The 112015-nt window shown below is 45.3% G+C and overlaps 1 protein-coding gene across 2 annotated transcripts; it reads right to left on the reverse strand.

The window, feature by feature from the left end:
- Nucleotides 1-433: 433 nt before the first annotated feature.
- On the reverse strand, nucleotides 434-98257 carry c2cd2l (c2cd2 like). 2 transcript variants are annotated; one of them, XM_067970942.1, is made up of 14 exons: nucleotides 97207-98257; nucleotides 35112-35207; nucleotides 32065-32184; nucleotides 28127-28234; nucleotides 26214-26327; nucleotides 25579-25696; nucleotides 23922-24048; nucleotides 18177-18241; nucleotides 17146-17273; nucleotides 15112-15283; nucleotides 12763-12855; nucleotides 10842-10978; nucleotides 8101-8386; nucleotides 434-6207 (listed from the first exon to the last, which is right to left on the reverse strand). In XM_067970942.1, the coding sequence occupies exons 1-14, from the start codon at nucleotides 97564-97566 to the stop codon at nucleotides 5978-5980; spliced, it is 2154 nt and encodes a 717-aa protein (XP_067827043.1). In that variant the 5' UTR covers nucleotides 97567-98257; the 3' UTR covers nucleotides 434-5977. The 2 variants fall into 2 exon arrangements, with proteins under 2 accessions (XP_067827043.1, XP_067827044.1); XM_067970943.1 differs by having other exon boundaries at nucleotides 10842-10975; nucleotides 97207-98256.
- Nucleotides 98258-112015: the final 13758 nt, after the last annotated feature.

Consider the following 112015-nt stretch of genomic DNA (forward strand, 5'->3'; position numbering starts at 1 on the left):
ACCACCGGTGCACCGTGGCTGCAGTGTGTACCATCTACAAGATGCACTGCAGCAACTCGCCAAGGCTTCTTTGACAGCACCTCCCAAACCCACGACCTCCACCACCTAGAAGGACAAGGGCAGCAGGCACATGGGAACAACACCACCTGCACGTTCCCCTCCAAGTCACACACCATCCCGACTTGGAAATATATCACCGTTCCTTCATCGACGCTGGGTCTAAATCCTGGAACTCCCTTCCTAACAGCACTGTGGGAGAACCTTCACCACACGGACTGCAGTGGTTCAAGAAGGCAGCTCACCACCACCTTCTCAAGGGCAATTAGGGATGGGCAATAAATCCTGGCCTTGCCAGCGATGCCCACATCCCATGAATGAATTTTTTAAAAAGTTGTTGAAAGCCCTGACAGGGCAAAAAGCAAGACAGATCCTGTGATAATGACACGGTCTGATGTGGTCACAGAACCTATTTTATTTCAGATCAATAAAATTCAGAAGTAACAAAACCTCATAAATCAGATATCAATAATGAATGCCAAGATGTGCCTTCCTGTGGAACTCCAGTCAGGCCCATGCGCTGAGTGACACAGATACAGTTCCCTCCCAGTAGGTTTGTTATTAGGTCCCCTACTTAGCTTAAAATCCAACACTGCTGTACGAGATGACACATCTACAGACTGGCGCCTATCTGTTGCCTGGAGGACAAGCAATGCCATATTAAAGATTTACTTTGGTCGTGTTCCAAGCCTGCAGTCTCACCAGTATGAAAGTTCCTCTGAGACCAGGTGAGCTTCTGTACTTCAATGCAACTCATCCACACACTACACAGGACACATTAGAGCCAAATTCTCTACTAGAGTCACTCCTGAATGCACACCACAGTCTCAGGTTCCATTAGCAAGATGGCGGCTGCACAGGTTACATCACAGACAGTGGGGTTGAATTAAAAGCCCCATGGTATTTAGTAAAAGAATGAATCAAGAACTGGACTGTAAAACTTTCAAGAAGTGTTGAAATAAAACTAAAGGCCAACATGTGTATTGCGTATCTAAACCAAGGAGATGCCAAAAGATTCATTACTCAGCAGTCAAAACAGTCCCCAGCCCTACTTCCGTTACTGTTTGGTGGGAGTTTAAAGGGGAGGTTGGCAGGGTAGTTTGGTACTTCTTACTGGTATAGCTGGTGCTGGAATTACTCATATTACACTAGAAATCAATTTCTTATATCAGTGGACAAACTTTCAACACGTTTGTGTGATATTCCTTTTTCTGCTATTTTAACTCCAGCATTAACCCGTTTATTAAAAATGAACAACTCCATTAAATTAACGATTAGAGGAATATCACATATATGGGCTAAATTTAACTTTTAGCATTGGGCAATAGTGAATCAGCTGCCCGCTTTTGCACCTTGCCTGATTTTCTTTTCCGTAACCAACTCTGTAAACTCCTCCATCCCTACACCCTCCGAGATCTCTGCACTCCTCCAATTCTGGCCTCTTGCGCATCCCTGATTTTAATCGCTCCACCATCGGCGGCCGTGCCTTCAGCTGCCTCGGCCCTAAGCTCTGGAATTCCCTCCCTAAACCTCTCTGCCTCTCTATCCTCCTTTAAAACGCTCCTTAGAACCTACCTCTTTGACCAAGCTTTTGACTCACCTGTCCTAATATCTTTTTATGTGGCTCGGTGTCAAATTTTGTTTGATAACGCACCTGTGAAACGCCTTGGGATGTTTCACTACGTTAAAGGCACTATATAAATGCAAGTAGTTGTTGTTGTTAAATGGAAAAGAAAGTTACGCAAGGAGTAAAAACGGGCTGCTGAATCACTATCACCCGTTTCTCGCCCGCCGATTAAAAATTAAAATGACCCCCATCAAGTGTTCGTCCACTGATTATCACCAGCAGTGATTTCTAGGCCCCTGCGATTTTACCACTGAACATTTATCAGGTAAAAATGATAAGCATAAAAAAACAGAATTTCCAACAAAATGTCATTCCCGCCACCTCACCCTGTTTCTGTGGGGGGGGGGGCCGGGGGGGGGTGGGGGAAGGAGAGGGGCTGAGCACATCGTGCCTTCCCATTGCAGCTCGCCTGACGCACTGTCCCCACCCTCCCTCTGCCAAGTGCCCCATGGGACAGAGGCAGATATGACAGTCTCATGGTCAGACCCATCAGTGCAGCTGAGGAGGAGGCAGAGAGAACGGCTAGGTTCAAAATGTGCTGAAGCAACTCAAGTGTAAAGATAAAAGACGATCAGGTTCTGTATTTACGACATGCCGTTGCTAGTGTGGACGATACATGTTTAAAAATCAACTTTTATTTCCAAGATGACCAAGGAAATGTGTGTTCTCTTTGTGTCTGTTTTTAAAGTAGCATTCAAGACAGTGCATAGGAGTCAATGGGAAAGTGTCTACAGACCGTTATTGAGGTGTGTCCTATCTTCTATTGGGGTTAGACTGGCCCCTATCATAACAGCAGGCATGACTCTGCAGATCAGTAGCAGGTACTATGTGATTGATGACCTTTCAAACCCATCTCTGCCTTCACTGTCGAGGCAGTTTAGGTTTCGAGTGAGCTGTCCGCCCATTTTTAAGAGGCAAACGAGACACCTGGAGTCTTACTCGCCCCGTGTACTTATCTGACTCTTACTTCTGCGGAGGCATGGGTTATTGAGGTTACTAAGGTTTTTGATACGTTTTCACTATCAGCAAAGTAAATCTCAGAACTCGAGGTATGATCCCATTTCCAGTGCATTCTCCATCTCACTCACCTGACTGTCTGAGTGGGAATCAAAATGGCTGTCAATGATTTCAGATGTGTAACCTGCCGCTATAAAGTGACTTCCTGTAGCAGCTGAGACAATTTCACATCATAAATACGACCATTCTCATATATCCCCTCCCTCAAAACACTAGATTAAAATTTACTATGTACAATTAACTTTTTACACATGCATCTCACAAGAACCAGGTTGCCACACCCCTTAATATGGCCACTGAGGCCTCAATATTTGCCTGAAAAACGAAATCTAGAAAAACATTTGTGGATGGGGTTCCAGCCCAAAAAGCCGATTAACCGTTTAACCATCTCCCTTAGCCCTAATGATGTATTGGAACCCATGGCTGAGAGAACGGTCCCATTGTCCACCCTCGTATCTTATCTGGGAAAACCTTTAATAGCCTTTCACTTGCTCCTTGATTCTCAGCAGTTTATCCTCTCTCACTATACAGGAAACCCCTCTAAACTGACTTCTGTGTTATCCAGGGAACAAGATACACTGGTTATTGCTACTGAGGGGCTGGCATTCTGCAAGAACTGGGTACAAGGCTGTTTTTTACAGGCAGTGCCACCAAGCACCACAGGCTGGGCCTCTCACTAGCATAAATCTATATATATATATGTATATACAGTATGTATGAAGAACATGCCTCAGACACAATGGGCCGGATTTTGCTGTAAAAATAACGATGAGGCTAACAGCGTTTACCCTTATTTACATGCAAATCGGACAGCAACGTCCGGCGAGCACACCTGCACAGTTAAACGCGGAAATCCGGAAGTTGCTCTCCGAGGTGCGATGCTCCCCCAAAAGCTGCGTGAAAATGGCATCTCGCCGTCTGGCTCCCCGCCGTGAAGCTCCTGTACTGACGTCGCAGATACGGACTGAACTCGCCACAAAAAGTCAGGGCTTGTCCATCCCTGTCTAAGTACCCTTTTAATGGCATGGTAAGTCTTAATGACTGCCAAACCTCTCTGGCACTGAAAATTAACTTTTACAAGTGTGGAGTCTCATTCCTTCAGATTTTAATTATTGTTGGACGTTAGAAAAAATTTAAATACTTTTTTGAAAAAACTTTTTCTTTCTGTCTCTTTTATCTCTGTCTCTTAATTAAATCTTTCTTATCCTCTTTTTATTTTGTTTTCTGCACCTGATTTGACATTGAATTCACTATTCTAACTGATACTTCCTGGTTTAGACTCTGCGCTGTTATTAATGGTTCTTCAATCTGACTGGTTAAGGAGATACAAAGCTGCTTGCCCTGTTCACACGGGTGCTAGATGCCCTGTAGAGGGTGATGCACTGTTTGGATCTCTAACTTACAGCAAGTTGCAAAAGCTCAAGTCTAATGAACAGCTGATTGCCGCTCACAGCAAAATCCGGCCCATTAACGAATTCACTGAAGGCTGCCATTGTGATGATGCTCACCAAAGGCTGTTACTATTGGGCTCTGCTGCAATGGTTACGGGTAAAGCGGGTACTTTTCCTGTCAGCTTCGTCTTAATTGTGGCAAATTGTACCTTCATGTCAAATTCCAGCCCATTACCCAAGTTTCCATCCTGTAGATGATATTTTGACAAACGCAAAATACTGGCGAGTGCTGGAAATCTGAAACAAAAAACTGAAAATGCTTGACAGGCAGCATCTGTAGGGAGAGAAACAAGAGTTAACGTTTCAGGCCGATGACCTTTCATCACAACCGGTTCTGATGAAAGGTCATTACTCTGAAACGTTATCTCTGTTTCTCTCTCTAAAGATGCTGCCTGACCTGCTGAGTGTTTCCAGCATTTTCTGAAGGTATTTTGAAATGGTTTGTTTAAGTTCAGTAGTACTGAATCCCCTTTGCCTGATGGAGCATTTATAGAATCATAGAATGATATAGCACAGAAGGAGGCCATTCGGCCCATCATGCCTGTGCCAGCTCTTTGAAAGAACTATCCAATTAGTCCCACTCCCCTGCAAATTTTTTTCCCTTCAAGTATTTATCCAATGCCCTTTTGAAAGTTACTATTGAATCTGCTTCCACCGTCCTTTCAGGCAGCGCATTCCAGATCATAAAAACTCGCTGTTTTAAAAAAAATTCTCCTCATCTCGCCTTTGGTTCTTTTGCCAATTACCTTAAATCTGTCTCCTTTGGTTACTGACCCTTCTGTCACTGGGAACAGTAACTCCTTATGTACTCTGTTAAAACCTTTCATGATTTGGAATACCTCTATCAAATCTCCCCTTAACCTTCTCTGCTCTAAGGAGGACAACCCCAGCTTCTCCAGTCTCTCCGCATAACTGAAGTCCCTCATCCCTGGTACCCTTCAAGTAATTTTCCTCCGCACTCTCTCTAGGGCCTTGATGTCCTGCCCAGAATTGGACCTAATACTCCAGCTTACATTTATTGCACTTGAGTGGAGGAAAATGGATGAGAAGAGCTGCCTTTATGACCTGTGAACCTGAACAACTGAGTGCAGATTAAAGGCAAAAAATTCCGACTCACTGACATTAACCCCCTTTCCCACAGAGAGTGCATTCTGTCCTGTGAAAATAACCCACCGCACCACTGCTTTCAGGGACTAAGGAGTGCAGCGAAATTAATTCAAGGTGTTTTTCTTTTTAAGTAGTGAATGAGTTTACATCTGTCTTTTGATTTACATTTTTGAAACATCAATAAGATATAACATCTCGGCAAACACTTAAGAATAGGTGGCGATCAATGAAATGGCTTAATTCATTCGTCTAATTAAAACAATAAAACGGTATCTCTTTTACACATATCGTACAGCTGCCAAAATCTGGTGCCGTTATAGATTTTCAATAAATAAAATTGGGGAAGGGTGAAGAGGGCTCAAAGAGAGTTTACATTCAAAGCTAGTGTCACCAAACAAATGCCTTTTTGTCTCAGTCCTTGACTCAAGGACATCCTTATCTTTAGGGTGTTAAAGCTTTGGAGCCTCCCGTGCTTCAGTGCTACATAACGAAACTCAGGAGAAACGTCACTGTACAGTGGCTTTTAGAAGCGATGGTTGATGGAAGATAGCAGGACTCCTTTCCACTTTACAGAAAAGTCACTGAAAAAAAACCAGGATATAAATTACTGCAAAATCTCGATTGGGCCAAGTGCTTTTTGTCTTGTTGCTCTACCCCCCAGGTAGTCCAGCCTCCAGGTCTTTTATCTGACTCCCCACACCGGGGAAACCCAACGGAATCAGTTCCCAGTTGGCGCGGTGCTTCCGTTCGCGCTGGCTTTCGACTTGGACTTGGACTTGAAGGAGAAACGCTTGATCAGCTTGCGGGAGAAACTGCCCGATTTCTTCCGCGTGGAGGAGGGGCTGTCGCTCACGTTGGAGAGGTCGTCGTGGGAGTGACTGAAGCCCGGCTCCTTCTGCTTGTTTCTCCTCCTGAACAAGAGCTTCGTGCTACTTCGGAGAAAGCCAACTGCAGGAAAAAGGGGAGAGGGACGTCAAGTCAGAGCAACACAGTCAAGGCCAGTGGTGACAACTTAATCCCAGCACAGAAAACTAGTACAAAGAATAATCACACCAATAATGTTCAACCCTACGGTCCAGTAACAGTTCTGGTGAAAGGTCATCAACCTGAAACATTAACTCTTGTTTCTCTCTCCACAGATGCTGCCTGACCTGCTGAGTGTTCTCCAGCATTTTCTGTTTTTATTTCAGATTTCCAGCATCCGCGGTATTTTGCTTTTGTTTTGGTGCAGTAACTGCCTGAGTTACATATATATGTGTTGTGTTAATAGGATCAAAGATTGTTTTTGGGGGGGGTTTAGGTCAGTGGAAGTAACATTACTCTTTGCAACAGGTCTAGACTCACCACAGAGACTACTACACTGCAGTAATTAGCATTTGAACGACCCAATCAGGACTCCTCTGATTGCACAGTTCAGGTGTTTGTCTTACGAGGGCTCAGTTTGGGACCCCTGCATTTTACTAGACAATGACACTAAATACTGCTGACTTAATGTCAAATCTGCAGAAGTACGATTGTGAAAAGATTTGTTTGCAACAGGTAATATAAACAGTTGTCAAAAGGGATTGGCCATCATCACTGCGTAGGTCCTTACACAGGATCCGCTCGGGGCCCCTGACTGGCTCAAGGCCTCGTGCAATTGCACGGGTTACGCGGTCTTAACGCCGACCCTGGCTCGGTTAATGAATGTACCACCCAGTGTGGTACTGAGTTACACAGACCAGGAAAGTCCCAGGTTTGATCTCCAGCCTGTGTTGAGTTAGCTGATCTCAGTCTGGGTATCAGCTGGGAAGCTACAAACGGTCTCAGTGCCCATTGTGTTAAGTGGTGGGGGGGGAAATCACCCAGGTTTTCCACTGTTAATCATTCTCCAGTGACTCCTCCTGGAAAGTGCACTTGTGTGGACAAGATTAGTCTAGGATACACATGCGCTGTCCCCATGACTGAATAGCCTGCTGAGTGTCTGGGCTCATACATGAAGAATAGCCACTTAGGTAAAGTACCAGCGAGTAGCTGGCACCCACTGAACTGTACCCCAGCAAGAGGCGGCATCGTCAGGGAGAAGGTTGGAGGAGCAAAAACCAAAAAGCCCAATCAGATTCCTGCCTTTCCTTCCAATGATTGTCTAGCCGTCTGATGCCAGTTACTCCCCAATTCGCCAGGACTGTTTTTGTGATGAATATTGAACTGTTTCAACACCCTGCCAAGACAATAAAAAAGTCTGTCAAACACTGCAGCTTGCAGACGGCATCCCTTTAAGATGGCAGTGAGATACATGTCCACCATCATGTTCTCAACAGCACTGGATTTGAAGAGTTGATCAAAGCTGGACTTCTATTTAAAAATGGCACCGATCAAACTCAGCGCTGTTGAGCAGATTTTGACAGACTGCCAAGCTTCGGGTCAGTTCTGTTTGATCTTCTCTGCCGATATATCTTTAAAGTGAAGTGTGGTGGAATCTCCAGTGGACCAAGGGTAAGTGAACAGCAAGGAAGTGGATCATTCCAGCTTTGTTATATCATTGGGCGGGGTGGATTCTGTATACCGTATGTTATACGGTACACTGGTTAACATCCAAAACGCTACACATTATACTAAACACTCTAGTGTAGTGTACATACTATAACACATAACTAATGTCACCTGGTATATTACAGAATATAAACTATAGCGTATAGATTATACAGAATATAGTATAAGTTATATACAGTATAGTGAATGGGAGATATACTATATATATATATTGCACAGTGCATGGTATATCTACGTGGTGTTCTGCTTTTGGGAGAGGAGGTGGGAGGGACACAGCAGAACATCACTATTGAATTCCATTTCTTTTACCTTTATGATCCTTTAAGCTTCTCGTTTCGAGTGCTCCTGTCGACCCAGTTTCCGACTCGACATCGTCCACCGATGGCCGTTCGGAGATATCCGACACAGCAGCCTCATCCAGGTCCTGGCTTACCCCCTGCCGCTGGTTCAGGGAGTCGGTCGATCTGGGAGAGTCCAGCGCACTCTGAGCGCTGCAGTGGGGCAGCGCCACCAACCCTGGCTCACCCTGCAGCGAGGCGTCCATGGCAGCAGCGTAGCCCACGGAGAGCGCCATCTCATCCTGGTCAATGGGGGCCTGGGTCAGAGAGCAAGAGAGGACGTCAGCGTGCGCTTGTCGGAGATAGTCAAAGATCAGCGGACAAGACTGAGATTGACCATCGATATGATCACATTTTATGTACATAGAATCAAGATGGGTAGCAACAGTGTGTGAATGAAGCACCACTGACTGGTTTAATACATCAGGAGTACCTCAATAATTCGCATTTATAAAGTGCTTTTAATGCAGTAAAAGCATCCCAAAAAGCTTCACAGGAGATTTATCAGATATAATTTGGTACTGAGCCACATAAAGAGATATTAGGATAGGTGACCTAAAGCTTGGACAAAGAAGTAAGTTTTAAGAAGCGATTTAAAGGAGAGAGAGAGATAGAAAGGCGGAGAGGTTTAGGGGATTCCAAAGCTGGGCAGCTGAAGGCCGCCATTGGCAGAGCAATGAAAATCAGGGATGCGTAAGAGGCCAGAATAGGAGGAGCGCAGAGATCTTAGGAGGTTGTAGGGCTTGCCCTGCACCTAAAGTGCTGTAAGCTGCAGGGCTACGGACCGGGTGCTGGAAGTTGGGATTAGAATGGGCACCTGATTGTTCTTCGAGCCGGCGCGGACACAATGGGCTGAATGGCCCCTTCTGTGCTGTATCTTTTCTCTGGTCCTAGGAGGTTACAGAGATAGGGAGAGGCGAGGCCATGGAGGGATTTGAACATGAGGACTGAATTACATCTACATGTTGTGGTCCAATTATCCCCTTCCCGTAGGTTTGCCAACCCTCCAGGATTGTCCAGAAATTAAAGATTAATTACCAGGACACTGCTGCGAGCAAACCAGGAGAAAAATCACAAAGGCATTAAACAAAATTGTATGTTCTTCGAACACTTCTGTTTATTAGTTATAAAAATATTGGAGATGAAAAAAAACTGTTTGACTGGGCGGGGCAGTTGGAGGCGGAAGGTCATGTGTCGAAACCTCCAGGAATACGTCCAACAAGTGTAGGCAACCTTGCCTGCTCTCTCATTTTACCTGAAGACTTACTTGGCCTGGATTCCAGTCCACACCATGGGAGATCAACTAGGAATGTATTAACAATCTCGCATGAAGCATTCGCTGTTACACATTTCCTGCAAAGCTTTTGTGACATTCTTAATCATATGCAAATTTATTCTAATCCAGGCAAATTTATTCGGCAAATTTATTCCACCACACCTGATTGGAGCATTCTCCCCATATGATTGACTCCCAGCCATTGTTGGCCCCCAGTCCTCAATCCAAAACAACCAGCAGATCTCCCCTGGCGTTGCTGATGGTCAGTCAGGTGTTTGATAGCTGAAGAGTGACGGCTAAAATGTGACAGGAAGTAAGTGCGACGCTCACAGGAACGCACATGCCTATCACAATTGGGATAATTTACACTTTCTACCTCTGGCTCTCAGCTCTTTATCTTACAGATGCAAAAACAATCTTAAAATGCTTTGAGTTTCAGCTCCCTCGCTCCAAGAACATATGGGTTCCTCAGACTCTTAATTGACCTTTCAATCAAACAAAGCCAAGATCTCAGCTGCAACTTGAACTCTAAGTGGCCCTGTCATTCATTTCCAGAAATGCAGAGCCATATGCACCTTCTAGCCTGGCCAATATTTATCCCTCAACCAACATCACGAAAACAGATTATCTGGTCAGTATCACATTGCTGTCTGTGGGATCTTGCTGTGTTTTTTTTAAATTCGTTCACGGGATGTGGGCGTCGCTGGCGAGGCCAGCATTTATTGCCCATCCCTAATTGCCCTCGAGAAGGTGGTGGTGAGCCGCCTTCTTGAACCGCTGCAGTCCGTGTGGTGACGGTTCTCCCACAGTGCTGTTAGGAAGGGAGTTCCAGGATTTTGACCCAGCGACGATGAAGGAACGGCGATATATTTCCAAGTCGGGATGGTGTGTGACTTGGAGGGGAACGTGCAGGTGGTGTTGTTCCCATGCGCCTGCTGCTCTTGTCCTTCTAGGTGTGTAAATTGGCTGCCACGTTTCCTACATTACAACAGTGACTACACCTCAAAAGTACTTCACTGGCTGTAAAGCGCTTTGTGACGTCCTGAGGTCATGAAAGGCCCTATATAAATGCAAATCTTTCTTTCTTTTCTTTCTAGCCTTAAAGGGACACACACCTATATTCTATTTTACATGGTGTAATTTTCCTATCTTTATAAACCAGTACATCGTCTGACTTATCATGAGCAATGACACAGGAGATTTGCGATATTAGAAAGAGCAATACATTTATCAGTAAGCTTAGGGCAGTGATTCAGTCTCACTTTCTGATTTTCCTTTTCACAGTTCACTATCTCTTCCAAAATTGCTGATTGAGTTACTGCTCCTTAACCTGCTGCCACCTGTCGGTCATCCTCTGATTGGGTGAACACCCCCAGCAAGCGGCAGAAATCAGAGTCTGAATTCCTTGCACCGGATAGTGGAAGGCAGGAGGTTACCTTGGAAACTCCTGATATAATCAGCGTGCTGCGTTTGGTCGGTGTCTTTTTGCTGGGCTTGTTGGCGGATTCTGTCAGCTGCCGGATTGCCGTCTGTACCACTGGATCCAAACCATTGGCGAGGTGATTATCCGCTGCTTTCCGCACATACGAACAATGTCATTATTAACGAGTGTGCGAGGGAGTGACAGAGAGATAGAGAGAGACAGAGACATACACACACAATGAACATTCTCTAGAGAGGCCACTATTAACACTTTACTCACACTGGTCCTGTTGTAATCATTTAATATTCGCTACATAAATGTGGGACAAGAAAAGGCCAACTGGTCCATCCTGCCTGTCCCATGTAGTTGTGATGACGAATGCATCACAATACAGACACTCTGCACCCACCTGGAACCTTGTAATCTCCTGGGAGAGGTGAAAAACTAGATAAAAATGACAGGCCAATTACGGATAAAAAATCTGGAAAATTCGTCGCTGACCCCTTTAGACGATCAAAACTAGCCCAGGAGACCACATTCCACGTATGATTTTATCCAAATCAATAGAGACTCGATTGATAATCTATCAATTTAAATATATATATATATATTTCTCTTTCATTTTCTCTGCTTCGCTCCTCTCCTTGCTGGTGTACAGTTCCATGGGCACTGGTCATCCTCCATTACCTCACCGTATTCATGCGTGAACCTCAACTGTGAGTGCTAGTAGGCTGTTCGACCATAGCAGGCACCACTGGTGAGTCTGTCCTTACCCGACAGACACAAATGTGCGTTTCCAGCAGGAGTTGCCGGATAGCGATCAGGAGCGGGAACCCTGGCTGACTTTACCCTCCCCCTGACTCAGAGGCTCTGACGCCAATTGTAGATCACCTTCCAGGCGCCTTGCCTGAGATCAGCTGACCCAGCACAGGCCAGGGATCAAACCTGGAACCTTCCTAGTCTGTACGTCCCAGCTATTCACTAGGTAGACTCACCGAGCCATTGGGGAAACGAGGCTGCTTCTAAGGTGGCATTGTCAGAAGGCAGGGAGTAGTTCTCCTGTCCTCATGATTGAGGAAGTTCTAGGGAGCTAGAGGATTTCAGAAAGAAAATAACACAAAAAAAAGAGCCTTGCTGAAATTTGGCAAGATTCATCATGTACAGAAATCTTGATCAGCGAAGACTAAACCTAACACATAGGGGATAATTTTAACTTTTGCCAATAGTATGATACCTGAGCTAAAAAGGGTTAAATGATGAGGACAGGTTGCATAGACTAGGCTTGTATTCCCTCGAGTATAGAAGATTAAGGGGTGATCTAATTGAGTGTTTTAGATGATTAAAGGAGTTGATAAGGTAGATAGAGAGAAACTATTTCCTCTGGTGTGGGAGCCCAGAACAAGGGGGCATAACCTTAAAATTAGAGCTAGACCATTCATGGATGATGTCAGGAAGCACTTTTTCACACAAAGGTGGTGGAAATCTAGAACTCTCTCCCCAAATGCTGTTGAGGCTGGGGGTCAATTGAAAATTTCAAAACTGAGATTGATAGATTTTTGTTAGTCAATGGTTACAGAACCAAGGTGGGTAAATGGAGTTAAGATACTAATCAGGCATGATCTAATTGAATGACGGAACAGGCTCGAAGGGCTGAATGGCCCAGTCCTGTTCCTACATTCCAATGATAGTATAAAACGAACAATAGCTGATCGGCCGCCCGTTATACACCCCTACCCAATTTTCCTTTCTATTAAAGTCAACGAGCACAATATAACGGATGGTTGATCCGATCTCGCCAGTTTTACACTGTCGCTGAAAGTTAAAATGACCCCCAAACTCTCTAAAGGGGTAAAAATTCCAGTGTCCCTCCCAAGTACCATCATCTCTGAAAGTAATTGGGCAGAACACGCTACCAAAGGAATACATGAATTTACCATTATTGGGAGATAGACTGACAGGGCTGTCATCCATCTTGATGGATCTCTTCTCTGTTATTTCCACCTTGGAGGGTGACCTTGTCGGAGAATCTGAGGGCAACAGACAATATCAATTATAGCACTGCAGTCAAGAGGCTCTGAATAAACTGTTGCAGCTGTGTTTGATTCCAAGCAGTAGGTGCCAGTCGTGGGCACAGTGAATCTTGGTGACACCCAGGTGGAAAGATAGGTGAACTGCTTTGTTGAACCTAAGCATCAAGGACAAAGCTGAACACTTTCCCCATCAAATATCCCACAGTATTAACAAACTGTTGAGCACTGGGGTTGGAACAACAGAGGGATTTATGACCCCATTGGCTGCATGCCTGCCTGAAGAAGGGCAGAGGAAGGTGAGCAGAAGTTGGAGGCATGGGCAAAGTTTGGGAAAGTGCTTTCGTGCAGGGCCATAGAAAGGCTCCATCCAACACACCAAGGTTATTGCGGTGCACGTCATCATTAATTCTGGGATGTACTGAACGAAAGAGTCAAACCTAGATCCACGCCAGACACAAATACAGGTGCTCAGTTCTCCAAGTACCAGCGGTTCTCCAGTGTTTCACCCAAGTGGCCATTCTTCACAAGTGGGCCTTCACAGTGGGTGTTGGCCAAGCTTTAGGAGGCCTTCCAGCCAATCCTGATCTTGTCCTCATGCAACAACTACACACTCACACTTTGCAGCAGGGGTTGCAATCATGTGCAGGAACCCTGGGCTAATCTTTTCTTCACCCGCCCCCCTCCCCACCTCCCCCCTGGTCTGGAAACACTGAGGCTAATTGTAAATTGTACAGCCTCTAGCTCAGGCCCAGCAAAAAAAACATCAACTTGCATCTATATAACGAATTTAACATAGTAAAACATCCCAAGGCACTTCATAGGAGCATTATCAGACAAAATTTAACACCAAGCCACATAAAGAGATGTTAACTCGGCTTGGTCAGTGAGTTTAAACGAGCAGCCTAAGGGAGGAGAGAGGTAGAGCAATTTAGGGAGGGAATTCCGGAGCTTAGGCTCTCGGCAGCTGAAAGGATGGCCAGCAAGAAACCAGAATTGGAGGTGTGCAGAGATCTCGGAGGGTTGTAGGGCCGGAGGAGGTCACAGAGATTGGGAGGGGTGAGGCCATGGAGGGATTTGATCAGGGCTCAAATCTTGGAATTTTGAAGTTTTAATGAAAGTTAAGGAAGTTGGGCTTGTAACAATTGAGACTTTGAAGTGTTGAAGTTTTTAAGATGATGAAAAGATTGATAAAGATGATTCAGGTGAGTTGTTCAAAATGCCACCTCTCTCTCCTCCTTTAAGACACTCCTTTAAACCTACCTCTTTGACCAAGCTGTCCTAATGTCTCCTTCTTTGGCTCGGTGTCAATTTTTGTCCAATTATGCTGCTGTGAAGCACCTTGGGAAGTTTTTACTACGTTAAAGGCGCTTTATAAATACAAGTTGTTGTCAAAGGCCTCCAATATCAGAAAACATAAGGTAAAAATCAAAATGTTTGAGTAAAAAGAAGTCAGTGGAACTTTTCAACCAAAGTGCAACCAATTGTGAAATAAGTTACCAGTGAACATTAGTGACAGAGATGCAATTCTGGCGAAGAGATTGAGGGAAATGGTGAGAAGGTTGGTAGTGGGGTTGATCGATCAAAAATGGACAAATCTGTTTGATTTAATGGCCTTCGTCTGCTCCTAAAACTTCTTATGTTCTTATCTAACCTGCCTACAGAAGAATTTTGCCACACATATTTTCTGTGGTGACAGAACCCTACCTGAATCTGCAAAGACAACAGACCATCTGTGCACTGTGCTAGCAAGGCATTGAAAGGACAAAACTACTCATTAACAAGCTGGATTCATGCCAGTGCTCAGGCAGGTCTCTCCCTGTGAGCCTCAAATACATTGTCTCTAATTCCATGTGACTGCACTTCCATGGAGTTGTGCACAATGCATTAATCCCACTCCTTTGCCATTGTTTTTGCAATTGGCCAAAAAAAAACACCAGTCGCCATGGAAACACAGGCACATTCACTCAATCATGATACAACAATGATCATTCTCCCTCATGTTCGGGAATTATGATCAATCTACACTAGTCCAAACCAGACTGAGCATTTGAAGAGCATTTGATAGACACTTGTACGATTGGACCATTTCATGCATAGTGCATCCTTCTTTAAAATCCAGAGTTTGAACAACAGACTCTTTCTATTTGCTTTTCAAGTATGACAGCCATTGCCAGAACTAGACAGTCCAATTCATGCCTGGAAGAGATGGCATAGTATCATCAACATGAGCACAAGAAGAAACAGGAGTCTTACCCATTTTGCTGTCCAGCTTGGGGCGGGTTTGGATAGTTGTTACTGTTGTTACTATAGTTCCATCGGGCATTACGGTTCGATCCATTTCAATCTTTTTCGTAGGGGTGACAGTTGTTCGCAGAGGGACCAGTGACTGGACTGTCTTGGAATCTGTGGGTTCTATATAAATCAACTGCAAAAGAAAAACAACCATTGTTTTTATTACTGCATGGTTCCAACTCCAATTTTACTCCCTTACCCCTACTTTCCAGAAGGTAGTGACTTATGTTTCCATGGCCATCATCAAACTTCTGCTACCTTGCTCACCAGGCATTCTTTGAGAGCCTAGACAGCGAGTGTTGGCAAGCAATTCAATTTTTTGAGCAGGTAACAAGGAGGATCGATGAGGGTAACGCGTTTGATGTAGTGTACATGGATTTTAGCAAGGCTTTTGACAAGGTCCCACATGGCAGACTGGTCAAAAAAGTAAAAGCCCATGGGATTCAAGGGACAGTGGCTAGTTGGATCCAAAACTGGCTCAGTGGCAGGAAGCAAAGGGTAATGGTTGACGGGTGTTTTTGCGACTGAAAGGCTGTTTCCAGCGGGGTGCCGTAAGGCTCAGTACTGGGTCCCTTGCTTTTTGTGGTATTTATTAATGATTTGGACTTGAATGTGGGGGGGCTTGATTAAGAAGTTTGTAGATGATACAAAAATTGGCCGTGTGGTTGATAGTGAGGAGGAAAGCTGTAGACTGCAGGAAGATATCAATGGACTGGTCAGGTGGGCAGAAAAGTGGCAAATGGAATTCAATCCGGAGAAGTGTGAGGTAATGCATTTGGGGAGGGCAAACAAAGCAAGGGAGTACACAATAAATGGGAGGATACTGAGAGGTGTAGAGGAAGTGAGGGACCTTGGAGTGCATGTCCACAGATCCTTGAAGCAGCAGGACAGGTAGATAAGGCAGTTAAAAAGGCATACGGGATACTTTCCTTTATTAGCCGAGGCACAGAATATAAGAGCACGGAGGTTATGCTGGAACTGTATAAAACATTGGTTAGGCCACAACTTGAGTACTGGGTACAGTTCTGGTCACTACATTACAGGAAAGATGTGATTGCACTAGAGAGGGTACAGAGGAGATTTACAAGGATGTTGTCAGGAATGGAGAATTTTAGCTATGAGGAAAGATTGGATAGGCTGCGGTTGTTTCTTTGGAACAAAGGAGGCTGAAGGGAGATTTAATTGGAGGTATATAAAATTATGATGGGGCTAGATAGAGTGGATAGGAAGGACCTATTTCCCCTAGCAGAAGGGTCAGTGACCAGGGGGCATAGATTTAAAGTAATTGGTAGAAGGATTAGACAGGAGCTGAGGAGAAATTTTTTCACCCGGAGGGTGGTGGGGGTCTGGAACGCACTGCCTGAAAGGGTGGTAGAGGCAGAAACCCTCAGCTCATTTAAAAAGTACCTGGATGTGCACTTGAAGTGCCGTAACCTACAGGGTTACGGTCCAAGTGCTGGAAAGTGGGATTAAGCTAGATAGCTCTTTATCGGCCGGGACGGACACGATGGGCCGAATGGCCTCCTTCTGTGCCGTAACGTTCTATGATTCTATTAACTGTGGGCACCATCATAGCTGAGCTGGATTCATTCTTTATCCGACAGCTGCATAGGCCAGGGATTGAACCTGGAACCCGCCTGGTCTGCGCGGCTTAACTACTCGCTAGCTAAAGTCAGTGAGCCTTTCATTCTGTCTTTATATTCAGTTTGAACTTACTTACGCTTTGTCATTGCTGAGGGAAGGATGCACCTGTTCAATGGAAGAGGTTTGTGGTCTGGACCATTTTGTACAATGCATCAGCTATTTGAAAATTCACACCGAGAATGAAATGGAAGGGAAGATTTGAATGTGCTGCTGGATTCGCCAGAGAATTCCAGCACTTCCTGGTTAAAGGAGGGAGACCGGAGCTTGTGACAACACAAGGAGACTAAAAGGGACCAGAAATGGGGAAAATATAAATAAGTGAAAAAGCTATAGGCAGGAAAGTCAGGTTACCTCCAGTGAGATTGATCCGGTGGGAGTGTTTGACATCCCTGGAGCGGCTGCTAATGGAAAGTTCTGGTGTCCAGAAGGTGATCTCCGAGATAAATCCAGTGGAATCACGCTCTGCCCCAATAACACATCTGTAAAAGAACGAACAGCTTATGTGATTCCTATTTTTGTGTTGTATTACTGCCACTCACTGTGAAAGCTGTGCAAGAGCAGGCCCGGGTGCCACACGCCCAGCTACGGGACAACAGCTGGCAGATGTCCTGCCTCTCCCTCTGATCACCCAAACAAGATCAGGACATTGACACAATGCAAATTCATGGGCATAAATTCATGCCTCATCACCGCGTAGCACAATCCATCCATCCGTCAACTCACTGTGCCAGCGTGCCAACCAACTCTGGGCCACTTTTTAGCTTCAGTGGCATTCCTGTGATTTTCTTACACAGAGGGCAGAATCCCCCGCACGTGAAACCAGAAAGAGAGGAGGGACAAGCCCACCCAGTAAGAATTCACTCGCTAGTCCTGTCGCCAGCGAAAAGCGGTTTTAAAGACTCTACACTGTCAGATTCAGCAATGCACACGTTTCATTAACGAACCAGCCAAAGATTTGGTTCCGGATTGTTGCACGTCAGATTAGTTGAAAGTGGTGTCATGCGGAATTCACCTGGGTAGCCCAGGAAAATTAGAATTGGGATGTATGTCTCTGGATTATGAGTATCACTCAATGTCATTGAAGAAACATGAGGGAACAGCGGTGGGCATAAGTTAATACACGTCTGCCAAGCTGGTGTCCAATTATGCCCCAATCTTGCTACAAGATGGCCAATTCAGACACCGCTTCTGTTTATGTAACACTGGTTTACACTGGTTCTGGACTCCTAACATTTTCACATTAAATTGTCCATGTTCAGTGCCTCATATTCTACTTGATGGTAAAATTCTTGCCTGCCCAATTAGTCTAATGAACATGGGGTTCCTGGCTGCTTCAAAGCACGTTGTTAACGAGGACCTTCTTGCTCCGAGTTGACACTTACTTTCGCTTTGCTCTGACTTTTCCACGATTTTCACTTTCATCTCCTTGCTTCTTGTTCCCAGCTCACTAGCAAAGAACACAAAGCACATCAGAGGAAACTCATTATTCGAAAGATAGCAGTGAAGAAACTTAACACCAAGACAACCATTTTAAAGAAATAGGTAGTTGGCAGCTATCGCCATCGGGATCTTGGGTTCATGTCACGCTACATGTAACCCCACCAGCGAAAAAAAGTTATCTGTTTTTAATACAACTGGACATCCTCTCTCTCTCTCTGCCTTTCGGGTCTCTTTTTCTCTCTGTCTTTGTGATCTGACCCATTGTGTATTCAGTATACAGGGTGTAATGTTTTCCGTGGCTAACCTGTCTGAACACCAACGACACCTTTGATTGCTGTGATCGTCTCCCAGCCGAGGTGTGATGGGGGCAGTTGGAAAGATTATCTGTAATCACCAGGCATTGTACTCTGACTATATATGCTATGTGTTTTTAGAACCCTTCACTCACCTGACGAAGGAGGAAAGCTCCAAAAGCTTGTGATTTAAAATAAAACTGTTGGACTATAACCTGGTGTTGTGCAAGTCCTTACATTTGTCCACCCCAGTCCATCACCGGCATCTCCACATCACACCTTTCTTTTGCATGTGTAGTGGAAGTTCAACGCACCTGTTCTGTGATATACTTAGTTCCTCACGTCAAATTGTTTCACTAATGACAGACCTTTAACCACTATTACTTCACCCAGGTGCTTCATGGCTCTAAATTCCCTCTCCAGACACAACCCTGTTTTGGACGGGCAGTATCCATAACTCTTACTGTGACCACCATTCTTGTACACTTCCCACTGAACAACTTAATCACTCTGCGGTTTACTTGTGCCTGATCGATGAATCCGTTACCTGTGTTTTTTTCAGAGATGCCAACAGTGACAATGTTAATACTAAGATTTATCCCTGCAGAAATGGGAACCCAGGAGGAATAGCCAGTGGGGTCCATGGGGAACAGCACAGAAGAACTGACATCGGACTCCGCCAGTCCTGTGACACTTGTTCTTTCCCCCAAGAATCCATGGCGCCAAGCTGCAAACCCGCTACAATTAGGAAACACTTCTACACGCAAAGGGTGGCAGAAGTTTGGAATTCTCCTCCGCAAACGGCAGGTGATGCTAGCTCAATTGTTAATTTTAAATCTGAGATTGATAGATTTTTGTTAACCAAAGGTATTAAGGGATATGGGGCTAAGGCAGGTTTATGGAGTTAGATCACAGATCAGCCATCATCTCATTGAATGGTGGAACAGACTCGTGGGGTTAAATGGCCTACTCCTGTTCCTATGTTGAAATTAAACTGATCGTCAGAAGTTAGAATTGTCTTACGATGGTGTGCAAGTACCAAAATACAGGTCTAGACAATAGTTAGCCCTGGTCAGGATCATCAGGTTGAGTACAGTTTGGCAGCTCAACCAGTGCTCTGTGCCACCAAGAGAGAGGACGTAGTCACGTTGGCACTATTCTGCATGATGGATTCCCAAACTTGGTTGAGTTTTTAGGGGCGGGGGGTGGGGGGGGGGGGCTGTGCCAAGCAGAGTTTGAGAGCTCCACCATCAGAAGGGAGGGAAAACTAGAGGCCACATCTCCTCAGGCTGAGCTCATACACTCCCCAGCAGTCAGTTATAGAGTGGCATTGGCAGAGGCTTATTAGCAGACTGCTTTCCCATGCTCTGGACTGGGCAATAAGATGAGTCACAACAGAGACATAAAAATATGAAATTATAAACATTTGAAGTTATTGTATAATCCAAAAGGTTAACTTTAGATAATACATGGATTTGTTTACGGCTTGACAAACTGTTTTAATTTCTACTCCACTCTGCCTGTCACGTGACCTTCGTTCCATGGATGTGACCTGAAATAATCAGATCCCGAAATCACCCTGAAAATCTGCAAGTCTCAGAAATAAATATCTAGGTCTCGGCGAGCAGTTTCCTGGTGAGGATCTGAGTCACTATGACAACTGCTGATTTCAGGTGACATTGCATAATAGCAAAGCAGCCACCAACACCCCATCCCCCTCTCTGGAAGTTTCCGGGATGAGAGGAATCTCCTTTGCCTTCTAGTTGTACAAAGTCATAAGCCCATTTACAGGGAACATGCTCACGATTCTGCTATATCTTACACAGTAAGGAGATCGTCCCCACAGGTTGGGACCAATGGAATTAGGAATGGTTTACTTTAGCATCAAATCCTATCTAATCGTTTCTTTTCAGGGACACCTCTTTCAAAATGTTATGTTTGTAAGTGCTGCAATTCCACCTCCTGGCCAGAGGGGTCACTGGCGGCAATACTTCTTACACTATTCAGCTTTGCATTGCAATCCTTCATATGTATGTATACGTGCGTGTGTATACATACCTGTGTACACGTGCGTGTGAATACATGCATATTGTATATGTGCGTGTGCACATGTTGTAAACGGATCCCTATCGGCCGCATCGGATTCTCCAACCCACGAGAGAAACCACACTTTTACATTTTAAGCGCACATTGAGAGCTGATTTTAAACATTGAAAAATATGTGGGAGTCAAGTGAATGGGGCTAAATGGATAGTTCTTCAGAGATCCAGCGCAGATACGATGAGCCGAATGGCCTTTTTCCGTGCTTTTAAATTCTACGTTTCTGTACGCATTAAAAATCTTTTATCTGCATGCACTTTTCTGTCAATTTTTTCCATTATAAATTCCTACGGCCGCACTTATAATGGACACTGCCTACTTAAACTTGTCACACTGCAATTACACCACAGGAGACTGACTAGTACTCTATACATATTAAATACAAATTCTTAATTTGCAGGATGAACACTGAAAGAAAAATCAAACCCTCCCATTTTAAATTCATCTCCTGCTCTCTTTAAGTCCCCCAGCCTAAGACGATGTCCCGTCAGCCTGAGGCAAGGTACCTGCCCACACTGGTCTGTGATTGAAACTAAGAGAAAGAGGAGCATTCCTGATGGACTTTCAGGCCTCCTTTCAGGTTTTCAAGTCACTGCTCTCCCTTTGAGGAAGGTGCCACAGTTTCTGCTTGGTCACCTCGCCCAGATGGTGGTCTGGATGAGATCGAGAGTTTAGCTCGATGAGAGATCGTCAGAGCGAGCTTGCGTTCAACTTACTCGACGGCAGAGTGAGACCACGTCCAGTGTTGACCACCAACAGAGGCCAGGCTTGAAATCATTGCCACATCTAAACTGATCTTAATTGTCGAATTTGTACCTGCAGTGTGCTCCATTTATTGCACGCATGATTCATCTGGAAAAAGTGAGTAAACTGGGCAAAAAATAGCTTCCCTCCACCAAGTGCATTAAAAGTTATGCATCTGTTGCTGGTTACATGTGAGAGGAATATTGGTTTGTTCAGACATCTCTTTGCTTAAATCGACTAGTTGCAGGGCACATTAAATTAGCCACAATTTGACTATGTCTGGAATCATTTTGCTTTCTGCGGTGCTGATGAAATGGTTCTCATTGCTCCTTCTAGTGTTTGAGGCTCTTGATCAAAGTCTGCTACCAGTAATTTGCAGTTTGCCTGCTCACGGCCACGATTAAATATTCTACACCAGAAGCTATTCAGCTGACTGAACAACATTAAAAAAAAACAATTTTTGAGTATCTCCATGCGGGACATTTTAAAAGATTCGGAATAGCCGTCACTAGGCGGTGATCCACAGTGCCTTCCCAATTAGCACGGGTTTTGGTCAGACCTGGCTAAGCAAGGCCACCACGGATCAGTCTGTTAGAAGACGCTTATACTGTACGCAGAGTTCTCTTTGAATTTGCCCATTGCAGATTTTAACCGTCACCCTTTCCAGGTAAATGCAGCGACAGATGTTAGGAGACAATTACTGTCACCAATGGGCAATTTCTGATTGTTCAATGACACCCCCACCCCACCCCCCGCCAATCTCCTTCCTCACTCACATTTCGAAACTTGCTCTCAATCGGGAACTTTTTTGAGAAAGGTTTTACATGTACACTGCAGCTGCTGCTAAAATTGTTGCAGCGTTAAGAAAGCCCCCAAAATAGCCTTCGATTCCCATCGGGCCAAAGCCTACTAAACAGCGCTCGTTGTGTTGCAGTGAGTACACTGCTTTCAATGATGAACAAACCAGCTGAGGTTTGGGATTTCAGTTTGGTTTGATGACATTCTGGCCATCTCACTGATGCAGTGATTCCAACATTGGAAATAGTCAAAATACTGGGACTTGTACCTCTACATAAATAGGGCTTCAGGAGGCTAGAGCTGGCAGGGTCTATGGGAGGCAGTGCCACAGAACTGACATCAGATGCCACCGGTCCTGTGTTATGCTCTCTCCCGAGGAGCTCATGATGCCCAGCTGCAAACCCGGCACAACTTTGGGATACAGAATATCAATAATTTGAGACATGACATGTGGTAAGTGCAGCGCGACTTGGGAGCAACAGGTGACTTTGGACCTATGGTTCCCAAAGCTCTCCATCACTGGGGTTTTCCTCGCCTCACATCTGGGTCTGTTGTAGACTAATTGATAAGAGATCGATTGCTATGAATGGTCGACAACTCCATTATCTTTGTATCATGTGACTACCAGGATGGTCAAAGGCGAACTAGATGGACCTTGATCTTTTCTCGTCTAGCAATTCCCATGTTCCTTACTCTCTGGAATTAAATCGATCACCACAAGTCCGAATTGTGTTGTGGTTCTGTGCAACAACCAAAATACAGTATTACTCACAGACAATCCTGATCAGCCACACCGTCTCAAACATCACTACAATGAACAAGCTTAAGAATCACATTCCATTACCCTAATTAAACTCACAGTCACCAAGAACATAACAATGATTGTAACTTAAAAAGAAATATCCAATTCTGCTAACTTAATAGAATTGAAACGTTTATCCAACTTTTACTCTCCCCCTATCTACCTGCTCCTACAACTGCTTTGTTGACCGGATCATCCCTCCCCCAATCAAAGGACTTCTTTGTTAAAAACTTAACATTGATCTTACCTCCAGAGTCATGTAGGGCACCTCCACTCACACCCGAAGCCCCTCAGTATCTCGGTATCTGTAAACCTAGGCAGTCAGTCTCGGCTATGTCAGCCCATCACAGCCAAGCCTGATGTTGTCCTTACCCAATCTCTACACGTACGACTACTCTTCAGCAGGGAGTAATTGGCCAGTGACCTGGAGCAGGAGATCTCAGCCTCTTTGACCTTCCCAGACCATGACACCACAGCCAATGCCCCCACAGTTACCCTGGCTTCCTCAATGGTCCTCTGCCTCCTATTAGCTTACTTGACTGGATATTCCCCAACCCAACTAAGAGCAGGGATTGACCCTTGTGGTCAACATGGCTTGGAACCAGGTGATTTCAGGATTCTTAGATTGTCACGCCATGGATCTGAGAAGAACCTATCCTGCTAGCCGTGCCTTCAGCTGCCTAGGCCCTAAGTTCTGGAATTCCCTTCCTAAACCTCTCTACCTCTCCACCTCACTCTCCTCCTTTAAGTCACTCCTTAAAACCTACCTCTTTGACCAAGCTTTTGGTCACCTGTCCTAATATCTCCTTATGTGGCTCGGTGTCAAATTTTGTTTGGTAATCGCTCCTGTGAAGCTCCTTGGGATGATTTAATTCGACAAAGGCGCTATATAAATGCAAGTTGTTATTATAGTAAGAGATATACAGTGCAGCAAAATAAAGGTCACTTACAAGGTCAGTTCCTCATTCCATTCCAGCTCAGAGTTTGCGCTCAGAGGCTTGGGGGTGACAGATTTTGTTCTTTTCAGCTGTGCAGGGCTATCAAGCTCCAACACACAGCACAGCTCCTCACCACCTCCTGCAAGGCAATTGCATGAAAACAGTTACAGGCTCTGAAAAAAGAAATTAGGTCACACAACACCAGATGTACAACTGCAATCCACGTCTGCAGTGACGTACTTCAGAGATCAGCAGTTACAGAAGAAATGTCAGCTTGGCTCAGTTGGTAGCATTCTCACCTTTGAGCCAGAAGGCTGTGGGTTCAAGCTCCACCCCAGAGACTTGATCACATGATCTAGGCTGACACTTCAGTGCAGTACTGAGGGAGTGCGGCATTGTTGGAGGTGCCATCTTTTGGATGAGTTGTTAAACCGAGGCCCCGTCTGTCTCTTCAGGTGGGTGTAAAGGTACTTTTCTTGAAGAAGAGTTGGCAGTTTTCCCATTGGCCAATATTTATCCCTAAACCAACACCACCAAACAGATTAACTGGCCATTCATCTCATTGCTGTTTGTGGAACCTTGCTGTCTACCTTTGCCTACAAAACAAGTGACTGCGCTTCAGGAGTAATTGATTGGGTGTGAAGCAGTTTGGGACGTGCAGAGGATGTGAAAGGCAACTTATAAATGGAACTTATTTCTTTATTTGTGTTTACCGCTGGAGGATATGCTTCCTGCTCGATTTGCCACTTCATTTTCTTCCTATACACACAATAGGAACCCGTAAACAACTTACCCTCCAATTTTCTCTTCCTCCACCTTCTCTACCCCCTGGGAAGGAGATGTCTGGCCTTTTATTTACTATCTCCTTACAGCAACATGGCTGAGACTGGGAACTGGGCCAAGTGGGGGATTGTATTCGCGTCCCTCCACCTCATGTTCATTTTCTTCCTAATATTTCTTGCTTTGGTGACTTCTTTTCTTACCAATTTTGACCCCATGCTGGGGTATGTTTCCATGGGCACCAGATGTCCTGTCGTACATCACTTAAGCGATCATAGGGGTGGGAGCCTTGATACTGAGTCTCACCAGGCTATTCGACCACTTGTGGCTGCGTTGATTGCACACATGTAGCATACTACTGTGCTACATAGATTCACTAGGATGTTATCAGAAATGATCAGAGTCTTGAGGGCCCTTTCGGTGCAGCTGAGAAGCTGAGCCCTTCTGAATTATGAAGGGTTACAATAAGATAACTATTGATGGATTGTCTCCACTGGTTGATGACACAGTAACAAACGGGCGCAAATTTAAGGCAATCACAAAAAGAATTGATTCCTTTACGTAGAGGGCGATTAGAATGTGGAATTATTTTCCACAAACCATTGCTGAAGCAGAGTTGATAAATTCTTTTAAAATAGAATTATTAGATAGTTGTTTGCAAATGTGGAATATGAAAGAGCAGAGGGACTGAGCAGGGGATTCATGTAGAGAAAGACACCGGCACAGATTTGATGGGCCGAATGGTCTGTTTCTGTGCTGTAAAGTTCTATGATCAGAGCCAATTCCTAACCAGGAACCCTGGCAATTTTTTTTCCTCTCTCTAACCCAGGGACACTGTTTCTTTACGAAGCACCTAATCATGGGACGAATTGTCACTTCATAACCTTACCCACTTCTTCCGCTCTTTTCACATTTGCCTTCAGCTGTCTGACCACCAGCCTGCATCCAGCATTAAGCGCTGCCTTTGACGGAGATGCCAATCCCTTCCCAAATTTCTTGCCTGGCACCTACACAGAAGGAAGGAAAATGGTCACTTGCACAATTCCACCTGAATTCAGTTGTGCGGTTGGATTGCTTCTCTTCCTTTTTCTCCTCACATTCCTAGTTCACAATCTGTCTTCCTCACCGAACCTTCAAATAAGCAGGATGTGTTACAGATCTCCATTGGCTGCCAACGCAACATGAAAATGGATATGGGCGGGGACCCAAAACAGACGGTCTCACATTGATCGCCTGTTATACACACGCCCCATATTCAAATACATTGACTTCAATAGAAGTAAATATCAGGCGTGAACAAAATACCAAGAACAAAAATAATTTCACCCCCCAGTAGCTCTAAAAAAATACCTTCGATTAATAACTATGATGCCCCTACTTTCTTGAGGTCTGGATTGGATGGAGAAGGGGTGCACAATTCCATATTGCATGTATTTTTTTTTAGGGAGGGGACAGGGTGGGGGGGTGAGGGGAACGTGTGCTGACAGAGGTGAAACAAGTATAAGTAACAAAGATACCACTTACCATTGTGTTTGCCACATGTGCCTTGAGGTTGACCAGCATGGCTGGACTGGTGCTGACGATCGTATCCTCAATCAGTTCTTTGATGGTGGAAACATCTGCTTTCCCATCATTCCCCTGTCCAGCCAAAATATAAGAGGTGAACAAAACCAGGACTTCCCTTTCTGTGTTGTGCTGGAGAACTGGCTACTTGCCTACCTTGTAACTTCTATACAAAACCCTGGTTAGACCGCACCTGGAGTACTGTGAGCAGTTCTGGGCACCACACCTTCAGAAGGACATATTGGCCTTGGAGGGAGTGCAGCGTAGGTTTACTAAAATGATACCCGGACTTCAAGGGTTAAGTTACGAGGAGAGATTACACAAATTGGGGTTGTATTCTCTAAAGTTTCGAAGGTTAAGGGGTGATCTGATCGAAGTTTATAAGATATTAAGGGGAACAGATAGGGTGGATAGAGAGAAATTATTTCCGCTGGTTGGGGATTCTAGGAGTAGGGGGCACAGTCTAAAAATTAGAGCCAGACCTTTCAGGAGCGAGATTAGAAAACATTTCTACACACAAAGGGTGGTGGAAGTTTGGAACTCTCTTCCACAAACGGCAATTGATACTAGCTCATTTGCTAAATTTAAATCTGAGATAGATAGCTTTTTGGCAACCAAAGGTATTAAAGGATATGGGCCAAAAGCGGGTATATGGAGTTAAATCACAGATCAGCCATGATCTTATCAAATGGCGGAGCAGGCATGAGGGGCTGAATGGCCTACTCCTGTTCCTATGTTCCTATGGCATGACACAATACACTAACACTCCCACACAGCACATCCTCTGAGGTAACATAACTTTCAAGCTCCGTGCTCTGTGCGAACCACACTTTCGCTTTTGCAGCCCAAATATTTGGGTAACTGCTGATCAAAAGTCCAATCCCAATTCAGCATCTCAAGGCAATACGGGTAGCCCAGCACTCTAACAATATACAGATATTCCAACGAAATACCAATGTGAGCCACTACACAGGCCTGCAGCTGGCCGCAAACTTTGTTGATGCCAGACATTTCCCTCACCACTACATCATCACAGAACCTTTTTCAAAATGTAAAACAGAAGCTTGGATTTTACGACCAGTGTAATTTTTCCACTTTAACCCCTTTAAAAAACATTGGTTACCGCTGGTGTTAAAATAAAGCCGATCGGAACATCAAGGCCAAGATGTCACTGCTCCACTTGTAAAGACGCTTGGGCTGGTTTGTTATATGAATGGCGTTGTATAAATGCAAGATGCAGTTGTTTTTAATGTATGCTTTTGTTGCAATGGATCCAGAGAATAGGCAACTACAGTTGTACCAATGGATTGCAAATATGGTAATGCTCACATCCAAAGGACCAGATTGTCTCTCACTGCATGTCCACTCCCTTTTCCTACAGGGGGAGAGGACCCAAGTGCCCTTGTTGGGAGGGGTGGGGGTTAAACTCAGATGTTCAGCAAAGTCGAGTTGATCTGTGTCCATTTCCAATATGGGCAACACAACTTACACCGTCATTTGTACTGAAGTCCAAATAACACATTCCTCACTATGACATGCCCCCCATAAAAACACTCTACTATAACACACCCTCGTGGTATCTGCCTCATTGTAACATTCCATTAGTCATTGGGTATTTGGGACCAGACACACAATTTTTAATGCTTGCAAACGATCCGAAACAGCAACATAAATTGTTTATATTCCACCTGTACGAGGAATGGAGGATAACAGGTGATTGGATGGAATCGACTTCAAGCCTTGTCCGATGACCAGCTCGTACTCATGCCCCCCCCCCCCCAGTCACATGCCATCACTTGATTGCATTTCTCTATCATTTAAATCAAATAAAATGCCTGGATTCTTAAATAAAAACACTTTGTTCATTCTCTTACCCCTCTTTGTAGTTTGGGGGTGACTGTAAGGGATAGAGCAGGAGGTTCTTTAAAGGACCAAGTCACCAGCAGCCCCTCGACCTTTGCTTCTTCCAAACAGATCTCCATCTGTAGCAACAAAAGAACCCAGTTAACAAAGCGCCAACCAGAGGTCACGTCAAACGTACACCTCTGCTAGAAGTTGCGCCCCGATTGGGAATGAAATTACTTTGCTTAAATCACGCTCCTCTAGATGGCCCCGTAGCATAGCACATTCATAAGCTGATGTGTTTTGCTGTGCAATTGTATAACACAGGCTGACAGCCGTGACTGCCCATCCAGTGAACTCTTAATCAGGAGTCAGCAGAAGGCACGAAGCTGACGCTCCACTGATTCTCTCTAGGGTACAGTTCCATGGGCATGGAGCACCATCCAGTGTCTCATCCAAGTGGCTGTTCTTTATATTTGAATTTAGACACAGAAACATAGAAAACTCAACATTGGAAGAAACCATAGATCTGCCTTGTTGCTATTCCAGCTGTTGATTCGGATAATGTGTTTCTCTTCAAGATACTTGTCCAATTTTACCTTGTAAAGACTTAAGATACCTGCCCCTACTCTCAGTAAGTTGTTCTAAATACTGACCACCGTCTCCATAAAGTGATATTTCCTTACACCCTGCCTAAACTTGCACTCATGTCCCCACATTGTGTTGTCTCGTAGCAATTCAAATAGCCTTGACTAATCCTCTGCATTCCTGTACTTTATTAATTTAAAAACTTCAATCATACACCTCCTTAGTCTTCTCCATAAAAGGAGAGGGCCAGTTCATTGAGCCTACCCTTACATATTTTATTTTGCATTCCCCTCACTATTTTAGTTGTTCATCTCTGTACCTCAGCTCAGCAACATCCTCCTGTAGTGTGAATCCCAGAACTGCATGCAATACTCCAGGTGTAGCCTAATAACTCCCAGGATAACTCCCCTTGATCTACACTCAATTCCACATTTGATAGAACAGAACATCCCATTACTTAGTGACAGCAGTCAGTCAATGGCTTGATGTCCTAAGGGCTCCATCTACTATAACTGCTAAATCCCTTTCTTGAATCATCTTTGCTAGTATTTTGCCATTAATCCTGTAACCCGAAGTCCATTATTTCACACTTATCTGCATTAAACTACATCTGCCAATTGTCTGCCCACCTCCCCAGACAGTCTAAGTACCCCTGTAGCTTGTCCCCATCTACCCTATGAACCGCTCCTGCAACTTTGCCGTCATCTGCAAACTTTAGAATGAAGCTCTGGCACATGTCAGGACATGCTACGAGTCGAGCCCGGAAACAATCAGGGCTACGTGGCGTATTTAACAATGAACCAAAGGGGGGAAGCTGGCTGTGCTCTCTGCACCCATCCTCCATCCATGAAGACGCTATATTTGATGGGTGTTTTCTCTAGGATCAGTGGCTCCATGCAGATGGTATGTGGCAAATGGAAAGATTAATGGACGTTATCTTAATTTCCACCCTTGTATTAGATTTATTTTATAAATACAATTGAATAACCAGAAGGCAGTGAGACAAGGTAAATGCCTGCAAACAGCACTCTAGTTTTTGATTAATGCCCTTGCAATTCAGCCCAGACTTCTATTCTTCAATACAGATTAATGATCGTCAGTCATCAGTTGAGTGGCTCAAGGACATATAGCAAGAAAAATGACAAAAATATCACGTTGAGTCTGCACAATCATCTTTGCAACAAATTCCCTCTTCACACAAGCAGGCAGCTCTTGGCAGCCATTAAACCTTCACTGATATTAATTCATCTTCAAAGCTCCTTCTAAGCGCCCCTTTTTTGCTGATTAACATAATCCTAATTGAGCATGATTTCTTGATGCGAGATTCTGCTTGCCTGCCCTCGGACTAGCTGGGTGACAGGTGGGACCATGACTGTATTTCACAGCGAGTACTCTCTTTGCGATTCTTTGTCTCATTTTTTTTTAAATTAAATGCGTCTCGTTAATGAGGGATGGTGGAATGAACTGGGCGTCCGGCAGCATTCTCTGGATTTGAGCGATCAGCTCGCTGGGGGAGGTCTGAGCGTTTTGCGAGCCAGCAAAGAGAAAAAGAAGGGGTGGGCTCTCTTCATGCCCACTCGCTGCTTGGCATTCACTGACTGTGCCATCCTAATCACATTAATAATCTTTTCTAAACTGCTCCGGGTCTATACCAGGTGGGCACCAAATATTGCCAGGCCAGGTATGGCACAGCTTATGTTGAAAGGGCAGTGCTACCACGAGATCTTGGACTCAGACGAAAGAGAGTCCCTGGCACAGATCAGGCAGTACCCAGGTAGCGGGCAGTGAGCCTCAGTCATGGCTCGTTTGTTAACGACCTTCCTCAGGATGTTCATGTTAGGAACATAGGAACAGGAGTAGGCCATTCAGCCCCGCAAGCCTGTTCCACTATTCAATTAGATCATGGCTGATCTGCACCTCGACTCCATTTTCTTGCCTTTGCTCCATATCTCGATACCCTTACCCAACAAAAATCTATCGATCTCTGTCTTGAAAGCTCCAATTGTCCCAGCATCCACAGCCTTTTGGGGAAGAGAGTTCCAAACATCTGCTAACCTTTGTGTGAAAAGTGCTTCCTGATTTTGCTCCTGAATGTCCCAGCTCTAATTTTAAGATTATGAGAAGTAGTTTCTCCATCTACCTACAGAATCCTCGTAACGTTTTAAACACCTCGATCAGATCACCCCTCAATCTCCTATGCTCAAGGGAACACAAATCAAATTTATGCAACCTGCCCTCATAATTTCATCCTCTCAGTCCCACTATCATTCTGGCGAATCTGCGCTCCATGGCCAATATATTCTTCCTGAGGTGCGCTGCCCAGAACTGAACGTAGTACTCCAAATGGGGTCTGACCAACGCTCTGTACAACTGAAGCAAAACTTCCTGCCCTTTTGTATTCGAGTCCCCTTGAGATAAAGGCCAACTTTCCATTAGCCTTTTTGATTGCTTTTTGTACCTGTGCACTGGCTTTTAAATAATGCAAAAGTAAAGCTATCATGAAATAAATGTTGATAATTACACAGCATTTGCAGTCTGCCACCTTGGTGAGTGCAGCCTTCACTATGAGACAGCTGATAACACCCCAAACTGTTACTGTGACTGCTCACGCTCCCCGTGCTCAATAACCTAACAACAATATCTCCCTTTTAATAAAAAAATAAACTCCCCAATAGCCTTGTGAGTAAGAAAACAAGAAACCATAATAGAGCCAGACTCAACAACAACAAATCGCATTTATACAGCGCCTTTAACATAGTAAAACATTCCAAGGCGCTTCACAAGATCGTTATCAGACAAAATTTGACACCGAGCCACCTAAGGAGATATTTGGACAGGTGACCAAAAGCCTGGTCAAAGAGGTAGGTTTTAAGGAGCATCTTAAAGGAGGAGAGAGAGAGCTGTGAAGGCACAGCTGCCAATGGTGGAGCGATGAAAATCGGGGATGCGCAAGAGGCCAGAATTGGAGGAGCGCAGAGATCTCGGAGGGTTGTAGGGCTGGAAGAGGTTGCAGAGATAGGGAGGGGCGAGGCCATGGGGGGCTTTGAAAACAAGGATGATAATTTTAAAATCGATGTGTTGCCGGACCAGGAGCCAATGTAGGTCAGCGAGTGCAGCGGTGCGAGTCAGGATACGGGCAGGCACCCTGGAATATAAGATTGGAAAGAAAGATACAATACAACTCTTCCAAAACCCCTATGACTTTTCCCACACTGGGATCTGTACCCAACCAGACACAAACACATTCCTTCAGCTTATCCATCGCACTGCCACCGAGATTCTGACTGAATGTTTTCACATTTAACACCAGCACCGCTGATACTTCATTCTCTCTGTTAGCAATGATAAATCCTTTACTCCCACAACATACTGCGTTGAATACCTGGGCCTGCAGTGGAGCCAAGATCACCTGGTAGGAATCCATGGAAACGGCAGCTGGCGATTGCTGGGTAACAGACACAGGGAACTGAATTGCATCCACTGCCAATTGGCAGCAAAGAACCTACAACAAACGGACAAATGGATAACAATCAAACTCCTTTAAAAATAAAGATTTCAATCACCGTTGCCCTCTTTTCTGAACACCCCTGTGTTCACAGTTTATAATTCCAATTTTTAAAAAAAAATTGAAGGCAAAGTGTTACATGAGCAGGAACTTGGAACCACCAACCAAACCAGTAAAGAACATTGAATATGGGAAATGTATTCATAACGGTATAGTATGAACATTGATAGACGTTCCCTTACTTCAGTAAGAGTCATTGGGGGTGATTTTAAACCCCAAGAACGGGTGGGTTGGGGGCGGGTGGGAGTTGAAAATAGTTGTTTTGTTTGGGGTCACAACCGTAAAATTTTCGGACTTGGCATTCCCGGGGGGAAGCCTGTACTTTTCCGCCCCGACGTTAAACCCGGAAATAAAGCCGGGTTATGGTCCCAACCCAAAAGACAACTATTCTCAACTCCCACCCGCCCCCCAACCCACCTGTTTGTAGGGTTTAAAATCACCCCCATTGTTTCACACCAGTTTGAGGATGTAATTTGGAGATATTCCCTTAACAATTGGCATCTGACAATCTAGCAATCAAACAACTGGTCTGTGCCGGATAGCGAGACTGAAGATGAAGTTTTGTACGGAGAGGCTGAATTACTGAGCACTGCTGAATATTATGTTTTGAACCTTAATAATGATATTCCTTTTTCATTCAATCTTAGATTAAAATAAGGATATTACTATATTGTCCAGCCGTTTCAATCTGGTATTTGGGTTTCTTCATTAAAGCGATATGATAGAAGTGTTTAAAATGATGAAATGGTGGGACAGAGTTAAGGGGTCCAGAACAAGGGGCCAGAGATATAACATTAAATGTAAGAGATTTAGAATAAAGAGCGGGAGAAACTTCTTCACACAGAGAGTTGTGAGGCTGTGGAACTTACCTCCAGGGTTAGTGGCTGAGGCAGAAACTATAGGCCGGGAATTGTGTGGACAGGGGCAGAGGTGGATGGTCCTCCGCAGCGTGAAGCCTGAGAAATTATAACTCCCGGGCCTTAACCGCATCAGTGGGAAGCAATGGGATATCGGGTGGCAGGAACCCGCCGAAGGAACGGTTCCCGATACTCAGGTAAGTGGTTGGCAGGGGGTTCGGGAAGGCCTCCCGGCCAGGGAAGGCGGGGTGAAGTTCGATGCAGGAGAGGCTGAAGGTTTCCTTGTGGGGCCAGGATGAGCAGGAGTGCTCCTAAAAACTTTAAACAAAAATATATGAAACCAACTCCCTTTCTGGGCTGCTTCTGGGCCCCGGCTCCTCTTAATGCCAGGTTGGCCGGACAGGGAAGCCACAATAGGCTAAGATCGGAACCCGCGGGGAAGACAGCGCGATCGGCGCTGGAAAGTCCCAGGGGCCGCTTTGAATGCCTGTCCTGCTAGTTTCCGCCAGGAAGGCAGGGTTAAAATTAGCCCCGAAGTCAACATTCAAGATTAGATTGGATAGGTGAATGAAGGTAAAGGATATGGGAACAGGGTGGGTAAACGCGATTAGGACTATCTGCTCACGTGGAGGGTGAACGCCGACACGGGCTGGTTGGACCGGATGGCCTGTTTCCGTGTTGTAACTTCTGTGGTTAATCTACACTTGATTTATTTCCGGTCACTACAGCAAAATATTTTATGGGCAGGAAGTTGGGAGAAAAAAAAAACAATGAGGGTGTAAGTCAAGGTGTTGTAACTAGATTGTGCGCAAAAAGGCTCCTTGATACCGTAACCTTTGACCCTGAGAGGCATAAAAGTCCATACCGTGTTGTGATGTGAGAATGGTTGTGTTCAGATTAGCCCTTTTGAAAATCCCACCTTCCAGAGCTCTGACATTGAATATGAAGGACAATTTCTAGGCACCAATATTCTAGATGCAGAGCTATTACCCCAACGCCCCCTTCTGAAGGTGCTGATTCAAGCTGGGGTGCAGATCCATGAGTAACAGCTACCCTCCGGTACCTTGCCTAAATCTTCTTGTGTGAGTCCAGAAAGTGAGTATCTGTGGAGAACACCACAACCAAACCCAATTCTTTTCTCCGCCCCCCCCCACCACTATCCACACTTACCAATGACAGTCACTGGGTAGCAGCCAGCAGTGGGAGCCCAGGCTGATCATCTCTCCCTGATATAATGGAGCTGAACCAATTAGAGCGCCCCTATTGGTACTCGAGCTAAGATGAACTAACTCAGCACAGACTGAAGATCAAGCCTGGGAATTTCTTGGTCCATGTGGCTCAGTTCCACATCAAGCAGTACACTTACCAAACTCTAGGGGCTGTGCCTTAGAACCATAGCTATAGTGAATGCACCATCCTCAACCATTTCTTAATTGTCAGCTGTGGCTCAGTGGGTAGCTCTCTCGAGTCAGAAGATTGTGGATTCAAGTACCACTCCAGACACTTAAACACAAAATCTAGGCTAACGCTCCAGTGCAGTACTGGGGGCAGTGCTACTCTATCGAAGGTGTCGTCTTTCAGATGAGATGTTAAACCAAGGTCCTGTCTGCCCTCTCAGATGAGACGTAAAAGATGCCATAGCATTATTTGAAAAAAAAAGCAGAGGAGTTCTGCCCAACATTTATCCCTCAACCAACATCACTAAAAACAGATTATCTGGTTGTTATCACATTGCTGTTTGTGGGACCTTGCTGTGCGCAAATTGTCTGTTGCATTTCCCTACATTACAACAGTGACTACACTTCAGAAGTACTTTATTGGCTGTAAAGTGCTTTGGGATGTCCTGGGGCTGTGAAAGGCGCTATATAAATGCAAGTCTTTCTTTTTCTTTTTACTTAGCAGTTGCTATTGCACTGCAGAGGGGCAGGCTTCTGAACCTGAAAGTAATTCTGCCCTTTCCTTCCCAACACCCAGACTATTGACACCTTGTTACATCCATCAACTTACCATGCTCTGCTCTGACTGATCCGTGCAAGCCACGTGACTGATGCATGCCGTTGATGGTAGCTGGGGACCCTCTTCAAAGGTTATCTGTACAGAGCTCTAAAGCAAACAGAAACAAACAGTAAACAAAGTGAACGCACCACCAATTCGGCTAAAGGAGGCCACTGGTTCACAGAGATTGGCCAACGGTACACGCTCATCATTAAAACATTTGATGAAAACACTGAGGAAATTCCGACAAAGGAATACCTTCCAATCCTATGGTTACTTGAAGACCTCCCTCCTTTATGTGAGGGAAATTTTCGGAGCGACAAACAGGCCTTAGGCTTTATGCCGTTCGGAAGAAAGAAGTCCCTAGTTTTATTCAAAAAATATGTATCATTCACTAAAAAAGAATTCCATGAAATTAGTTCAGAGTATTCTGGCCCATGTACGTGTCTAAGCAAATTTTGTTTTAACGTGTGAGACAATCTCAACTACTGGTTATTAGCACATAACAACTCTGAGATGCAGCGGTTCAAGAAGGCGGCCCAACACCAGTTCCCCAGTGCAACTAGGGATGGGCGATAAATGCCGGTCTTGCCAACGATGCCCACATCCTGAGAATGATTTTTTTTTAAAACCCAGACTGCCAATCATTTAGTTTTCACCTTTATTTTGCCCTCCTCCCATTTTAGGAACAAAAACGTCCTTCTATCTCCAGTGTGCCCCTCCTCCCCTTTTTAGATGTCCCTTCTCCAAGCCACATTCCTCCCTTGGCACACAGATACCTCAATCCCAGGCCTTTGCCAATTGCTCTGTGCGTGACTGCTAGGAGGCACCTTAGCCCCTTACAGTTTGAACATATTAATCTCAGTTTCATATTCCTCAGTTGGCTACAGATTAAATATTGCTGTCGTGTTTCCCAAATGGCTCAGTGAGTTTCTTCAGTGACCGGGAAGGTTGCAAGTTTGATCCCCGGTCATTGGTGTATGAGCTGATCTCAGCTGCGGCGGCAGTAAGTGTGATATAGTTGGCTTCAGCGCCGTGAATCAAGCAGGAAGGAAAGACAGAGGAATGCCACGGCTCAGGACTCCTGGGAAAGAATGAGGTAAGAGCAGGAAATGGGGAATGAGTCTCGAATTCAACTGGTTCAAATGAGCTGATCGAGAACAGGTGTAGAATAGAATCTTACAGTACAGAAGGAGGCCATTCGGCCCATCGTGCCTGTGCCGGCTCTTTGAAAGAGCTACCCATTCAGTCCCACTCCCCCGCTCTTTCCCCATCGCCCTGAAAATCTTTTTTTTCTCAAGTATTTATCCAATTCCCTTTTGAAAGTTACTATTGAATCTGCTTCCACCGCCCTTTCAGGCAGCGCATTCCAGGTCATAATAACTCAAAGCGTAAAAAAAATGTTCCTCATCTCCCGTGCTGGCTCTTTTGCCTATTATCTTAATCTGTGTCCTCTGGTTATCGACGCTCCTGCCAGTGGAAACAGTTTTTCCCTATCTACTTTTTTCAAAATTAGGATTAGGAGCAGGAATTCCACTGCTTAGCCCCGAGTAGACATTGTCCCTTTAAGACTGCATAATGAAATCAGCTATTAAGGAAACCTCTCGCCACAAACTGACTGCAGTTTGTGTAAAGGCTGCACGCAGCCTAATTGCAATATGTAAACCAGCTGCGATTGGCATGCAATGTCATTTTCAAACACTGAAAGTATTCATTACTGCGCCAAGCTGTTGCTGTAGCCCCAGTTGTGAGTGGGAGAAGGTCACGGCACGTAGTGAAGTGCGGAGGAGAGTGCGGAGAGCGCCTGTAGCGAATGTTAGGGTTTTTACAGGACTCAGAATGTAATTAGGCGCATGAAAAGTCTGTCGTTTTCTTTTTAAAAACTTAACCGCCTCAGTGAATGAAATAAAACAGGAAATGTTTCTGTCCCTGCCCCTGTTGTACTAGTTGGCTGAATTTTAAAGGTTTCGATGCGATACAGAAGGAAATCATCTACAATCTTTCAGCAAACATTCTGTGTTCTGTACAGAACATAAAGATCTCTCCATTGACCAACGGATTTTATTTTTTGATCCAATAAATTAATAGTACGCTATTAATACATTTTAATATGAGGTTAAATGAATCATGTTTTTGTATCAAATCTGTGTAGGAATTAATTACATGGATGGAAATGTTCTGTGTTGTTTGTTTTTAATGACACAGGAAGCATGACAATTCAAACTGCCACAGTGAAATAAACAGAAACGACCGCAACTGAAAATAAAATCTAACTGCTTTTATTAAAAAGGTTAAAAGACGGGGGAGGCTTGTAGTGCCGACACACAGTCCCATCAAACGATGGGAGTGCAGGTAGGGTTGCCAACTCTAGTTGGACCTATCCCTGGAGGTTTCAACACATGACCTCCTGCCTCCTGCCCTGTTCAGTCAAACAGCCTTCCCCCCACCCGCTCGATTTCCTATATTTCTATCACCAATAGTTAGGCCACACTTGGAATACTGTGTACAGTTCTGGTCACCCTATTATAGAAAGGATATTATTAAACTAGAAAGAGTGCAGAAAAGATTTACTAGGATGCTACCGGGACTTGATGGTTTGACTTATAGGGAGAGGTTGGATAGACTGAGACTTTTTTCCCTGGAGAGTAGGAGGTTTCGGGGTGATCTTATAGAAGTCTATAAAATAATGAGGGGCATAGATAAGGTAGATAGTCATAATCTTTTCCCAAAGGTAGGGGAGTCTATAACGAGGGGGCATAGATTTAAGGTGAGAGGGGAGAGATACAAAAGGGTCCAGAGGGGCAATTTTTTCTCTCAAAGGGTGTTGAGTGTCTGGAACGAGCTGCCAGAGGCAGTAGTAGAGGTGGGTACAATTTTGTCTTTTAAAAAGCATTTGGACAGTTACATGGGTAAGATGGGTATAGAGGGATATGGGCCAAGTGCAGGCAATTGGGACTAGCTTAGTGGTATAAACTGGGCGACATGGACATGTTGGGCCGAAGGGCCTGTTTCCATGTTGTAAACTTCTATGATTCTATGATTCAATAAACAAAAGCGTTCAAAGAATAGGAAAAAGCTATATAATTTTTTTAACCCCCTTATGATCTTCCTCCCGGGTGTTGCTCACAGCAGTGTCCAGGAGATTAATCTTCAATTCCTGGAGACTCCAGGGTAATCCTGGAGGGTTGGCAACCCTACGTTGAGCTGGGACAAATCTCTATCCTTTGAACCCCACGCGCAAAGCCTCTTTCTGTTCAAGAAGAAATGTAGGAAATCTCAAACCCCTTTGAAATTTTGAGCCATGCGGAACGACTATGAAATCTAGGACAAGTGGCCCAGGAGTTTCAACACACTGCGTCACAGGACAGTCAGGTGCAGTGGATGTTTTAAGGCTTTTTACACAAGCATAACATTCCTGTAAACATTACATATAATACAATTTGCAAGACAGAAGCATAGAGACCCCACATATATTAAAGAATGTGCTGCACTGCAGAGGTACAGCATTATTCCATGGCTGGGACGTTGCAGTCCCTGACCGCTGACATTCCAGCCCTCGAAGCCTAGGTAACACTGTCCTAGTTACTGGTTTGTCCTATTTGAATTTTGTGGGCCTGGAGTTTTGTGAAGGGCTGTTCCTAATGCTGTTGCTACATGGTTGGACAAATCCTAAATTGGAACACCAAGACCTGTTAGTGCCAAAAGCTTGAGATGTACGGAGATTAATAGACCACAAAGGCAGAGAGCTTGGACAGCCCTGCTCCATTTTGTATTACAGAGCAGTGATATCCCTGTACTTCACTGAACGGCTGAGACTGTGATGCTATTTTTAAAATGCAAGTCACACAATATTTACATGAAGACAGAAATCAAACTCCACGTGCACAGTCCGGGATGTGACATCCTGTCACTAAAACGTCGCATCACCCATCGCTGGCAGCCTGTCACCACTTAGAAGTTGACTGCATGCTGATTGGGATTAATTTGTAGCTGCTGCAGGCCCATTGTAATGCTGGGATCCGAGGCCCTTTCCGACGGAAATGGCGCACCATGCAGTCAGCTGAGGGTTGCCAACTCTGGTTGGACATATTCCTGGAGGTGTCATCACATGACCTCCTGCCTCCAACCGCCCCGCCCCCACACTCGTCGCTATTGGTCGCCCAACACGCTCACACTCGCGGTGCACCGCCTTCCCCGCCAATTGGAAAGCGAATAGTCTCTTCATCACCCAATTGGATGATTCTTGACTGTCAAACAACCTGCCCCCACCCCCCAATATTTTTTTTATAACTAGTAAACAAAAGTGTTCAAAAAGTTTTTGATATATAAAACACAACTTTTTTTATTGCCCCCATGATTTTTCTCCAGGGTTGTTCCCAGCAGCATCCTGGAGATTTGTCTTTAATTCCTGGAGACTTGGCAACCCTAGGTCAGCTACAAGACCAGTGAGATCAGTTGGGAGATGGCCGCACCTGCTAGCCAAATAGAAGAGCAATTATCTGGTGTGGTTAAAGGGATCTGCGCTGTACTGCACTGCAATATTGTAAATCTTATTAATGTCCAGAGAGCTATGCTTTAGAAATGCAAAGTAAGTCAATTATCCTCTTTCGTGAATCATGTGGCATTGTAACTCTAGGGGGATGACAACGCAATAGATTTCTGCAGACCCTAGGGGCAGTTTTGACAGATGGGAACACAGATCAGAGACAGGGATATAACACAATGGACTCGATTCTGCGTCTCAGGCTCCTGTCTCGCAGATTCAAACCTGGCCACCGATTTAACGATTTGCAATTTTTTTTTTAAAGCAGCTTCCAATCATTGAGCTTTCAGCATCTCTATAGAAGCAAAAGGATGAGGAACTGGGTGATACAGTGACTTGGACATTGGTGTTCCACTTCTGGAATCTAGGTTCGATTCCAGCCCAAAAGGGGGGAGGGGGGGGGTACTTTTGACTTTGTGCAATGTTGTTTAACGGGAGGTAGCGAATCTGCAGGCCGTTTTACACTGAAGTCTGGAAATAAAAATCGGGAGTGATGTAAAATGGGCGTCAGTTTTTATAACATCCCACAAAGTCAAAATTATCCCCCCTCCCCCAACTCCACCCATGGAGTGCAAGTCTCCTCTATCTGTTGGCTGTAAGGGTCCAGTTTGAAACACATTCAACATTCTCGATCCAGTTCCAGTGCTGCACTGCCGGAGGTGCCGTCTTTCAGATGAGACATTAAACCGAGGCCCCGTCTGCCCTCTCAAGTGGACATAAAAGATCCCACGGCCACTATTTCAAAGAAGAGCAGGGGAGTTCTCCCCGGTGTCCCGGCCAATGTTTATCCCTCAACCACTGAATCACTAAAACAGATTATTTGGTCATGATCTCAATGCTGTTTGTGGGATCTTGCTGTGCACAACTAGACTGCCGCGTGTCCTGCGTTACAACAATGACTACACTTCAAAAAAAAAGTACTTAATTGGCTGTAAAGTACTTTGGGATGTGCTGAGGTCATGAAAAGCACTGTATAAATGCAAGTCTGCACAGGCCTATAGCACAAAACTGCCTCTAATTATGTTACAATTGACAATCTCACTAAGAAAGGTAGTAAGGATTGCAGGTGTGGAAAGGAGAACCATTCGCACAGATGTACTGGCGGGGGGCAGTGTTCTTCTGAGGTTGGAGCTAACGTTTATTGGGATAGAATGAGAGACTTGCTCCGTATTGTGCCTCAGTACTTCACGCCGACACCAAGTGATAAGAGTGGAGGAAGCATTCAATCCTGAGCAATGATAAGCAGCATGGTCTTCCCCCAACCCCTGAATTAAATATATCACACAAGGCCTAACCCTTACCAGATGCTTTATAAAATCAGGTTTGGTACTGGCACATTCGAAATTCAAGAGCTCCTGTGAAATCAGTCTCCTAAATTTATAATTCGGCAAACCTCATTAGTAAATATTGTCCCTATTTTTTTCAATGGTCAATCATCTATCAGATCCCAGGGACCTTTCGAAATCCCATAAAATGAGGGAATCTGGGAACATTGCATGAGGATATCTGGGCTTCTGGAATGTTCTTTAATCTTCGAATGCTAACTGCGAGATGCCTTTCCTTGACAATGTGTTGCATACGCAGAGAATCAGCTGTCAAGCGACAACAATAGTGAGGTTAATAATTAAAGAGTGTTGCTCCTTTTAGATTTTGAGTCAGTGGTATTGGTTTCATGTGTGCATCACTCCTAGAAGTTGTGAAAATAACACTGCCAATGGGGTAAGGGCTCCGCAAGAGCAATTTTATTTAAACCTGAGATTTTAACTGCCCAGCTCATTAATAAACTGCCAAGAAGCACCATTGGGTTTGTAGGACATTGTTCTCCTTCTCCACTTGCCCCAGCCCCCCAATTGTTCCCACGAGGAGGGGCTATCTTGCCGTAGCAAAGCTTTTTCTTCCAAAGATAAGATGCTAATCCTGAGGGAAGGATTTTTTGGTGGGATAATCTTAAGGGATAAGGTTAAGGGGAGGCTTAATAGAGATGTTCCAAATCATGAAGGGTTTTGAAAGAGTAAATAAGGAGAAACTGTTTCCAGTGGCAGAAGGGTCAGTAACCAGAGGACACAGATTTAAGGTAATTGGCAAAAAAGCCAGAGGTGAGATGAGGAGAATTTTTTTTTACGCAGCGAGTTGTTATGATCTGGAACGCACTGCCTGAAGGGGTGGTGGAAGCAGATTCAATAGTAACTTTCAAAAGGGAATTGGATAAATACTTGAAGGGCAAAAATTTGCAGGACTACGGGGAAAGAGCAGGAGACTGGGACTAATTGGATAGCTCTTTCAAAGAGCCAGTACAGGCACAATGGGCCGAATGGCCTCCTTCTGTGCTGTATCATTCTACGATCTAACCGATGCTGGTTTCTCACATCTTCAACTGCCGGGCATAAAAGATCCCATGGCACTTTCAGAAGAAGTGAACGGAGGTCCCCAGTCTCCTGATCAACATTGTTCACTCAAGCAACACCATCAAAAGTAGATCATCTGGTCACTCCCTGTTTGTGGGACTTTACTGTGCACAAATTGGCTGCCCTCTTTGTCTACACACTAGTGACCACACTTCGAATTAATTAATTGGTTTATAAAATGCTTTGGGACATCCTTAGGACATAGAATGGTGCTATATAAATGCAAGTACTTCCTTTCTGATTTCTCCAATGGACCTTTTTCTCATCACACCCATTAATACCAGCATAAAAACATTCCACCTACGAGATGCTATCACTTCCAGTGAAAACTCGTAGGAAGCAATGTGCTGTAACACCTGGTAAAGCATAAAGAATTTTGACCTTTTCAGTGTAGGTGACCCTGTGCAAATCAGGGAATCCTTACAAATACTGACACACTCCCACAGACCCCCTGCAAATACTGATACACTCCCACAGACCCCCCTCTACAAATACTGACACACTCCCACAGACCCCCTGCAAATACTGATACACTCCCACAGACCCCCCCTCTACAAATACTGACACACTCCCACAGACCCCCCTCTACAAATACTGACACACTCCCACAGACCCCCTGCAAATACTGATACACTCCCACAGACCCCCCTCTACAAATACTGACACATTCCCACAGACTCCCTGAAAATAATGACACACTCCCACAGAGCCCCCTCTACAAATACTGACACACTCCCACAGACCTCCCTCCACAAATACTGACACACTCCCACAGACCCCCCCTCTACAAATACTGATACACTCCCACAGACCCCCCTCTACAAATACTGACACACTCCCACAGACCCCCCCGCTACAAATACTGACACACTCCCACAGACCCCCCACGCCCCCCGATCACAAATATTGAGACCCCAGGGACCCCCGTCCTAAGTTCCAGAAGACAATGTCAGCTACCTATCAATACGTAAATCATTTAGTATACAGCAACAGAAATAATGCAGTGATAAATCAACGAATATCGGGAACTAATCGAAACAGATCTCTTGAGGCCTTGTATTTGAGGTGCCCGATGCAGCCAGCCTCAGACAGTCAGAAATCTGGTGATCGCGTGGACCCCTTTGAATCCCGTGGCCCTCCCATGCCCCTGGGAACCTCACCATGAAGAATCTAGCAGAGAAAACTGGGCTCAAATAGTGACAAGGTTTGGATTAGCAGAGATCTGACAGGCCAACACTTTTTTTTCTCCTTTGCCCTGGCTTCACACAAGAAAATTGAAAGCACTGATCGCGACAACAACCAGGGCCCATTCCTCGTAAGAGAGGGCTCTGCTTCCAGCTCCGAATTACAGTGATTTCACTGGCACTGTACACCTCTGGCTCATCCTTTTACCTCAGTGGTAACCATACCCTCTCAGAATGCTCTGAAAGCATCGAGTTACCATCTGAGGAACAACTGGCTCAATTGAAAAATATAAAATAAACGGATCAATTCCTTCTCGTGCAAATGGTTTGAAACTTAAGCAGCTCGGTGTGAAAACTAATATTTGATACAGAGATAAAACCTCTTTGGCATCCAACTACCAATCAGTAATCAGTTTAATTTTTCCCTACAGCTGGAATTAGATGGGATTTCAAAGCTGCTTTCTTTCCCCACCTCATTTAGCAACAACTGCCTCATTGAACATTGACTATCTCATTTGGAACAGTATTAAACCAGCTGAGCTCACAGTCCTGGCTGTCAGAAATCTGGGGCCTGAAATATCATCTTTGAAGTTGATTTTTGAATTTGAACATAATATTCTCTCATAATTATGGTGTCTCGACTTTGGACGTTTCCTTTTAACGCTCTGATCGATCGATCGAGCGAAATGTCTCTCAGTAGTGGCAGTTAAAAGGCAACAACCTACTTGTGATTTTAAGTATTATAGCTTTGTTGAAATGTTTTTTTTAAATATAAAAGCTGAAGTATATGCTCCGAAAGAGTCGGTCTTGAGTAATTTGGGCCAATCCCAAAATTGAAGCCTAATTTGTAGGCCTCTGTTTGGACCATACACTACCTTCTGATAAGCTTTTGTTCATAACCTGATGCCAGCTGTAAAAAATGCTAATTATAAAAACATCATGAGCCAAAGTCCCCTCAGGGCAGCAGTCCAGCCCAGCTGATTTGGAGAAGGATCATCGCAGTGCTTTTATCGTTGTTTTAAGAAATTACATAGAATCTGCAGCACAGAAACAGGCCATTCGGCCCGACTGGTCTATGCCAGTGTTTATAATCCACACAAGCCTCCTCCCACCCCGATGATCTCTTCCCACACTGCCACTCTTCCTCATTCATGCATCAAGCCTCCCCTCAAACACATCGATGCTATCTGCTTCAAACACTCCATGGGGGTAATTTTAACTCCCAAGAACGGGTGGGTGGGGGGGCCGTAAAAATGATAGATTTTTGGAGCGGGACCGCACACCGGCTCCAAAGTGCCCAATTCCAGGTTTAACCCAGGTGTGTTAGGGTGCGTGCACACCAGAAACCCGGAAGCTCCGCCCCTACTTAAAGTTGGTGGGCCGACACTTAAAGGGGCAATGTAGCTCATTGCAATAGTGGCAATTTTTTTTTGTGTATTACAAATTTAAACGGGTTTCCCATCACTTCTGATTCACGTCAGGTGAAAACAGGTGAGAAGGGCTGGATCCATGAGGTGAGGGCCTTTATTGCACTGCTTGTGTGCCCAGAGGAGCAGGAGTCCAGGCCCGACAAGCTCACCTGGCCGACAGGACCCCCGCGATCGGCCGACACCCCCACCCACCCCCAATGCTGGAACCCCTGGTCTTCTCCAAGACCCACCTGATGTCGTCCACATCCCCCCACCCCTCCGATTTCTTCCACAGCCCACAGTCTCTCTCTCTCCCTCCCACAACCTCTCCGATTCGCAGCTCCTTTCCCTTCCGACAGGCAGCCAACCTGTCCATCTGGCTGCCTGACACATGGGAAACCCGGAAGCACAAATACTTACCTTCAATGAAGCGGCAATCGCAGATCACGACGCACTCGTTCGACTTCCGGGTTCCCCACGCAAATATCTGTGGGCGCGCTGGGTTCCCGGCTCAGAGCTAAAATCACGCCCCATGTGTCAGTGAGTCCCACATTCTCACCACTCTCTCTGCAAAGAAGTTACTCCTAAATTCTTTATTTGACCTGTTAGTGGCTATCTTATATTTTATGCCCCCTTATTCTGGACTCACCCAGATATAAACAAAATGGAACAGCAGTTTGCAGATTGATTCCATTAGACTTTTGTTTACATACACTAGTTAATCTTCCATAGGCATTTATAAAGGAAAGTGTTGACCGATGAGTGAGGGTTGATCTGATTGAGGGGGTTTAAAGTGTTAAAAGGATTCGATAGGGTTGATAGAGAGAAACTATTTCCTCTGGTGAGGGAATCAAGAACAAGGGGACATAATCTTAAAATTAGAGCTAGGCCGTTTAAGGGGGAAATCAGGAAGCACCTTTTCACACAAAGGGTAATGGAAATCTGGAACTCTCTCCCCTCATAAAGATATTGAGGCTGGGACAATTGGAGCTTTCAAAACTGCGATCGATATATTTTTGTTGGGTGAGGGTATTAATGGATATGGAACAAAGATGGGTAAATGGAATTGAGATACAGATCAGCCATGATCTAACGGAATGGTGGCCAAGGCTCGAGGGGCTGAATGGCCTACTCCCATTCCTATGCACCTAACAGGCACGAGGGGCTGAATGGCCTATTCCCGTTCCTATGTACTTAACATGCACGAGGGGCTGAATGGCCTTCTCCTGTTCCTATGCACCTAACATGCACGAGGGGCTGAATGGCCTTCTCCTGTTCCTATGCACCTAACAGGCACGAGGGGCTGAATGGCCTTCTCCTGTTCCTATGTTCGTATGAACGACAGGATGGTGCGTGCCACTAGCACAGGAGCTTGCAATGTAGCTGGACGGGTTTCCAAAATCAGGTGCAGGACAGGCCTATTTTAAAACCATAGCCGCTGGCACAGAAGGCACAAGGTCCCTTTGTCCGCAGAGTCCCTGCTGCTCTCTTGGCGCTGTCTGCATTCACCATCAATCACCGTCAAGCCCACCAAGGTCTACACTGCAACCTTGTCCACAGTTTGTGTGCATGCAACAGCAGTGCCGTGACCCAGAAATCTCTTGGGGGGGGGGATGGGAGAAGGAGAAATACAAAGATTGCTTTTTTAGCTCCGTTAACTCTTTAACCTTGTTTAACTGAATCAAAAAAAGCAGAGTCTTTCGACTAGAGATGGCAGCACCTCGGCTCTATTTACAGGTGCAGTGTGCTGGCTCAGGGAGAGAGCTCAGTCCCAGGAGGCCGGCCTCACTCAGACGAGTAGCTGGCTTAATTCCCAGTCCGTTCCTCGGGTACGGCCGACAGCCTGATTTCTGCGCACGGAAAATCTGTTGTGTGTTGCTTGTAAATTCAGTCACTATGCCCCTAACTTTCTAGAATTCCCCCTCCAAAGCCACAATTGCTTCCCTCCTCAGGTCGCCAACTCTGGTTGGACACATTCCTGGAGCTATCATCACGTGACCTCCTGCTTCCAACCACCCCGCCCCCACACAGTGCTGCCATTGGTCGCCCAACATGACCATCCTCACGGTGAACCGCCTTCCCCCACCAATTGGAAAGCGAGCAGACTCTTCATTACTCGATTGGATGATTCTTGACTGTCAGTCAAACAGCTCTTTTTCCCGTGTCCGATATTTTTATAACTAATAGACAAAAGTGTTCAAAGAATTTTTTTTTTCAAAAACACACAATTTTTTTTTAATGCCCCAGTGTCCTGGAGATTAGTTTTCAATTCCTGGAGACTCCAGGGCAACCCTACTTCCTCCCAAACTCCCTAAGTATATGGCTCCTGCCCTATTCCAGGACTTCAGCACTTTAATCAAGCCGACATCATAAATATATCAACTGGTCGGTCACCTCATTGCTCTTTGTGGGATCTTACTGAGCATAAAATGGCTGCCACTTTTGAAGTGCTTTGAGACATTTCTGCGAGATGTGGTAAGACACGAGATAAACCCAATTTTTTTTTTTCTCAGGGCCGACAAAACTAGCTGAACAAAATATATAAGCGAGGCCACATTAAACACACAACTGGATCTGGAGTGACCTATGGCTGCAGTAAAGCAGTTGACTCCTGGCTGGGTTCAACAACAGCTGGCGCTGCGGTTGCCAGCTGTGGGGAACGTTCTTACAACTTTCCAGAATGTGTCTCGGGTTGTTTTCACCAGCAGCGTTAGGTCACATGAGAGAAACTCAACCAACCTACATGGGAAGCCTGGTATTGCTGCATACTCTATTCAGCTGAATGATTCCAAGGCAGGGGACACGGGCTATTTTAGTCTTCCTGCATTGAAGCTCGAACTTAAAGAGACCACATTCTTGTTTACAAAGCATTTCGGGAAATGGGTTTCCGTGGTGAACACAGTAGCCCTTAAAATCACACGGTGAAGTTGCATTTTACGTCCTTTCCCTCCAGTTTTATCTCCTCCCCTCCTGAAGGCACTGACTGGCATAGTTCTGAGTGCACCTTCCACTATCTCACCGTTCCTCAAATGTTGGCCTAGACAGTGACTGTTAGCTGGCTGTGCGGGTCAACTTGGCTCAGTTAGTTGCCCTCTCACGTCTGGATTCAAACGCCACATCTGGACTACAAGCTGGTAATCCACCCCTGCCTCAGCTCATCTGCTGCTGAAACCCTCATTCGTGTCTCTAGACTTGACTATTCCAATGCTCCCCTGGCCGGCCTCCCATCTTCCACCTACCATAAACTTGAGCTCATCCAAAACTCTGCTGCCCATATCCCAACTCACACCGAGTTCCGTTCAGCCATCGCCCCTGTGCTCGCTGGCCTACGTCGGCTCCGGTCTGGGAACGCCTCAATTTTAAAATTCTCAGCCTTGTTTTCAAATCCACCCATGGACTCACCCCTCCCTATCTCTGTAACCTCCTCCAGCCCTACAACCCTCCGAGATCTCGGCGCTCCTCCAATTCTGGCCTGTTGTGCCTCCCTGATTTTAATCGCTCCACCATTGGTGGCCGTGCCTTCAGCTGCCTAGGCCCTAAGCTCTGGAATTCCCTCCCTAAACCTCTCCGCCTCTCTACCTCTCTCTCCTCCTTTAAGTTGCTCCCTAAAATCTATCTCTTTGACCAAGCTTTTGGTCGCCCATCCTAATATCTCCTTATGTGGCTTGGTGTCAAATTTTGTTTGAAAATCGCTCCTGCGAAGCACCTTGGGACGTTTTACTACATTAAAGGCGCTATATAAATGCAAGTTGTTGTTGTTGTTGGTGTTGATGTTCCAGTGCCGTGCTGTTGGAGGGGCCATTTTTCAGATGACACATTAACCTGACGCCCCGGCTGACCATTCAGGCGAATATTAACGATCCCGTGGCACTTTTCGAAGAAGAGCAGGACGTTCTCCCAGTGTCCTGGCCAAAATCCCTCCCTCAACCAGTATCAACAACAACTTGGATCCATACAGCACCTTTAACATAGTAAAACGTCCCAAGGCGCTTCACAGGGGCGATTATCAAACAAACTTTGACACCGAGCCACAGAAGGAAATATTAGAACGGGAGCAAAAGCTTGGTCAAAGAGATAGGTTTTAAGGAGTGTCTTAAAGAAGGAGAGAGGGGGAGAGGTTTAGGGAGGGAATACCAGAACTCAGGGCCTAGGCAGCTGTATCAGTGATTATACAGCCCACACTGGGACGCACTGGTGTTAACGATTTGCCCGTGATAAGCATGGACAGGGTAAGTGGTGGTGACTCCATAGACATGGGGCTGTTGGGCGAGGACAGGATCAAGCTTGGCTGTTACGCTGCCATATGATCAAAATATAATACATGCATTCCCAAAAATGGATGAATCGGTCATTCACCTCGTTGCTGTTTATGGGATGGCTGCAGTAACTCCCCACAGAACAACAGTTACTACATTTCAATGTCAGCCGTTGTACGAATTTTAATGATGTGATAAGGTGCTGGATAGATCCTACCATTCTACATAAGAACATAAGAAATAGGAGCAGGAGTAGGCCAATCGGCCCCTCGAGCCTGCTCCGCCATTCAATAAGATCATGGCTGATCTGATCCTAATCTCAAATCTAAATTCATGTCCAATTTCCTGCCCGCTCCCCGTAACCCCTAATTCCCTTTACTTCTAGGAAACTGTCGATTTCTGTTTTAAATTTATTTAATGATGTAGCTTCCACAGCTTCCTGGGGCAGCAAATTCAACAGACCGACTACACTCTGAGTGAAGAAGTTTCTCCTCATCTCAGTTTTGAAAGAGCAGCCCCTTATTCTAAGATTATGCCCCCTAGTTCTAGTTTCACCCATCCTTGGGAACATCCTTACCGCATCCACCCGATCAAGCCCCTTCACAATCTTATATGTTTCAATAAGATCGCCTCTCATTCTTCTGAACTCCAATGAGTAGAGTCCCAATCTACTCAACCTCTCCTCATATGTCCGCCCTCTCATCCCCGGGATTAACCGTGTGAACCTTCTTTGTACTGCCTCGAGAGCAAGTATGTCTTTTCTTAAGTATGGACACCAAAACTGTATGCAGTATTCCAGGTGCGGTCTCACCAATACCTTATATAACTGCAGCAATACCTCCCTGTTTTTATATTCTATCCCCCTAGCAATAAAAACCAACATTCCGTTGGCCTTCTTGATCACCTGCTGCACCTGCATACTAACTTTTTGATTTTCTTGCACTAGGACCCCCAGATCCCTTTGTACTGCAGTACTTTCCAGTTTCTCGCCATTAAGATAATAACTTGCTCTCTGATTTTTCCTGCCAAAGTGCATAACCTCACATTTTCCAATATTGTATTGCATCTGCCAAATCTCCACCCACTCACCCAGCCTGTCTATATCCCCTTGTAGGTTTTTTATGTCCTCCTCACTCTCTACTTTCCCTCCCATCTTTGTATCATCTGCAAACTTTGATATGTTACACTCGGTCCCCTCCTCCAAATCGTTAATATAGATTGTAAAGAGTTGGGGACCCAGCACCGACCCCTGCGGAACACCACTGGCTACTGGTTGCCAGTCCGAGAATGAACCATTTATCCCAACTCTCTGCTTCCTGTTCGATAACCAATCCTCCACCCATGCCAGAATATTACCCCCAATCCAGTGATTCTTTATCTTGAGCAATAATCTTTTACGTGGCACCTTGTCAAATGCCTTCTGGAAGTCTAAATACACTACGTCCACTGGTTCCCCTTTATCCACCCTATACGATTCTGGAGGGGGCAGCATAACAGCTGAGCCTGAATCTGCCCTCAGCCAGTGGCCACATATATGCATTTTTCACCAGGAGTCGCTAGATAGCAATCAGGAGTGGGCATCGCTGCTAAGATCCCACCCCCCCCACTCCGAGCCGAGAGCCACTGCAGGCAATTTTAGGGCCCTGCAGGCTGAGATTGGACAACCCAACACAGATGAGGGAAATCAAATCTGGGATCTTCCTAGTCTGTAATAGAATCATACAGCACAGAAGGAGGCCATTCGGCCCATCGTGCAAGAGCTATCCAATTGGTCCCACTCCCCTGCTCTTTCCCCATAGCCCTGCAAATTTTTCCTTCTCAAGTAATTATCCAGTTCCCAATTTGAAAGTTGCTGTTGAATCTGCTTCCACCGCCCTTTCAGGCAGCACATTCCAGGTCATTACAACTCACTGCGTAAAAAATGTTCCATCTGTCCCCTGGTTCTTTTGCCATTTATCTTAATAGCTCAAGACTTACACCAGACACTTCATTTGCCAACAATATATCATCAACCACTTGAACAAACAGAATTAAAGCCCTGTTCCACAGATGAATATCGAGAAACAATATCATTTGTTGGCGGGGTGCCTGCCCCTTTAAACTAGCGATGATATTTATGTCAGTTCTAATCCCTCATGAAATTACTTGCGGTAAGATTACTCTTCCTAAAGCAGCTTAAGTTGTATGTTTAGTACAAAGCAATCCCACTTAATCCTCTGGCCGGGTCAGCAGACTTCGAGAAGGGCTTTCAGATCTACTCATGTCCCAATGATCATAACTGAACTTCAAGTTGTGAGCTTAAAAATGATTCAGGCGAGGGGTTAATACGTTGGTGTGCCAGTCCCCGCTCTGTTATTTCAACTCATACGTCAACCTGTTTCTTTTAAATAGGCTAAGGGCTCCACAGAAGAATGTCACGTGAATTCCATCTGCTAGTATCACCGACAATAATCTTTAGGCTCTTGTTTTCGAAATCACCAATGGGTTCCAAAAATAAGAACGGAGAGATGGACAGAATGCTGGAAGATACCGGGAGATAATGAAATGAAATCCCAGATGGCTCATCCTTGTTTTCAAATCCCTCCATGGCCTCGCTCCTCCCTATCTCTGTAACCTCCTCCAGCCCTACAACCCTCCGAGATCTCTGCGGTCCTCCAATTCTTGCCTCTTGTGCATCCTCGATTTTCATCGCTCCACCATTGGCGGCCGTGCCTTCAGCTGCCTAGGACCTAAACTCTGGAATTCACTCCCTAAACCTCTCCGCCTCTCTTTCCTCTTTTAATTCGCCCCTTAAAACCTACCTCTTTGACCAAGCTTTTGGTCACCTGTCTCAATATCTATTTATGTGGCTTGGTGTCAAATTTTGACTGATAACACTCCTGTGAAGCACCTTGGACATTTTACGACATTAAAGGCGCTGTATTGTTGTACAGCATGATGTCGCACCAGAGTATCTCATAGCAGTGGACAATCTCCCCATGAAGGGTGAATCTTCAATCTCAAACTTACAGAGGTGCAGTATCACAGGTGACGGTTGCCCTCCAGTATCTCACTCAAGTGGCCATTCTTCATAGCTGAGGCTGAACAGTGAATGTTAGCGGGCTATTTGACTACAGCAGGCATCACGGCTGAGCCCAATCTGGCCATCAGGAGTGGGAATCCAGGCTGATTTCTCCTCTCCCTAACTCAGTAATGTCTCTATCATTACTCTGGCTAAGATCAGGGAATCAAACATGGGCCCTTCCAGGTCTACGTGGCTCAGTTCCACACTGGGCAATGTCCTTAACAAGCGAGGACCATATTCAAAAGGCAATCAAAAAGGCTAATGGAATGTTTTCCTTTATCTCAAGAGAGTTGGGATACAAAAGTGAGAAGTGATGCTTCAATAATACAGAGCCTCGGTCAGACCCCATCTGGAGCACTGCGTTCAGTTTGGTCACCTCAGGAAAGATATAATGGCCTTGGGGGAGGTGTGGCACAGATTCACCAGAATTATACCAGGGCTTAAAGGGTTAAATGATGAGACCAGGTAGCATAAACTTGGTTTGTAGTCCCTTGAGTTTAGAAGGTTGAGGGGTGATCTAATCAAGGTGTTTAAAATGATAAAGGGATTGAATAGGGTAGATAGAGAGAAACTATTTCCTCTGGTGGGGAATCCAGAACAAGGGGGGCATAACCTTAAAATGAAAGCTAGGCCGTTCAGATCGAAATCAGGAAGCACTTTTTCACACAAAGGAATTTTCTCTCCCAAAAGGCTGTGGATGCTGGGGGATCAATTGAAATGTCAAGACTGAGATCAATAGATTTTTGTTAGGTAAGGGTATCAAGGTTTATGGATCAAATAGAGTTGAGGTACAGATCGGCCATGATCTAATAGTATGACTGAACAGGCTCGAGGGGCTGAATGGCCTGCTTCTGTTCCTATGTGTGAATGAGATTGATAGCATCATGTTACTGTCTCTGTCCTCAAGCTACTGAACTTTGCTAATCCCCAGAGCACTGTCATTAATGGAAGTGGGAGAACCGTCACCACACGGACTGCAGCGGTTCAAGAAGGCGGCTCACCACCACCTTCTCAAGGGGCAATTAGGGATGGGCAATAAATGCCGGCCTGGCCAGCGACGCCCACATCCCATGAACAAATAAAAAAAAAGTGAGCACATAAATCTTGTGTTACCAATATCAATCTACCTTGTCAAGTTAACTTTTAACAGTAACATTTGCATTTTAGTATCACGTCAAACATAATTGTGTGAAACGATTTGAGATCTTTTGAAGTGCTGGTTATGTAGGCAAATGCTGCAGCCATTTTGTCCCAGCAACAGCCATGAGATGAATGGCCAGTTAATTTGTTTTTAGATGCTATTGGTTGTGGGAGAAATGTTGGCCAGGAATCCCCTTCAAATAGTGCCAGAGGGCATTTAATGTCCACCTGAACAGGCCGGTGGGCTTTGGGTTTTAACTAAACCCCATCTGAGATCTCATCTAAAGGACCTCAGACAGTGCAGCACTCACTCAGTACTGTTCAGCCTACGTTATGAGATCAAACTCTGGGAAAACGCTTGAACTCATAACCTTCTGGCCCAGATGTGCGATCACTACCAACTGAGCCATGCTGGCACATCTGCACCGCCGTTGGTGGCTATCTTAAGAACTGGCTTTAAAGTGGCACTGAGCCTGGCATGAGAGCAGCACCCAGTCACTCAGGGAATGGTGAGAGCAAATCTACAGAGAGGAGACAGAAAGAAATTTAGAAAAACTAATTAAAGCCCCAAAACGTCACTCAAACCGGCGTACTTTAAATTATATTTATCCTTTATTGACCCTTGTGGGTTATCTTCACTTTGGGCGATGGTATAAATCGGGCGATATCGAATTGGCCGCTGACTACACACCTCGCCTAAATTTCCCTTCCATTGACTTCAATGGAGAGTAAATGAGGTGAGATGTATAATGAGCGGCCAATTCCACATCGCCCATTTTATAACATCGCCCCCAGAGTCAAAATCCCTCTCCCCCCACCTCCGTCTCCTCAGAAAAGGACAAGATTTCACTTCCTTTCAGGGGAGGGGCTGTGACACAACAGCAGCTGGAGGCAACTGTGCTGAGGTCAGATAGTCCCTCCCAGACCCAGCTCCTGCGGCCGTCTCCTCCCAGGCGCTGAACGTATCGAGGGCTAATCGCACAATCTGCCATCAACAGCCAGGGAGGCCACACCTGGAGGAAACAGCAGCAGCAGCTGCAATTTGGACCTGGAGGGTTGTTGGGTCGAGTCGGGGAGGGAGGCTGTCTCTTAGCGGGGGAGGGGGGAAAGGCAGGATTTGAAAGGAGTGCAGACAACTTCCAATTTAATGCCTACATCACTGAATGACAATTGATAGTTTTGTGGAAGCATGGATTGTAAATTTAAAATTATATTACATCTATCTATCTATTTATCTCATATATCCATATCAATATAAATAAATAAATATATCTACATCTATCTATATATAATATAAATATATCGATAGCTATATATCTATCTATAGACATATATATCTTTCTATATCTAATATAAATATATCTATATATAAATATATCTATCTATCTCTATTTAATATAAATATATTTATATCTAGCTATATATATGCAAATCAGATTGTACCACTGACGATCTCCTCGTGTGGATCATGACCTCTCGTTATGGTATTGCATTTCCTGGCAATCTTTCAGTACACAGAAACCTGTCACCCTGCCTCTTTAACCCTGCCATCACTGAATGGTTACCATAGCTCAATGACTGGGCTGTGACAAGCATAATAAGAGTTACAAATGAGCCTGGGGATAATTCTGTCCTTAGGGCTGTGCCAGATAAGGCAGCATGATGGTACGATGTATAACAACATTCACTCCAGGGAATCGTCTTGGGCAGGTGAGGTGGGGGGATTGGGGAGGGGAGACAGGAGAAGGATATGTTTGCTGCTATTTTTACATCCCTTCTGCCAGATGGGACTTTATTCATTTCATGCCAAATGGTCAGGATTAAAAGATTTTTTTTTCTGCGCACAAAGAAATATAGAATTTGCATTTAAGTAGCGCCTTATCACATCCTCAAAATATCCCAAATCGCTTCACAACCCATGAATTACTTTTTGAAGCGTAGTCACTGTTGTTATGCAGGTAAACACAGCGAGATTTCACAAACAGCAAGTGAACTGTTGGTGATGGTGCACAAAAATACAGCAAGTGGCAGGTACCCCACTGACACGGTGCGGGAGTGTGTTTAAATACCCCACTGACACGGTGCGGGTGTGTGTTTAAATACCCCACTGACACGGTGCGGGAGTGTGTTTAAATACCCCACTGACACGGTGCGGGAGTGTGTTTAAATACCCCACTGACACGGTGCGGGTGTGTGTTTAAATACCCCACTGACACGGTGCGGGAGTGTGTTTAAATACCTCACTGACACGGTGCGGGAGTGTGTTTAAATACCCCACTGACACGGTGCGGGAGTGTGTTTAAATACCTCACTGACACGGTGCGGGTGTGTGTTTAAATACCCCACTGACACGGTGCGGGAGTGTGTTTAAATACCCCACTGACACGGTGCGGGAGTGTGTTTAAATACCCCACTGACACGGTGCGGGTGTGTGTTTAAATACCCCACTGACACGGTGCGGGAGTGTGTTTAAATACCTCACTGACACGGTGCGGGAGTGTGTTTAAATACCCCACTGACACGGTGCGGGTGTGTGTTTAAATACCCCACTGACACGGTGCGGGAGTGTGTTTAAATACCCCACTGACACGGTGCGGGAGTGTGTTTAAATACCTCACTGACACGGTGCGGGTGTGTGTTTAAATACCTCACTGACACGGTGCGGGTGTGTGTTTACATACCTCACTGACACGGTGCGGGTGTGTGTTTACATACCTCACTGACACAGTGCGGGTGTGTGTTTAAAGACCTCACTGGCACGGTGCGGGTGTGTGTTTAAATACCCCACTGACACGGTGCGGGAGTGTGTTTAAATACTCCCACAGGCTGCAGGCATATTTTACAGGTTGACAATGCAGTCACCTTTTTTTTTATGAAGAGTTGTGTCAGTTGGGACTGAGGCAGAGAATAGCCAAGCCCATTGCACTGCGGATAATTAGCAGGCAGTCAGAGAGGGTATATGTTCATCTTATCCACTTGATCTGGATAATCCCAGTACCCCGAGACTGCTGCTGAGTCAGAGGCAATCAATCCGTCAATCATTTGGCCCATCACTCAGTTGAAACTACGTCAATAAAGCCAATTCACTGCAGTTATCACAGAAGCTGCTGAGAGGTGACTGCAAGTTTATTTGTAAAGTGCAAGCAAATGTGCTCCTCTGTGTGAATCAGGCATCTCCACATCATGAATCAGGTATTGTAATGGGTAGAGCGTAGGCAGATTAAGTGGTTTTGAGCCCAGAGATGTAATTGTTAGTTCTCATCGATGCTTTTTGTTCACACAGGTGAAGTGGTTGCTCTAGTCGAAAATTATTTTGTCAAATTATAGGTGCCAGCCGTGACTCAGTGTCCGCACTCTCGTCTCTGAGTCAGAAGATTGGGGGTTCAAGCCCCACTCCAGCGCATAATCCAGGCTGACACTCCCAGTGCAGTACTGAGGGAGTGCTGCATTGTTGGAGGTGCCGTCTTTCGGATGAGAAATTAAACCGAGGCCCCTTTTCCTTTCTCAGGTGGACATAAAAAATCCCATGGCACTATTTCAAAGAAGAGCAGGGGAGGTCTCCGGGGTGTCCTGGCCAACATTTATGCCTCAGCCAACATCAATAAAAACGGATTATCTGGTCATTTATCTCAGTGCTGTTTGTGGGATCTTGCTGTGCGCAAATTGGCTGCTGTGTTTCCTACATTACAATCGTGACTCCACTTCAAAAAGTACTTCATTGGCTGTAAAACGGTTTGGGACATCCTGAGGTTGTGAAAGGCGCTATATAAATGCAAGTTCTTTCTTTTTACATGGGGTTTGAGGTCCTTTCCAATTCTAAGTTGTTAGTTACTTCCCAGATCACAAATATACCGTGAAACATTAATAGGCATAAAAGGGGCACAGCTTCCTGTGTGCACCAATGTGTGACAAAGTTGGAAACTCATAATAAAGAACACGTTTTTAATTTTGGTAAAGAATCAGAAGGGGGTTGATGAATTTTTTTTTAAACGTAGCGAGTCGTTATGATCTGGAATGCACTGCCTGAAAGGGCATTGGATGCAGATTCAATAGGGAATTGGATATGTATTTGAAAAGGAAAAAATTGCAGGGCCATAGGGAAAAAGCAGGGAAGTGGGACTAATCGGCTAGCTCTTTCAAAGAGCCGGCACAGGCACGATGGGCTGAATGGCCGCCTTCTATGCTGTAAGATTCTATGATTCCCCGGTACAGTCCTTACAGTAGAAGTCCTCACTCTGTACTCTTAATGAAGATGCTTACATTAAGGATGGACTCCAAAACATCCCGACTATGTGTGAAATGCAGCATGATATGCAGTCCTCCCACTGGGAAAAAAAATCCTTCAACGTAGCAGCCACTTCCCTGCTACATTCCTACTGTGTGGATCTCAACGGGGAGAAATTCCACTCGCGCCCAAAATGGGCACAAAGTCAGTGGAGTGGCGGCTGTGCCCGCCTGAGGGCCGAGCCAAATCCGGCTCGGGGCCTCATTTAAATGCCACCGGTGCCAAATGGGCCCCTTGCTGCAGCTCGCCGGTCCGGCAAGTTGAGTGTGAGATGGGGAGGGGGATGGGGTGGGGGGAGGGGGATGGGGTGGAGGGAGGGGCAGGGACGATCCTGCAGTGGGAGAGGGAGGGGGGAGGAGGCTGGAACGTGCCAGCAGCGATCTGCTTCTCCTGGGCCCACATCAATAAAAACTGAAACATCCTTGGACCATTTTTTGAGCGGCCTCCAGTGATCTCTTTAAGGATTGCTGGCTGAGCCACTCAATGCCTGGTATAACGAGGCGGAGTTTTGCGCACCGCAATCCCGGCCCATTCGTACCTGAATTTCGCCTTCGGGGTCCCACAGCCGGCATAGGGCCCCAATTTGCAAATTTAAGGAGCCTAACTCCTACTTACTGATAAGCAGTGTCTGGGCTCCCACACAACAAACGGCCGTTTCAGGTGCCAGAGAACTGCTGGGGTCAGCGTGAGTCGGCACTTTCAGGAAAGGAAGGGAGAAAATTATAAATAAACGAGATTAAATAGTTCATCTGCCAGGGGCACATTTAAATATTGCAGATAAACTAGGGCTGCAACAAAATCAGAACCAAGGCTTGCTCGGATGGCATCAAAGAGGAAGGGGCTTGGCAGAAAGGTCAACATGGCAAGGCAAACATCTAATAGTAGATTAAGAGACTAAAATTACTGGCATACGTACTGGTAAATCACTGGTCTGGGAGTGTGTGGCGGTGAGCCAGAGAATCAAGAATGGAGCGGGTGTGCAAAATTCTTTTCCTAATCTCATGAGATCCAATGACCAACTTCGGGGATCTTCTGTAAAGATCTAGATCCACTGATATCAGAATCCAACAAGACCAGACCCTAAATCGTGAGTGGTTCGGACCTGGATCTCTTTAACCACTTTAGCTTCACAACACCAGACAGATCAGAGGACTCAGGATGGACTTACTCATTGGAACCAGGCTGCACCCATCACCCAACTGGGAGTTGCCATGACTGAACTAAGTGTAAACATGAACCATCATTTTGATTGCTGAAACCGAGTTCCACTTAAATCATGGATATATAAGATTTCAGTGGTATTTTACAGCGGGACGTATCTCCCAGATCCTGTAACAGCCTTGCTTCAAACCCTGTACTCCACCCATCTGTCTCAGAGTGATTCATTTGTGCAACACACACTTGGTGGTATGTTGGCCTTCGTTGCAAGAGGATTTGAGTACAGGAGCAAGGATGTCTTACTGCAGTTATACAGGGTCTTGGTGAGACCACACCTGGAGTATTGTGTGAAATTTGGTCTCCTCACCCAAGAAAGGATATACTTGCCATAGAGGGAGTGCAGCGAAGGTTCACCAGACTGATTCCTGGGATGGCAGGACTGTCATATAAAGAGAGATTGGGTCGACTTGGCCTGTATTCACTTCAGTTTAGAAGAATGAGAGGGGATCTCATTGAAACATATAAAATTCTGACAGGGCTAGACAGACTGGATGCAGGGAGGATGTTTGCCCTGGCTGAGGGGTCCAGGACGAGGAGTAACAGTCTCAGGATAAGGGGGAGGACATTTAGGACTGAGATGAAGAGAAATTTCTTCACTCAGATGGTGGTGAACCTGTGGAATTCTCTACCACAGAAGGCTGTGGAGGCCAAGTCACTGAATATATTTAATAAGGAGCTAGATCGATTTCTAGACACAAAAGGCATCAAGGGGTACGGGGAGAGAGTAGGAATATGGTATTGAGATGGAGGATCAGCCATGATCATATTGAATGGCAGAGCAGGCTCGAAGGGCCAAATGGCCTACTCCTGCTCCTATTTTCTATGTTTCTATGTTTGTATTGACTAAACAATTTCAATAGATCACACTTTCCCACAGGGCTGGGAACCAGTCCGTTTGATTTCAGAATGTGACAATGGACACAGTTTCTATGCGTGGAAGTGAATTTGAGATCTGGCTCGCTTGTCTCGATCTTAAATTTCACTCCTTACATTTCCCTGATGCTGACAGGAAATGCTGGAGATGCACAGCAGGTCCGTCAGCAACTCTGACCTGGATCTGCACCTGAACGATTATTTTTCAGATGCTGACTAACCTGCTGTGAATTTCCGGCGTTTATTTTGGATTTACAGCATTCCCAGTTTTTTCTTCCCATCTTCCCGCCGTTGACCTGGATCAAATGGGAGCGGGGGTGGTGATTGAGGTACTGAAAGAATTGCACAGGAATTAAAGCTGTCTGACAGCAGAGGCTTTAGTATCATGAAACAGAGCTGAAACAGATAGTCAGTGTGTTGACATGTACACATCACCAGCCTGGACCCAGTTACCACAGCGACTGGTTGTTATCAAGAGGTGGCCTGATTAACACTCTCTCAGGTGTGATAATCGCACCGTTGAGGTGCCAGGAAGGTTCAGTCCTTTTCTCCAGTTTTCTCTCCCCACCCAAGTCCAATTCGTTCTGTGATGTGGGAGTATCGATGCCACCAGCCCTCAGTGCCTTACCCGCATGGCTAGTCTTCATGTCTGAGCCCAGACTTGTGCTGGCAGACTATTCAAATGTGTGAGGGAGGAGGCATCACAGCCAACCCTCGTCCTGTCCTTCTCTCTCTCTCTCTCACACACATGTACATGCGCACACATGCATAGGAATATAGGAACAGGAGTAGGCCATTCAGCCCCTCGTACACAGACCCACGCACTAGTTTCACCGAGGGTCACTCAAGAAGAGGCCCATCTCAGGCTGGTTTTACCCCACTCCCTAACGCAGGTTACTGAGCACAATTGTAGTGACAAAAACTGAAAAATGAAGGGGTATGGGGGGGGGGGGGGCAGAGGGGGAAACGTAGCTTTATTTGGAACAAAATCTGTTCGGAAAAGTCTAACAGATCAGAAAACCGAGAGAGTTCAGAAAAAAAATGAGTGAAAGAAAACTCAATGTCTCAATCCTTAGCCAACCCCACAACTTGAGTGGCATATTTGACATGAAGAATATGAAGCTTATCCGAGTTTGGAAGTAACTATTACCTTATGATGTACTGATGCTGAGATGTTCAGCGGCAATGTTACTGTTTTTGGGTTGTACAGTGACAAGGTATTTCATGGCACACCTCTTGAGCTATCTCATTACTCTCCTTTTGTTGAATGCCAAAAAAAAAACAGGCACTGCCCATTGGACAATTCTCGGCTTCTGGCACCTTCTCTCTGTGCATCCACGGTCTCCGTGGAGACAGCTAACGTCTTAGGGAATGCTAGCAGAATTCCAGCCAATCGTATTCGACGGTCCACAGCTGCAGTGGGTTTGGGTGCTTCGAGTTTCAGGTTAATCAGCTTTCATTGAATGTTGCTCCTGGATAACCCCTGTGAAAGCATTAACCCCTGTCTTCTGCCATTTCCCAGTTCATTTTTATTTTTTTAAGTGTGGCAAAAATGGTCCGGTTTAGCAGAGATGGACGCAGCTATTGGGTCGAAATAATATATTAAAGTTGCAATTTATATAGCATCTTCGGCGTAAATATCTCGAACCGCATCGTGCAAAGAATGACTTTGTTCTGCGAAGCAGACAAACACAGTAACCATCCTGCACTAGGGTCGCCAACTCTGATTGGAGACTTTATCACATGATCTCCTGGCCCCGACCGCCCCACATAGTCAAACAGCCTTTCCCCCCCAATCTCCAATATTTTTATTACTAATAAACTAAAATGTTCAAAGAAAATGAAGAAAACGCAATTTTTTTTAATGCCCCTATGATTTTTCTCCTAGGTTGCTTGCAGCAGTGTCGAGGAGATTAATCTTTAATTCCAGGACAATCCTGGAGGATTGGTAACTCTATCCTGCACCAGTAATGTCTTGCAAACAGTCATGAGATGGACGACCAGTTACGCTGGGTTTTTTTTTGGTGGTATTAGTTGAGGGAAGAACATCAAACTGAACCACTGAAACCAGCAGACAAAGCCTCGGTTTAATCTCTCACCCAAAGATGGCACCTCCAACAGTGCAGCTCTCCCTCAGTACTGTACTGGAACGTTAGCCTAGATCTAGGTGCTTAAGCCTTGATATTGGGTTTGAATCCAAAACCTTCTGACCCAGAACTATGCAAAGCTAATATTTGGCTGTTAAATCCTATACCCGTATAGTACAGCACAGACATAAAAAATATACAGGGCCTACTTACATGAAGCTGACAATGTCATCAACCAAATCTGCCTGATAAACAGAATAAATAATGAAACTCTCTTATTTACTGGTAGATTCCCCCCAGATTTTCTCCTGTCCTCTCTTGAGTCTTGATGGAGTACAGAACCACCAGTGCTAGCTGTCCTCCCTACAAGGTTTCCAACTCCGGTTGGACATATTCCTGGAGGTTTCATCACATGACCTTCCGCTTCTAACTGCCCCGCCCAGTCAAACAGCCTTCCCCCTCCCCCCATCTCCAATATTTATTATATCTAATAAACAAAAAGCGTTCAAAGAAATTTTTTTTTTAATGCCCCCATGATTTTTCTCCTGGGTGTTGCTCACAGCACCGTCCTGGAGACTAGTCTTTAATTCCTGGAGACTCCAGGACAATCCTGGAGGGTTGGCAACCCTACCTGCATACCTAAACGGCCAGGCTTCACACGTGAACCTGGGCAGTGACTGTCAGCAGGTTCAACTGGGAGGGAGGCATCACAAATACGTCCCATCCCATCCTCACCCAACATCCGGACACTAACAAAGTTTCCAGCAGGTCACTGAAATGGCGATCAGAAGTGGGAATCCTAATTGGTGTTTCCCTTCCTTTGGCCAGAGGCACTGAGGCCAATTATAAGGTCCCTGTTGTCACCTCAGCTAATTGACAGAGGATCAAATCCAGGGACCTTTCTCAGGGATCAGCTGTTTGGCAACGGGCCTACAGACTGAATCATCTTCAGGATGATGTTGTGAACTGGAATGCGCTGCCTGAAAGGAAGCAGATTCGACAATAACTTTCAAAAGGCAATTGGATAAATACTTGAAGGGGAGAAAATTGCAGGGCTACAGGGGAGTGGGACTAATTGGGCAGCTCTTCCAAAGAGCCGGCACAGGCACAATGGACCGAATGGCCTCCTTCTGTGCTGTAAGATTCTATGATCTCAGGGCCCCACTCACTGAGTTTAGATCTGTCGCTATCTCAACTCAGTAAGTGGAAGATCAACACATTCTGGAAATTCCGGTCACCTGGAGGCTGACAAGCAAATCTATGCAACAGGCAGAGTTTGTTGGTTTAAGATTCCTGAGATTTGTTGACATGCAAACTCTGGCAGTCAGTTTCTATCTAAATTTAGAAAAAGAAACTTCAATGAGAAGCTTGCTAACAAAGATTGAGATGTTCTTGCCATTAAAGAAACTGCTCTCTGCTTAGACGGATATGTGGATAGGGGTTAGATAAAGGACGGTGAGAGGAGCTGGCGTAGACCTGTTAGAACGTACAGCACAGAACGTGGTATCTCTGACAATGCAGCACTGAAGTGTCAGCCTAGATTGCAAAAGGATTGGAACTAAAGTTTTCCAAAGAGATTGTGTCTTTAAGTTTGTTTGTATGTGTGCGCGCGTGCGTGGGGTCAGAGCAAGTGTGCAAGCAAGGGAGTGTGCGCACGCATGAAAAAATGCACAGGCCTTATTCCTCCTCTTGGTCCCCGTCCAGTGAAGACCTCTGGAAAGCATCAGGTGAGGACGGGATCAAAATCAGGCTCGCCACAGTCGAATAATTCGCTGATACTCTCCACCAAAGGCTCCCATATGGAGGAGAGCCCCTTGTGTGAAGTATTAGAGGGTCAGCAGCACGCATGGCATCATACCCCCACAGTGAGTCAGCGCCTTCAGGAGAAAGCTGGAGGGAACGAACAGCCATTGGAAGCACAAACTGGTCGCCCTTGAGAAAAAGATACAAGGGCTAATTTTCTGAACGCGGGCTGATGGCCCAATCTCATTCGCCCGCCGTTTTCTGAAACGTGCCCTCAGTGAGCGAATTTCTGTGCCAGGAGTTTGCATTCGAAAATCGGCGCTATAAAGTCCTCTCAGTTAACAGAAGGCAAAAGATCAAGAGAGCGGTTCTGAGAATAGCCTGCAAGCATGAGCTAATTCAAGTTACCAAGAACAATTAATCTACTAGATTAAACTCAGCTGTCTATCTGCCTAAAATAAACAGAAAACTGTCTGGTCAGGAACTATCTACTTAAAAACCTCAATGAACAATATCAATAGAGGCGTTCAATATCACGAAGGGTTTTGACAGAGTAAATAAGGAGAAACTGTTTCCAGTGACTGAAGGGTTGGCAACCAGAGGACACTGATTTAAGGTCACTGGCAAAAGAGCCAGATGTGAGATGACGGGAATTTTTTTAGGCAGCGAATTGTTATGATCTGGAACGCACTGCTTGAAAAGGCAGTAGAAGCAGATTCAACAGTAACTTTCAAAAGGGAACTGGATAAATACTTGAAGAGGAGAAAACTGCAGGGCTAGGGGGAAAGGGCAGGGGAGTGGGACTAATTCGATAGCTGTTTCAAAGAGCCGGCACAGGCATGGTGGGCCGAATGGCCTCCTTCTGTGCTGCAAGATTCTATGATAAGCCGTGCTGGAATAAGGGGCTTTCGAGGTGAGTAAATAACCCAATGATTTACGCTGCTTTTGTCCAATTCTGAGAATCGCAAACTACTTTTCCAGGTATGAACAGTCCCCTTTGTGCTGGTCCTGTTGCTCTGCACATTGCTGTGCACAACCTGTATTTGCCTACATTACAACAGTGACTGCACTTCAAAATGTGGAGATGCCGGTGATGGACTGGGGTTGACAATTGTAAACAATTTTACAACACCAAGTTATAGTCCAGCAATTTTATTTTAAATTCACAAGCTTTCGGAGACTTCCTCCTTCCTCAGGTAAATGTTTCAGGACCTCCTTGAAGCCTACGCATTTATACATATAGAACAATACATGGTGTTTACAGACTGCCCCTGCAACTGCCCGTTGCCAAGGCAATCACCGTGTTCAGACAGAGAGGTGTCACCTGCAGAACCCCCGAATACACATTCAACAAAAAAACAAACAGGGAAAAAAAAACAGAGAAAAAAAACAGAGAGAGGCAGAAACATCCGGAAGGCAGAGAGAGCCAGCAAATGACCCATTATATTAAAAACAGATAACATTTGTTCGCTGGTGGGGTAACGTGTAGCGTGACATGAACCCAAGATCCCGGTTGAGGCCGTCCTCATGGGTGCGGAACTTGGCTATCAATTTCTGCTCGACGATTTTGCGTTGTCGTGTGTCTCGAAGGCCGCCTTGGAGTACGCTTACCTGAAGGTCGGTGGATGAATGTCCATGACTGCTGAAGTGTTCCCCGACTTTCTATGGACCCACGGCAAGGAATCACTAAAGAGACTACACGATAACATTAACAAGTTCCATCCCACCATCAAGCTCACCATGGACTACTCCTCAGAATCAGTTTCTTTCTTGGACACACGAATCTCCATCAAAGACGGGCACCTCAGCACCTCACTCTACCGCAAGCCCACGGACAACCTCACGATGCTCCACTTTTCCAGCTTCCACCCTAACCACGTCAAAGAGGCCATCCCCTATGGACAGGGCCTGCGAATACACAGGGTCTGCTCAGACGAGGAGGAACGCGATGGACACCTACAGACGCTGAAAGACGCCCTAGTAAGAACGGGATATGACGCTCGACTCATCGATCGACAGTTCCGACGGGCCACAGCAAAAAATCGCATAGACCTCCTCAGGAGACTAACACGGGACGCAACCAACAGAGTACCCTTTGTCGTCCAGTACTTCCCCGGAGCGGAGAAACTACGCCATGTTCTCCGCAGCCTTCAACATGTCATCAATGAGGACAAACACCTCGCTATGGCCATCCCCACACCTCCACTACTCGCCTTTAAACAGCCACCCAACCTCAAACAGACCATCGTTCGCAGCAAATTACCTAGCTTTCAAGAGAACAGCGTCCACGACGCCACACAACCCTGCCACGGTAACCTCTGCAAGACATGCCAGATCATCGACACAGATACCACCATCACACGAGAGGACACCCCCCACCAGGTGCATGGTTCATACTCCTGTGACTCGGCCAACGTTGTCTACCTCATACGTTGCAGGAAAGGATGCCCCAGAGCATGGTACATTGGCGAGACCATGCAGACGCTGCGACAACGGATGAACGGACACCGCGCAACAATCGCCAAACAGGAGGGTTCCCTCCCAGTCGGGGAACACTTCAGCAGTCATGGACATTCATCCACCGACCTTCGGGTAAGCGTACTCCAAGGCGGCCTTCGAGACACACGACAACGCAAAATCGTCGAGCAGAAATTGATAGCCAAGTTCCGCACCCATGAGGACGGCCTCAACCGGGATCTTGGGTTCATGTCACGCTACACGTTACCCCACCAGCGAACAAATGTTATCTGTTTTTAATATAATGGGTCATTTGCTGGCTCTCTCTGCCTTCCGGATGTTTCTGCCTCTCTCTGTTTTTTTTCTCTGTTTTTTTTTCCCTGTTTGTTTTTTTGTTGAATGTGTATTCGGGGGTTCTGCAGGTGACACCTCTCTGTCTGAACACGGTGATTGCCTTGGCAACGGGCAGTTGCAGGGGCAGTCTGTAAACACCATGTATTGTTCTATATGTATAAATGCGTAGGCTTCAAGGAGGTCCTGAAACATTTACCTGAGGAAGGAGGAAGTCTCCGAAAGCTTGTGAATTTAAAATAAAATTGCTGGACTATAACTTGGTGTTGTAAAATTGTTTACAATTGCACTTCAAAAGTAATTCATTGGTACTTCAGGATGTCCTGAGAGACTAAATACTGCGTTATGTAGATGCAAGTCTTTTCAAGCTCTTTAATTTCGATGAACACACATTGTTTGTTGAGTAGACACAGAGCGTTCGTGCAGCTTGGCTTGTTAATGGTCCATTGCACTCTGAAAAAAGTGTCTGCCTGCAGAGGTTAGATGAGATGATCAAATTATAGGCGGCAGACTATTTATTATTAAACTAATGCGTCTGGCCATAACGGCAATTGCTGTTCAGGATGCTCTACAGCCTCTCTAAGTCCCACTGGAGGTGAGCTGTACCTTTGAAGCACTTAATGAACAATCCATTCATTGAGCTTTCAAAACCTATGGTTATTGGCACCATGAAGGCCAATACTTTGTTATAATTGCTGGGGACCCATGTACTTCATCTGAAAGTGGATTTCAGTGCTTTGGGGCTGCATCGAAGTATAACTAGGGAGCGTGAAGATGGTGGACTGGTGCTGGGAGTCATAGGAAGAGGAGTGGGCCGTTCTGCCCCTCAAGCCTGTTCCGCCATTCAATTCGATCATGGCTGATCTGTATCTTAACTCCTTCTATCCGCCATGATTCCGTAACCCTTAATAACCTTGCCTAATAAAAATCTATTAATCTAGTTCTGGTCTCCATATTACAAAAAGGATACAGAGGCACTGGAAAAAGCACAAAGCAGGTTTACAAGGATGATACCAGAACTGAGAAGTTATAACTATTAGGAAAGACTGAACAGGCTGGGGCTCTTTTCTCTAGAAAAGAGAAGGCTGAGAGGTGACCTGATAGAGGTCTTTAAAACTATGAAGGATTTTGATAGGGTAGACGTAGAGAAAATGTTTCCACTTGTGGGGAGACCAAAACTAGGGGCCATAAATATATGATAGTCACTAATAAATCCAGTTGGGAACTCAGGAGAAACTTCTTCACCCAGAGAGTGGTTAGAATGTGGAACTCGCTACCACAAGGACCGATTGAGGCAAATAGCATCGAATGCATTTAAGGGGAAGCTAGATAAGTACATGAGGGAGAAAGGAATAGAATGTTATGTGGATAGGGTGAGATGAAGTAGGGTGGGAGGAGGCTCGTGTGGAGCATAAACGCCAGCATAGACCAGTTGGGCCGAATGGCCTGTTTCTGTGCTGTTAATTTTTTGTAATTCGATGTACATCATCACCTCACATGCTCCAGACAACCCTGGGCTTTATCTCCCTCCACAAATTAAAATGCTTTTACTGAACACGATTTTATCCATTGCCTCTTTTAATTAACAAACGTATGGAAATCGCATGGAAAGAAATGTGAAATGTTTTTTGATCTCTCTGGCCCGTCATCCTACTCATGACTCTCAGCTGTTCTGCTTCCTTCAGTTCCCCTCTGATTAAATAACGCTCGTCTTAACCCAATAGTAATCTTTATATAGTCAAAAATAAATTTTTGAAGCGAATTCTAGCCCCGAGGAGATGAATCATTTGTCCAATCTGTTGTGAGTCTAGCAGTTTCTGGCTCCAGTGTTACTGAGCTGAGTCATGCAGAAGCAGGGACTATATCGAGTTGCTTCACGAACTGTCAGCCTCCCTTAATGTCTGTGTACAAAAATGCACAAAGCTTTCCTCAGTTTCCTTATTCATAGGACAAATCAAATACAAATTCTTTATCAATTTACGATGGATTTACATTTCTTCATGATTTCGCTATGGATATTGCAGAGGAAATCGTTCTCAATGTATCTTCCCTAACATTTCTCAAATTCAATTTTCATCCAACCTCTGCCCCGATCCTTCTCGATTCCTTTGAAACCCACACTTGTAACAGTTGGCAGGCAACCCCTCGATGGCTCAGCGGGTAGATGCACCGTACAGACAAGAATATTCCCACGTTCAATTCCTGGCCTGTGCTGAGGTCGCATGTCTCAGCCAGGTGATAGTAGGTGTGTTTATAATTGGTTCCAGTGGCCCTGGATTACAGGCCAAAGAAAAAAAAATACTCAGCCAGGGTTCCTGTCGATTTCAGGCGAGGACACGATTCAGCTCAAATGTGATGCCAACCATAGTCAAATAGCCTGTCCAGGATTCACACGTTGAGAATGGTGAGATACTGGTAGGTGTCTAGCGCTGATGGAACTGTAGCGCAAGGCAACGTCTTCAGGAGAAGGGGCAAGAAAATTGGAGGGAAAATTGGAGACTCCAGTGAAAAGATGTCTCTCCTCTAGTTTACCTTTTATTAAAAAAAAGGCAAAATAGTTTTAAAGGGGAAGTGTACTCTGCTAAATTGTGATGTTACAGGATGGGTTCAAGCCCATTTGATCTCACCCTTCCAGGATATAAAATCCTTCCGTCCTCCCTTTACACCTTTTAATGTCCACCAGGACTTCAGTTTAACACCTCACCTGAAGGACAGCACTTTGTACGATGCAGAACTCCCACAGTACTCTTACACCTCCTCTTGACCCATTTTTTTTCTATACTTCTGATCAAAGGTCATCGACCTGAAACGTCAACTCTGTTTCTCTCTCTCCACAGATGCTGCCTGACCTGCTGAGTGTTTTCCAGCATTTTCTGTGTTTCTCTCTATGGTACTGTACTTGAGCGCTGGCTGCTGGCGTGAGGCTTTATCCCATTAACGATCTAGCCCGGGAGGCAAGGGGGCCACCAACCGAGCCAAAGTGACAACTTAATGACTTAATAATAATAATAGTAACTTTCAAAAGGGAATTGGATAAATACTTGACGAGAAAAAAATTTACAGGGCTGTAGGGAGAGCAGGGAATTAATTGGATAGCCCTTTCAAAGAGCTGGCACAGGCACGATGGGCCGAATGGTACTATGATACTATCAGCCCAGATGTTATGAAGGATGGTTCCTCAGCATTTACTGGTGTCTCTCGTTACATATTCATGTTCCCTGAGGCCAGCAGACCGTGAGATCGGCCCTGAAAGAGGACAGCGCTGTGGGAGTATCTTGTGAGAAGAGTCCACAGCAGCACTTGCGCAAGCTTCTCCTGCGCGGTTGTTTCCACGTTGCGGTGTGTGCCATCGCTTCTGGTCACTGCCTGGGGAAGGTACCTTGCAAACCTCATCATTGAGCTGTGTGGGAGACTGAGCTACAGAGCGCATTAACAGCCAGAAAAAGATTCAACATTTCTGTCCCTGCCCTAGCCCCAAAAAGTCAACTCACGGACATCTGAGAGATGTCTTAAATTACGCTTGAAGTATATACATTTGTTTTGTAGGCAAACAAAGCACTCATTTTCTGTACAGCAAGATCCCACAAACAGTTAACGAGGTGAATAGCCAGCTAATGGTCACACCCGCGACCTCCACCACCTAGAAGGGCAAGTTTAGCAGGCGCATGGGAATACCATTACCTCAAAGTTCCCCTCCAACAACAATTTGCATTTTATAGCGACTTTAATGTGGTAAAACCTCCCAAGACACTTAACAGGGTATAAAGCAAAATTTGCCACACACCATGCAGACTTGGACAGATATCGCCATTCCTTCAACGTCGCTGGGTCAAAATCCTGGAACTCCCTTCCTAACAGAATTGCAGAAGCACCTTCACCACACAGACTGCAGAGTTTCAAGGCGGCGGCTCACCACCACCTTCTCAAGGGGCAACTAAGGATGGGCAATAAATGCCAGCCTTGCCAGCGATGCCCATATCCAAAAGGATTATTTTTTTTTGGTGGTGTTAATTGAGGGTGAATATTAGCCAGGACTCCAGGAGACCTGGAGTCCTGGCTAATATTCACCCTCAATTAACCCCTGCTCTTCCTTAAATAGTACCATGGGACTGTTTACATCCACACAATTGCTGGCGACAGAAATATAGAATCGATTGCAAGTGTAATCCAGTGCACTTCAGAGATACGTACACCTAGCATGGAATTTAAGTGTGTTGCACCACATCTATTCAATCCTGAACCCAGCCTGAAATATCCTGTTTGGTCCACTACGTGTAGCTGCTAAATTTCACCTAGCAACGGCAGCAGGTTTTAAATCGAATTGTTTTTATGTAAAATATATGCTTTTGTTTGGACTGATGATTAAATGGCTGTCGGTCATGGATCTGCGAATTGGTTGTGTTCGCTAGTGGTCTCACAGAGTCCTGGTCGGAGCAGGGTTCCTGTTAAAGTGATTACGCATTCATCAGGAATGAACCAGGAACCTCCCCAACCAGGGGAGTGAGTTGGTTACAATGGCACTACATTTAGTGTTTGGCACTGTATTCCAATTCTTGCATTTGTATAGGCCTTATCACGTGTAAACAGGTCAATGTGCTTTACAATGATGTATCACCTTTGGAGTGCAGTGAGCGTTGTTATACAGGCAAACAACATTCGATAAACAGCCATGAGATGAATGACAACAGAAAACATTGGAAGTACCACAGCAGGTGAGTCAGCATCTGTGACAAGACTGGTTACAAAGTTCTGGGCGTGTACCCTTCATCAGATGATTCCCAGCAATTAAAAAAAAATTCATTCATGGGATGTGGGCGCCGCTGGCAAAGGCTAGCATTTGTTGCCCATTCCTAGTTGCCCCTTGAGTAGGTGGTGGTGAGCCGCCTTCTTGAACCGCTACAGTCCTTGTGGTGAAGGTGCTCTCACAGTTCTGTTACGTAGGGAGTTCCAGGACTTGGACCCAGTGACGATGAAAGAACAGTGTAATATCTCCAGGTTGTTCCTTTTTATTTATTGCCTTGAGATGAACGAGCAGCTAATCTGTTTGGTGGCACTGGTTGCGAACGGGGTGTTGATCATGTCAGCACTTGGACCCATCGGATCAAAACATTTGTAACTTATACCCCTTCCATCCCAGATCCACTTACAAACTAAACAAACCAGTTGATTGGGAACAGTGCCAAAGTGGGAGACAACAAGCCAATGACATCACCTTAATCTCCAGCCTGTCAACCGAGTTATCTCCAGTTTCAGACACTGACTAGATATCAAACCATAAATCCCTGCTGTTTTGGACTAGGTGTTACAACACAGAGTGAATTAGTCCTTTAATCCTAAATCAATCCTAATTAGGGTTTTCAAACACATGCCTCATTCGCTGATGGCCCTTCATTTAAACACAGACCATCAAAAAAAATTATCTGGAACTTCAAGTTGAGATTCCTCTGTACAGCAGCAGGCTTACATCAAATTTCAAAATGTATTTTAATTCAATTATTTCTAAATGGGTTAATGACATCATTACAATGCCACATGAAAACATTTGACTTTAGCCTGTTAGCCAGGGTGCTTAAACCTCGAGGAATTTCAATGTCCTTGCGGGTTCCAATGATCTTTTGACATTTGCTGCTGACTGTATTCCCAGTGCTGGAAATGGAACATTTTTCCACTTTTCAGTATTAAGAATCATCCAACGTTCGATCACAGAAACAGGCCATTCGGCCCAACTGGTCCCTGCAGGTGTTTACGCTCCGCTCGAGCCTCCTCCCACCCCTCTTCATCGGACCCTATCAGCATATCCTTCTATTCCTTTCTCCCTCATGTGTTTATCTGGCTTCCCCTTGAATGCATCTATGCTATTTGCCGCAACTACTCCATGAGGTAGCGAGTTCCACATTCTAACCACTCTCTGGGTAAAGAAGTTTCTCTTGAATCCCTTATTGGATTTATTAGTGACTATCTTATATTGATGGCCCCTAGTTTCAGACTCCCCCACAAGTGGAAACATCTTCTCTACGTCTAAGAAACATTTTCTTTGCGTGAGCCACCTAGTCTAATCCCACTCTCCCGCTTACTTTTAATATTCCTCTTTTTCAGACATCTAATTCCCTTTTAAAAGAATTTGAGGACAGTTTCAGCAATGGTTTCCAGCAGGGAATTCCTTCCACATTCTCACCACGCTCTGTATTAAGAGATTTTTTAACCCCCACCTTAATTCTTTTTGCGGTCACCTTAAATTTTCTGCCCTCTTGTTACAGTCTCAACTGACCAGTGGAAACAGTCTATCATTATTTACCTGATTGTAATCCTGAAGAACATCCATCAAGTCACCACTCAACTTTCTAAGCTCGGGTGAAAGAAGCCCTAACTTCATAACTGTAACTCCTTCATGGATAATGTATTAAATACCAGCACCTACAGCACAAACTCCAAAGTAAAGCTCTCTCTGCTTTGCTCCAAAGATTGTCTCAACTCCCAGCCTCAGAGGTGCAGCCTAGGGACATAGGAACAGGAGTAGGCCATTCAACCCCTCGAGCCGTTCAATTAGATCCTGGCTGATCTATACCTCAAATCCATTTACCCGCATTAGCTCCATTTCCCTTGATACCCTTATCCAAAAAAAACCTATTGATCTCTATTGACTCCACTGTAAGATGAAGTATGGTGGAAGAATGCTCCTGTGGAGCATAAACATCGGCATAGACCTGTTGGGCCGAATGGCCTATTTCTGTACTGTAAACACTACGTAACATACTTTATTGTGACTCACATTTCCAATTCATTTCCTTATGCAATTGCCTCAAGTCCATTTGAAACTGGGTTGATAAAACCCCACACACAACTGCAGAGGATCATTACAGGTGGCAGACAGAGGAGTATTTCACTTCGCAGTGCAGGTCTGCGAGAGCTGAGGTCAAACCGATGCCCATGCCCTCTGTGTGCCACTTTCCCCAATTTACACTGCGATTTGAAGACGGTCCTCAGCAAGGTGTCTTGGAGCCTGGGCACCCACTGACTGCACACGCCACCATGCCCAGTTACCTGCTCATTCACAGTGTGATGGTGTTATTCAGAGCTGTGATATGCACGAGGGTGATTGACCCTGGAGTCAGCTTGTTTAACATAAAACGCAGTTTAAGAATGAGAATGGAAAGGATGGGAACGCACAAAGCTGGGCGGGGAATTGGCGGCTGGCCAATTCCGTGCATTCATCTGGTTGTGTAACGACATCAAACAGAATCACGATACAAATACACAGACACACTGAAGTGGTTTCCTGCGTTTAACAGGAAAGGAGGCTTATCTGATGCCAATTTGCGAGATCCCCATAGGGTTGCCAACCCTCCAGGGATTGTCCTGGAGTCTACGGGGTTGAAGATTAATCTCCTGGTCACTGCTGTGAGCAAACGCTGGAGAAAAATCACTGGAGGGGCATTCTTTGAACACTTTCATTTATTAGTTATAAAAATATTCCGGCGGGACAGTTGGAGGCGGGAGGTCATGTGATGAAACCTCCAGGAATACGTCCAACCAGAGTTGGCAAGTCTGGATCCACAACAAATGCATCTTCAATGTGGTGGGGTTATTGAAAGTGCACCATTTACACTGGGGAATGTCATAGAGATCAGAATCGCATCCTCACGACAACCCCACTCTGCAAACATAAAGCCGCCTTTTAATTCCCATTGGTCTAGGCAGGTTTCAAATCCAGCCCTCAGGGGTGAAAGATCAGAATGCTAACCCAGTGCATTATCCGTCCTCCGGGGTGATAGGTCACAGTGCTAACCCAGTGCATTATCCGTCCTCCAGGGGTGATAGGTCACAGTGCTAACCCAGTGCACTATCCGTCCTCCGGGGTGATAGGTCACAGTGCTAACCCAGTGCACTATCCGTCCTCCGGGGTGATAGGTCAGAGTGCTAACCCAGTGCACTATCTGCAAATAGAAAGTCACATCACGTGGGGTATAAAACGAGCGGTTGATCTGATCCCGTCAGTTTCCCGCCGGGCAGAGTGGTTAAAATTACTCCTTTCATGTCTCAGCCTTAGCTGTGGATACTGGTGGGTCACTTGACCTTATAGAAGGATCACAACCAGGGCCGATCTTGTCCCCGCCCAAAGCTCACACCCACCGGACCTGGCAACTCTCGATTGTTTCACTTCAAAAATCACCTATTGTTTTATCTCACTTTTGAAAATAAACACAATAAACATGTTCAAACGGGCTTGTGATCTGACTCACCCTTTTGGAGCATAATAAAATCTCATTTCTAGCATTCTCCTAATCCTGACAGTTCTGGGGCGTCACTGGCTAGTGATGAAGAATGGGGAACCCTGACTGATTTTCTCCCTGACCTAGCCCAAGGACACCAGTTGGAGCACTCTCACCGTCAACTTGGCTGAGGCCAGCTGACCCCGCACAAACTGGGAGAGGGGGGGGGGGGCGGGGGGTCAAACCTGGAACTTTCCTGTTCTGTATGGCTCAGTATCGCATCAAGCAGTCAATTCAGCCATGGGGGCGTTGTATAGGGACCGAGACTCACTATTCATTTAAAGGCGTACAGATAAAATAATCTTTAAATTGACATTTAATATCCTCCCCCATGTCTATTCCTGTTGTGTTTTAGAACATTACTCTTTCAACAGGAAACGGTGGTGCAGATCATGTGATAATCAGTTGGTGGTGTTACTGCGCCCGACAGTGCGAAGAAGCTGAATTAGTATCTTGGCAATGATCTGACAATGCAAAAGGGGGACTCAGGCTTTTCTCGACGAATGAGCTGAGATAGGCCAGAGAGCGTCCTCATCTGCAATTTATCTTGTGGGAAGACACAATCGCTTAAATATCCTGTACTACCAGTATCATTATTCGCCGCCTGTCGTTTTACTTCCCTTCACGCTGGTGGGCTCACTAACTCCTTGCAGTCACCTCACGCAATGAGGTCACCCTTAAAACAAAAGGAAGTCACCATTCTTTTGAATTATGTACGATTTAATAAAGGCTCCCGAGAGAGAGGGAAGTCCTTAAACAATAAGATTTCACTGTGCAAACCACAGAAGAATTCTCAATGGTTGCCCCTGAAAATGGTGACAAGGAGCCAAGAGACACACACCATTTTACCTCAAAACTGTGGAACTCCTTGCCTCCCTCAACCTTCTCTACAATCTACTGGCTTTTGAACCCCAATGAACACTCTATCTTCAGTTATCCACTCCTCTTGTTTGAACCTTCTTGTTGTTGTACACTAAGCAGTTGGCCTCTCACCTTGGTTTCTCAATTTGAAAAAAAAACAAATGAATAACATTTCTCCATTGAAAGAAGCCAGGATCCACTGTCCTCAGTTTCCCCGAGCTGTTTAGCAAGAGCAACAATGTCCCTTGTAATAGACAAAAGCATCAGTCATGGAAGACACTGCAACAACCAGAACTGAGTGGTATTCACAGCACTTCTGAACAGAACTCGTTGTGTGTCCTGCAACAATTAGTTTCTTGTAGTTGCAGTGCTCCAAGGGCTGATAATGAGACACAACGAGCCTCTCACAGACACCCTCACTCATTACAACGACACGACTTACAAACAGGAATCAAAACTTTGATCCAATGATACGTGAGGTGCTGCCAACAAGTTTTGACATCTTTTCCCCCCTCCAATTGCCTCCCCCCACTCTGAAAGTGTTGAGTATTGATGGGGTGTAGTATCATGAGCACCAGTAACCTTCCAGTGGTCAATAGTCCTTGTGCTAGTGATAATTCTTCATGTGTGACTCTAAACTGCGCAGCACTGTAGAGCCCACTGTTGGTTCTCGTACCAACCCCATAGCCCAAGTTCCCAAAACCTCAAATTGAAATTCTCATCCTTGTGTTTAAATCCCTCCCTTTCTCTGTAACCTCCCCCTGCAAATCCCCCCCTTACCTAACCCCCAATTTTCCATTTCTCTGATTCTAGACTCTTATGGATCCCTCCTCCCTTTCCCCCCCCCACCACTGGCAGCCAAGCCTTCAGCCGCCTAGATCACACGTTCTAGAATTCCCTCCCTAAGCCCCCCCTCCTCTCCGTCTCTCTCCTCCTTTAAGACCTTCCTTGAAATTCATCTCTTTGAGCAAATTAACCCCTCCTAATATCTCCTTCTTTGTCTCAATGGAGCATCTTGGGACATTTTGCTACCTTAAAGGCGCTATATAAATGCACATGGTCGTTATTCTGCTGACAGAAATAGGACCATCACAAGAGCACTGATGAAGACTAAATAAGCTTGCACGTGAAAAGAGGTTCCGCGGGCTGAAATTAACTTGATCAAGTTCCCTACCCCCCCGACCCCCACCCCGACCCCACCACCTCCACACACCCACACACCCTAGTTCTCATATTTCAAGGTTGCAGCTGTATTAACTGTCAACAGCTGCTCCCAACATGGGAGTGAGAAGCACAGAATCTTGACTAACCTCACCTCCCCCACCATCCATGACCTTGTGATCAGTTTAACCCCCAAACCCACGCCAACATACAAGAATGTTTATTGCAAGGGACTCTGGCTATCACAATGACTCAACCCATGGTGCTTGCAAAGAGTAGTTCCTTCTGGATGCTGCAAATAGCAGCAAAAGTGAATCTTTGGACATTCCCATGAGATAACGGAAGTGCTGCACTGTTGAAGCTAGATATAGGATCTAGTGTTAACATCATGAAGAAAGAAGAAAGGCAAAGAAAAAGAAAGCAAAAAAGAGAGAAAGAAAGAGATAGAGAAAGAGAGAAAGAAAGAGAGAGAGAGAAAGACAGAAAGAGAAAGAAACTTGGATTCATATAATGCCTTTCATGACCTCAGGATGTCCCAAAGCGCCCCGTTCTTGTGGGGCACGGGGGGGAGGGGAGGGGTTAAAATCAGGACTTTAGCATAGGAGGCAGTGTGAGGAGGGTGGATTTCAACACAGTGAGGATGCAAGGAGGAGAAAGAGGGTGGAGGTTACACATCTATGCTTCCACCCACCAAATATGGCAGGACATGCCACACCCTTATGACTCCATTACAGAGTTCACTGCAGCTCAGGAATCCACCACAGCACATGACCAGACCAGAGTAAAGGGCATTGTGAGTTATGCAGGAGAAAAGGGGAGGAGGCAGAGAAGGAAAACTGAAGTGACTGTACAGGATAGTGTTTACATACTTGAGTCATCAAGGGAAATATGTATTCAGTAAAAACAAGTTTCTCTTGAGATTAAAATCACTATTTGTGTTCACTGCACTGCGAAGCATCAAAGAAAGTCAGTTCTAAAGGTGGATTGCCCCTCTCCCTCCTCCTGAACTGGTCACAGGTAGACTCAGCCCTGGTCTTGTGATGCACGCGCACTGTTACAAACTGAAACCTTAGACAACAGAACCTCTCCATCCCCAACAAACCAAAAATGTTGTCAAAACTTTTGCAATCCCTCCGACTTCACGTCAGAGAGATCATTGTGTGTCGGCTCCTAACACAAAAAAAAATTTAGCTTTTCTTCCAAACGGGCATTAGATTAGAAAATACCTTTCCTCCTCTCCCCTTTCCCTGGCTCTGTACTTGCTTAAAAACTGTTAAATCTTTAACTTCTTCCAGTTCTGATGAACGGTCTTCGACCTGAAACGTTAACTCTGTTTCTTTCTCCACAGATGCTGCCTGACTGGCTGAGTATCTCCAGCATTTTCTTTTTTTATTTCAGATTTCCAGCATCCGCAGCATTTTGCTTTTGATTTAGAAAATATTTGACAGTTCTTTATATTTCTCCAGTTTTATTTCACGGTTTTCAGTATTTTCAATTTACTTTAAGTCGGATCGACAGGTCAGAACATTTTTTGTGCCTAAGTGTGGGTTTTTCTCAACAATTCTTTTACCGGCCTACTTACAAGGCTGTCTCATTCAAGCCTGCTCACTCATGCTGGAAACCTGCCACTTTTCGAAAGGTAGGCAAGGCAGAAATGTGCCAGGGCTGACATTTTCGTTATTGCCTCCTCTCGATTTGCTCCCCTCCTCTCCTGACTCGTTTTTGGAGTATTCTTTACGTTGTGAGCTTACAAGTCTTGGCGGCGATTCAACGATTAATGCCATCGAGAAGAGGGAATTAAGTTGCTTTCTGCCTACAGTCTAACTCTAAAACTTAGCCGATCAAAGTAGTTGTAACAAAACAGGGAGAGGCAAAAGCTGCATTTGTACGACACACAGCAATCTACGACCGCTTTGCGTTCAAGTGCACAGTAGTCGGATTAATCAGAGTTATACTACCAGTCAGGTTGCTTGAATTTTCCAGCGATTTCAAAGCCAGTTCCAGGATATGTGCGTATGATGAGCATCAGCAAGATGGTGGATCCAAATTCACGAGAAGTTCACATGGACATCACACCAAAAGCAAACATTGAAATTTTAAATTTGAGGAAGCAAACTTTTGCTGCACAGAACTGGGCGGAACAGTGGCAAATGGAATTTAACCCGGAAAAGTGCGAGGTGATGCACTTTGGAGGGACTAACAAGGCAAGGGAATACACAATGAATGGGAGGACCCTAGGCAAGACAGAGGGTCAGAGGGATCTTGGTGTGCAAGTTCACAGATCCCTGAAGGCGGCGGAACAGGTAGATAAGGTGGTAAAGAAGGCATATGGGATACTTGCCTTTATTAGCCGAGGCATAGAATATAAGAGCAAGGAGGTTATGATGGAGCTGTATAAAACACTGGTTAGGCCACAGCTGGAGTACTGTGTGCAGTTCTGGTCGCCACACTACAGGAAGGATGTGATCGCTTTGGAGAGGGTGCAGAGGAGATTCACCAGGATGTTACCAGGGCTGGAGCGCTTCAGCTATGAAGAGAGACTGGGAAGATTGGGTTTGTTTTCCTTGGAGCAGAGGAGGCTGAGGGGGGACATGATTGAGGTGTACAAAATTATGAGGGGCACAGATAGGATGGATACTAAGGAGCTTTTTCCCTTCGTTGAGGGTTCTATAACAAGGGGACATAGATTCAAGGTAAAAGGCGGGAGGTTTAGAGGGGATTTGAGAAAGAACTTTTTCACCCAGAGGGTGGTTGGAGTCTGGAACTCACTGCCTGAAAGGGTTGTGGAGGCAGGAACCCTCACAACATTCAAGAAGCATTTGGATGAGCACTTGAAATGCCATAGCATACAAGGCTACGGACCAAATGCTGGAATATGGGATTAGAGTAGACAGGGCTTGATGGCCGGTGCGGACACGATGGGCCTCTATCCGTGCTGTATAACTCTATGACTCTATGACACTATAACTGGGCTACAGTGACAAAAAAAAGAGGCAGCAAAGTGCGATTTTCAACTGCTGGCCACCTGAAAAAAAGTTGAAAAATCGGGGTTCATCTCAACCGTCCCATTGGCACCCAAGGCTTGCCTGAAACAATTTTCAGGCAGGCCCATATTTGGGTGAGCATCATACCCGCTTGCTTCCGGCTGCTTAAATATGCAAAATTGGGTTCTACATTGACTGTAGGTCCTGATTGCAATTTTAAGGTACAAATGGGTGGAGCGAGCTCCGTGTACTCTCTGCCCATCTGTACCAGGCAGTGAGTGGTCGAACCAGCCAAAAGATGAGTGTTCCTCCTGCGCCCACACAAAAATGAACCTCCAACCCATTGCTGGCCTGTTTGAGGCCCACCCCTTCCCTCTCCCAGGGTCATCTCCGTCCCTCTGCCCTCCAGGTCCGACCGGTCGGGCAGCTGATTTCCCGCCCTCCCACCACCTGCGGTGGGGGGTTGCCCGTTTGGTGCCCGCAGCTCACTGTCGGCACGAGCTGAAAACGCTTGGCCCCTCCCAATGTCAGCCAGAGATCACCCTCCCCCACCTCCCGGTGCTTTCAATTTAATTTGTTGCTGAGCTGTGGTATCGAGTATTGATTCCGTGGCCTAAAGCAAAGGATGTCCAGTCTGCTGCAGGCCCACAGCCACGTGCGGCCCTTGGGCCCTGACAACTCGGCCTTGGCAAGTCACCCCTGGCAACTCAGCCCTTTGAAGCCCAGGCAACACCAATGGCTTTTCCATTTTTCATTCACTGGTTGGTCCCGTTTGAACTTTACGACGAGGTTTGGAGAAAGCTTTTGCCTCATTAATGGATAAATCCTAACCCAGAACAGCTAGATCTGTTAGCATCAGCAGCTTGTGATATATGCAAATTAGTGGGATTCTAGTTATAAACCTTAAACCAGCCCACAAAGACAATCGCTTGGACAAGCCCTTTGGGTGTGAACTGGAAATGGGTTTGAAACCACCCACTTCCAGGGAATTAATTCCTACTTTAATCACATCGTTCACCTGACGAAGGAGGAAGCCTCCGAAAGCTTGTGAATTTAAAATAGAATTGCTGGACTATAACTTGGTGTTGTAAAATTGTTTACAACTTTAATATGGAAATAGTCTTCCAGTTATGCTAAAGTGACAGTATAATTGCAGCCTCAAGCGTTTAAACATTATAAAGTCTGGTCACTGCACCCTTTGAACAGACCAAATAATGCTGCCAGTAACATCCGGGTTACAATCCCAACGTAGAGTTTAAATTGAATCCCTGGGGAAGTTGGCTCCCCCCAATGAGTGTGGGGAGATTGGTTGAACGAATCATTCACTTTAGGTCACAAATCCGTTTATCCAGCCTGTTTCACTCCTGCCTAATCCTTTATTAATAGTTTGCAAATTGGGAGATACGGTGATAAATATCTAACCTGCCTTAGGCCCAATGCTCTGTTTAACAGGCTGTATATCTTAACTTTCTTCGGTACATAGATCACGTTTGATATTTCTGTACTATTACTGATGTTGCTACATTATGTGGAGTTTGTTCAATAAAAAGTAAAAACTAAGAAAAAAAGACAAGATAAATTGGACTGGAACAAAATGTAGTGAGGACGGAGACTCTGGTTTCTTCTGGTTGTTCGGTCCTTCTCAAAACTGGTATCTGGAAAGCAGAACTGCACTCCCTTTATCTTTACATCTGATGTGGGCTTTTATGCTCTCTTAAAGCACTTTTACATTGCTGGGGCTCTCAGGCAGTTGGTTCAGGTGATGAGCCACAAGTTCTATGTAGCACTCTCCCTTTAACTGCCTCCATATGCCATCAGTCCCTCGCTGGAGGGCCGGTAGAAGGAGATCTCATTTTCTGTTCCTCTAACCTCCCAATAAGGACCTACGAGAGGTTGGGTACCAGCTGCTGTCAGAGGCACAAGTTCACCTGCTTTACGTTATATTTACCTCCACAACGCAAGACACTGTAGGAGAAGCACTTTGAGTCATTTCTGAGAGACAAGATAAAGATGCTACATCAATCCGAGACTTTCTTTCTCGTATATCACTGGCAGGGGGTGTACTGTGCTTCCAAGGTCAACAGCACACGATCAGTATATATCCCTCTCTCTGTACAACACTCCCGACATTTTAAAAATGGGAATAATTCATTCTGGGGATATGGGCATCGCTGACAAAGCTGGCATTTATTGCCCATCCCTAGTTGCCCCTTGAAGGTGGTGGTGGGCCTTCTTCTTGAACCACTGCAGTCCGTGTGGTGAAGGTTCTCCAAGTTGGGAAGGTGTGTGACTTGGAGGGGAACTTGGAGGGGATGGTGTTCCCATGTCTTTCTAGGTGGGGGAGGTTGTGGGTTTGGGAGGTGCTGTCGAAGAAGTCCGGGGAGTCAACTCCCAGGCCCCCTGCCCCAGCTGGTTGGCATTGTCCCCTCCCCCGACTGTGGCAAGAGTGAGACCAGCTGTAACGTGGCCTGGCTTAGCACAGCTCACTTTTAAAAACAAAGCTTCAAGGTGCTGTAGGTAAATAACACTTAGCCCACTTACAACCAGACAGCGTCAGCCTACCAATCTACACGGGCTTTGATTAACGGCACTTAATAATTAACCTTTTACAGAAAACTCTTCAAACGCTTCACCCTGATTATTAAGCCCCAGCCTGTTTGACAGGATTGTTGGACAACTCATTCCCACATGTACGCCAGCTATCCAGAGGCTCCGGCCTACACACACCAGCATGTGGAGTTGCCCTTTGACCGTTCCTTCTCTCCCTGTTTGGGATGGGGGGTGGTTGGTGAGGGAAGAACACCCAGGCTGCCAGTCAATACCTCCCACCCCCCGACTGCACGGCCAGTTTCAGAAAGTTGGAGTGTTGGCACAGTGCAGTGTTGAACTGGTTAAGAAGGGACTCTCCTCGCTCTCTCACACAGTTATCCCTCGACAGCTTTAACAAGAATAATGAGATTTAAATAAAAAGTGACTCTGCTTTCACACTCGAAAGCGTAAGAACCTGGAGGTAGGAATCAGATCAACACCACCCCCTTTTCACCTTGCACCCACCTTTGCTAAGCTTATGTTCATTCCTTGTCCACATGCTTCCAACAAGACAAACACAATCCCCTTTATAAGCACACAAAGTGAGACTGAAAGACATCCCATGTGGTGGCCTCCCTAATACCAGTGTCCTGTCAGCCTGTGGTCATGAAAAGCCTACCCTCTCGCGTAGTCCTGTTACAACAGGAAACAACTGACCAATAAATTGATTGAAAGCCCTGCCAAGGGCACTTTTAATTCAGATAAAGCAGGTATTGTGGCTGAGGAGAGGAAGTGAGTCATTTGTGTTCTGCAGTGGCTCACGACAGTTCCAAGCCTGGTGACTGCTGCTAGACTTGAGATCAGACACACCTCACTGACGGCCGTTAAACGTGTGAGATAAAAAGAGGTGGAGCTCGAGCTTCTGAGCATTGGAACTACGACATCTGTAACGGTCAACAACAACTTGCATTTATATAGCGCCTTTAACATAGTAAAACATCCCAAGACGCTTCACAGGAGCGTTATCAACCAAAATTTGACACCGAGCCACATAAGAAGATATTAGGACAGGTGACCAAAAGCTTGGTCAAGGAGATAGGTTTCAAGGAGCATCTTAAAGGACAGGGAGGTAGAGAGGCGGAGAGGTTTAGGGAGGGAATTCCAGAGTTGAGGGCCTAGGCAGCTGAAGGCACGGCCGCCAGTGGTGGAGTGATTAAAATCGGGGATGCGCAAGAGGCAAGAGTTGGAGGAGGTTACAGAGACAGGCAGGAGTGAGGCTATGGAGGGATTTGAAAACAAGGATGAGAATTTTAAAATCGAGGCGTTCCCAGACCGGGAGCCAATGTAGGTCAGTGAGCACAGGGGTGATGGGAGAACGGGACTTGGTGCGAGTTAGGATGTGGGCAGCAGAGTTTTGGATGAGCTCCAGTTTACGGAGGGCGGAAAATGGGAGGCCAGCCAGGAGAACATTGGAATAGTCGAGTCTAGAGGTAACAAAGACACGGATGAGGGTTTCAGCAGCAGATGAGCTGAGTCAGGGGCGGAGACGGGCAACGTTACGGAGGGGGAAGTAGGCGGACTTGGTGATGGAGCGGATATGTGGTCGGAAGCTTATCCCAAGGTCAAATAGGACGCCAAGGTTGCAAACGGTCTGGTTCAGCCTCAGATAGTGGCCAGGGAGAGGGAGGGAGTCGGTGGCTAGGGAACGGAGTTTGCATCGGGGACTGAAGACAATGGCTTCAATCTTCCCAATATTTATTTGGAGGGAATTTTTGCTCATCTTGGACAGGCAGTGTGACTAATCAGAGACAGTGGAGAGGTCATCGCTTACACTGGCTTCTTGCATCACTGTTTAGACTTTGCGGTCCTACCACAGAGGGGATTTTAGTGTCACCGTCCACAGACCAATAGTGAAAGAAACTGCATAGCAACACCAGCCTAGCGACGACCTCACTCAACAGTGGCACTACAGTTAGGGTCGCCAACTCTGGTTGGACATATTCCTGGAGGTTTCGTCACATGACCTCCCACCTCCAACCGCCCCTCCCGGTCAATCAGCCTTTTTTCCACATCACCAATATTTTTATAAATAATAAATGAAAAACACAATTTTTTTTTTTTAACACCTTCTATGATTTTTCTCCCGTGTTCATAGCAGTGTCCAGGAGATTAATCTTTAATTCCTAGAGGCTCCAGGACAATCCTGGAGGTTTGGCAACCCTAACTACAGCAACTCAGGTATCCCGTGCCAACAACAACTTGCATTTATATTGCGTCTTTAACGTAGAAAAACGTCCCAAGGTGCTTCAGAGGCCTAATCAAATAATTACCGAGACTGTTTTCGCCCTGTCATGGTGTGTTCAGTATTAATTATGGGATAATCCACTTTGGACCTAATAAGGGTCGATCAGTGTACTTTCTAAATGGTAAAAAGCTCGAAACAGTGGAGGTCTAAAGAGGCTTAGGGGTCCATGTACACAGATCATTAAAATGTCATGGACGGTACAGAAAATAATCAAGAAGGCTAATGGAATGCTGGCCTTTATATCGAGAGGACTAGAGTACAAGGGGGTAGAAGTTATGCTACAGCTATACAAACCCCTGGTTAGACCACACCTGAGTACTGCGGTCAGTTCTGGGCACCGCACCTTCGGAAGGATATACTGGCCTTGGAGGGAGTGCAGTGTAGATTTACTAGAATGATATCTGGACTTAAAGGGTTAAATTACAAGGTGAGATCACATAAACTAGGCTTGTATTCCCTAGAATTTAGAAGACTAAGGGGTGATTTGATTGAAGTTTTTAAGCTATTAAGGGGAAACTATTTCCGCTGGTTGGGGAGTCTAGGACTAGGGGACATAGCCTAAAAATTAGAGCCAGGACTTTCAGGAGTGAAGTTGGGAAACATTTCTATATACAAAGGGTGATAGAAGTATGGAACTCTCTACCGCCAACGGCAATTGATGCTAGCTCAATTGTTAATTTTAAATCTGAGATTGATAGATTTTTGTTAACCAAAAGGTATTAAGGGATATGGGGCTAAGGCAGGTTTATGGAGTTAGGTTGCAGATCAGCCATCATCTCATTGAATGGCAGAATAGGCTGTAGGGGTTAATGGCTTACCCCTGTACCTATGTTCCTTAGAGCTGGGATAGTTTGGGCGCCTCTGACTGACATACAACACATTCCTGATATAACTGCTTCAGCACTCCATCCTTATAGATGTATTCACAAGCTGAGAAGACACGACTGAGAAGGGCCATTCAGCCCATCCATCCAGAAGTAGCCTACAAGTGAGGGGTTTTGATCAGAGTACCTAGAGAGAAACTGTTTCCACTGCCAAGGGTCGGTAACCAGAGGTCACAGGTTTAAGATAATTGGCAAATGAATCGGTCGGGAGAGGGGGAGAGATGAGGAGAAATCTTCTTACACAGTGAGTTATGATGATCTGGAATGCACTGCGGTTTGTTGTAGGAAAGATTCAGGCCTCATCAGCTGCTTTTACATTGGGTTTGGTGGCCAGAATGCTCTGCTCAGGATTCTTCAGCAGGCACTGTCACCCAAACAGCAGCCGCCAACCAAAGTTACATTTAAATGAAAAGGGAACGTTTCTGTGGAGCCAGGCAGAGCAGGAGTGCTCCCCCACCTGACCCCATGGTCCGCACGATCGCCCTCCCCCCTGATCCCCTCCGTTATCACTCCAACCTTTCTCCGGGGACTTGCCAGCGAGACAAGCAGCCCGATATTGGACAATGTAAAATGCGCCAGCTGCCTGTGGAGGCACAGCAGGCCCGAGGCCCAATTTCGGGCTGGCCTTAGGCCTCCCAGTTGGGGCCGTGATGTAATAATGCCACCAAAAAAGTCCGTGAAATTCCAATCGCACAATCATCGTTCACAGATGACTGAGGCAGCCCATGGTATTTAGGTTAAGTATCAACTTTTCTCTTTAAAGTGACAGAGTCAGTGTTGTCACTAGGATTATTTGCTAATGGTAGCAGTGCACTACAGGACCAGACAAAAATAAAAAATCACAAAAACACTAATGCGTTTAAATGTTGTGTTTTAGTAATCCCGTCAATTTATCGCCTCAAGTTGCTAACTGCCGGTACTTCCCCCTAGTGTAATACAGCTCAAAGCACTCTCTCCAGACTCAACTCACATTGTAAAGGACAGATATCTAGATCTTCACATACATTTCACGCATCCACTGTTGTACTTTAGCAAAATCCCACTGACACTCTTAATTCTCCTGGAAGTTCAGTTTAACAAAGCCTAATGATTCCTTTTCGACTCTCCATGGGCTGTACTTCTTGATAGTTGCATCAAAACAACCGGTCAATCGTGCGTCCTTACTGCTTTCAACTCATAATGCAGCTGTCAGCTTCCACAACACGACACAGTAACAGGGACAGTAGGAAACGTACAGAGACGCAACCACAGTCCAAAAATATCAGGGAAATGACAGTAATCTCCCGCGAGGCTCATTGATTGAGTTCTGCTGTGTCACTCACTGTCATACAGTATTCTCCACATAATACCAGGGAGTTCAAGATGCCAGTACATGGTCTCGGGGAACAGGAGCAGGTAAAAGAAAGACTTGCATTTACGCAGCACCTTTCACAACCTCAGGAAATACCAAAGCGCTTTACAGCCAATGAAGTATAGTCACTGTTGTAATGTCCCACAAACAGCAATGTGATAATGACCAGATAATCTGTTTTAGTGAATGTTGGTTGAGTGACAGATATTGGCCAGGACACCAGGGAGAACTCTCCTACTCTTCTTCAAATAGTGTCATGGGATCTTTTACATCCATCCGAGAGCAGACAGGGCCTCGGTTAAACGTCTCATCTGAAAGACGACAGCGCAGTGCTCCCTCAGTACTGTACTGAAGTGTCGGCCTAGATTTTGTACTTGAGTCTCTGGAGTGGGACTTGAACCCACAACCTTATCACCCAGATGCAAGAGTGGTACCATTGAGCTACACTGACACGGAGACATTTTCTGCACAGTATCACTAGGGTAGTTGCTCACAGTGTGGAGCAGGTTCGTGGATATGGGATGGGGAGCCTGTCTGTTTCTGCATTTACTCATATACCCGACAGATCATTTGGATGGGTTGGCTGTTGGGTAAATATCTCACCCAAGTTCCTGGTGTGTACCAGCTTCTTCACCATCACTAAAAACAGATGATCTGGTCAGGTATCTCATCGTTGTTTGTGGGAGCTTGCTGTGCGCAAATTGGCTGCCACATTTCTCTACATTGCAACAGTGACTACACTTCAAAAGGTATTTCATTGGGCGTAAAGCACTTTGGGAGACACCTGAGGTCAAAGACCCTATACAAATTTAAGGTCTATCTTTATTGACATTATTGATATAACTTGAAGATCGCAGAATGTCATCCGATCAATGGAATGTCTCACTTCTCTCCAAACTGAAACTGTAGAGGGTAGTGCTCTGAATACAAAACTCAACCAGGGTCATAATCCTCGTGACAAAATGTACTAACACAGTGTGTTGAGATGTGAATTGCCGGCCTCACTACACTGCCTATGCTGTGGTTGGGTATGAATTTTGTGGTGAATTGAGAGCTTATTTGTAAGGGTGGGGGAAAAAAAAGAGGGGATGCAGGGAGAGATCTACCGTAACCTGATACGGGGAATAGAGGTCGATTCAGCTATTTTTCCTAAACTTTTTTCAAGATCTGTGACTTGCTTTTATTGATTTTGACATAACAGAAAGTTAACACTTGACCCTCAGAGGTCATTCTAAGAATTTCTGAGTGCCAGGCATCTTTATTCTGACACGCCCTCCCTTTCACTATCACCCAGGGTCAAAGGTTTAGAAATGCTTAAGGAGCACTTCAAACTGCAGATTAAAGAACCAGGGACTTGCGATACTCTGCCAGACATATGATTGGAGCCACAAGCATGTCACGCATCAATCGCACAACAACTTGCATTTATATAGCGCCCTTAATGTAGAAAAATGTCCCAAGGTGCTTCACGGGAGTGTAATCTGACAATAACTGACACTGAGCCAAAGGAGGAGTCACTGTCGGAGGAGTGACTAAAAGCTTGGTCAAAGAGATAGATTTTAAGAAGGGTCTTAAAGGAGGAGAGGTGAAGAAGTTCTTATACCCATCAAAATCCTGAAGTGGGCAGTGGACAATATACCTCAGGACCAGATTCCCAAGCTATGGGAGGCGGCCATAAAGAGCTGGGACATCACCCGACATCAATTTAACCCCTGTACTGTGTGACAGTAGCAGCACACAATGTAGATGTAATCTCTCTGTGCTGCACCCAACAGAATCAGATATGCAATCACACTGCGTTATTTTTTCTCTTAGCTTTTTGTTCAGTTTTCCCCCTACCCGAGGGCAGTCGCTCACGTTGGGGTACGGTTCCTGGTCCCAGCCACCCTCACCAGTGTTCTGAATTATACTGCCACTTTCATGCCGATACGCACCCAAAATCACTTCACATAGGAGCAAAGGAGGTGGTGTAAGTGCAGCCTTTAACATCCTGTTATCTTTGAGCCTCAGATACCATTTCAATTTCCTGTTGTGAGGTTGCAGAGGGTTTGTTACCCACAACCGCCCGGTACTGGTTTGCACTCTCCAGTGTGAAATGGAAAATAGCTTCAAGGTTTCTTTTTAAGAGGGTTCAAAGTGCAGGGACTCCACCAAGAGTAGGAGGGAAAATGAGGTAAATCAGGAAGAAGTTTTTGGCTGTTGCCAAGCTTGGGTTATAGAACGGAGAAGGAAGGGGAGACTGATGGAGGCGAAGAGGTCCACAGTGTTGAGACAGAATAAGTGACGCAGCCATGAGCAAGTTACACTTTTGTTTCACACTGGTGAATTGAGAGCTGGAACATTTCATTCGGGCTACAATCATAACAGAGCAAGAATTGACGAGCACATCTGAGAATTCAAGCAAAATCTGTTTACAAATAAAGTCGGAAGCACTTTTAGTGTGACAAAACTGGTCTCGGACTGTTGAGAAATATGCGCAGGTTCGAATCAATACTCCGCAGATCAGCATAAAAATGGTAGTATATTTCGGATTATTATTGACGGTGGTTGGGACCCTGAAACTGTAGCCCCAACATAAGCAACTGCCCTCAGGAAGGGGGACTCCTTTCATTACTTGGCACTGACTTGTTCTGCCTCTTCTGTATTAGCACTGTTGGGCCAAAGACTCCCAGGGGGTGAATTTGGTCTTCGTCCATAGCTGCGATGGACTTCAATGGAAAAAGAATATTGGGTGGGGTGTAACAGGGGCTGCCGATTCACTACGAGCCCATTTCACACTACCGCCTAAGACCAACACAGTTTTCAGTTTATCTGGATGCAGTTATGGCGCAATTTTGCATCAATGCAGATTGAGCACTTTGATATCAATAACTCAAAGAAGGAACTTGTATTTATATAGCGCCTTTCATGACTTCAGGACCTACCAAAGCGCTTCACAGCCAATGAATTACTTTTGAAAGTGTAGTCACTGTTGTAATGCGGCAGCCAATTTGCGCACAGCAAGCTCCCACAAACAGCAAAGTGATAAATGACCAGATAATGTTTCTCATTAATGTTGGTTAACTCAACCGGCACATCCCAATCTGACACCCAACCGTACTAAAGATAAGCAGTGAGATACCTTCCCCTCCAAGAAACTGTCTCAAACCACATTTTAAACAGTGCCCAGGCGAGTCACTGGACCTCCAGAAAAGAGAAAGCTGAGGGGTGACCTAATAGAGGTCTTTACAATTGTGAAGGGGTTTGATAGGGTAAACATAGAGATGTTTCCACTTGTGGGGAGTCCAAAAGTAGGGGCCATAAATATAAGATAGTCACTAATAAATCCAATAAAGAATTCAGGAGAAACTTCTTTACCCAGAGAGTGGTGAGAATGTGGAACTTGCTACCACAAGGAGTAGTTGAGGCAAATATCATAGATGCATTTAAGGGGAAGCTAGATAAACACATGAGGGAGAAAGGCATAGAAGGATATGCTGATAGGGTGAGATGAAGTAGGGTGGGAGGAGGCTTGAGTGGAGCATAATCACCGGCATAGACCAGTCAGGCCGAATGGCCTGTTTCTGTGCTGTACATTCAATGTAATTCTTGAAGCACTGAACAGAATTATTTAATGTGAGTAAACTGATGCTCTCATCATCATCTCCTAATATTAAAAACTCGTAGCTGGGGGAGCAGCGCTGTGCACATTGTTTGCAGCGAGTATGCGCACAGCTTAATTCTTGCTGCTCCTCAGTGCCCATCAGATTCAGGCCACTCAGTGAATGGAACTCTGGTCTGGGGACGGCATGTCACAGCCAGCAGGTCCTGGTCTTAGCTTGTTGGCTGCAATAAACCTGCAGACACGTAGAACGCTGCTTCTGTTTATTGACTGCTGAGGAAAAAGGAAAGCCTTGCATTTATACAGCGCTCTTCACAATCTCAGGACGTCCCAAAGCTCTTTACAGCCAATGAAGTATTTTTGAAGTGTAGTCACTATTGGAATGTAGGAAACGCAGCAGCCAAATTGGGCACAGCAAGGTCCCACAAACAGCAATGAGATAATGGGTGATGTTGGTTGATGGATAAATATTGGCCAGGACACTGGGAAAACTCCCCTGCTCTTCATCAAGTAGTGCCAATTGGATCTTTTACATCCACCCGAGAGGAGACGGGGCCTCAGTTTACCGTCTCATCCAAAAGTCGGGACTTCCGACAGCGCAGCACTCCCTCGGTACTGCACTGAAGTGTCAGTCTAGACTTTGTGCTCAAGTCTCTGGATTGGGACTTGAACCCACAACTTTCTGATTCAGAGGCGAGAGTGCTACCCACTGAACCACAGCTGACAACTCAACAGAAACATCCACAGCCAGTGAAATGGTAGCCTCACACCCATACTTTCAGCCGTCTAGGTCCGCACTCTCTGCAGTTCCATCCTCAAAACCCCCCTCATCTCCACCTCCCTCTCCTTTACGAACCTTCATAAAGCCAAACGCTTTTGCTCACCCTTCCTAAATCGGTCCTTCTTTGGCTCGGCTTCCATTTTCCTTCTAGCTCTGAAGTGCCTGGGACACTTTTCTATGCGAAACGTGCAAGTTGTTGTTGTAACGACCTGTAGTCAGTCGTATTGATTTTGTCTAGTTACAGGCAGTGCTGTTTCTACAGCATGGTGGTGAGACTACTCTCCATGTAATAAAATCTTATCATGTTTGTTGAGGGAGTTCTCTGCTGTTCAATTATCAGTCAGGATGTGAATCAGCCTCATCAGTGACTCAAACATGGAGCGCCCAGTGTGTGGAAGAGGTAACCATTATAAAAAATTATAGAATGATTAGAGATCAGATTTTACAAAAAGGCAGCTCTCCATCCCCACACTATTGATTCGAACCGGCACATACTTTGCAGATGCAGGTTGCCAAGCAACAGAATGCGTGGCCAGTACCACTGAAGCTGCATCTTCCTTACATGGTAGTGATGAAGCTTCTCTCTCAACAGCCTGAGACCATTGTTGTCACACTGAAAGCGTCCTGACTTTATTTGTAAACATTTTTTTGCTATTGAATTCCCCGATACGCTCGGTCAATGACGACTGTATCCTGAATTAAATATTTCAGGCTGTGGGAAATCATGAAACTGTGGCAACGGGGTCAATAAAATGAATCGAGGAGTCAGCTGCAGCAGTACACCCAGACTACAGGCGCACCGCACTACACCCAGACTACAGGCGCACCGCACTACACCCAGACTACAGGCGTAACTACAGGTTCAAACCCTTCTCCAGGACGTCATCACATTCAGTTGTCCAGCCCTTCAGTGAAATACTGAGGGAGTGCTACAATGTCAAACCAAGGCCCCGTCTAATGTTCAGATGGACATTAAAGATCCCATGGTACTACTCAAAGAAGAGTTCTCCCGGTGTCCTGGCCAATATTCCTCCCTCAGCCAACACCACCAATATACAGTGATTCATATCATTGGCTGTTTGTGGGATCTTACTGTGTATAAATTGGTTACCATGTTTCCCTACATAACAGCAGTCACTGTACTTCAAAGTAATCATTTGTTGTGAAGGATAAGGATCTATATAAATGCTAGTTCTTTCTTTTAACTTTGTCTTCTCTCCTCTTTTCAACTCAAGCAATGTCTTTCTTTACAGGTCTTGGCCCTTCTTCGAGGTTTCTCAATTTTAGAAAATTACTAGAATCAGCCCCTGGCTCACCCAGAAAGTGCCATACAAGTCTCATTCCTCCCCACTGAGCCATATACACTGTATACCATGAAAACAATGTGTGACTATAGTCAACTGAAGAAATGCAATAGTAATAAAATATAGTTAACTGAGGGAAAACATTTTCACACAACGTTCAGATTCAATTCACATTGTTCCTGATAAAAAGAGGCCACTATAATCACGTAAATTTGTGATCAAATCTGCTCTCTTCATAGCCCACAGAATAAAACTTATTTCATTTACTGCAATAAAATATCGTAGTTTTTCTCTGGTTGGTAATAGCAGTGATTACCACTGACTGAAATCGAGACTCTTATTTTCTCCGAGAGTAAAACAATGGTGCGACCTCTCTAGGCTTGCTTCCAGCAGTTGTGTATTGACACACTTTCCGTCAACACAATTAGTTGCCAAGTGGTAGGCGTTTTAACCTCTGGTTCACTCCTAGATGGTGTCAGGCACACTCAGCACTGTTGTATTAGCAAGAGTGGGAAATCTTGATGAATTCAAAAAACAGAGCGGAGAAGCTTGACCACTTACTGTCTGGCAGTCACAAACAGCTGCTTGTGTCTCTAATATGTTTCCAATTCTCTCTCTCTATCCCCTCCCCACTGCCTTTTCCCTCCTCATCCCAACACAGAACATAACCTCAGAGTGCTGCTCAAAATTCCATGAAGGTTAGTCGATGTGAATGCTTTGGTTTCTAACTGCCGTTCTCGTCGCTGGTACGATCTCAAATTTCCAAAGATTGCGCTAGAAGCCTAATTGAATCCAGACCAGCAACAATGCAGAGTTAAGGTCACTCTGTAAAGGAACTTCCTTGTTCTCAGTGAATTGCACGAAGACAAAGTACTTGGCAGTCAGAGTCTTGAAATCAAATTGTGACTTTGGTCGCAACTAAACAGTCCTTTCCCACAAAAACCCTAATCCTGTAATCCAAACTAATCTGATGCAGAGCCCCAAATAGAGTGGGTGTTCACGCGTTATCAAAGAGGTAGATGCTTCATGTAAGGATCGTGCAATGGATTTCCCCAGGAGCAGTGAGAACAATCTCATGGGTTATATAATGGCTAATCATTGAATAGCAATTGAATCCCTTGGTTAACCCAAGTCTGATGAGACACTCAATTCATCCAGGGAACCCTTCTGTGCTACAAAAATACACTTACTGCAAATTGCAACAATGTCAGTGCGTTGTGGAGATGCCAAGATATTTTTTGCAACACAAATCCAGCAAGGAAATAGTCTTTTTGCAGCCTGGTGGCCATCAACCAAACTGACGCCCTGAGCACTCACAATATCTAAACTACCCTGGAGGGCAATTGGACTGTGAGCAACAGCAAAACAGTGTGGATCTGCTGCTGATGCAAGAAAAGTCTAAGGAGGTGCCATGGGTTTACATGGGCAGGTGGTGGAAATTAAACCCGCAGTGAGTCGCTAGTGCAAGCCCCTTCTACCAAATTGTAAAGGGAAGAGGAGATTACCCCTCAACACCTGTTGCCCACAAGCCCTTGGGGCTAACTCCACTTCTTTTTACCATAAGTGTGCCGGATCTTTAATTCACGAGTAGCACAACTGGTTCTCAATAATGGGTAGAATGCCCTACTAGGTAGGACAGGAGGGCTCACTGTGGGACAGTCATCCCCATGCTTTATGCATGAAATCTACTGTATTGGTTGAATGACAGCAAATGTCTCTACAAAGGTCAGCCCCCCAGGTGTCAAAGTGAGGGATGTTAATGTTGGCAAATTAAGCATATTACCATTTCTCGCACCCAGTGATAGCATTAATGACCCCAGTCAGGTACAGCACAGGTTAGAGACAGAGTAAAGTTTCCTTTATCCCAGCAAACTGCCTTAACTCCAAGCTCAGAGCATCCTCATTGCACTACTGTGACATTTTTATTTCCCTCACCAGCCACCCTGAGTCTTCTCTGAGCGAGATTTGTAAACTAAGTGCCAGTTAGTGCTGCTTGTGTGTTGTGGGCCTGTGATTGGTAGGAACAGGGTTGAAACTGCCCAAACTCACTGTACATAGGATATCTCCTCCAGCCTTATAACCCTCCGAGATCTCTGCGCTCCTCCAATTCTGGCCTCTTGTGCATCCCTGATCGCTGCACCATTGGCGGCCGTGTCTTCAGCTGCCTAGGTCCTAAGCTCTGAAATTCCCTCCCTAATCCTCTCCGATTCTCTACCTCTCTCTCCTCCTTTAAGACGCCCCTTAAAACCTACCTCTTTGACCAAGCTTTTGGTCACCTGTCCTAATATCTCATGTTGTTCGGTGTCAAATTTTGTCTGATAACGCTCTTGAGTATTGCACCTTGGGGACATTTTACTACATTAAAAGCTGCTATATAAATGCAAGTTGTTGTTAGAGGGTAATGTTCATCTTCGCGATTGGGCGAATCGCACACCCATTATACAAAACGCTTGATTTTCATTGGGCTGGTTCCTACAATTGGGCGGGTGGTTTGCTCCACATATTTAACATTAGGCACACCATCGGCTTGTCCGACAGAACGAATGATCAACTCATTCCCTCCACTCTGCTGCTGCTCCCATTCACTGAATGATGCATGCCAGCAACACGTATGATTTTCCTGTCACACAGAACTGGGGCGGAGCTGGGGGGTGCGGTGGGTTTAACTTCCAGCCGCGACAGTCTTTCATACCAGCAAAAGGAATAACAGTAATAAGCTACCATTAGCTGTGTGAGAATCTGTTCAATCACGTGGGGGAAGAGTTGACAAAATCTGATGTCCAAGTCACTCCCACTATTTACTGTTCCCATTTTAGTCACATTTCCATAACCCACACCTGTGTCTCCAATGGACGCAGAAGAGACAGCACCAAGCTTTGAAGGTGTGACTCACAAATCACTTACACAGTAAGTGTTAAGCATATCCAGCTGATCAGCTCATTAAATGAATATTCATAGTTGTTAATTTTTACTTCTGTTTCTCTGCAGAAAATCATCACACCCCTGGAGCGACAAACAAGTTTTTTTAAATGTCACAATGCATGGATGTGAAGCTGCTTTATAATAACCCAAATCACAATGTCCAATGAACTGTATATTTAAAGTGGCTACATTAATTTAGCTGGTTAGCATGCTCATTTAAATATATATAGAAACATAGGAACACGAGAAGGGCACATAGCCTGTTCCACCATTCAATTATAGTATGATACAGTACAGAAGGAAACCATTCGGCCCATCGTACCTGTGCCAGCTCTTTGAAAGAGCTATCCAATTAGTCCCAATCCCCTGCTCTTTCCCCATAGCCCTGCAAACTTTTTCCCTTCAAGTTTTTAATCTCATTCCCTTTTGAAAGTTACTACTGAATCTGCTTCCACCACCCTTTCAGGCAGTGCATTCCAGATCATAACAACTCGCTGCATAAAAAAAATCTTTCCTTATGTCGCCTTTGGTTCTTTTGCCAATCACCTTACATCTCTGTCCTCTGGTTACTGACCCTTCTGCCACTGGAAACAGTTTCTCCTTATTGACTATCAGAACCATTCATAATTTTGAACACCTCTATCAAATCTCCTCTTAACCTTCTCTGTTCTAAGGAGAACAACCCCAGCTTCTCCAGTCTCTCCACATAACTGACGTCCCTCATCCCTGATACCATTCTAGTAAATCTCTTCTGCACCCTCTCTAAGGCCTTGACATCTTTCCTAAAGTGTAGTGCCCAGAATTGACACACTATTCCAGCTGAGGCCTAACCAGTGTTTTATAAAGGTTTAGCATAACTTCCTTGCTTTTGTACTCTATGCTACATAGAAAAAATATGCCAGTCTTGCCACCGTCTACAACAGACACTGGTAAGCTAGGTCCCAACATCATATGATAATGGCTCACCACACTTCATTAGCCAGCAGGTAGACTTTATACTACGTGCTGCATTTGTTTGCCAGTCCTGGCACCAGGGAACTATGCAAACCTCCCAACTCAAGGATGCCCAGCATTCTATTTTACATTTACATCTCAAATTGTAAATTTACTAGCTTCAAATAATAACAACTTGCACTTGTATAGCACCTTTAACGCAGGAAAACGTCCCAAGGCGCTTCACTGCACACAGGGACACACAGAACTCGAGGGTCACCGAAGATCCACGTCAAACTTGTACCCTGGACCCACCACAACCAACTAGCAGTGGCTGATGGGGAAATGGTCCAAATACTAGAACCCACCAGGAGAACCATGGAGAGATGGTCCAAATACTAGAACCCACCAGGAGAACCATGGAGAGATGGTCCAAATACTAGAACCCACCAGGAGAACCATGGAGAGATGGTCCAAATACTAGAACCCATCAGGTGAACCATGGAGAGATGGTCCAAATACTAAAACCCACCAGGTGAACCATGGAGAGATGGTACAAATACTAGAACGAACCATGGAGAGATGGTACAAATACTAGAACGAACCATGGAGAGATGGTACAAATACTAGAACGAACCATGGAGAGATGGTACAAATACTAAAACCCACCAGGAGAACCATGGAGAGATGGTCCAAATACTAAAACCCACCAGGAGAACCATGGAGAGATGGTCCAAATACTAGAACCCACCAGGAGAACCATGGAGAGATGGTCCAAATACTAGAACCCACCAGGAGAACCATGGAGAGATGGTCCAAATACTAGAACCCACCAGGAGAACCATGGAGAGATGGTCCAAATACTAGAACCCACCAGGAGAACCATGGAAAGATGGTCCAAATACTAGAACCCACCAGGAAAACCATGGAGAGATGGTCCAAATACTAAAACCCACCAGGAGAACCATGGAGAGTTGGTCCAAATACGAGAACCCAGCAGGTGAACCATGGAGAGATGGTCCAAATACTAAAACCCACCAGGTGAACCATGGAGAGATGGTACAAATACTAGAACGAACCATGGAGAGATGGTACAAATACTAAAACCCACCAGGAGAACCATAGAGAGATGGTCCAAATACTAGAGCCCACCAGGAGAACCATGGAGAGATGGAGGGTTGAAGCTATCAAAATACAGTAACCTACCCCATTGCGACAAGCCTGGTCATTCAGCGCCTTGATCCACGCTTTTTGCCAATTGTCCCTGAAGGACTTGAAGGAAAAGAGGGAAGTGACCAGACGCTTGAGTCCCGGCGCGGAGGCGCTATCTTCCCGGGAGCATCCCAGCTGCAAAAGGGAGCTCCAAAGTCCCAAACTGGCAGGAGGGCGGTCCTGGTCGGCGGATCGGCGTAAAATCCCGAATGAATACTGCACCAGCCAAGTCAACACGGTCACGATGGAGGCAATAAACAGGAGCAGGAGGGTGACCCAGCCAGCGTCATGAAAGATAGCTGGAGCCGAGGCGCCGCCGCCGAATAGGCTGAAAACCACAGGCATCAGAGCCATGGTGACTGAGCGCCTTCCACACACATACAGAGAAAATCACCAGTCCGAGCCAGCAATTTGCAGAAACAAGTCCAAGTTGGAAAATGAGTGTCAACAGTCAAAGAGTGCAAACAATATCCCCCCCCTCCCCTCCCCTCTTTACCCAACCCAGCAAAAAAAAGAACTCCCAAAACACACCGACACTCGGCTCCTGGTTCGCTACATTATATCGTGCGGTAAATGGCAACAAAAAAAAAAAATTAAAAATACAAGTTGGGTTCGATCCGCTTGCGATTCCCCTTCACTGCCCGGGTTGGAGTTTCTGCATCGCTCTTAGGTGAGAAGCGATCCATTTAAGAGCCGGGAGATTCCCCCCTCTCCCTCTCCCCTCTCCCCCCGCTCATCCTTTGAGATTCCGACTTGCAGCTGAAAATGTTACGAATTTGCTGGCGTGTCAATTTCAGGCAGGTGACTTCCTCCCGCAGCCCAGCTGGTCACACTGTATCCCCGCTCTGTGCGGGCACCGGCTCCCGGGCTGCACTCACTGTATCCTTTCTGGAGAAGATGGATACTTTTTTTTTTGGTGTTGCAATTTAAAGGAGAAGCGCCCAGACCCGGGGGGGGGGGGGGGGGCAGAGAGAGAGAGAGAGAGAGAGTGCCGGCGATCGGCCGACTCTCACTGCCTGCCGGCTCCAGCTCCGAAACCGGAATAGGAGCGGATCCGCGGCCCAGCATTCAGAGCGCAAGCAACGACAAAAAAAAAGGGGGCCGGAGCTCCACACTGCGCAAGGGCGAGGGCAGAGCTAGTGCCGCAGCATCGGTATTACACAGGAGGGAGAGGGGAGGGGTGGGGAGAGGGGAGGGGTGGGGGGAGGGGAGGGGTGGGGAGGGGAGGGGTGGGGAGGGGTGGGGGGAGGGGAGGGGAGAGGGGAGGGGAGAGGGGAGGGGAGGGGGGAGAGGGGAGGGGAGAGGGGAGAGGGGAGGGGAGGGGGGAGGGGGGAGAGGGGAGGGGGGAGAGGGGAGGGGAGGGGAGGGGGGAGGGGAGGGGGGAGGGGGGAGAGGGGGGAGGGAGAGGGGAGGGGAGAGAGGGAGGGGAGGGGAGGGAAGGAACAGGGGGGAGATAGAGGGGTCGAGGGTGGGAATGAGGAGGGGAGAGAGAGAGGGTGGGAATGAGGGGGGGGGAGAGGAGAGGGGGAGGGAAGGAACAGGGGGGAGATAGAGGGGTCGAGGGTGGGAATGAGGAGGGGAGAGAGAGAGGGTGGGAATGAGGGGGGGGAGAGGAGAGGGGGAGGGAAGGAACAGGGGGGAGATAGAGGGGTCGAGGGTGGGAATGAGGAGGGGAGAGAGAGAGGGTGGGAATGAGGAAGGGAGAGAGAGTGGGAATGAGGAGGGAGGGAGGGAGGGAGGGGACGGGAACAGAACAGAGAGGATGAAGGGGAGGGATAGGGAGAAAGGAGGGAGGGAGAGAGCAAATCAGCAGGAGGACAAGCAAGGCTGCAATCCAATCATAAAATAATAATTTTTAAATGTAATTAATTCACACTTTGAATCAGCTCTACAAATGTAAATTCTCTCAAGTGACACTGCACTCAGATGCTCACAATACCTTTCACCCTCATTGCTCATTCCTTCCAATAATAGTTAATGTTTTATTTTCTGGTTTGGTGTCAGTCATAATTGCACGGTTAGAATGGAGAATTTCCCTAATGATTTTCTTATTTTGCAGTGGTTGTCAGTACCATTTTATTATGTGGCATTTTATTATGGTGATTTTGTAATATTACTGATCTGGGAATCATCCACTCATGATCTGTTAATATACACAGATTATGAGATTCTCTGGAGGGATTGTTTTGTGCTAGAACCGTAGGAATTGGAGTTTATTTTTAAGAGGCAGAGATGATGGAACCAAAGATACATGGTACATGTGACATTATAATGTATACACTGAATGTCATGCCCAAACATACATGATCAGTGCTAGTTCCACAGTTAAAGACTGGAGTCCAGCACTGACTAATTCGATGAACATCTTTTACATTAGCTTGATTTTGTTGTACTGACATAATTAACAAGTGTTTTTTTAAAATAGCAGAAAGTCGTGGATGTACTAGTGGATCCGTGGGGAGGATGGGAGGCCTTGTTTAAAATATGATGAGTGCTGCCCCAGGTTTTTGGAAAAAGGAATGATCTATTTCAGAGGGCGAACTCGGCTGATATTACCTAATTAAAAGACGTATTGTGGATTTAGCTTCATTATAATTTCGAAGAGCTGTCAGTTGTAGATCATGCTGCTGCTGTCTCGTTCCATTCTCGGGAGTGACATATTCCATTTTGTGTCTGCCATTGTCCTGCCTGCTGCCTGGGGAACTGGGGTAAAGCTGCAGATGGACCAGAATGCACAGCTACCATCTGTTCAGACCACCTGGATTAACATCAGCAGCCCTGCACCCAAGTGAAGGAGCAAGAGCCTTACTTTGCTTATTTGTTCCCCCTCTAACTTTCTTCCCTTTTCTCCACAAGGTGCTGCCTCTTTGCTGGGACAAGTCCCACAGATGCCAGCAGCCCTCTGTTACTTTGTTCCCGTGGGAGTTTGGCCAGTCAATAGACTGCTCAACTGTGGCGGGCATCACAGCCGAGCCTGTTTCTGTTTGAATTTATGTTGTGCTTTATCACATCCTCAGGATGCCCCAAAGTGGTTTATATCCAATGAAATACTTCTGAAGTGCAGTCACGGTTGTTATGTGGGCAACTGTGGCAGCCAGTTTGCACATAGCAAGATCCCACGAAAGGCAAATCAGATGAATGACCAGTTGGACTGTTTTCCGTGGTGTTGACTGAGGAGGGATGTTGGCTGTGATATCAGGAGAATTCCTCACTATTTGAATAGTGAAAGCTTTTATGTCCACCTGAAGAGGCAGATGAGGTCTAGGTTTAATGCATCAAGCAAGGGTTAACAGAGAATCAACAGTCTCCCTTGTCTTCTTGGCTCCAGGTGCTATTTTCCTCTCAGGTTGTAAAAAAAAACAAATAATGTATAATCGTTATCAGGTCTTAATTCTGTATTTCTCAAGTAGAGATTGGGAAACTCAAAAGTGGGAGCAAAATTGAAATCCAGCACTCCATGGTACAGTGCATTGGTGTGGAGGGCAGAGGGCAGCAGGATGAGCACACAAACTGTGCATTTCTGAAACTGGCCTCTGCTGTTAGAACAAAAAAAAATGCCCACCTGAAATGAACAATTTTGTGAGGTTGGAACACTACTCCAAGCTAAGCAGTGACAGTAGGTCAAAGGGGCATAAGTTCAAACTAACAAAGGACTGGTCAGAGGTAGCATGACAGATTGAGGCACTGGAACTATTTCCACTGGAGCAGACAAGGCTAAGAGGAGATTTAATAGGGGTTTTTAAAATTATGAAGGGTCTTGATGGAGTGAATAGGGAAATATTATTTCCTCTGGTTAGGAGTTAGTGATGAGGGAGGTCGGCAACTTACTATTGTCAGTAAGACGACATTCGTGTTAATTAGAGACAGTAGAGAGTCAAGGAGAAATTTCTTTACACGGTGAGATTGTTGGAGCAACGAATGCTTTGCCACAGGAGGTGGTTCAGGCAGAGACTCTGGCATTTTTTAAAGGGAAAAATGGACATGTATTTGGAGCAGAGGAAGATACAGGGGCATGAGGAGAGAGCAGGGCAGTGGGCTAGTTTTGACTGACAGCTGCCACAGACATAGAAACATAGAAAATAGGAGCAAGACTAGGCCATTCGGCCCTTCGGGCCTGCTCTGCCATTCAAAATGATCATGGCTGATCGTCTAACTCAGTACCCTGTTCCCGCTTTTTCCCCATATCCCTTGATCCCTTTAGCATTAAGAAATATATCTATCTCCTTCTTGAATATATTTAATGACTTAGCCTCCACTGCCTTCTGTGGTAGAGAATTCCACAGGTTCACCGCCCTCTGAGTGAAGAATTTTCTCCTCATCTCGGTTCTAAATGGCATACCCCGTATCCTGAGACTGCGACCCCTGGTTATGGACTCCTCAGCCATCGGGAACATCCTCCCTGCATCTAGTCTGTCTAGTCCTGTTAGAATTTTATATGTTTCGATGAGATCACCTCTCATTCTTCTAAACTCTAGTGAATAGAGGCCTAGTCAACCCAATCTCTCCTCATACGTCAGTCCTGCCATCCCAGGAATCAGTCTGGTAAACCTTCGTTGCACTCCCTCCATGGCAAGGACATCCTTCCTCAGATAAGGAGACCAAAACTGCACACAATACTCCAGATGTGGTCTCACCAAGGCCCTGTACAACTGCAGTAAGATATCCCTGTTCCTGTACTCAAATCCTCTTGCAATGAATGCCAACATACCATTCGCCTTCCTAACTGCTTGCTGCACCTGAATGCTTGCTTTCAGTGACTGGTGTACAAGGACACCCAGGTCTCGTTGCACCTCCCCTTTTCCCAATCTATCACCATTCAGATAATAATCTGTCTTTCTGTTTTTACAACCAAAGTGGATAACCTCACATTTATCCACGTTATACTGCATCTGCCATGTTCTTGCCCACTCACCCAACTTGTCCAAATCACATTGGAGCCTCTTTGCATCCTCCTCACAGCTCACATTCCACCCCAGCTTTGTGTCGTCTGCAAACTTGGAAATGTTACATTCAGTTCCTTCATCCAAATCATTGATATATATTGTGAATAGCTGGGGCCCAAGCACTGATCCCTGTGGTACCCCACTAGTCACTACCTGCCATCCAGAAAAAGACCCGTTTATTCCTACTCTCTGTTTCCTGTCTCAATCCATGCCAATATTTCCCCCCAATCCCATGTACTTTAATTTTGCACACTAACCTCTTGTGTGGGACCTTATCAAAAGCCTTCTGAAAATCCAAGTAATCCACATCCACTGGTTCTCCCCTATCTATTCTACTAGTTATCTCCTCAAAAACCTCCAGTAGATTTGTTAAGCATGATTTCCCTTTCATAAACCCATGCTGACTTTGTCCAATCCTGTTAATGCCTTCCAAGTGTTCTGTTATCACATCCTTTATAATAGACTCTAGCATTTTCCCCACTACTGATGTTAGGCTAACTGGTCTGTAATTCCCTGTTTTTTCTCTCCCTCCTTTTTTAAATAGTGGGGTTACATTTGCCATGCTCCAATCTGTAGGAACTGTTCCAGAGTCTATAGAATTTTGGAAGATGACCACCAATGCATCCACTATTTCCAGGGCCACTTCCTTTAGTACTCTGGGATGTAGATTATCAGGCCCTGGGGATTTGTCAGCCTTTAGCCCCATTAATTTCCCTAGCACTATTTTTTTTGCTAATACTGATTTCCTTCAGTTCCTCCCTCTCACTAGACCCTTGGTTCCCTAACATTTCTAGCAGGTTATTTGTGTCCTCCTTTGTGAAGACAGAACCAAAGTATGTGTTTAATTGTTCTGCCATTTCTTTGTTTCCCATTATAATTTCCCCCATTTCTGACTGTAAGACATTTGTCTTCACTAATCTTTTTCTCTTGACATATTTATAGAAGCTTTTACAGTCAGTTTTTATGTTTCCTGCTAATTTACTCTCGTACTATATTTTCCCCTCTTAATCAATCTCTTTGTCCTCCTTTGCTGAAATCTAAACTGCTCCCAATCCTCAGGCTTGCCGCTTTTTCTGGCAATTTTATATGTCTCCTCTTTGGATCTAATACTATCCCTAATTTCTTTTGTAAGCCACGGTTGAGCCACCTTTCCTGTTTTATTTTTGCACCAGGCAGGAATGAATAATTGTTGTAATTCCTGCACACGTTCTTTAATTATTAGCCATTGCCTATCCACCGTCATCCCTTTTAGTAAAGTTCCCCAATCTATCATAGCCAACTCACGCCTCATACTTTCGTAATTTCCTTTATTTAGATTCAGGACCCTAGTTTCGGATTCAACTACTTCACATGATGGGCCAAGTGGCCTCCTTGTCTGCTGAAAAATCTATAGCTTTGTGACACATTCTGCAAACAGGCACCTGCAAAGAGAAGATCCTTAATAGAGTTGGTGGTGAAATTTTCCATCTCAGTTGCTCCAAACCACTACAGTCATTTCAAGCTGAACTGTTCAAATGCTGCCAAGTCCACTGCTCGGTGAAGTCCTCCCATGGTTGGCTTCCTGACGTGGTTTTTAAAAAGATGTATATTCATTGTGGCAAGTTCCTTTTTCTTGGAAATTGTATTCAGTCATTAGTAGCCTGCCCCAGGCCTCTCTGGCATGTGTGTTCAGTGAGTTTATTTTTGATTCAGATATTAATGACTTTCCGACCTTTGCTTTCCTCTCTGCAAGGTCCATTTCCTGTTAACAGTCTCCCTGGTCTTCTTAGCGCCCAGTATGCGATTTGAGAACCTCTCATTCACTCACTCACCTGACGAAGGGGATAATCTCCGAAAGCTTGTGATTTTAAAATAAAATTGTTGGACTATAACCTGGTGTTGTAAGATTCCTTACATTTGTACAAAACATGACACTTAGCAATCCAAGTATCAGCTGTTATGTCCCAGAGGTGAAAGGACAGTGTTTTCTAACCCACTGCACCACCTAAAGGGCAAAAATATAATGATGCTAGAAGTACATATAATTTATATCTTGTTGGGAAATAAAGTCTAGCACTTTTAAGAATTAAGAAATAAATAATGTTATGAGACTTCAAAGTAATTCTTTAGCTGTAAAGCACTTGGAACGTCTTGAGAACATGAAAGGTGCTATATAAATGCATGGCAATTCAGGCTGAAGGTGTAAAATTGACACAAGCAGCATTCAATGCTGCAAGAAAGTTCATCAATGAATGCAATGGAGTAATAAGAAAGTATTACCATATTTTAAATCCATTGCTTCATGGAAAGGGGAGTGGGTAACTCAATGGCAATATTACATACTCATCTTCTTGCTCATGTGTAAGGGCAGTTAGTCTCATGGTTGCAGGGTCTGGTTTAGGCTCTCTCTCATTAACCATCTGGGCAACAGCAGAAACAAGGAAACAGTTCAGAAGGAGAAGAAGCCACGTCTGTATCTTCAGTTCCAGTGCGATCTGGGTCTCAAGAAATGGCCCTTTCAATAAAAAAAGACAAGTACTCCTGGGCTTTCAGGTAGACTCCAAAAATAATCCTTTTTTAAAATGAAAAATGCGGGAAATGTTTGCTTTTCTCGAATTCTTCCTACAAAATGGCCTTCACTATCCAGTACCTCATTGACACTGACTCCTTTACTCCACATTGAGGTTGTCCCACCTAGCTACAAGTTCCACCACTTTCCCAGTCCATGTCGGCCTGCCTATTTTCCTCGTTCAAGCGCCTTTCCTTCTACTGACCCACAGCTTCTCTTTCGAGGCCCTGGAACACAAACAAGCCCATTTCTGTTCTCACCACACGCCCACACACGCACCACCCATCAGTGGACAATGAAGAGAAACCCTAGTTGATTTCTCCCCACCCTAACCCAGGAGGGCTGAAGCCAGCTCTTCTGTCCTAAACACCCTGTAGTTTTATCACCTTAACCTTATGAACGCACTGCAAAGGGAACTCTGATTTTACCACAGTGAAGCTCAGCCTATAGAAATTGGTTGGAATGCATCACACCAGCGTCAGAGTACTGTTAGCACATCTCTGTGCCCACTGTGAACTTCTAGATTTAGACACTTACCCATTCGTATTGCAACGTTGCCTGAAGCTATCTTTAAGATTTGCAGGCAAAATTGACAATCATACTAAAAGGGTTGAAGGGGAAGTCACACCCACGTGGTTCCTGGCCCTCTCTGGCAGCTTTTCAAGCACAACCACATGCCGACCCCCCCTTGGTTCCAGACACGTCAGGCCAGGTGGCTGAAGAGTAGGGTAAAAAAGTTTTAAAAGGAGAAATTGATGCAAAAATATCCTCATAAAAAGAAAACCAAATTATTTTACTTTTACGTTCATTTATTAAAGTGATAACTATACAGGAAACCCACTAGTGACGAGTATTAAGTTGTCCGGTTTTTGATGGGCGGAGGCAGGGGCTGCTCATATAAAAAAAAATGACTTGCATTTATAAAGCACCTTTTACGACCTCAGGACACCCCAAAGCACTTTACAGTCAATGAAGTTCTTTTGAAGTGTCGTCTCTGTTGCAATAAAAACAGAAAATGCTGAAAAAGTTCAGCAAAGTGAAGCAGCATCTGTGGAGAAAGAAATAGAGTTATGTTTCAGGTCGAAGACCTTTCGTCAGAACTGGAAGATGTTAAAGAGTTAAAGCTTTTAAGCAAGTTCTGACGAAAGGTCTTTGACCTGAAATGTTAACTCTGTTTCTTTCTCCACTGATGCTGTCGCACTTACTGAGCTTGTCCAGCATTTTCTGTTTTTATTTCACATTTCCAGCATCCGCAGTATTTTGCTTTTGATTCCCTGTTGTAACGTAGGAAACGCAGCAGCCAATTTTACACTCAGCAAGGTCCCACAAACAGCAATATGATAATGATCAGATAATCTGTTTTAATGATGTTTGTTGAGAGATAAATATTGGCCAAGACACCAGAGAGAACTCCCCTGCTCTTCTTTAAATAGTGCCATGGGATCTTTTACATCCACCTGGGAGAGCAGATGGGGCCTCGGTTTAACATCTCATCTGAAACTCAGCACCTCCGACAGTGCAGCTCTCCCTCAGTACTGTACTGAAGTGTCATCCTAGATTTTGTGCTCGAGTCTCTGGAGTGGGACTTGAACCCACAATTTTCTGACTCACTGACCCATAGCTGACACCTTTGTCATGGAAGGCAATCAGGGAGGCATTTTCCAGGTTTTTTTTTTCTCTAATTGGCCTGAGCTTTTATTCTGTTTTTTCACCTCTCCCAGGAGATTACATGGTGGGGTGGGGAGTGACTGTATTGTGATACACAAGACATCTCAATTATATGGGTCAGGCTGGACGGACCAGTAGGTCTTTTCATGTCAGTCATTTTTTGTATGTTCGTATGTAATGGTTAACATCCACCTAGACTAATAGAACAGGCAGATGGGGGTTCTTGATAGAACATCTCAGCTGAAGGATAGCACCTGGAATGTCAGGCTAGGCGAGGTACTTAAGTCCTGGAGATGGGATTGAATCCACACATTCTTACTAAGAGGCAAGTACATCAACTGAGCCAAGTTGACAGGCATGATACAGAGTGTCTGTATACTCTGATACATGAGTTTAAATTAGAAAATTTGATTGGATTGGTGCTAAAAGGGCAAATATGGCAATCAGACTGATTGATGAATTTATAAAACACACCAATCCCAATGCTGCTTCTAACAAATATGGACAGTAAGGGAATCCTTTACCTACCTCATTCTCATTGACCTGCTCCTCTTAAAAATCGATGAATGAAACGGATGTCAGGGCTAAGTGCACATCATCCCCACTTCATACACTTACAGTAAAGATTCCCTTAAAAAAAACTATTTCCGTAAACATAGTGCAACCCTTGGTGTTGTGAGAGAAACATGTTTTTCTCAACATGCTCCAGTCCTGGAATTAAATTGATCAGACCGTTTATGTCAACTAATGGATTTCAAAATCTTAGTCCACAAAGTTTCGGTCTGAGCTTGGAGCTAGTCACACCTTCTGTGAATTGGATATTTTAATATATTAAAGTTTGAAAATATTCACTGTCTGCTTTAGTTCTCTAATTACCACATCAAGCACAGCTCAAGCAGTTCTGTTCTGCATTTATTACAAAAACAAAATTTACAAGCAACGCAGTAATAAAGAGATTAAGGCGCTTGCTTCACAATACCACGGCCAATAGCCAACAGTTCAGTTCTGACCAGGTACAGACAATTGCTGCAATTTTAGGCTAAGTGATAAAACGTGTAGAAAGAAGATTCTTTCCGTCCCGGTGTTTCACTTTGTTATATTCCCTCCGACATTCAAGGACATACATCTCAATGTAATCTCTCCCAGTTGAAAGACTGGCATGCTTCAGCATCGCTGCCTCTGCTCTGCTGAACTGAAGAAAGGTTGAACAAAAGTACCACCTACTCCCCCCTTCCCGTCACAAAAGCAGACCGATAGAGGCCTGACCAAACCCAGCACATATGACTAGTGTATTTCTGTCAGCTGAAATCATGACTGCAGCAGTCTGCAACACGAGTTTTACAATCAGATTTTGCTTATTCCAATCAAGAGCAGATGCAGAATAATTTAAAAACATCATCATCGATACTTTCAAGGTTAACACCTGAAAATGCAAAGTAAATTGCTTCAGAGGGTTTGTTGTGAGAGCCATTAAAATTACAACAAGGCATGAATAATAATTAAACAGATGCGTTCTGAAGCTGAAAAGCGAGCTATTGAAGGGTCTACACCTGAAATGTTAAACTGCCTTTACTCTACAGATGCTGATGGACCTACTGTGCATTTCCAGGATTTTCTGCTTTTCGGATTTCAAGCATTTTTTTTTCCTTTACACGTATTCCTTAACAGACCAAAAAAAAGCACCGGATATCTCAAGGTACAACTCACTCCTCATAATCTCTTCACCTCTGTCCCTAAAAGCAAAAGCACATAGCTAAGGCCACTGCTTATCACGGACACTGAACCAAATCGTTTAATGCAATCCCCATACTATCAGCAAAACTCCCGAATCCGATGTAATAAGGCAAATGAAAGGCTTGCATTTATATATGGCCTCAACACATCTAAGTGCTTCATACAAAGTGCAGTGAATTAAGTAGGCAAATACAGCAGCCAATTCGCACAGTAAAATCCCACAAACTGCAATGAGATGAATGACCAGTTAATCTGTTTCTTTTGATGGTGTTCGTTGAGGGAGGAATGTTGGCCAGGACACAGGACACACTTGCTCTTTGAAGAATGCCATGGGATAAAAATGCATTGAGATATGAACACACAATCTTGACTCAAGGAGGTAAAAGAAGTGCCAACTGAGCCAAGCTGACATACACCAGTGGCCTTGATTATAGAGAATAGAAGCCCTTACATATATTATAGGCAAGGCCACTGGTTTTCCATTTACACAGAAACATGGAGAGCAATCCTTAAAACCCCAGTGGAGTTCCATGCAGTCACCATAAACAAGTGACCGTGCACCTTTCCCAGACAGAAAGGCAAGGCCGAACCAAGGTACATTTGAACTACAAGTTTACAATTGTTGCAGAAGAGTTTCATGCTAACTTGTGTAATGTGAATTCATAATTAAGACCTAAACTGACTCCAGAGCAAGGTGGAATCTCACTCTCCTTAGCTCTGGTTTTGGGTCAGGCCCTGACTCTAGATTTAGGCCAAGTTTACATTATAAGTGCAGCAATATTACAAAGCAAAATAGATTCTCATTGACACTACAGTTGTAGTGCAAATGCACCCTTAGTAATCACTGTAAGCTGCACCAACAAGCTATGCCACTGAACTGTTCAGGTGTTTAATACCATGCTCAGTACTATTCAGAGTCGTTCTAAATAATACAGTACAGCCTCTCTAGACCAGCCTTTGGTGACTTACTTTTAATGTAGTTACAAGAATGACCGCATCATCAGGAGGGCATGGTTTCTGACAAACATAAGACTCAAAAAAAACAACATATTCCCAGATTGCACTACAATAATTTAAATTCAGTGATAACTACCATTGTGTTTTCAGGTGGGATGTGGAGAGAAGTAGAAGAAAAAAAAATCAAGAAAAAAGATTCAGGCCTGCATGTTCTGCGGTAGTTGAACTGAGGCACACATTCAGCAGGATAGGACTTCTGCCCGCCACCCCAGACAGTCTTCTGGCCTCGGGGATATTTTAGGTGGGCCCCCAGGCCTCTGCCAGGAGTGGGGACAGAGTTTTGCTGCAGCATGCCGCAGTGTTACGTTGCCAGCAGGCTTGGAGCTGCACGTAAAATGCAGCAGGCAAATTCTTTGTTAAAATTTGAAACCTACACCTCTTGTGGCCTGTACGATCCATTGTTCTGCACATGACGCCAGTTAGTCCCTGGTGCCAAATGTTACTACAGGCACCAATGACGGAAAACGCATTGCCTTTATTTGCACCCGGTGACGAAACACTCGTCTATACATGGCATCGTACAGCGGAGCCTTGCTTGCAGGAAATGGGCTGCTAAAAATAGGCAGGGACAAAGTGGATACGTGCCTGAACAATTTTCCATCCCACCTGTGTACGTTACACCAAACTGTCAGTGGAAGGGGCCAGGAAATCTAGGCTACAATTTCTAAATTCCAAAGTAAACTGGAGCAGCTTTAATCATGTGGTGAAATGTAGAGAAAGTGGCTACAACCTTGTGTAACTTTGATCACAAGTGCCCAAAATAATTTTATATTTATCCCTCCCCCCATTGACACTTTTCCTGAATGTATTTCTTTTGATTTTATTTTTAATTTCCTATTTTTAAATCTGCTCTCAAGACACTTTGTTCTTTGCTGAGACATTCTCTGTCTCCGGTTCCTTGCCCAGGGGACTATTAATCATGTATGAGCCTTGACAGTGAGCATCAGCAGGGGGGTATCACAGCTGAGCCGAATCCTGCTCCTACCTAAAGTCGATACACACGTGCACTTTCCAGCAGCAATTGCATTCGGGAGTGAAAATTCTGGCCAAGTCCCTCCACCCCACCTTAACTCAAGAACAAATTGTGGCACAGCTATCACCCACCGTAGCTGAGATCAGTTACCCGAGCACAGACTGGCAATTGAAGCTGGCACTTTCAGCCAAGCCCTGTAACCAGGTACAAATAAATACAACAGAAAAGGAAAAGGATCCATTTCCTTTTCTGTTGTATTTATTTGTACCTGGTTACAGCTTTTCTCTCCTCCTCAAATCAAAATTTCCCATTCTACATACTAAATCAATCTTTCTTCTTGCCCTTTAATGCTGGTCAGTACTGAACCTTAAAGATCGCTATTGTTAAAATCCTCCTGGTCTTGCCCATATTTCTTGATTTCTGCTCTAAACTGATGTGCATTCCTACAGATTTTACACCACCTTTCATTGCTAGATATCTAATTGTCGCACACAATGCATAATGTAAATCTACAACCCTTCCATAGCAACGCAGTGTATTGAAACACAGGGTAACGCCTCTGATCTGCAAGATCAGCATGCCACTCCACCGAGTTCTTGATCAGTCTTCCGGATGCACAGGAAGATACTGAGCGGAGGCCGGGTGTGGCTCCTAATGCTGGTGCTAGTAACACTGCAGCAGCTTTAGAACAAGGCCAACTCCTCACACCAAGGAGTGCAAGGCTCAGGGGATAGGGAAAGACAGGCCGGCTCTGCAGAGAATTGGGTCAGGACAAAGTTGCAATTCAAACAGCCGGAGTCACAATGGCATAACCTTCAAGAGGGCAAAACAAATTTTAAAAATGCCTCGAAGCACACACACTCGTGAATGAGAGAGAATTATGCGAGCCTGCTCACCACACTATTCTAACACACGGTAGTCACATTAACTGTAAACCTCAACAATCACATAACTATTAGAGCATTCGCTTTAGTATTTACCCAAGAACTTTCTCCCCAGCGCAGCTAAAAAGAACACATTTTCTTGTAGAAGCATTTATATGGCATATAGTGAATGTGTTGCACTTGTAAACCATGGCAACCTGGTAACCACACTGGTTAAATGGTGCACTCCAAATCAGAGGGTCAAAGTTCAAATCACATCGCTCATCACTACTCAGTAGTTGATGGTGCTCTTATAAAATAGTGAAAGGCTCCATCTAAGGACATGCTATGAAGTCTGCGGCCCAAACTGCCTCATATTCTTGGCTGAAGACAGCAAGAACCTAACAGGAACAAAATGATATAATATATGCTCACACGTGCGTATGTGGAGGAAAAGAAACTAGGATTAAAGTGCTCTTGATATTTTGAATTGGTGTAACTTTAAATTTTCTTCAGTATATTTCATTCTGCTTGTTCTTGGGTGGTTGCAATACAAATTAAAGTTTGAAAAGTATGAACTTAAAGTATGGGTTGCAGAAACAGAAAGTGATCAGCCACCCAGAGGACCATAGTATCTTTACTTTTGAGTTCACAAGGCATAAGGACATGTCCTGGTTCAAATCTTAATAGGAATTCGCTTTAGTCTTACAGGCCTCTTCAACAGCACCTCCCAAACCCGCGACCTCGACCATCTAGAAGGACAAGGGCAGCAGGCACATGGGAACACCACCACTTGCACGTTCCCCTCCAAGTCACACACCATCCCGACTTGGAAATATATCGCTGTTCCTTCATCGTCACTGGGTCAAAATCCTGGAACTCTCTACCTAACAGCACTGTGGGAGAACCTTTACCACACGGACTGCAGCGGTTCAAGAAGGCGGCTCACCACCACCTTCTCGAGGGCAATTAGGGATGGGCAATAAATGCTGGCCTCACCAGAGACACCCACATCCCATGAACGAATTTTAAAAAATAGGAATGTGGGGGAAGAGAA

This window comes from Heptranchias perlo, chromosome 33, assembly GCF_035084215.1.
Source record: "Heptranchias perlo isolate sHepPer1 chromosome 33, sHepPer1.hap1, whole genome shotgun sequence".
NCBI classification, from domain to species: Eukaryota; Metazoa; Chordata; class Chondrichthyes; order Hexanchiformes; family Hexanchidae; genus Heptranchias; species Heptranchias perlo.

Bases quoted from the DNA above. Each gene is read 5' to 3' on its own strand.
- c2cd2l (XM_067970942.1), bottom strand. From the start codon at position 97,566: ATGGCTCTGATGCCTGTGGTTTTCAGCCTATTCGGCGGCGGCGCCTCG. The intron at 24,049-25,578 runs GTAAGGTTATGA...ATTGCCTTGCAG, and splicing joins GAAAAGAGCGGAAGAAGTGG to GAGGTGGTGAGGAGCTGTGC. The intron at 12,856-15,111 runs GTAAGACTCCTG...TGTTGCCCTCAG, and splicing joins CAAGCTGGACAGCAAAATGG to ATTCTCCGACAAGGTCACCC.